The sequence below is a fragment of the Gavia stellata genome, chromosome 11 (genome assembly GCF_030936135.1).
Source record: "Gavia stellata isolate bGavSte3 chromosome 11, bGavSte3.hap2, whole genome shotgun sequence".
In the NCBI taxonomy this organism is placed as follows: Eukaryota; Metazoa; Chordata; class Aves; order Gaviiformes; family Gaviidae; genus Gavia; species Gavia stellata.
Window position 1 is genome coordinate 2903967 of NC_082604.1, and position 142158 is coordinate 3046124.

A 142158-nucleotide genomic window follows, 5' to 3' on the forward strand; every position below is an offset into this window, starting at 1 on the left:
TGCCAACACTACGCGTACATACACACACATATCCGTATGAAACAACTTAAAGGCAGAAAGCTCCTACCTGATGCCAGAGGTGCTGCACCGCCACGGACAGCCTGCCCTGGTTCCTCGGCAGCGAGGCGGGAGGCCACGCTGATGGGCACGGCCAGCCCAGCCGCAGTTCTGACAGCTGCACCCGTCACCTCGCCGCCTGGCATTGCCCCAGCACTGCGGCGGAATTAACGCTGCCGGTTGGTTAGTCTGATTTGGAAATACGTTTGTGCCTTTTTCTGGAAAAACAAAAATTACGTTTCTCTGAGCCAAAAACAAGAGCGAAGAATTGCTGTATCTTGGGCCTTTATTGTAAAGCACAGTCAATACTTCGTTATGGGGTCAGAATTAAAACAGACAACGGCTCTGATGTCACCAGCGCGATGAGTTACAACATCTCCTGACGACCCTGTAACCATCTTTAATCATTTTAAGTCGCGCAATATGCGATATAACAGGGCAGGAGTTTTGCTGGAAGCTCGTGAGCCTCTGCAGCGTGTGAGCATTGCTGGGGTTCGAGAGCCCAAGGCACAGCTTGAGCATCAACAATTTCAACTCCTTTTTGACTTCTCGCTCGCAACACCTGGCCAGAAAAGCTTATAAATCAAAATATAGTGTGTCCAGGGGTCCTCTGACTTAGCACTAAAATGGCTTACCCTAAGAAAACCTTCCCATGTTTTACAGTGGTTCAGAATTTATTCTTAAATGATATATTTTATACATATACATTATATATTTATATTAACTTGACCTTTTAAGAGCTGCCCTGTGCACTTGTTGAGTGTTACATATAAACCAAATATGAAATATTTCAACCAACAGCTTCAAGATGACGTGTGGGTAAAATTCAGGGCTGGGAAAGGCAGAGAAGAGGCAGGCTCAGAAAATCAAGTACTAAAGAGAAATGTGCCTTTAAACCCAGCTCTGCACTGGGTTCACGAGATGCTTCACGCCCAGACCTCAGTCCTCACTCTCCGAGATGCAGACAGGAGCTCAGATGACCTCTTTGAAGTGTGCTGAGATCCCCGAGGACAAAAACTAGAGATGCAATGGTGACTTGAGCTGCCAAAATCCTAAAAAACTAAACACATTTTGGGCTGGTCAGCAAATAGCAGAAATGTTATAGGAATTAGGAAAAAATTCTCCAGTTTCTCATGGGCCTTGTATAAACGACCTTTCCTACGGGTAACTTGATAACTCTAACAACAAAGCAAATCCGAAACAACCTGAGTCTTCAAGTCATAGCTGATAACTAGTGGCAGTGACTTTCCCAATGCAGGGCTTGCGGTATTAACATTTAAAAAAATCACGAGACCCTCAAATATCATGACGCTAAGTCTCATGACCTTTAAGTCAACTAGATTCATGTTGCTGTTTCTTTGACTCTCGCTGCGCTTTTAGGATGGAAACAAAAGACCTTGTTAGGGTTAGGGAACATTGCAGGGAGCCACCATCACCCATTTCTTCCCACATTTACTTTTCTGGTCCCCTAAATTCAGTTATCGTAAACACTGATTTATTTTTAAAAAGTTCTTCTCATTGTTGAGGCATTTTGATAATCCTTAGTTTTAAGCCAATTTGTGAAAGATTTTTAAAGCTCGGTTGAAATTCATTTCCCTTTGAAGCTCAGTCTGACCAGAAACAGCACTAAGCAAGTCCTGAAGTTTGTTCAAGTTGCCTCACGAAGAAAATCTCTTTCCACCGAGCTAGGAGTGGCCTTATGCCTTTCACAAGTTAAAAGGAAATGAGAGGGCTAAAATTCAAAGACAGAATATTAGAAAATTCCCTAATACTGAGGTCCCAATGCACAGTCCCGTGCTGCACCGCCTCCCTGGGTGCACAATACCCGAGCACTCCTCATTCAATCCTTTCGCCACGTTTCTGCCTTTGATAACGCAGTTTCCTGAAAAAGCAAAACCGAGTTCAGAGAAAGCATTGCATCGGACTGCATTAATTTTGTTGGCTGAAATCAAAATGTAGAGTCAGGTGTTTGACGGCTGCTCTATAGCACTGAGCGAAAGCCCTTCCCTGCTTTTCTTCTGCGTTGCCAAGGTGCGTACTTTAGATAAAAGTCCTATTTCTAACCGAGGCACTTGCTGCAGTTCCTGTAAGCGAGAGGACAGGGTCTGCTCCTGCTCTCCCCCATCTTTCTCCGCGTCACAACGTGCCTCGTGGCTCCTGGCCCTCGGCTTTACCTGCTGCCATGAGCAGCAGCCTCTCCCTTCCCTGCGATCCCGAGTCATCCCCCAGGCAGGGACCCCCCGGCATCCCACCTCCGGATTGCAAATGAGCACAGAAAGCCATCAAATCCTGCTGCCCACGTTTGGCAACCCCGACCTTCTGCCTCGCTGGCCGCTGCCCTACAAATCTCTCGGCTGCTCAACATCGCACCAAGGCTGGATGGAGCCGAAGGCGCGGGGACGCTGGAAGCCAGCTCAGCGTGCCCCTGCACAGCTTAGCGATGCCCAACCATCTCAGCCAGCGCTCTCTATTTGTATGTACAGATAAATATACACAAGGCAGAGCTGAAAAGACAGAGTCAGCTCCTCTCTGAAGTCCTTCAGCTCCTGTTACCGCCAGATCCCCAGCGCTCTGCGGCACGCACGCTCTTTATAGCAGCCGTCAGCCTGGCACAGCGCGGAGCAGATGGTCATAACGACTTGGCCCAGGGCCGCTGTCAGCCCCCGGCTCCTTGCCTCACATGATGTTCACCGTGCCACCTGGACCTCCTGCGCGCCTGGGCAGGACACCGTGCAACCGGGGGCGAAGCCAGAGCGGTTGCTGGCGTGGCAGGGGTTAACACTGAATGGTCCCAAAAATCTCCAGCTCATGGTGCCCCGGCATCTCCGCCTGCCACGGATGATACTGCTCCTGCTCGAGCATCAGCAACAGGCTTGGGGTAGCTGTGGGCAGCAGTCAGCAGGGAGAGGAGCCCCGAGCAAAGCTGAATGGCCGAGTGATCACAGGACCTCAGGCAAATCCTCAGAAGTCTGGTTACCACCCAATAATTCCCTCCTCTTGCTGGTTGTTGCTGACGCAGCTTCGTCCTGCTGCCGCGGCTGCCCAGAGGTCCCAGAAAGCATCCGCGGCCGCTGTTTGCCCCTAAGACAAGGGCACAAGGGGCAGAAAATGGCAGAGCGGGGCATGCGGCCAGGGCTGCAGGAGGAGCAGGGATAGAGGTAGCAATAGCAGGGACAGAAAACACGTCCTGCGCCCGGCCGGCCGCCCCCAAAAGGGGTGAGGAGCCAGCGGCACCCTGGGCACAGCCATGACCCATCGTCCCTGCGGGGCTGGGGAGGCTGCAGGGAGCCTTAGGCAGGGGAGAAGCCACGTGCAGAGACTAGCAGTGTGCATCGCTCAGGTGTTTCCCCCCAAAATTAGAGGTTTTGCACCTTCATCAGTAAACTGGGGGAAGGGGAGGGGTTGCTAAGAGCAATAGCTGCTCTGGGCAATTGCACGAGAGCCCCCCCCGGGGCTCTGCGATGCAAGCATTAATATTGCAGCATTAATAGCGCCGTGAGCACGTGAGAGCCTGCACAGCTCTCCTCGGAGGAGCCCCGCTCAGCGAGCGGCCAGCCTGCGCACGTCCATAAAGAGGAGAGGCAGCAGCGCTCCAACTTCCTGGCACTCGGGGAATCTTCCCAGATCACGTTACGTTCATGTGTCCTTGGCTCATCTCTGTACAGTTGAAAAACACTGTAAGGGGAGCCAGTTAATTGAGACAGCTGGTCTCGCGGAGCAAAACCCAGGGAAAGAGTTCCTTCCCGTTATGCTTAATTGGAGACCTGTTGCTTTAACCAAACCAGCCTATTTGCACAGCCCTGCTTTCCAGAGATGCTCTCGGCCGTGCATTAGCCTGCCGGTCAGGGTTAGAGGGGCCGTGCTGCCTGCCGAAGCTGCGCATTGCTCCCACACTGCTCTGCAACACGGCCCCGCGGAGCGGCCAGTTCCCCACCGTTTCGGCCCATCAAATTAACCAGAATCAAGGAAGGCGTTAACAGCGACGGCTGGACGCTCCCTCCAAGCTGACACGGAAGGAGGGGGATGAGGGCGGTGGGGAGGCGACGTTATTGCAATGACACTCAGTATTTACTCCACTGGTGATGTGTGTCACAACCTGTGCTGCGTTAGCGTACAGCACAAAAGGCTCCTGGTCCACGGGGGGGATGTTCCTAAGCACTGCCAAGATACAAATAAATAACGATAATAATACTCGAGGGGGGGTGTCTGTCATCTGACCCAGCACCCATGGAAAGAGCAAAGAGCCGGCTGCCCGCATTCGCCGCCAGCGACTTGAATCCGCTGACATTTGGCCGCCGCGCGGGGAAAGTCTGACAGTTGTTTCGCAGGGGAGCGGCCGCGGGCAGCTCGACAGCGGGCCCGCCGGTGACGGGATGTGCTGCCGCCACAAACCGGAGGTGTGCTGGCACAGGTACCCGCACCCGCACGACTCCAGGCTTTACTGGTGCAAACCATGCACAAGCAGACGAGCTCCAAACGCTGAGCGCACGATGCACAGCCCTCACGTGCAACACCCAAGAGCTCTTATCTTACCTTTTTTATGGCTCTCTATTTAAGGAGAACTTTTAGAGCGATGAAGATGCTTTGTCTCTTCGGTAAAGGGGTTTCCCTCGTTGAACGGAGACCAGTCCTCATTTCCTTGGCCATGCAGGGGTGGTCACAGGGGTTGGGTCTTCTTTTGCTTGAATAACCCTAAAGCAGACAGGGACACAGATGAGGAGAGTCAGACTTGCCTGCAGCCCAAAGGCACCGGCTCCTAACGCAGCCCTGAGCCACGGGGCAGGGAGAAGGCAGAAGGTGATGCCACGTGCACATCACCAAGGGTCTCCCCCGGAGATAAACCATGTGAAAGAAGCAAAACACAGATTTGACGGAGAACTACTCACCTCCAGGTGGGCAGCTCGGTCACTCGAGAGCTGTGAACTGATGGTCGTGTTGTCTCTTGCAGGCTCTGCCGGAGCTGCAGAAGCGAAGATGAAGGCAAAGCCGACGACCCCAGTAAGTCAGTTGTGGGACCAGCACTAGCAGTAGATTAGGTGGCACTGATGTTTAAAAATGCAACCTGAAGTATAGCACGCTGGGAAGGCTTGGTTTGTGGAGGACACTGCCTTACCTCTCCTGCTTTTCCACTTTCTGGGGCTCTTGCGAAAAATAAAATAGCTTTCCCTCATCTTACCAAACAGGAGGGATAAACACCAAGGGAAGTTGTATCAGGGAGTGATACACAAATTACCAATGTCACCTACCTGGTTCCCTAATTTCCCAGGAACTAATAAAAAGCACGAATGATTAAAAAGGGTATTTGATTTGGAAGCGATGCTGTGGTACCGCAAAGTTTTGCCACTTGTGTTCCAATACAATGTTGTAGCGCACTTCTGAATTTGCTCTTCTTTTACCTCTCTGCATGTATGTCAATATCTTACATGAGATGGTAAAATATTTCTGGAAAGAAAAAAAAAAAAAAAAGACTAATCCTGCTTGCAATGAAGTGACTGATACTCCTTCCCACCGAGTTTGGCTGCGCTGAACCTCAGCATGTCTGCTCTTGCCTTTGATGGTGGTCCGTGTGCTTGGCTGGATTAATAGGGAAGGGAGGGCGGTTGGTACTCACCGGCTCATCTTCGGAAGAACCAAATTATGGGCTTTGCTGAGCACAGTGGCTGTTTCAGCACTATGGTAAACCTGGGACTTCTCTGGGCAATCTGAAGGAGCCGGCAGGAGAGAGAAGGCAAAGCAGAGCATCGTTCCTGGGGTAACGGTCCGTGCACACTCCTCCTCCCCCGAAGCTCGGGATAACAGGAGCCGGCAGGAATCGAGCCCATCACATTTCCAGTAGGAAAGCTGAGGGAACAACACTGTCCTTGCAACTGTCTCAATGACACGAATAATGTGCCGCAGAGCTAAGGGGGACAAATGGTAAATCTCCAGCTAAGAACAATGATAATGAAAGTACAGAAGTGAAAATTCATTACTTGAGTCTGCTCGGGAGCTATCCTGAGGGACCCTCTTAGGCTTTCTGGGTTGCTTTAACCCTTTGGGTCTGGCTCCAATACTCAGGCCGGTGTGCTGTGCCGCTGACTGTGCTTTCCCCCCTGTTTCTTTATTAAAACAACTTTCTCCTTCTCTGAACAAAGCACCGTGCATCTCACCAGACCCGCAGCGTTGTGCCATTCGGCACTCAGCTTCCTGAAACTACACAAGCAGAACGAAAAGCATAATGTGATTTTTGGTCAGCTGCTCGAGGAAAGAGTCTAATAACGTTTTCTCTTATTTCCAACAGCTCACGTGGAGGTGGGAGCAGTGACTGGACAAGACAGACAGCCCAGCTCCACAGGTGAGCTCATTCCCTCCCGAGTGGAGAAGTCTTTCCTGACTACTTTTTGGTCTCCTGGAGCAGAGGGGATGTATTTCAGTACTGCTAATGTTTCTTAGGATGCCCGGCATCCTGCCAGGTCTCTGAAAAGTTAGAGATGCCCATCAGACATCTCCATGGCAACCCCGGGATGCTCATTCCAGTGTCCGTGTCGGAGCGGCAGACTGCCAGGTTCATCTTCTAGCGCCTTCTGGAAGGGCAGCGGGAACCAAGAGGGTGGCTGGTTCCTCTCCATGCCCTACCAGGCTGCTGGGGAAGCAGCACGCCTGGGACCTTCGACCTGGGGAACCATCCAGCCCGCTCATCCAAGGTGGTAGCGAAATAGCTGGCAAAGCGTGAAGGTTTGGCCGGTGCAAAACTGCTTTGGTGTTTTGGACTTCTCCCATGGCCAGGGTGAGCGGCAGCGAGCGCAGGCAGCCCGTACTTGGCAGGTGCTGCATGCTACAGCAAACAGCCCGTGTCTCCGGCAAGCACCCATTTTTGGGTGGGAATGGCAGTAATGCAGTCAGCCCGAGGGAAGGTGTGGCCCTCAGGGAGGGCAGGAGATGCGGTAAAAGATAATGCCATCAGTGCCAGCTTGATAGAGCAAACCCATGTGTTGCCTCCTGGCCCATGAACAGTGTCGTTACCCACAGCGTAATGCGAGGAAGGGGCAGCTCCAGGCAGTGCTTACCTTCTGGTCCTTGGCCAAAAAAAAATAATGAGTTTACGTGTGGAAGAAATAGCCCTGCCTCCCTATGGATGCATTCTTCCTGCCAGCCAGCTTCACGTGTTGTGAGGGACAGAGCAGACCTCCTTCATGTCGCTCCTGGCCCTGGGAACACACAGAGTCAGCAGCACTCCTGGTTCAAGGACCCCTATGTAGCAAAACCAGGCCTGACTTGCCCTGAATTAAGTTTATCCATCTCCTATTTGGCATTGTAACAGCTCATTCAGTCCTGACAAGCACCAGATCCTTCATTCAAGGGCATCTGAGATCACATTTTGGTGGATGTAGTTCAGAGAGGTACCCACTGAAACACCAGGGTTACTCCTCCAAACACAGGTCTCACAGCAAATTGGAACTGTACAGCCCTCACTACTGACACTGTGGCTGTGTCCAGCAGCAGATATGCATAGACCATCTCAAAGACAAGAGAGAGTTTCCTCAATTGCTTCTCTAAGTCATCGGCATACTTGCTTCCATTGCTGCCGTTGGGTCATCAGCTCATCCAATAGCTCAGGTGTCCGTGACCACCCTGTAGAGCATCCAGCTCCTTCCACAGCATCCTGGTCTCTTGGGTTAAGAAGAAATAACCCCGGTGAGAACTGTTTCATGACCTTGCTTCCAAATGAGCATTCAGGTTCTTTAGCTCTAGCTCCAGGTAAACACAACCAGGGAGCGTGTCCATCTGCAGACAAAGCTCCCGAGGAACAACAAACCCACTCGTATGGTGTCTCAGGAAGGAAGCTTTGGGGGTTTAGTCCCCCCAGGGCCACTGTCACTCCAGAAGGGTTGATTACTACAATGTCTGCTTTCCCTCAAACACCACTACTCATACTGAGCTGCACGTATTTTTTTCCAAACTTGCTTTCCATTTACGTTTGTCATTGTATTAGAAAACACCAGGTTGACTGGGCAGAGGAGATAACTCATGTGTCTACTGGGTCAACAAAAAGAAGGGCTTTGCTCATCACTGCAGCAGAGAGATGTTGATAAAATGCAAAAGACGATGCTTGATCTAGCAAAGCACCTTCTGCATCTCCCAGGAAGTGACATGCTGCTTATTTAATTAGAAGGGGCAAGGCTCCCTCCTGAATAAACCAGAAATAGCCTTCCAGGGAAAGAAAATAAACCTGCTTGGCTATTCTGGAGGACTGTAGGAAAGAACAGCTATACAATCGCCCCCAGAATTGCACAGTACAAGAGCCAGAGTTTCGGAGAAAGGGTGTGTTGAGAAAGCCAGTCTGCTCAGGGGGGAGAGACCCCCTTCATATTTAATACTGGTGTAAGTAAATATGGCATGGGTTTCCCCCCACCCCCTGCTTCATTTCTTCACCTATGTCCCTTAAAACATTTGTAACCGTACTACCCATCTCAGATGCATTTTGCATCGTACATCAACCTAGCTTGTCTGCGGGTAATTTTATGCTAAGTGGTTAACAATAAAGCACGTCGCCCCAGGGCATAGCTAATGCATAATTCAGGTTACCGGGACACCTTAAAAAAACGATCCCTAAACACTCTGCAGGGTATCCAAAGGCTAACACAGACTGTCCCTGGAAAAGCTGAACGAGCCATTTTGAGAGCTGGTCTGGCAGTGGTTGGGAGAGGACGAAACCTCTCGCAGGGCTCAGCGGCAGCCAGGTGAGCTCGCTGGCCTCCCAGCGAGGTCAGGGGGAGGCGATCCATTGCACTCGCCCTCATTGCCTTCAAAGGATGAGTTATTTGCAGATTATAAAAGGATTAATGCCTTAATGACCGCACGGAGCCCGGCCAGAACCGCTCTCCTCATCTAGAAAGGCCAGCAACAAAATGTAAGCCAAGCAGCACGCTGAAGGTCAACAGATCCGTGCTCTGACAGACAAGACAGCATAGCTCTCCCGCCCTGGCAACCTTTGGTGGCGAATGTCCTGCCAACAGCCCCCTCCCTCCCTCCAGCAGCCCTGCGTGCTGGGGACAGAGGCGGCCCTGCCTTCGGCTGCTGGTGCTGCGGGCAGAGCGGCATCCGGCTGCCACCGCGCCGGGGAGGAAGACCACCCTGCCAAAACGACCCAAAGTAGCCGAGGCCACTCCTGCAGGTCCCTGCCACCAGGCATCAGCGTCGGTATTTTTCATTTTTAAGAAACCTTAGCAAAACGTCTGCTGAATCTTCAGTTGCTGAAAGCTTGTTCTTCAAGGAACAAAGAGCAGCGATCATCACGGCAATGCCGTTTTTCACTGAAAAAAAGGGAAAGTAGCAGAAACCTGCAGAAACATTTGCAGTCCTTTCTGAGCACAGAGACGCGACACTCGTAGTCCCCAAGCCACGGCTCCACTCCTCACCCATCTCCATACTCCTCGTACGGCTGCTTCTAGCATCCCTGTGCAGGCAGCCAGGGCAAGGGTGTCCGCACGCTCCCCAGCAGAACGAGTGCCGGGCCGTATCAGTAGCAAGGGGCCGACCAGGCTTGGCTTTTATGGACCAGCAATCCCATCCGAGATGCATTACCTCCTGCCAGAAGCTCTCCCGCCCGGCGACAGCTATTTCCCCAAGGCAGGTAGACTCCAGCATCAAAGCATCACCCCCGCTGCCGTTCTTCCTGGGGGTCACGGCATTCGATTCAGTTCTGCACCGACCCTCATTGTCTCCTTGCAATCTAAATACGTCCTGACCTCTCCTTGCAGGACTATCCCAGCCATCAATTAGCTTCCCAGTTGTGTGGATACCAGGAAACTGAATACACGGGTTTATAGTTCAGTGGAAAGTTCTGCTGCCGTCTTAAATCATAAAGCACAGCTGCTGACACAGCAGAAGCTGCAAAATGAACAGAGCATCTGAGCAATCCGTGGTTTGGAAGCCACCGGGAGGAGAATAAGCGTAGCGTCTTGCAGCTCTGTTGGAGGGAGGAAGAAAGGACAGGCAGGCCAAAAGAGGAGATTAAAACTCATCAGAGTGCAATTGTAACGCGTTATACAACACGAACGCGTCCAAAGTTAACTTGCAATTTGAGAGAGAAAATGGCAGCTGAGATTCAATGCCTACAAATGCAAAGTAATGCCTGGGAAAAAAAACCCAACCGCACTCCAGAAATATATGCACACAATAACGGGCTCTAAATGAGCTATTCTGAGTCGGGAGATGGATCTTGGGAGTCTCTGTGGATAGTTCTGTGAAAATACCCACTCAGTGGCGGGCGAACAAAGCCAAGCTAACGCTGGGACAAGACTTTAACAGGAAGGGCACGGAGAACAAGACAGAAATCATCAGTGTGCCACACTCTAAACCCAGCTGTGCCTGCACATGGTGCAGCATGCCCGGTCCCGGTCCCCCATCTCCAAAGGGGTACGGCAGAGCTTACAAGGGCACAGAGGAGGATGAGCTGCGATGGGAAACAACTCCTGCACAAAGGCTCTGTAGCTCGGCACAGGACGGGGGAAATAGGGATATTATTTGTCGTAACACGAGAACCAGTAAGCACCGAATGAAAGGCAAAAGTTTTAAAGCAGTGCCTATTAGCCAATTACCAAAGGTGTCATCAAGGGCTCATTAGTTCCAAACTAACTTAAAGGGGCTGGGATTCATCTGTAGATGCCGTCACCGTTGCCCCCACTGAAGTTACGTGCCCAAGCTTCCTCTCCAGACAGTGGAGAAGACCCCGTACCACTGGGGTGTCAGCCATCTCCCCAGAGGGGACAGGTCAAGAGAACGTGCCCCGCATCTCTACATCGAGGAGAAGGGCAGCCCCAGCACTTTCTCCAGGCACAGGCATCTACAAGGGTCTTGGAAAAGCATTCGGGCACCCTCAACCACAGCCCTGGCAGGACCGAGGTCTCCAGCAGCCACCCTTCGACACGGCGGAGGCACAGCATCTTGCCACCACACCTTCTGCTGGAGCCTTTACGGACCGCAGCAAAGGCAAAACACCTGCAGAAGAGTTAAAACCGCTTTCTAGGGGAACGCAGCCTGCAATTTTCCTTTCTACCCAATGGGATTCAAATAACCTAATTCTTGCTCTACATTTGTACGGTCTGTCTCTCCCCTGGATCACCCCTGGAGAAATGACGGCCATGTGGTAAATACATGTAATCACGCCACTCTGATAGCTTCTCTTGTTCTCTGGCCATTAATTCATCTCCCTGGGACTTAGGTGAACATTTTAAATCCTGCAGCAAATTCAAAGAGCTGCCTTTATTTTAAAATCAACGCAGCAATAAAAGGCTTTCTTCTTTCCTTCCTCAAAATGTAGATTTTTTTTTTTTTTTTAGCTTCAAAAATATGCTGGCACACAGACAGATGTTTCTGGTCGTGACCTTATCTCAGGCCAACGACAGGTTTCCTATGCAAGGTAAATGGCATGGCTTTAAAAACCCCCTCAAACAAGGAGAGCTTGCTGCTGCGGGGGGAGGTAGCAGCACCCACCTCAAGCAAAGCCTTTGCCTTCATGCTCATGGCACCGTCATAAAAACACAATCAGGAGCCTTCCCTTTCCCCCCTTGAGGTATCCTTTTGTTGGGAAAAAATAGAAGAAAATAAAATGCAAAAGAGCCTTTCAAAAACAACTACCTTCTCCCTGATGATCGATATTTCTAGGAGAGCAGAAACTTCCTGCAGATGCTTTCATTGCGCTGGAAACACGTTTTGGCTGAACGCAGCCGAGGCTGTCGGGGGAAAGACAGCGGAGCGGTGCTCAGCCTGCAGTACTGCTGCCTGCGGGCAGCTGGGCCAGGGGCAGCCAGATCACCATTAAGAGAAATAAAATAAGAATCCAGTAATTTTTACAGCCCGCCAGGAAGGAAAGCGCCAGCAATAACCGAAGCAGTGACCACCACGTGCTCGGCTGCGGAGGCTCCGGCTCTGAGCTGCCAGGGAAGAAATGCATCGGCTTAACATCAGCTGGTGCCACCACAACATTCTTTTGGTGTTTGCACTGAGTTCAGCTCATGTCCTCAGTGTGACTTGGGTTGCACCAGCAAAACCTTCTTTTATCAATGTCCCCAACCAGATTTTTTTCCTTCTTGTTGTCACTGAGCCATCACCTTTTTGGAGCTGGAGAGGAATAAGGTTTAGAGAAGACCAGGAGGAGGAGTGAGATGCTGCGCTGGAGGACCAAGGCCAGGACGTGCAGGGAAATCACCGTCGACGGGCAGCGGCAGAGTGAAGTGGGTTGGTGGGAAGATGCATTAGCCAGAGCTGAGTTTGGTGTGGGACCTGGGCAACAGGCTGGATATTAGGAAAAATTTCTTTACTGAGAGAGTGGTGAAGCACTGGAAGAGGCTGCCCAGGGAGGCGGTGGAGTCACCATCACTGGAGGTATTCAAGGAACATGTGGACGTGGCACTGTGGGACATGGTTTAGTGGGCATGGTGGGGTTGGGTTGATGGTTGGACTTGATGATCTTACAGGTCTTTTCCAACCTTAGTGATTCTGTGAACACCAGAATTAGGATTCAGCTGTGCCAATGAGTAGTTCAGGGGATCGGATGGTCCCACCCAGGAAGATGAGGGAGGAGGGACCCACAGGAACAAGGGCTGCACCTCGGACAAGCGGCTGGGACAACGGGGAGGAAAGGGTGCTCCTTGCCGGGCGGCACGGGCAGGAGCGGGCAGGAGCGGCAGGGCTCGGTGACAGGTGAGAGCGGGGTGCTAAAGGCCAACAGGCAGATGGCAAAACTGTGATTAGAAAGTCACTCCAGCCATAAATCTCGGGGACCTGAGCCGGAGACGGGCAAGCCCCAGATGGCTTGGAAAGTCTGCCTGGCAGAGCCCAGTGCGTCTCAGCGTCCATCTGTCCCTCCCTCCTCCTCAGGTTTAACCACCTCCAGCTAGCTCCTTACAACCAGAGCTGAACCAGGGACCCCTGAACCTAAAACTGCTCTGATGCAAGAACTAAAGAGCAAAACCCCTACCTGGACCCCAACAACAATATTATCCATCCCCAACACGGGGCTCTCGCTGCGTTACTGGGGGTTACATGCAACGCCCCATCCCTGATGCTCTCCTCTTGGCAGGGATGCTGCGGGCACAGCCCAAGGGGTCACGGACGGTGCAGGACCACACGAAGGTGCACCAGCAAAGCTGGATGGAGGAAGGTTCCCCGCAGCCACGCACGCTATTTCTGGATCAGCCGAGGAGTTGCTTAGGGCTGGATTTGCAAGCAAGCACAGGGGCATATCGGCTGTCCATGCTTTGGAAGGGGCTCAGGAACAGAAAAGGGGCAGGAGATTGGGAGGGAACAGGATTTATATAGAGATCCATGGGGAAAACCCGTGTCTGCGAACATGAGTAACCTAACACCGGGCAGGAGTACCAGCTCCTGTGCATCCAGGACAACACCTTCCCCCAGCCTGCGGCCAGAGGAACCCAGGCCTCTCACACTCCTGCCCGAAAAGCGCTCGCAACACCCGCAAAAAAGGCACCTTGGCCGTGCCAAGCTCCCGAAACCCCCTTCTGCCAGCCGGTGCCTCCCGCAGCCCTTCCTAACACTGCTGGAGAGTCCTTCAGCCCACAGGTGCTATCGCTCCCCCGGGACCACCGTCCAAGTCGGCCGGGGCTGGCAGCGCGGGCGGGACGGGGGCCAGCGGTAAAATTAGAAAGCGTCTCCCTGCCAGCCCCTTCTCCGAGCTGCAGGGGCCAGCTGAGCCCAGTTGCTAACCCGCGCTGTAACCCTTCTTGTCCCCCATTTTGTAGGGCCGGGAGAGTTTCTAGAAAGGCGGGGATGTGCACGGCTTTCCTTTTTGATTAGGGGTCTCCAGCTACCCCAGAGAGGCGGGCTGGTGGGCTGATGGAGGCAGAGGAAGGTTGATGGTTTTGGCTCCTTTGGGACAGTCCAGCTTGCACCATGCAATTCCCCTCGCTGCTGTCACTTTGCACGCCGAGCAGCCCTGCAAAGGCTGAGCCTCCCCACCGCGAATGGCTGCTCGTGCCCCGTTTCTAGCCCCTTTCCCCCCCACCGCAGCTGCTGCCCTCCTCCTGCAGCAGTTATTGCTATTATTTATACTCCTAAGCATCCTTTAAGTTTCCACCGCGGGAGAGGATCAAAAGAGAAAGCCTTTTAAGGATTTCTGCCAGCACCGGGAAGCGAATCCCCCCCAGCGAACAGTGCTGCTGGGGGATTTGAGTGTAGACAAGTGCTTAAAGCCGAAAAGGGCAGAGAGAGAGAGGAGGGGGAGCCGAGGGCACGCTCTGAAACCAGAACCACCCCCCCGGCCAAAACGCGGCTCCTTCCTCTGCTTTGGGAAACGGATCCCTCCTGCGATTTCCTTTCAAAGGTGACTTGTAACCTCTTCATTAGGGTCGGCTTTGGCAGAGCGCTCATGGTGCAGTTGGCAGGGCCAGCCCGCCGGTGCTGCGGCTTGTGGGGAGCGCGCTTGCCTTTCCAAGGGTGGAAAATAAACACGGCAGCTCGCAGCAGCAGCAGCTCGGCGGGAGGACCGGCACCCGGGCCATGCTCTGATGGGTACCATGGACTTTAAGACAGATCCCAGTGCAGTAATGATCAATTTGCTGCTTATTGTCCACCCTGAGGAGACAGCGAGCAAGCAGAAAGGGCAGAGAGAGAGGCAGACAGAAGGCAGCCGCAGCGCAGGTAACGTCCCGCCCGCAGTCGGTGCGAGGGAGGGGAGGGCTGCAGGTGCAGCACCAGCTGCCCAGGAGACAACGAAGCGAAGCAGCAGCTTTGGAGCAGGGTTTGGGCTTTTCCCCCCCCTCTCTCTCTCCTCTTTTCCTTTGCAGACATGCTGCAAAACCCCCAAACTTCAGACTTTTTTTTTTGCAGAAACCCAGCCTGCCTGCGCTGGTCCTCCTGGTGCAGGAGAGCCCTTGCTCGTGCAACGTTGCATGCTGCATGTTGCTTGGCGTCTGGCTCTGGTGCATGCAACCCAGGGTGCAGGAGGAGGTGACATATGCACGGAGACTAATCTGAGGACCACGCTTGCACCTTGCTCTGTCCTGTGGCGGCCCTGAGATGCCTCCACGGGCTCTCTTGGCAGTGCAAGGGGAACAGGGGGAGAGCTCGGCAGCTTCACCCCAGACCAGTGCCTACTACAAAGAGTTCAGGGGCAAAACTGTTTTGTTTGAAGCGTGTCTAGGCTTTGTCTCCAAGGATGACTACCCTGAGCCATTTATAGCTACAGTTTGGGACACTCTCCCTGGCCCAGCTCCTATCCTTCAGGGGATCTTCCAAAAAGCTAAGGCTGTGCTCTGCAACTGTAAGGGGACCCTCCCTGCAGAAGTAAAAGGAGAAGAAGGAGTATTCCTGCTCTAAAACCTTGGGGAAAAGCTAGATTTTCAGATAACCAGTTCCAGGCTAACAAGGATAAGCAGAGCTGACACAGAAGTTGTGTTCATGCTGCATCTAACAGGGCATCCAGCACCTACCCAAATACAAGCAAGCCCTAGGGAAGCAACTTAGATCTGGACTATCGCACTTTCTTCCTGATGGTATTTTGTACTTTAGCAACAGGGGCTGCAACAAGTGCTGCAGATGAGACAGGGAAGGTGGATCCCGATGACACCTGGGTTCAGCTGGAACGATGAGTTACATGAAAGGTTTTGGGGTGCTTGGCCTCCAGGCAGTGCCAGAGCCTCATTCCAGGAGGACAGCTTGCCAAACTCGCTTTTATATTTTATAGGTTTGCAGGACGATGGAAATGGAAACAGCAGATCACAGCCACCTCAGGAGAGAGACCTTAACGGTATGTCATCTTCTCACTCTACTGATAAACTAACCACAGTACACCAAAACCATTTGCAAGCCTTTAGCACCCAGCTGTGCCTCTCAAGCATAAAGGTGCTTGAAACAACCCATCCCTTTCCAGCGCTTTGGGGGGGCTTCAATGGAGGCACACGGAGGCCCTCGGGCCACGTGGGAAGGTCCCCTCCATGCTGTGCTCTGCCCCAGGGCCAGGATGCACATCGGTGGCACTGCAGAGCCTGTGCCCGGCCATCTGCAGGGGACTCTCCTGCAAGCTGCCGTGGAGCTCGGTCATATTTCAGGTGCACGGAGCTCTTACGTTTCACAGCCAGCTGATGGCAGGGGAAATTCAGTGCCCCAAATTGCTCAGGTTGCAGATCGAGCTTCCAGAGACTTCCCCAGCACTCACACAGCTTAAGCAGGGCCTGGGGTGTGCAAGAAACCTTTGGGGTTTCAACCCATCTATTCACCAACCCTTTCTGCATCTCAGAATCACACAGAATCACAGAATCATTAAGGTTGGAAAAGACCTGTAAGATCATCAAGTCCAACCATCACCCCAACCCCACCATGCCCACTAAACCATGTCCCACAGTGACTCGTCCACACGTTCCTTGAACACCTCCAGGGATGGTGACTCTACCACCTCCCTGGGCAGCCTCTTCCAATGCCTGACAACCCTTTCGGTGAAGAAATTTTTCCTAATATCCAATCTAAACCTCCCCTGGCACAACTTGAGGCTGTTTCCTCTTGTTCTGTCACTTGTCACTTGGGAGAAGAGACCAACACCCACCTCTCTGCAACCCCCTTTCAGGTCATTGTAGAGAGCGATGAGGTCTCCCCTCAGCCTCCTCTTCTCCAGACTGAACAACCCCAGCTCCCTCAGCCGCTCCTCATCAGACTTGTGCTCAGAGATTGCCAGGTGCAAGGCAAGCGCGATTGCTATCCAGGAACCATGTGGCTGCTAGTCTTGAATGTTCCCCTGCCAATTCCTCACCCCTCTACCCTGAAACAGTTCAGAAAGAACATCTGAAGAGGTTACCCCCAGCTGCACGCAGCCAGGCTGCAGGACTGCCACGCAACAGGACAGAGCAGCTCTCGGGGAAGGGAATCGGATCATCCGACTTGCTTTCCCGCTAGTCTAAGCCTAACGTGGTGTCTAGCAGAGAAAGGCGGGGGGCAAAGGTAAAGCAAGACAGCAGGTGATTCTCATGATACCAAACAGTGGATTCTAGTTATACCAAACAGGAGCTTCGCTTCCCCAGGCCAAGCAATAGCAGCATATAAAAGCCACAGCTGTGCCCAGTACGGTGCTCGGTAGGAGCTTTGATCCAAGCCCCTCTGAAATCAGTGGTGGCTGGATGGTGCTCACAGACTGTGAGCAAGCAATATTTCACGGCAAGATGCAACTTTGGGGTTTGTTTTTTGGTTTTTTGGGTTTTTTTTCGTTTTTTTACAAATCTGATGGTCTCGGACACCAGATAACAAAAACCTCCACTCCGGGAAGCAGATAAATATTCAACACACTCTCGCTCCTCTGTCATGCTCAAGAAGGTCTGCAATTGGAGCTGCAGAGCACAGGTCAGAGCCTCCATTACGAGTGAGAGCACGGTATTGATCATTTACCACCTCAAACTAACGGCAGGAGTATTTAGTATGCATATGGGAAACCTTCCCTTGCAGCTCTACCTTAGGCACAATTTAAATCCCTGGGAGGATTAGCAAGGAATTCAGACGCCAGAGGAGCAGGCAGAGCCTTCGCTCCTCTAGCAACACAGGGGTTAATAAATTCCCCCTTAATCAGCCGCGTTAGCATCTTGATGAAGCCTCTGACACCACCGAGCAGCTGGTGCTGCCGCAATATTTACAAACTGTATTACATAAGCCTCGCCCCAACCCCACCGAGGCACACAGGCTGCGGCCCCATGCCGCGCCGCAAAATCCCATCATTCACGGGCCTGATCCTTGTCACAGCCACGAGGTACGAATGGTATCTGGCCTTCAGGACGAGCCGTGAAAACCAGGTTCCTTGCGCTGGTCTCTGGTGGCTGGCAGGACGGCGATCCCATGACGCTTTGAAAAAGAGCGAGGGATCGCCCTGGCGTCCTGGCCAACGTCCACCCCGACGCCGGCAAGGCTCGAGCACCCAAAGCCGCGCGGGAGCTAGGGCTCAGCATTTGCTGACCGCCCTGGCTAACCCTCAGTGCAGCCCAGGGGAACGGATTTATGCTGCCTACACTTCTCCAGGCGCACCAGGTACTCCACGCACCTCCCTCTGCCCCAAGGACCCGGGGGTCAGCCGGCACTGCTGAGATGGTCAGGGCCTCCCAGAGCACAGAGGAGAGAGATGGAGATGAGGATGAGATGCTGAGAACCACACCAAAGTTCCCGCTCAGGGACTGCGCCGCCTCCAAGCTCCCCGCTTGTCCTTCCCTCCAACCCACTTCTCCAAACACATACATACCCGCTGGTCCAAGCACCCTAACCCCCCTACCCTGAGCGGCAGCGCCTGCTCCAGCCCTTCGCCAGGCTGGAGCATCCCTCCGGAGCGGGGCCAGGCACCCCTGGACCACAAGCAATCGGGCTTCGAAGCCGGAGAACGAGGTCGGGCTTCTCGTGTCATTACTTACTTCACTGCTGAGCAAAGGCACAGATTTAGTCCACCTCCATGCTGGGCACCTCCCCTCTCTTCAAGGCCCTGAGATGTTTTCCTTTGTACAACCAGGGCGGCGAGTCTCCAGGGAGCCCTGCAAGGAGACGCAAGCCGTTACTTCATACTCTAACGAAGGTAAGTGACGACCCAAGCGATCACGGGTTTTCAGAGCAGGGCTTCAGTGAGCTCCCGCTCAAGCTTTTTCTGTAGTAAAATAACCTCAGAACACCCCAAAAGAGCAAAAAAGCCCCACCCTGACCATTTTGTGAGCTTAAGCATGAAGAATTAAAAATCCCAGGGGAGCCTGGAGAATCCTTGGGTCTTTCAGTGTGGATGCGTGGAGGTGGGTCCTGGAGCACCTGGGTTCCCACCACCCCCCCGACCACCAGGACATAGCACAGATGTAATCAGAAAGCACGATAAGAACATATTCCTGCCTATGTCAGATATTCCAGTGCTGATGGAAGGGTGCAAGGGCTGGAAGAAATAATATTGGCAGAAGTTTAGCTTAAGGCGGCTGGTTGCAGAAGTCCTTTCGTAGGGTAGATCCTTGCAAGGAGCCATCCCTGCACTAGAGCAGGGGCAGTGCTGGGCCGGCTGCGCCCCAACGCACTCACTGGCCAAGGACTGGTCTGGCCACAGAGAACAAGGAGAAGAGCAAGTGTTTCTTTCTAAAGGATATCTTGATTAGGAAGAGTAAAAAACATCATAAAAACATCAGCAGCCATTTCATACCATTAGTTTTTAAAGCAAGGGATGCAGCACTTTGAAAATTTTCTGTGGAATTACGTTTTTTCATTTGTTAAATGCCTTTTAAAGTTACGGGAAGGCGGCATTCCTCGCCGTCAAATTTGTTTCTTGAAAACAAAGAATTTTGATTTAGGAGGGAAAACTGAGAAAGGGGAAGCTGGCAAGAAAACTCACAAAACCCCAATGATAAAAATGATCTTGAGAAATAACAAAAGACCCCAGAAAAGATAAAAATCATAAGGAAATGATACTGTTTGCACTGAGTCACGTCTTTGAGAAACAACTTCATTTTACCTTTGAATTAACTGATCAGATACACTAACCAAGCTCTGATCTTGACACCCTGATATATGCAAGCATCCCAGAATCAGAGTCAAGCTCTAGGATTCAAAAGGCTTTTTTTTTTTTTTACAGTTTTTACAGTTTTTCTTGCCTTCTGCTTTTGGGGCTTTAAAGGACATAAAATTTCTCTGCATAATCACAGGAGATAAACTTTTTTAGAAGTTAAATGCTGTGGAAAAACTTATTCTTTGATGAAAGTGCAGATTCCTACCTAATTAGCTGGTTCCAAGAGCTGCCTTTCAAGGAAAACCCCAAATGTCACGAGACTCTGGATAAAATTGCAGGAGGTAGCACGTGCGGTTGGATGGCAGCCCCGAGGTGCATTAACATCTTGACCTTCGGTCTCCAAAGTAACCTCTGTCTGATCCGAAACGGGGAGCCCACGAGTGCGCTGAGGTCCTCCAGGAAACCCCGGGGGCTGCAAAACCTTCTGAAATACTTGCAAAAAAAAAAGAAAAAATGTAGTCTCTTATAAAAAGTTCAAGTAATTCTTATAAGACACTCCCTAACTTTTTTCCTTGTACTTCTCACTATGAAACTTTAAACGCGAGACCCCCAGGTTTCCACATGAGGTTGTTCTGGAGTGTCATGGCATGCAGAGCACAAGTCCCCCGGCATGCCCGGACCGCAGCCGCCTCTGCCAGGGTGCCACCTCTTATAGGCAACAACCTTTGCCAAAAATGTTAATACCACAAGTCAAACCGTTTTCATAGCTCTGAGCCTTTTTCTGTGTGATTCCAAGAAAAATCAATAGAAGAAATTGATTTGTTGCTTACCGTATCTCCATCAAGAGCTATTTAATATGGTGATAAGCCTTATTTTTAAGCTGCCAACATAATCCTTACTGAGAACCTCTGCTTTATTTATGATCTGCTTTATCACCTGTTAGGCTATAAGGGGCTGTCTTTTATTTTTTGAGAACTGCAAATCATGGCGGAGGTGACCACAGGCTTTCTGACTGTACAGTTTTGCCCGGAAAGCCAAGCGCTTCGGTACCTTCGCAATCGCCAGAGCTGCCGCTTCTTTTGCTAAAGTTGAGGGTTGGCTTCAGCGATGCCTCGGCAGGCAATCCCATCCTCCTCCTCCGTGTGCTGCTTAGTTTTCCCTTTCTTAGGGAGTTTGTCATCATTTCTTGCAGGAACCCAAGTGACAGTGGAGATTCATCCCAAGAATACCACCCCACAACTCTTCAAGAAACTCTCCTTCGGAAAAGGTGCAGCCCGGGCTTTGAACCCTTGCAGAGCGGGTCGAGGGTGGGAGGGCGAAGGGGCCGCATCCTTCCCTTTGTAGAAGTAGGGAGGGCAAGAAGCCCTCCGGGAGCTCAAGGAGATGCTGCACCCCTCGAGCCGGGGTAAGGGGGGATTGCACTAACCGTGCCGGGGTTGTTGCAGGTCCCCGGAGGCTGCCCAGCCTGAGAGGTCAGGACAACAGAGGTGAGGCTCTGCTCTACCACGGCGCGCGTCTCCAAGCCAGCCCTCGCCCAGGAGGTTGCTCCCAGGAGGAGAGAGGCTCCCTTCTCCCCACGGGGGCTCGAGGCTCTTGAGGGGATGCCAACCCCTATGCCCGCTCTCCCTGCCAGGCAGATGCTGCTGGACCCTGGCAGCGCCTTGGGCTTGAGGAGCAAAATCCTTCTACTCCTGGGGCAGGGAGGGGGGGTCCTTCTCCTCCAGCCCTGGGTTGAGGCGGGTGGTGACAGTCTGGGGGCCGCAGCATCCCTCAGAACTCCTCCAGCTGCCGCAGAGTGCTCTGCGGGGTTATCACCTAACAGCTCTGGAGCTCAGCTCTCCCTTCTTCCACGTCTGGGGGGTTTGGCGGGGTGGTGGGCAGGGGTTAGATGTCCCCCGCCCTCGGGCTAGAGCAGGAGACGCCTGACTGCTGGGGAGCGTGGCCTCTGCAGAGCCGCAGGACAGCGGGGAGGGGATGCAGGGCGCAGCGGTGATCCAGGCAGCTTCCTTCATCCCTCTCCCCTCGACAGGGCGTTGACATCCATGTCCAAATGCAAGGGAAAGGGCAAAGAAAACCCTCAATTTCAGCTTTTTCCACCCACTCCTGCTCCCCAGAATCACTTATTTCTGTTTGTCTTTTTTCTCCTGCTAACAACTGCTCACCTCACGCTCCCTTCCCCAATTTTCTAGGTTTCCAGAGGACTGAAGCCCCGCGGCCACCAGGAGGAAAAGACCTGCACGGTAACTATCAGCTGTCCCCCTGCCCCACGCCGGTGGCACGGTGGGACGCAACGTGGGGCAGACCCACATAGGAAGCTCTTTTAGCCCTAGAACCAGGGCTGCTGCAAGCCTAGACTGAAGTGCACGGACAAGGGCTTTAATTTCTATTACCACGAGTAGCGTTCGGCTTCCTAACCCCCTGTTCATCAGGGTGGCAGATGGGGATGGATTTGCGAATGTCACGCCTTCCCAAGACCTTCCCAAGGCTCTACATCCAAGGAAGGCTACTCTGCAAACAGGCATGATGCGCACTTCCTAACTGCGCTGGGCTACGTGAGTTACTGCAGCTCCTGCATCTGCGGGGAGCCTTTGCAGCTATAACCCGACAAAGATAAAAACCGATAACCAATTTTAAAAAAAAACATCCTGTTCCCAGAAGGCAAAAAGTAATTTTCAGAGCTGTAGAGAGTGGGAACCTTTAAACGCGTAAATCTGCTTTATCTCTCTTTAGGTCAGCGTAATAGCCCTTTTCAGGGAAAACCGAGATAAACAAACAAGCCTGTTAAAGAAACAGATGCCGTGTGCCTACACGCCGATTTTGGCAGACGGGGTGCCTGCCCGGCACAGGGTCGCACCTGCATCCCGCCTGGCAGGCTGCACCGTCACTGGGACGCGGGATGCCCCATAACCCCTCCCTGGGGCAGAGGTTTCCAAGAAGAGCAGGGCTGACGTTAACAAAACACCTTTACAAGTGGGCTGGCGCTGGCGGCAAAAGGGCCAGAGCCCCGTTTTGGGGAGATGGAGGGGGAGCAGGTGATGACTATAGATTTCAGAAGCGCTGCCAGCATCTCGGCTAGGTTAGGATGGACGCTGTCGGAGCCTCTGGTGCATCTTGCTCCCACCGGCACTAGCTGAGCAGGCAGTGGAGGGGGGTCCTGCTTGCTTAGCAAGGGTCACAAATAAAGCAGTATGCAACCACCCCAAGCCCCTGTGCCCCCACGCGCAGCCCAAGGCAATTCACTTCTCCTTGTCGCCTCTCTCCAGGCAAGCAGCAGCTCTACGGCACCGTTCATTCACCTCTCCCAGCACTCGGGAGTCACACAAGAGCATTTTCACTTTGTGATCTCTTTTAAATCCTTTTTTCCAGAGAAATAACAATCCTACAGAGCTAGGTAGAAGAATGTCTTTAGTCCTGAATGGCTTTGACAGTATCTGACAGGGGGAAGAGATTGCTGTAGAGCTCAATTCTCTTCTCACCAGCTCGGAAGAAAAGGGAGGGCTGAGCAGACGGCGGTCCAGGGGAGACGTCCATCCGACCCGTCTGTGCACTGAGCTATAGGCGCATCACTCGGGTGGCTCACTGATGAGAGAAAACAGTGTCAGCTCATTCACAGACTTAAAAAATAAGTCTATCTGATTCATTAGGGCAAGTTATTAACCCTTCGGTTCACACCAAGTAGAACCGTGAGCCTAGAGCCTGCAAAGATGCGGGCAGAGGGGTAGGTGCACCAGTTTCAGTCCGACTGCTCCCCACACATTTCTCACACGCTTGAATTCACGCAGAATCATGGCCCTTTACCAAGCAAAACAGTCATCGCTTTCAACAAAACTACTGGAGAAATGCAGCTCTTTGCTGGGTTTTATTTAAAAAAGTCGTCTTTTTGCCAGGGTTTCCACAGCACAGATTTTCCCCAATACTCCTGCATTTATCTTGTGCACCTCCATATAATATCCCGGGATTTTCTATGCCGTTGTACAGTGCCAAAGGTGCAGGGGCACCTCTGGCTCCAGCATTGCCCAAATTATACCAGACTAGACAGGACGGCTCCTGCTTTCCATGCAGCTGGCAGGGACCTCCCGTGAGTGCCCTCGTGTCCTCTGCTCTCTAAGCACCCGCTGACGGATGCCTCCGTGGGTCGGGCAGCACCTCTGCACTGTCCCCTTGTTCAAGCGTACAGCCCGGAAAAATACCCCCTCCCTTCCCGAGACAATGACAACTCGTTTCTTCCCAGCATACCCATGGGACAAATCCTCTTTGAAATCCATGCCAGTAGATCTGCAGCAATTTGAGAAGCTGGATGCCTATGCATTAAAAGTAAGTCTTGCTTTTGCCTCTGTCCTCCTCCCAGCTCCCCTGCGGGGACGTTCCTTGAAACCTAGCTACCAGCACTAACACCAGCTTAGTCTGAGCTATCGGGGCAAGTCCCTCAAAGTCTCCCAAACAAGCAAAAAAACCATTTCCTTGCAAACATCAGCAACAGAGATCCCACTCTAGGAGGGAAACTATGACCAAAAATACTTGCTCGAAACGTGGAACCACAGCTTTGTATTTCTATTTTTAATGAAGCTGGAGTTAGAGCTGTCTCCTGGCAGGTGGGGTCTCGCTAGCTTTAGAAGAACAAGGGAGCGGGGAGGAAGGGAGATCTACCACAGCATTTCTTCACCACAATCTTGCAATGCTTCCTCCTCACAAACAGGTAAACGTCAAGAACAGCGTAGAGGAACTCGTCAAAGCCCTGCTTAAACAAGCCCGGACTGATCTGGAGAAAGTCCGAGCCATATGGATGTGGATATGCCACCACATAGGTAGGTCAAGAGCTTCAGCTGAGAAGATAAGGCTGTTGCTGTCACCCCCATTACGCTGCCATTGCAGTTTACTATATATCTTGTGGGTTAGTTTCACATGGTGGGTGGGAGGAAGGCTTTCTGGATGTATTTATCCAGAAATATATTCAGAAGTTCTCTCACCATCTCTGTTTCCATAGTCCCTCCCGAGCACTGCCGGGCCCTCCAAGGTTTGTGCGTAAACGATGTGTTAACTCCTACCCCCCATACTCAAAGGTGTCAAGTACAAGTACTTGTACAAGGTACAAGTCCCTATCATTGAAGCAGCCGGGGCGTGAATCCAGGCTGCCAAGCCCCGGAGGTTTGGTTGTCACCTTCAGAGCCATCCAACGCCACCAGAAGTTTCATCTCCACCACCCTCCTGAATCCCCGCACCTCCCCACGCAGCCCTTCCCAGCGCTCTCGGCATGCTGGTGCCTTTGCTCCGGGAGGGTCTCGGCGTAGCATAGGTACTACCAGGACCCATCAAGCTGCTTTGCCCAGCTCAGTGTCATCCCAGCTGCTTCTGCAGCTTTTCTGTTGTTGTCTCTTTGGGCAGCAGAGCCACCCTTGCAAGGAGCAGCCTGGACAGCCCATCCTGGGCGAGCTGCCCTCTTGCCTCTGACAGTCTCTTGGCTGCTTAGGTGCCAGCTTTGCCCGTGTTTTTTGGATACATCCCATGCTGGTACCTAACAGCGTTCGTCCTGTTGATATGTCCATCGGCCACGTCAGCGCAGCACATCAGAGAGGCCAGCTTTCATAAAAGGTGCTGGCACCTGCGCAATTGCCGTTCCTGCCCGTACACGCACCCTTTCAACCCTCATGAGAGCTGCAATCACTCCCTTTCCCCGGCCCCTTCCTACCCAACCCGAGCAACGCCGGTGTTTCAGAAATAACCAAGGGGTGCGAAGAGGATGAGGAAGGAGGAGGAGGCAGCATTTGTAGCCTCTCCAGTCTGGCACGTCAGAGGGGGGAAAAGGCTTCTTGCTGCCCCAAGCTCCTTGGTGGGGGGAAACTGGATGTGCAACGTGATTGCATTGTGCATTGCACATGCAAAAATGTTTGTTTCCCATTAACTCTTGGGGGTAGAGGGGGAGAAGCACAGCTATTCTTTCCCTCGCCTCTTACGCATCCCGGCAGGCTCTGGTGCGGTGCCGTTCGCTGGCTGAACAGGCCAGCTGACGGAGAGCAGAAGAGCAATTTGGGAAGCTCTGGCCTAATCTCACGCCCACTGAGATCAGCAGAGCTCTGCCAGCAACTGCACGGTTAGTATAGTTAGGTCAATCCCAAGCAGCTTTAATCTTGCCCTTAAATATGCAGACTGCTGATTTCACTGCATTTCCTGAAACCGAGCGTTTGACTCATCCCAGTGCCGAGCTCCCATCGGCCGCTGATCATTTAATCTTTACGCTATAAACTCATTTCTGCCTGCCGCTGCCTGGGCCAGATCCTGCTTGGGATGGCCAGTCCGGTTTGAGTCGGTCCATTTACCTTATACGCCTTCACGGGACATCTCTGATCCCCGACAGGTACGCTGTCATCTCCTCCCAAGACGTTTTTACAGCGTCTTGGCCCCGGTTCTCCTTCCTTCCTGCAGAGGCTGACCCCTATTTACATGCATGGGGAATCAATGCAGTGCTAGGAATTTAAATTGGCTGACAAAAATGCAACGTACCTATCCTGGAAGAGCGCTGGCGATGCTTGGTCCTTCCTTGTCTGGGCCTCATTTTAAGTGAGATCACTGCTCCCTGGGTTCCTCTTCCTACCCCGTTCAGCTCCCTGCCCGCCTGCGATGGACTGCTACCTCCGCTCAGCAGTAGCACTAAAAGAAATTATTTTAGCTATCATTTCTAGCATAACCACAGAGCCACGTGCAGCCAGCTAGCTCTCCGTGCCCCTCAAAGTGCTCCGCAGCTTTGCGGGTGGCCCCGTGAACAGCCCGGGTCGAGAAGCCAGCCTTTTGCTACAGCCCCAGGAGCCAGCCCTGAGGCAGGCGTCAGCTGAGCCCCTTAGATAAAAACAAGCGGTTGCAGCATTTCAAAGCACAAATACAGCGTGTTGCCAGCTTTTTTCCTCTTCCACAGCATTAAAGGGAGGATGAATCAGCTGATGCAGCGTTCCTTAGAGCTTTGTCAGAAAAATATGTTCGTATTTTAAGAAAGAGGTTATGGACATGACCAAGGTTGGTCGGTATTGAATTAACCTTCCCAGACCAGTTCCTCAAGCTCTGTCTGAAGGAACCCTGCTAATTTGGTTAGAAGCAGCTAGGTTTTTCCTTTGAGCATTGTATGTGAAGGTTAAAAGCATGGCAAGACTTAAACAAGGAGGAGTGTTGTCTCCAACATGCTCCCATGCAAGAGGTAGGCACCGTCCCAGAAGGAGCTTTCCCAAAACCTTCTGGAGATGCCCTCTCCCCTCCACTACACAATGCTGTTCTACATCCATTCAAACAAATTAAGATTTGCTACGCTTCTGGGTATTAATATGACTCACTTGCAACAAATCATTTCAGGTATTTCCCAGCAAGCTACTTTCCAGGTTATTTTTAATACAAATTACTCATAAAGAGTGCAAAAAGCTCCATGGTTTCCTTTGACAGTAACACGAGTCTGACTCCTTCAAATGCAGACCTCTTTGCACTTTAGCAGGACCACTCAAGCCTGCAGTTCCCCCTGCACGACGGCAGACCCCTGGGGAGGCCCACTTTCTCTAAAAAAAGCAGAGTTTCCCTCGCATTTGGATTCAACTGCTGAACCCCAGCCCAGGCTTAGAACAAACGGTGATGAGACATAGTCCTCGTCCCTCTCCCCCCGCCAGCCGTCCACGACATCGTCGTGCAGCGCGCGCGCCACGGCTCGTTTCTCTTCGCTCGCGCTCACGGAGATGAAAAGCAATCCAAGCGTTGCTCCTGCTGCCCGTCGATCCCGTTGCCTCAGGCTTTTGGATGAACTTTCGTCTGTGTTCCTTCCCGCAGAATACGACGTAGTGGGCTACCATAACAAAAGCCAGCTGTCGAGCAAACCCATAGATGTGCTTCAGACGGGGAAGAGCATTTGTGAGGGATACGCTGGGCTCTTTGAACAAATGTGCAGGTAAATTAAGCTCAGAAACATTCAATGCCAGGGAGAGTTAACATTCATTGTCATCTCTGTGCCTATTCTGTCTGCCTTTGCCTTGACTGATGTGACTTTAAGCAGGACGTGGAACTTTAGCTTTCAAACCATGCTGTGGAAAAACAGCAAGTCCTAGAAAGGTCAATTTTGCTTCCTCCTCCTTCCCCCTCCACCCCCCCTCCCCAGCATAATTTACTTTGGGCCATCTGCTGAGCTTCGCATTGCATTAACATAATGGCAGATGAAAACACGGAGCTAATTTGGTTAGAAGCAGCTAGGTTTTTCCTTTGAGCATCTGTATGTGAAGGTTAAAAGCATGGCAAGACTTAAACAAGGAGGAGTGTTGTCTCCAACATGCTCCCATGCAAGAGGTAGGCACCATCCCAGAAGGAGCTTTCCCAAAACCTTCTGGAGATGCCCTCTCCCCTCCACTACAGAGGCACCACAGGGACACTGCCTCACACCTACCGCGCCGTTTTCCACGGTCAGTCTCAAGGTGCATCACCGTTGAGGCCAATACTGCAATTCCCATTTTACAGCTCCGTCGGCATTTAATGACTAAAATCCATTCTCCTGCCTAAAAAGCTGGTTGGCTTCACCAGGGATTAGTTGCATAAACGAGTGGGATTTCCCCCACAAAGCAGGACTTGACAATCACAAAGCCGTTTCGTAGAAGAGGCAGTCCCTTCCTGGGCAGGGAGCACAGGCGCCTTGCACGTGAAGGCAGCGCAAATCCCTTCTCCCTCACTTTTCTCCAATCCAGTAAAGGAAGGAGATGGCCGTTGCGCGAGGCAACCCTCAAGCACCACAGCAAGGAGCAGCAGCTCGCCTCTCGCAGCTGTATGCAATAGTTTGGCTTAGGGGAGTAGTGAAGGCGATGAAGGTGCCTGGCAAGTTTAGGACCAGCCTTATGTAGAAGGGTTGTCCAAGAGGAGAAAACTGGACCTGATGACTCAGGGACACAAGATTGGAAGGGGCTTCCTAACTGCAGGAAGCAATGGTGTACTTTCCTAAGAGCATGGGCTTGCAAGGTGGCTCTCCCAGCGAGCACCTTCTCAGCAGAGCAGCTTCCATTTAGTTTTGGAAAAAATTAAAGACCAGTTATTAATTGGCATGTGTAAGTAACAATTGGCTTTCCACACCATCCAAAAAGATTTGGAAAGGTTTTCACCGCGAAACAGACAAAATCTACAGGGAAAAGGACTGATATTAAAAAAAAAAAATGCTGTGCCAGATGCTGAAGTGGTGAATGCTTCCAACCAATACCACATCCCACAATATCAGATCTCGCTTTCTGAAGAGTAAAATAAAGAAATACAATGATGAAGTATGAATTTTAACTGCATCTTATGGAACAGTTATTAGCAGTTAGAAGTGGGGGAAATTTGCATCTGTTCATTAAAAAGCATATGTTTAGTTCATTAAAAACATTAATCTTTCCAAGGATATCTTTTACTGTTTAAAGGCTCTGTTGATCTACTCTTAATTCCCCAGTTCCAGGTTGATTATTCATTTTATGATTCGGGAAATCTCCCCGTCATCCAGCCTATTACTTTTGTCAAATATTAGCTAAATGTTTCGCTCCTTTCCTGAAAAACTATAACCAGAGACAACATACCCTTTCTTGCAAGGGGATCTCCTCATCCCTTCTTCTTGGGCACTGTTCAAGTCTTATGCTGAGTCTAAGCATAAAGGCAAGAGGCAAAGAGCAGTCGTCTCATACAAAGGTTTTTCAGAGCCAAGTTTTGGGGAAAAAAGGGTCTTTTAACATGCCTTTTTTTCCTAGCTGCTGTTGAGGAAACTTTCACAAACAACCCAATTTGCCAGTCACCAGGAGCCCCTCAAAGGCCCTGCTGAAGTCAGCGGCTGACGCTGATTGAGTCCTACTTGTCCCCATGCCAGCAGGGAGAAAAGTTCCTGTTGCAGACACAAGACTGTCACCTTCGACCACAGCTTTGGCAGCCAGATTTCTTCCCATTAGCTGCGACTCCTGTCACAGAGGAAAGGTGGGCACAGATAGTGGGAAGCTGGCCAAACATCAGGCGTAATAGCAACAAACGTCAACACAGGCTTCTGACCAATATTTTAGCAGCATTTATCAAGAATTAGCTTCTCGGCTGACAACCAACTCAAGGAGGTAGCGTGGCCGAGTGAATCAGGGAGTGTAAATTCATTAATTCAATTTAGGGCAAAACCTAGCAGTCTGGGCTTGGGGAGAAACTCGCTTACCAGAATTAACGATGAAGTCAAAACAAGTATTTGCACTTGAGAGGTTTCAGCAGCACCTTTGGGAGAAAAGCTGACTGGCCTCCCTACAGTGGATCTGACCACTTAGCTGCTCCTTATTCATAATTAGTCCGCAAATAATCCAGGTTTCCCATCCTCTTGCTTTTCCTGTTTTCTACAGTCAGCAGCTTTCCTTCCTTTCAGGCACAGGAGTGTACACCCACCTACCATAAGTATAAACCGTTCTGTCTCCCTCTGGAGAAGCCAGATTTGCTTCTTTTTTAGATGAAATCATCAAAGTCAACCTGAAATCAAAGGGAAGAAGGTGCCACTGAATTCCAGTGGCACCTGTAGCAAGATCCAGATTATTTCCTACTCTTTTTGAAGCAGAAAAGCAACTTAGCTTTTAACCTCCTTGCTGCACCAAGCCGATGTGGCCAGCTGTTTCTTAATTCAGTTCTTCCAGTCCACCTTGGACTTAGGTCATCTTCTACCATCACTTTGCCACTTCAAGCATTTCTGGAGATCTTCTCAATCTTCTCTCTGCCTGGTTAATTTATCTGTATAAAGTAATTTACACAAGAACAGAGACACGATCACTCTTCTCACCAATACAGGATTGCTCTTTTACAGGATGTTTTAGCCTGTTTTTTTGTCTGTCCATTATTAGAGAGACCACTGTGTAAGTGCTCTGACCTTTCTTTTGGGAGCTTTGACCACATCCAAGCACAAACTCTTCTTGCTGCTTTGCTAACGTTCACTGTAAGTGAGAGCACAGAGAGAACGAAGGGCAGAACTTGTCCCTTAATGTTTTCTTTGAATATCCCAGCTAACGAGAATGTCTAGAGAAGCCTAGAAGGATTAGACACCAATCCCCATGAAATTAGTGGGAACTTGGTACTTAGCTCCCAATAGGCCTCTTTGAAACTCCTAGGATCAAATCTTCCTTAAAGCTCCCGGGCCAGCTCCTAGTCTCAGTTACATCATGTAAATCCAAGCTCTCACCAGTCTTGTCAGTGGAGTTGCTCCAGATTTACTGCCCAGCTCCACGTTAGAATTTGGCTCACAGGCGACTGCAGCCTGGCAAAGACTTTACAGACCACCTGCGACACCAGGTTTCTCAATGGCATTCCTTCCAGTCCTGCCGCATTCATTCTGAATACCTCGTGTGACAGGCAGCGCCTCGCTATCGCTGCGTAACGGCCCACGCTGAACGAGAGCTGGCTTGCACGCTCCCTACCACAGACTGCTTCTCCTCTTTGCAGGCCATCTTTAGCAGGGATGGGGTACTGCCGCGTTTCTCCTCTCCGTATAACTTGGTCTTCTCTCCGCAGGCTGCCCAACGTGAGCTCCCCGCTGGCTCTCGATCAGCCCTTTGCAGTTGTGATTCTCTTTTTCACACTCTTTCTTAAAGAATTTAGAAAAGAATGTAAGAATTTAATTTAACACTCTTAAAGAAAGAGCATCAAATACCTAAGTAACACAAAGACGTCCAGGTTTGAGTTCAGTAAGTCCGTATGAGAAGCTGAAGTGACCACCTCCCCTTTAAACCAGCATCATCTCCGTGAAAAAAGCAGTCCTCCCTACGAGCACCGCTGCACTGCCCATTACCAGCCAGTATCTGTTATCAGACCTCGACTTCTTAACAACCATGCTAATTATCTTCCCCATAAATATCACCTTCCTTCTGAGTTAAACCCACATTATGCAGACAATCTCGCTCTTGAAGCATGCACAGTTTATTACGTAAGGTAGCTGTTCCATTTAACGTACTTTTCAATGAAGAGGAAAAATGTCGATACCATCCTACCCAAAAGACAATCCTCTAAGTGAAGCAATTTTAGATTAATGCTGAAATACGATGCCTATGTTAGAATCCACCGGTATCAACAGCAGAGAGCTTATTAACACAGTGCTTATTTAAATCTTATTTACACATCAACATAGGTATTCATTATTTTTTAAAAAGAGACTATTTAATCATTTGTACCCTGGGCAAGCGCAAGCTCACGCTTTAAGGAAACTAAATCAGCATCCACAATCCCGCGAGGTCTAAGATACCTTAGTTGGTGTCAAAAACAAGCATGAACAGACACACTTTTAATTTATAATTACATGGGCTAATTGTGGACAGCATCAAAGGGATTCCACCGAGTAACAAGACAGAGAGTAATTAAGCACACTTCATCTTTGTCATCCTCCTCTAACAACGTTAAATTGATGGTCCATCAGACAAAAAGAGAGGGAAGATGCAAAAACGGGAAGAGAAAAGCCCCCTCCTCCAGCGGGACGCTCTCTCCACGTGCCTATGCAAAGACTACGAGAAAAAACGGCCCCTACCCAACAGCGCGGGCACCGTTCCCTTGGGTTACTCTCGCACGCCCACCCCGTAGGAAGCCGTTCACTAGCACAGCCCAGAAAAACACAGTCTCTACATGACGCTAGTGGTCAAAGGGGGGATGCAGTAGCCTAGACATTTACCACAGTAGCCTGTCACTGGGGTCGGAAGTTGGAGTTTTCAAAGAGGTACACTTGCATGCTTCAACATTTAAAACCCCTAAATCCCGTGGGACCCAACTGCAAGGAGGCACCTGATGGAGCTGGTCCACTTGACTACAGGATTGAAGTTCTGCAGACATGCTGGACTTTGTTCCTCACGTCCTTCCACAGAAGTACGCTGAAAGGTTTAAAACAGAAGTCTCCTGCTGCATCTTACCCTTTCCTTTTAGTATTGCAGGAATCCAGTGCATGAAGCTGTTGGGGTACTCTAAGGGGTACGGGTACAAGATGGGGCAGACCTTCACAGGGGACTCTGACCATGCCTGGAACGCCGTCTACCTTGATGGAAGGTGGCATTTACTCGATAGCACCTGGGGAAGCGGTGCTGTTGACGATTCTTTCACCAAGTTCACCTTCAGGTAAAGAACCATCCTCTATGTTAACAGGGAAACCTACCCCAAAGGCAGGAGAAAGCTGATGGGTGCAATAAGAAACACCAGTGACAAATTTTAGGTCCCACAGCAAGACTCAAAGCCCCGAGCAAGGGATCTGGGCTGCCTATGCAAGGGACGGAGCCCGTACCTGCAGAAAGGCAGCGGCCCTGAGCAGCAAGCCACACAACTGCTGCAAGTGAACTCGTTTTGCTCATCACACCTTCGGTTTATGCAATACTACGCGGCGCTTGATTCATAGCTTTCAGCTGCCTGAGAGGGGGTCCCGGCACCATGCTTTCAACCAACAAGCAGTGCCTCCCTCTTTCTTCAGGAGCCCGTGGTGGCGGGGGGTAGCGGAAATACCCTGGTTTGATCCGAAAGCTCAGCATGTGCCCTGCAAATGGAAGACCAAAGCTCAGGTTCCCTCTCCGCCCGGAGAATTTCAAACCCGCTGACCTCAGTGTCTCAGCAGCCGACTCCGACTTCCTCCTGCTGAAACCACCACCACCACTGTGCGGGGGAAGAATTAACTCTTTATAATTACTCGTTTTCCTTTAATCTCTTCCTTCTTCTTCCAGGTACAATGAGTTTTATTTTCTGACTCACCCGGCTCTGTTCATTAACAATCACTTCCCAGATAACAGTAACTGGCAGCTTCTTAAACCAACCCTGACGCTGAAAGATTTTGAGAACAACATGCTGCACAACAGTAATTTTTACACGTTGGGCCTGCTGACCGCACAGCCGGAGACAGCCGTCATCCAGACAGGTAACACCCTGCCAAGGGGAGGCTGCAGAGCACCCTTCCTTCTGCAGCCCCGCGTCCACCACCCGCTGTCGTGCGGGTAGTGAATGACGGTTCCAGCTTGGTTCTGGCAAGCGGAGCGCACCCAAAGCTCTTGGGGCAGAGAACAGTCTTTTCTCTTTCTTTTTTTTCTTTTTTTTTTTTTTTTTTTGGGGGGGTTTTTTTGGTTTTTTTTGTTTGTTCAAGCTGTGAAAAATTCTTGTAGCCCCTGGGTCTAAAAGAAAGCCTCAATCAGCCCCTGAGGATGAGTTTCTCTATCAGCCAGCATCAGTGGTGCAAAATTAGAAGGGTTTTTTATATTATTTATTAGCAACTCTGGCTTAAAAATGAGATTAAAACCTTTTGCGAAGTTCAAAAGGTTTGAATTACTGAACAATGCATAAACAGGCACTTCTTTATGCGATACTGAGTAAGTCCAGCAGCTCTTTTAACATAAAACTATTCAGGTAACACCACTGAACTACAGGGCCCACAGTTAAGATCACCTTCCTTGGATTTTAAAAGAGCTGCAGGAATTGAACTAGATAGCTGATTTATGAAGGCTAAGAACCCGGAGGTAAAGGCAACAACGTTTTAGGACTTAATGCTGTCTTCAAGCTGTTTGGGAACAGGCTCATAGGGAGGTAGATTATCTCATATCTACGTACTGGAGGGTTCCTGCACTTTTCTCCGAAGCTTCTTGGAATAACCATTCCGGACTAGCAATCAGGTCTAATTACATCTAATTAAGCCCTTCTTGAGTGCGTGGGCTGACGGTACTTTCAGTTATGTTTCACGCAGACTTTCATATTCTATAGGACCACAGCTCTATTTCAGTGTATATCAAAATAGGATAAATGCACATCTCCAAAACAAAGGCCACTCTTGACTTCATTCATTTTAGGGACGTTGGTAGAAGCAGGCAGCTGACAAGCTATGACCTCTCAGTTGCAGCTCTTTCTATTACTATTAGGGACGCTGCAATTCTTTGGGACAGATTAGTCTTCCCAGAACGGGCTGTACATGCAAAAAATGTACTGAAACTCCTACGCAGTTTCTTTTCTTTTGTGTTTCCTAGTAAATGGAAAAGCCTCTGTATCAGTGGATTGCCGTTCTGCCACATTATTTACGTTTAAGCTGAAGGGAACAGATGAACACGGTTTAATGACTTTGAAAAAACACGGAATGAAGCTGGATATCTACCCACAGAAGACAGGGAGCCACAAGCTGCAGATCTTCGCCAAGCCCTCCAAAGCCTCGGAAGACGTCTACAACTGCGTGTTAGAATACGTCGTAGAGTGCAAGTCTGTGGACAAGACCATGCGTTTCCCAAAGGATCTGCATCAGCCTGTTGGACCAAGCTGGTTCACGGAGCGGCAAGGGTTCCTGAGGCCGTCACACCCCGACCCCATCATTCACACCAACGATGGGCGGTGCTCCGTCACCTTCACCCTGGGCAAAGACATAAGCGTCTTAGCCTCGCTGCACTCCGACAACAGCAGCCTGACAGAGGATATGAGAAGGCGGCACATCATGCAAATCCATCGCGGGAACCAAATTGAGTTCAAGATCCATCTCCCCCACGCAGGGAACTTTGTTCTGAAAATCTACGCCAAGAAGAAGTCAGATCCCGGCAATTACGACTACATCTTCAACTACCTCATCACTTGCCTGAACACTGAAGCGAAGTGGCCAGCTTTCCCTCAGAGTTACAGCAAGTGGGCGGAAGACTATGAAATACTGGAGCCGCTCTCCGGCTTGCTGCCGGCGAATCGCAACGTTCAGTTTAAACTCAAAATGCATGGGATAGCAAAGGTGCTAGTTCAAGCCGAGAACACTTACCCTCTCACCCAGAGCAGAGGCTACTGGGAGGGAACCTGCAACACTTCGGGATGCAGAGAGGTGTTTGTGATGGTGCATGAGAATGCTAACCACAGCTTTTACTCACACGTCCTGAAATACGAAGTTGAAACCCAGTAACGCCCCCTCCTTGTTCTTTCACTCACCTGCACGAACCAACCTTTCCAACCTGCCCAAAACCAATACAGCTTTAGGAGATCGCTCATTCTCTCCATCAAATCTGTTCTTTCGACGAATGCAGGACAACACTTGCAGGCTTTTGTAAGACCACGGGCTCAAAGAAGTTCAAAGAAGCAGAAAATCCTGTTAAGAAGGGAGCAGCAGTGAAGAAATTAAATAAAACCCTCACCTATGTTTCGGTAATACTGCCCAGACAAACATTTTGAAGAAAACAACTGACTGTCTGGCCATAGGTCATTCTGTGCCAGCAAGGATTGCTGGTTTCCAAGTTATGGACCATAAGAAAAGTCTTACAACGGCTACTCCAAGAAGAATCCACCTAGTTATGGGGCAGGATGAAGAAAATACACCCTGGTTTTGAGCAGCAATATTGGACATGAGGAACTTCAGGATATTTAAAGTGAGTTTCCATATAACTTAAGTCAAGTTGCAAAGTACATCCCAAGATGATGTCTTCACCCTTAGGAAGAAGACACAACGCGAAGTTTTCTGGTGCACTTCATTGTCTTACAGATTTAAGTGATACTGCGAAATTACTTTTTACACTGACTCTTAAATACAATAAACAAAATCATTTTTACCTTTTTATATTAGAGTATTTGAATTGTAAACACTTTTTCTGCAATATTAACACTATAATCGTATCTCAAGCGTATAGGTGTTTCCATAACTAAAACTACAGTAAAACGGAGAATAAAGTTCTCAAAAACCACTCCTTACTCCAACTTGTCTACGCACTACTGCAACTAAAAAACTTAAGGGGTTATGTGGAATAGCAGGCTGAGTGACATAATTATCATGTAAAAAACTATTTGGTGCTGTACTCTTGGAAAACCCCTACATGAACAAGGCAAAGGTGGTCTTCTAGTGAATCTCACCACAAATACACACGTCCTAAGATCAAGCAACATTTTCATAAAGGATTCAGATGTCCGTAAGTGTTAGCATGACCTGAGAGATGCTATGTTTGAGCTTGAATTTAAAATAAACCTGTTACCTTTTTGCATTCTGTTTCATTGACCAAACGATACGAATTCCTCTTCACAAAGCCTCTGTATTTTCCACACGAAATACGTGCGTTATTCCTACACTCCCCTCCTCCTCAGCGACCGGGTGGCAGAAATCCCGCAGGCTAGCGAAGGGCTGCCCGTCCGCAGCAGGCTGACGGCCTCCGATCCCTCCTACCTCCCTCCCTCTACCCCAACCTCCAGGTTTGAGCCCCCATTTTAAGCCAGTTGAGTGAGCGTGCAGGGTACCCGGAGCCGTATTCACGTAGCAGAGCTCTCAGCGAGGACGCAGGCTGCCGCCGACACGAGTTGCAGGCATGAACACAACGCGTAGGCTAACAAAGCTTACTCTAGGGTGCCAGGAGTAGAGCAATGCTTTGGGGTCTTTTTGTGCCTGGAGACAAGGAGGCTCCATACGTGACATAAAAGTAGGTTTTAAGGCTTCCCCCAAACAGCCAAGCATCTTTGCCCTCAAAAAGCAGCAGCTCCTCCCCGCAGGAACACTAACAAGCCTTGTAGCCCAGCAGGCATCCACTCCCCGGACAGCAACACGTACTGAACAGCGCAGATGCAGATGCAAGAAAGACTCGGGGATTTTTTTATTGCCTAGGACCTTGAAGGCTGAAGCAAGCCTTGTCTGTAAGCACTGACAGCCCTGGTTTATTTTGGTGCCTAGCAGAAGAATTCTTTCTTCTTAGATCCCATTTTTCCAATCAAGAAGGACACATTTCAGTAGCTTTCTTTTTACAGGTCAAGCCGATCCAGTCAAACACGTCACTTCTTACAATGGGAGGATAAGGAGGCATCCCAGAGAGCTTAGGAACCAAAGAAAACTTACTTTTTCCAAATAACGGGGTCAAGGATACCAAACTACACACACCCTTCATGCAACCAAATACTTGATGTTCACTTACACGTATACAAACAGGCAGAACCAGCGGGCAGCCACGGTAAAGCCTCTCCGCAGAGCAGCGCCGGTATGAATGCGGTCCCTGCTCCTCACCTCAAAGACTCCCTTTCACCAAGTCTCTAAGCCCACATGCTCTATTTCTGTCTCAAGTTGGCAGGTGGGGGGGGAAAAATATCCCAAGGGATTAAAGAGGATGGTTTATACACTATTGCCCCCTACCCAGCACAATCTCGGGGAGTATTCCCTCTTCCCCCTACACAGCACTGCAAAACCCAGGCACCTGCGATTACACACATGTACACAGGCACAGACTCATTTAACCCCTCAAAGAGTGACCCAAAGCACTGTCATACCCATGGAAGAACATCTGTAGCACACGACAGACAGACAAGAGCCTGCAACAGCTTCCCATCGCTTCGAGATGCTAGGCTGGTGCAAAGAGAAGTACTGCAAATACATTTCCACATTTGTGTTTCAAACTGAGAACATCTGGCTCAGTCCTGCAAATGTGCGAGAAATTGTTTAGTGCTATCGAAGGCATGAGTTCAAAGACACACAGAAACCCTCTCCAGCTTCATTAATTATAAAGCTTCCAGGGCCAGGTGATTATTCCAAGGGATGTTTGACACGGCGAAGGCAGGGAATGCCCGAGAAGCCCTGCAGGCCCAGATAAAAGCACCTCAGAAGTCTGTACCTGCTGTGACGTCTCCCTCCAGGATAAACAAGTCTTTTTCTCCTCCCCCTCATAAAAAATGCACATTCTTCAGCGCAGCCAAGGCTCTAACACCAGGAGAACATCGCTGGAACAGACTTCTCTGTTACCTTGGGACTGTCAGCTCTCCCATTTCAGTCAGAGTTCTCCCTTGGCAGGCGTTAGGACCGAGCAGTTTTTGTAATCCCTACCCCACCGCGAGGTGCAGTTACTCAGCACTGCGAATTCAGATCGCTCGGTTTTGCAAACGTCTTGTTTCTCAGTGAAGGTAAATTAAGTATGCGTAGAACAAGTTGTTACCTCTGGCAAGTGTACCGCTGCACTTCCATCTACTCACGAGCTAGCTTCCTCACCCACGGAACGGATACGGGCAGTATACAATCAGATGCACTGCTATTGTCATGCTGGCCATGAGAAAGGCACACACTTATAAAACGACCAGCGCAGGGAGAACAGGCAACTGTTCAACTCATCACATTGCCTCGCTCAACCTCTGTCCTCTCCCGTTGTCCGTGCACAGCAACTCCAGAAACAGCAGGCACGAGAGTTTGTGGCACTGCCTATCTGCAAAGAGAGAAGCTGGGAAAGACAGAGCGCATACGCCAGCACAGAGAAGTAATTCGGCAGTTCCCCTGTCGCAAATTTTGCTCTTTAGATCACTTTAGATCAAATTTTTACAGCCTACTCCCTGAATGAAGCTGCTTATTACACATATTAGAAATTGATAAATACTGTAGGGTCATAGCTGCTAATTAAAGAAATGGATCATCTTCAGTTTCGCTCTTCGCTTCTGCCAACGGGAACTGCCAAATACCTCTAAAGGACAGGGATACGGAAGCAAATAGCACTAACGAGCCAAAACGTCCTCTAAACTTCTGAAAACACTTAGTGCGTGATGCTGCTTACTTAACAAATCTGCAGGAAATAGAAAATGGTTTATAAGGTATCATTTAAAAAATGGTACTGCTGTCACCACTGAAGACCATGAGGAATCCCTAAGAGTTCTGGCACACCACACGCTCAGTGAATCTACAGGTTCACGCAGGAAGGGGGAAACAACAGTTTGTTCTATTTAGTTTTCATCAAAATGCCCCACAATCAGCAAGTCCTTACCCGAGAGCTGGATAGTTAAGGTGGATGTTTCAGAAATGCTTACCTACGGCCAGCGCTGAACAGGAACCGAGGCCAATGCTGAGTATGTGCAAAATGCACCAGTTTATCCCCAGCTGCGGGCAGTTAAAACGCCTCATTACAAAGACTGCACAATGAGAATCCAGAATGGATTTGAGGGTTTTAACCTTGTTCAAAGAACTCCAGAAGAAAGCCAAAATAAAAGGACTTATTGATTCCAATGTTTTTCAACTCTGGAATGCAAAATTGCTTGACCGAGTGGAGTCCAATTTTATGGCATGACAAAGAGGCTGCAGTCCACAGACAGGCATCACCTTTGCTGAACTCACCTGCCTAATCTGACGATTGGTTTTTGCGTGCTTATGTTGCTTTTGGATTCCTGTTTCTTGGCAGCCTTAAGCTGCTCTAGGACAAGGTGAAGGTGACTGAAAGGAAGAGGAAACTTGCGGAGATGGACAAAGGATGTCTCTGTCCCTAGGTTTGCCTGTACCAAGGTTGTAACGGCTCTGTCACAGAAGAACTGCAGAGTGCCCCTGGAAGAAAGGCAAGTCTGTAGGAAACAGGTTCTGTTCACCCATTAACAACTCACTTTCCTTGAGGAAGGACTGAATATATTCCTCAAAACAGGTCACAGATGTATTTTAATGCAGCAGTTCAACTTGACAGGACAGTGTCCAAGGCTGCCTACGTTCAAAACAAGCTGATACCAGCTTACACAGCAGCTGCAATTATGTCTGCCGTACAGATGAATCTCACTTCTTTGTGGGTTCTCCTCCCATACAATTTCATTTCCAGTTCCAACTACTCTCCTTTCTTTTACAAGAGCTGTGACCACAGTCAGAATTCAGCCATTCATTCCTCAGCTATTTTGCAGTACTTCAAGCAATGTGCAAGGCAAGATAAAGACACCAGACACTATACAAACAGTAAAGGGCAGAAGTTGCAAAAACCAGGAAATATTAAGAAATTCCACTAAAGGAGAATTAACTAGAGAAAATACAAGTAGCCTAAAGGGAAGAGGAATTACATTCCTTGTTCCTTGAAGAACATAGCTGCGCTGGGAGGGAAAGGATGGCAAAGGTGTTGATCAAAGTTCCTGATGGGAAGGCAAGATAAGCCACAAGAGATTTACTCTCTCTATTTTTACAAACAACAAAAGAGGTGTTTTTCCATTTTGTTTATTTCAATGCTTTACATGTATAAAATATACTTAAAATACTTTACATTAAAATTAGCAAAGGGTTTACATCTAAAAAACACCATAATCTCTTTGTGAGTGAGTGCACAAACACATACCTCTGATGCAGCTTTCTGACCTACAGCAAGCTGACTAAAGTGTTTGTGGTGTAATACCCTCCTCTCTAAAATGTTTGATCTGATGGAGTTTCCTTTCCTCAATATCCATCCTGCTGATTCAGCTCAAAGCGGGAGATACGGCCTCTCGCTCAAGCTCCAATGGCAACTGGTTCATAGGTACCTCCCCAACTGCAGTTCGGAACCACGTAAGTAAACCAGCATTCCAGTTCAGTCAGAAACATTACTCCTGGTGTCCAAATTGTCTCACTATCTTTTCACTTTCTTTTTTCAGTTCCTCAATGTGGGCATTTAGGCACTCCAGGACGCGATGGGATCTCAGTTCTTCCTCTTCCAGGTATCTTGCAGCTATCGATCCAACTGAAGCTGTAGGCAGGGCGCACTAAAGGGAAACAAAGGGATTATCAGGTATTCTTTCATCCCAAGTTTCAGTCAGAAACACTACTGATCCGCAAACCACACAACTAAATACGCTTCTAAAGGGCTTTTGTGTCATTTTTGTCTTTTTGGACAGACTAAGCACTCAGCTCTCATGCTTGTATCATAGGTAAATGTCCCTCCCAACAGCCTCCAACCAACAGTGAAAGCTTCCCAAGCCTTTGCCAAAACTGCAGAGAGTAAAATCAGTACCTCAGCACACGTAACTTTTCCATTCCAGTAGTTCCCCTCCCTAAAGCACTTGGGGGCTAGAGCTGAACAGAAACAAGCTCTCCATCTGCCTACATAACCGTTGCACTTCACAGGTGGAACCCTGACCCCAGAGGTATCGATAGGAATTGACTGTTTACTTAAGGGAACTGGAGTTTCACTTCAATTACCAGCCTCTCCACTACAAATAACGAGAGGGAATGACACGGCATGTGCAATCATAGCATAACTCTAGAGAAGGTCACTACAAAATACCATGGGTTTTGTCCTGGGTGTGTTAGTTCTGCCTCACAATTAAGGTCTACGTCTCGCTCTTCGTCTTCATAAAAATCTCGATGAGCAGTATCACCTCAATACAGGTTCAAGGGAAGGGAAAGAACTGCCAGACTGGACCAGCACTGGGGATATCTCTGCTTTCTTTTATATACCTCCTCTGCTCCCCAGAAATAATGGGTTCCTGCTACAACCTCACAGGGGAAGTACAGACTGAACTCCCACCACGGCTCACTGAACGCACTTCAGTTCAGCTAGCAATGGTCAATAAACTACCCCAGATTTTTCCCTTTACAGTCAAGAACTATTCCTGCTACTCCCATCACTTACCCACAAGTTCTTAACTTAGAAAAATAACATTGTGAACTAGGCTTAATGTATGAGTTGATAAAGAGAAGCTTCCTGCACAGGGGCTGGCAGGTGAATTACAAAGTTACTAAGGGGCTGCTTTCTATTACAGAAAACTTGCCTCAGTGTCTTGGCAAGAGAACGTAACCAGTTATTTCCAAATCCTGGAGTCTCATGGTTTTCTGTTTTTTTATCAACAGCCAGGAACAAAGGGAAGCAGAAAAAAAGGCTGCAGATAACAAGCAAATCTCTCCCATCCCACTATTGCCTACTGATGAGAATTCTCCTCTCTTAAAGGAACTGATTTAAAGACACTGGAGCCTGACCGTGAGCAGGGAGTCCCAGTCAAGACTAGGAGAAATATCTGCATTTCCTTAGAAACCTTATTTCTACCTTTCAGAACAAAAAGCAGCACATTCCCTAGAGCTTCTCAGACCCTGAAGCGGAACTCTTCGCACTTCAGTTCCAATCCTACAGTCTGAAGAGTTTCCATTTAGAATATTACAGTTCCCTGAACTCCCAACATTTGTTTTCTGGACATGCCCACAAGCTACTTTAGGCTTGAAACAATCAAGTAGTAAATCTTGGTAGTAAACCTCGTCAAGATCTACAAACCTGGCAAGCCTCCGCTTATCTGTGCATCAGCCTTAGAGACTCTTCTCCGGGCTCCCCACAAAATAAAAATAGCTGTCGTCACTGCTAACAGCACACAACCAGAGGAGAAAATACTCCGAAGACTGCTAGGGGCAACAGGTCTGGAGGAAGGATCAGCACCCAGGATTCTCCCCTCCATGAACTACTACAGCCCTGTCTGACCCAGGGTATGACAACTGCTCTCAGTGTCCCTCTTCCATTCCCCTCCCTGCTCGAGCCAGTCTACAGCCTGGTCATTACAGTGCGTTCTGGGATATATGGTCTTAAACACCACAGGAAGAAGTGATCGAGTCCAAGTTCCCTGTATCTTGGGCAATTGCTCCAGCAACTGAGCTGAAGTAAAGGGACAGAGAAGGTGCCAACACTGCTCCCTACTAAAAAAGTATGATCAGCGACTGGTAAAAATAATAGCCTCCCCTTGTGAAGCACGGATTTCAGGCTTTCCTATCAGCTGGCACAAGCGACTTCAAGTTCAGTGTGATGACTACTGCAGTCCCATTCAGAGGGGGGAAACCCACCCTGTGCATTACAGTGAATGTAGATGTGCAGCACCAGCCTTCAGATTCACCCAGAAACTGTATGTCAAAATACTCAGCACTCTACATCCACTCTGAGCCTCTACTACAGACCCAAGCCAAAAGCTGAAGCAGAATTCTGACGTGACAGAAGCAGTTCATGGTACACACTGATGTACAGCACCAGTGTGGAAAGAACCATGAGCTTCTAGAATTAGCTCATCAGTTAAACCAAACACAAAGCCCTGCCCCAGAGAGTTCTGAAGAATAACCGCATGGCTCCCGTTCTCCAAGTATTAACCATCCAGCAGTGTTTTTTTTCTCCCTGTTTAACATTTGATGTAAAGAATCATACACACCATGCAGTCAGACCATACATTAAAAAATCTGTCTCCTTTTGCCAGATGAGAACCCAGCTATACCCTCAGCTGTTGAATAGCAACCAGCTTCTATGCAACTGCTTACCAAAGGCACAGATTCTCTCTGATCATTTGAGATGGACTGCTTAGATGATGCTTCTGCAAAATCTTTGTTTCCATCCAGCACATGGAGCAAAGAATCCGTTCCCAGCAAGGCGCCCAAAGCAAGTGACTCCGCGCAGTTCTTCCTGCTAGTCTGGGTGGGTAGCTCACCCGTCTCGGGGGTCGCCGTTCCTATTTCAGCAGCCCCCTGTCTCTGGGGGTCCCCTTGACGATGCTGAATAGTCCCATCAGGCTTGTGTTGTATTCTCTCTGCTTGTTCATCATGTTTGTGCTGTGCTTCCTGAGTTGATCTGGAAGGCAGGTTTGAACATGTAACTGTTTGACAGTTTGCCTCTTAGCAGCCAAACTTCAGCAAAAACTTGCACAGTGATAACAATTAACATACAGGTTACTAATAGCCCTGACAATCGAAGCTGGCTCTTGTTTCTGTAGGACTTCCACATACACATCGAGTCTCTAGGGAATTCTCTCTTACTCTCCTGCTATTGCAGATACCAAAAACTACAGACTGCACATCCTAGTACTGCAAAAGGAAGGAGCACAGCCACCTGGGCCAAATTTAATCCCTTCACTGAAAAGAGCACATACTGCTTCTCAATCAAAGAAAAAGGCAAAGGCAGTCAAATATAAGCTGGCTTTGCAGAACGCAAACCAGCTGGGACTAAAAGCTATTACACTACTTAAAGCATAAAGGCAGATTCCAAAACAGTCCTTTGTGTTCTCCCATATGTACTTTGTGCTGGAGATAGATACTATACATAAAGCACGTCATTAAAAACCCACACATCCCCAGGCCTTCTGTTCTCCGTCATAATAAGGAAGCAGCATCCTTGGGGTCATGCAGCACTCACCTGTACTGCACATCCCTGGCCTCAGGCTCTTCGTCCTGCATCTGCTGAGCAGTGTCCTTGGGTTCATCCTGGCTGACCTGTCGAGTGAGCTCCAGTTTTGCTTGGGCCTCTGCTAGATCCTTCCGCAATTGCTGGTTCTCAGATTTTAATTTATTTAGTTCAACAGCGTAGTCTTCACTGAGTGCTCTTAGGGTGACATCTTTTCCCTAGTAGACAGAGAAGGGCTGAAGTCAAAACTCCGACTTTGCAAGACACCATAGTCAAATCCAGAGCAAAGGCCAGCAAGCAATTCCTTAAGGCACACCCTCTAATCCCAGTTTTGACTGGCAAAATTTTCAAGGCTTTCATAAGAGCAAATCAATTATATATGCCTTATTGTGTCTGCATCCAGACAAGCTGTGCTGATCTGCCTAGGAAAGGAAGTCTCTCTCACCACTGGATGCTTTTGAAAACAAGAAAAAACAGACGAAGAATAGTTCAGATGTCTCTGCCTCTGGCCTTGGGATAATGAGAAGGACTACACGACCTCAAGTTCTCCTCCAGCTGTATATTCTAGGATTCTCTCACTCAGCTAAGATGCTATCTCTCAGCCAAAGCTGGGAACACTCAGGTGGTACCCCAGCAAACTGTCTCAGTCCGAGCAACTCTCCAGGCATCAAGCTCTGCCAGGTACGTCCTACAGGTGTGAAGAAACACGTAGCCCAGTGGCTTAGCTCTTGATGAGAAGTAACCACGCTTGGTGAGAAACTACCTTCTATGTGATCTATCAGCAAAGCTGTTTGCAAGAACACTTCTAGATCCCCTCACTCAAATTAGCAAAGGCCTGTGGTGATAATTACAAAAGGCTGTGCATACACCTCCCCACCTGGAATGACCCATAACCCTTTAGAAACTTTCACTGGTAGGAGCAAATTCTTTTTTTCTTTTTGAAACTCTGAATAACTTGCTTCTCCCCATCTTCTCCTTACTAGGCCAGGTGGCTATCATTTCCATTGTTTCCACTCCTCCGACAATCCCACTTTCTTTTTGCCAATTCTATTAAATTTAGATGCTTAAATCATTCTTATCACTGCTGTATCTAAGGACTTTCCAAATGTGCATTAGAAGAACAAGATCAGTAGCTCCTCTCCCATGAGGCTGTGGGGCAATTTAAAAAAAAAAAAAAAAAAACCACAACAGGTTTCTTGCTTTGTACTTTGTTATCAAGCTTTTGGTAAGTCAGGCAGGCAAAAGCCCACCAGGCACTTCAAGCAGAAAGTAATGGGTCTTAGGTCATTTTGGTCTCAAATCAGCCCTCCAGAAAGCTTTGTTTTTTCTCCATCTCACCAGCCACAAGCTTCTGTTCGAACACTTTCCCAAGAACTTGGCACATTTGACAATCACCCCGAACTAGTATTAAGAGCTGAGTATTTCCTTCCCACAGATCTGACAGGATAAAAGCTCTGATGATATACTCCTGTTAGCTTTTCAGCTGTCTGAATCCAGTCCTTTGCCCCCCTGTGAGGCATCTATTCTGGTTTACGTGAGATAGGACTTGCAAACTAGCCATTTCTTCCTTCACGTAGGCACTAAAATGAACCACCTTCAAGGTATTACTCTTGCCAAGACTGCAGCTCTTCCACGCAGGCTCCCCTTCTCCCCTCCGGAGGAGGGCCTCACCTAGCTTCAAGAGTGCCACAACAGCAGGAGCCCACCACAGAGCCCCTTCCCGGCGCGTTGCCCGAAGGCCTCCAGCCCTTATTCCCAGGCTGGGATCTGCCAGTGGAATGCAAGGGACAGCCCTGCTGAACGGCTCCTCACCAGGGGGGGAAACATGCTCTCACCCCAGAAATTGCAAGGACCAGAGCAGTTACAGCTCTGAGACAGGTCAAAAGGACATCAGAAATTTAGAATCAGACGTTTGAGGTAAACTGGCATAAAATGGAAATGCAACAAAATGTACTAAAAAACATGGGCCAGACCCCCACGGAGAAGAAACTGAGATGAGGGCTCTGTTTCTGCAGTTCTCCTCACTACTCTCTGACAGAACAAGATGCTCAGTATTTCTGCGTCTTATTTCCTCACAAATTGCCCCTTCTGCTTGGGTTTTAAGTTCACTGAACTCTACCAAGTATTTTGAGAGGCCTGGGCAAAAACTATTGCTGTTCCCAGGTAGGGGACAGACAACACTAGCCCCTTCCCGTCTCCGGTCCCTAATGCATACCTCTAGCATCCCACACTCCGTTTTTTCCAGCATCTCTGAGAGATGACGGTTTTCCAGCCTCAAGGTTTCCAGCTGGACCAGAATTACCTGAGGAGACAGAGGCAAACAAGCAGCTCAGAAAAAAGAACACAACACATGCCCACAACACCCCACAGGCATTTTCCACCCTCACTTCAAGCATGAGTACAAAGCAAGGTTTGGGCTGTTAGTTCTGCAGGGACCCTACAGAGAAGGCCATACAGATAACCATGCACAATCATTTACTTTAGTTTTCAAAGATGTCATCATCCAGGCCCAGTTAGCATGAGTGATGTCGAAGAATTCTGCGGGACTGTCAGTTACAGGTTTGAAAAGAAGAGGCAAGACAGATTCAGTGAACACTATAAATCAGAAGATTTCATCAGAAGGGTCTTTGTTCAAAGGCTGAAGAGAGAAGGAAACTATTAACATAGCTAAAAACTAGGATGGTATTCCGAGCCTTCAGACCCCTTAAAGAGACAGCATAAGAGTCTTCTGCCTTTTTTACCCTGTGCTCCACCGCTTTCCTCTCTGCTCTTTCAATCTCTGTTCTCAGCCGTTGTTCTAGGTCTGATGTGGAGCCACTGGCAGATGCAATTGCGATGTCCCGCTGGTGTAACTCCTGTGTCAACCTGGAGATTTCCCTTTTCATCCCTTCTAGCTCACTGCTGTGAGTTTGTTCAGCTTGAGAGAGCTGCTCTTTCAGCTGGAGGAAGATATGCACACACCACCCACGAGCTTTGAAAAGATGTTTCAGCAAAAAAAGCAAGAGTATTGCACATGGTAATGTGAGTTCTAAGTCCTGGAAAACCAAATGCTCTACGTAACAAGCCCTCTGTGCATGCTTGTCCTTCTTGACTGAAAACCACCTCATCCCAATGTTTTTCCACACCATAAACTGTCAGCTGGGACAAGACATAAGTTATGCTGTGGAGTATTCGAGAAGACCCATAGTTGACCAAATCACAGTGTCTTTAACTCACCATTCTACCTCCGTGGCCAACAGCAGATACCCAAGGGTTTGCCATCACTGGGCAAGCACAGTAACACTTTCATAATATAACCTTGCAATTTGCCACTCTGCCTTCCTGAGGTGGAGATGGTATCTTTAAATAGCTCTAGCCAGACTTTTCTTCCATGAATCTGTCCGAGTCTTTTGAACTGGTATTAGCTTGTAGCAACTAAAGCTACCCATGGCAAACTTCCACAAGCTAGCTATGCAGAGGGTAAAAATATACCTCTTTGTTTTCCTAACGCCAGTTGATGACCACTAGTCCCTGCATTATGAGAGAATAATCATTCCCTATTTACTTTCCACATGGCAGGCATGATTTTATTTTTAGTAGCTTCGATCTCATTTATCTCTTTTTCCAGTTTGGTAAGTCCTACTCCATTCAGCTGTTCCTTGTATAAAAAACACCCCATCCTTTTGGTCATCTTTTTCCACACCTTGTCTTGTTTTATTCAATCCTTTTTGAGATGGCAGACCTGAATTGCATACAATACTCTGGTAGGCACACTGTATATTTATTCAGTGACCTAACAGAACAACAACACAGGATAATTTCTTCCCTAGTATTCCGTTCCATTAGCCAGAAATATTAGCCACCCAAACCTCCAGGATTTTTCTGAGAGTTACAAACATTTTAGAAAATTGAACCAGATGATCTCTGCCTAGCCATGTAAATACTATACATACGGTGATTTATCTCCATGTCACCTCAATGCCTCCCAAGTATATAAAACAGAAACAACCATAATAAATCTCTCTTTCCTCCCCAGCAGCCTGCAGGAGATTCATTTACTGTGTGGCTGTTTAAATGTGTAACCAAGCACGCATCTCTGGCAAGATCTGCACCTCTGTACATTCAGAATAAAGGATGAAAGATTTTCACAAAAGTGAGGTTTTTCACTCAAGTCCAATAAGGTTTCTACTCTAACCAGGCTCCAGCGAAAGCTCTCACACTAACTGATCTAGACCATAATTAGAAGTCAAGCCTTCTGGAGGGCTTGCCTCCCTTGGGTGCGCAGAGCACTAGGGTGAGGTTCTCATGGCAGATGAGCTGCCCCATTTCTTCCAGACCCTGGTTCATGTCTAAGTATCAAGCCTGAAACAAACTCCCTTATTCACATATGGACTAGAACACATTTGAACCCCTGTCTCAAGTCTGGTAGGACATATTACAGCAAAACCCACTCCCTCCCTGCTCTTCATCCTTTTGGGAGCCTGTATTAGGCTTAAAGTCAGGATTCCATGCCTTAGTTTCTTTGCATATTTGCCCCTCCAGCACTAATTCAAGTACCTCCACACCGTAGAGAAGTACTGCGTGATGTAGGCGTAGGCCTAAGAGATGCTCACAAAGTAAGCCACGCAGCCATGTATAGAAACCTGCAAACCCATCCTCCGAACCCCTCCTTTGTCAGATCTGCTCCTTACCCTTCAGCACATCACTGCCTCCACAACCCTCCTGGCCTTTGATCCCATTGGCAGCTTTGCTAACGGTGCTCTGCAGTCTCTGCTGAGGCACGTGACATGCACGGGAACGGCTGACTTCACAAGTGCCTTTCCCACTCTCCAGGAACAAAGCGACGTTACCTTTTTAATCTCTGCCTTTGACTCAGTATGGCGTTCTTCCATTGACTGCAGCTCTTTGATATTCTCATCCAGCTCTTCACTCAGCTGTACACACCTTGCATTTGAAGACACCAGGCTGTGTGCCAAATGTAAAACTACAGATTAGAATACCCCAAGGAGGAGGACACGGTCAGAGAAACTTTGATATTCCAAGCAGCCTATGTCTGTCATAACAGAAACTGGACGCTTAACCTAAAAGTTCCTTACCAATCCTTTGGTTTTGTTTACCAAAATAATTTCAAAAGAGATCAGGAAGCTGATCTGACAGATAATAGCTGTTTCTTGTTTGTTTCTTTACCATTCTAAGATTACAAACTTGCCATGCAAACATTAGTCTGAAAACCACAAACTCAGAAAGGAAGACTTGTTTATAATCCTTATTTCACAGTAAGGTCTAGATCTGGTTCTTACCAGCTGACTAACAAAGACTCCTTAACCTATTACCAATGAAGGTGCTAAGCCTAAGCAAGCTAAAACACTGAAAACACCCACAGTGTGCGGTGAAAAGCAGCCAATCAATTAGCAAAATGGTCTCACTATTAAACTGCAAAATGAATAGCATTTGATTTCTTCAGCCCTTTGATATTTAAAATAAGCCTACAAAAATCAGTGGGACTGGTTAACTTGATGAATACCATCTATTAGGTATTATATTATTATCCAAGTTTCATTGCACATGCAGGGAAAGCAAGCAGTTGGCTACCTGTTCTCAAGATGAGTCACTTCTGACTGTAAGTGCTGTTCCTTCTTCTGGGCAACGTCCAGCTGCAGTAGTATATGCTCCAGCTCCAGCCCCGGAGAAGACAACTGTTTCTCTTGCAAGCGCTCCTCCAGAGCCCTAAGCAGAAACATGAACTTTAATCTCAGCACAGAAACGTCATGTCTGAGTTCACTAATATGGGGAACATAACTGCCATTTTCTTGGGATTCTCTGAAAAACTCACAAAACCCAACACTGGGCGACACCTGCGTGCACTGTGGATATGCAAACATACCAGCTGTATGACAGCCCCCTGTCTGAGTTCAGGCTGATTAAAAAAGTCTACATCCTATTTTGATGTTGGCCTCCCTGACCCAGACAGTCTCCCTGCCATTAGCAGACATCCAGCTTGCAAGAAACTGTGCGGCTGTTAGGTAACATGCGCCAAAACCTTTTGATGTGGCCACAAGGACCCTGTAGCTTTTGCACGTTGCTAGCGCAGAAGGGGAAGGCCAAGATGATTTTGTCACATATGTAGTTACTTTACCAAGACCCTAATCTGATGTCATTAAATCGATGAGAACTTTCACCTATGTTAACAAGCACAGTATCAAATCCTGAAAGGCCTCCAGCACTTGACTGAAAATGCCTGGGGGAAAAAAAGCTGAAAAGCTCAAAAGCCCTGTGCTGCCTCCAGAAATCTAGCTGAGCAGAAAGCCGATTCCTTCCACACTCTTCACTGACTATCAGTTGATTTCAAAAGCAATGCAATTTGGCAAATGCTGCAAGGAAGCACAGCACTTGTGAGAAACTAGAGTGTGCCATTCTATGTATCAACCAATACAGATCCAGCCGTATGAAAATGCTTCTACCATCCTCAGTGGGAGAACCTGGAATATAGATCTGGATTCAAGAGCGTAAGTACCAGTGAGGTACAGATGCTACCTGATGAGGAGTTCTTTTGTGTGAAGAGTTTCAGTCACCCTGGCCAGCTCTTTCTGTAACTGTTCCTGGTGCAGCTTGGAGCTGTCAATGAAATCCTCCTGAGACTGCAAGGTGGCTCTAAGTTCCATCTTCTCATCCTGTAGCACCTGCACAGGAGGGAGAAGGAATGACTGTTGCAAGATGGACCAAATCAGTTTGTTCTAATGCGATGAGAGGTTGATCAGACTTTTAAGGAACCTTTGGAAATACTGCAGAGCACCACATGGGTACAAAACCAGCTTTGAGGCCAATCGGGAACTTCACAAAGGCTCCAGAAAGAGACGGGAGCTCTGGGATGAAGAGCCTTCCTGCTACTTCTCACAAGCACTGCTTTATATTCAGTTTCCTTAGAGCTCCTCTACTGACCTCTAACATTTTCTTGGATTGCCTTAATTCTTCTTGAACTCTTTGCTGATCTTCCAGAATCATCCGATTGTTTTCAGTCAGGTCATCCACTCTCATGCTAAGCCTCTCCACCTCCAACTCGTTGGCACAGATAGCATCATTGGCCCTTTCCAGCTTGCTGGTTAAGTGCTGGATTTCCGATCGGCTAGCCAGCTCCACCGACTCCAGAATCTGCTTCCGATTGGCAAGCTGAGTCTACTAAGAGCAATTGGTTTGCATTAAAGCAAAATTATAGAAAATACAGTGTATCAAAACTACATTCAAAACAACTACTGATTTCTTTGTGTAACAAGTCACATTCTCAAAGTAAGCAACACTACCTTTCAGGGAATTAGGGAAAGTATTGTTCCAGGATTACTCGATGGGTAAAACTTCTGAAGGCAAAAAGAATAAAAAAAAAAAAAAAAAAGAAAGAGAGAGGGCCCTCTGATTCCAAAAGGGGTTCAAAGAGAATCTGGGAAGAGAGGATCTCAAATCACTCAAGTTGTCCGAGCATGAACTGTCAAAGAACAAAGCTGCCTACTATGTTTTGCTCGTTAACCTAAGGCTAGACCAGGAGAAATGGCAGCATGTAAGAAGGTTTGTAAATACCATAGACAAGCTAGAGATTACCCAATCGTTAATTCCACACCAGGACAGAAAGCAGCTCTTGGTGCACAATGAAAAAAAACACAACCACCAAACAGATCAAAAACCAAACTGGGTGTAACAGTCAATTATGTTTTGCTTTATGCAGTAAATACCTGGTTCTAACAGCTTGTGAGAATGCTCACTTTGAATGTTTCATTGTCCTAATGGCAGACAAAAAAGTTATAAGGAGCATATGACTAGCGAACAATATATGCTCTATTATTTATAGGCACAATACTTTGTTTCATAGCATTTCTTTCCACGTAGCTAGCTGGTGAAATTTAACAAGCCAGCTCTCATATAAGCTTCTAAGAATAGTCACTTCATATATTCCCTTTTTGCATAGTACCTTATAATTTTTAAAGGCTGAAACAAAATATTTGAGTAGTCCTTTACTCCCAATTTCTAAGAGTGGCAATTCCTGCCAGCTTCAGAATCACCACATGCCTTGATTTATTGCCTGACACATAATGCCTCATAACTGAGAAAACTATAGGAACTGTGCATTTGGAAAACTATGGTATAATTTTGATTACAGCCTTTTCATTATTTGAATAGTCATGACAGAAAAATGTAATCAGGAGAGGCAAGAGTTTAAAGTACAGCCTTTCTCCCCACCCAAGAAACTGGAGCACCAGACTACCTGAATATTTATTGCTGCATTAGGAAAACATTTAAGCTATCTCTTATTTCCAGCCACAGAACATGCAGGACAGCACAGAATTCCAAGTTTCACCTGTTGACTTTAAAGGCTGCAGGTGTTACAGGGAGGTGCTCATCACTGGGTAAGAATGCCAGGCTTCCCTAAGCTGCACTGAAAGATATGAGGGGAAGCCAGCTGAAAGAAGAGAAAGGGGAAGCACTGTGCATGGTCCCAGATCTCAGCTTGACCTTGTGCCAGAGAAACAAGCAAGCATACAAAATGCATAGAAACATCCAAGGCAAAAATTTAGCACTTTCATGCTGGGCTCTTCAAAGCAATTGGGGATTCAGGCAGTCTGCTCACAGTACCTATGCACCTAAGTCATCTACACCACTTAGGAAAAATCTCCCCAAATTCCTGTTTTTCTGCTGCACAGAAAGAAGAGTTCCTCTGCGCCCCAGCATACCAGCCTGCACTCCAAGGACACATCTGTTCTCAGACAATTGAGCTATCAATGATACAAAGACAGCAGAGCAGCAAGACCTTCTGCTCAACGACTCCCTCTGCATTTGTAGATCTACAAGTGTCAGCCGCTCACAAAGCCCCTGTCAGAGCCAGCTTCAATCCTGTCATCACAAGCTTCCTCCTTGCAGGAGCTTCCACTCAAGAGCAACTCAGGAGCCCATTAAGTGTAAAGCCCCCAGCAAGAGCTTCTTATCAGTGTCTGCTGTGATTGTGTCAGTGTGACTTCACAGCTGTGCTCTAGGTCAATTCATCTTGCTCTGCTGCAGCACCACTAACTCACTGAACGATTAGCTTTTCAGGAACAGCAGCCCCACTACTTGTTGCCTTGAAGAGACCTTAAAAAAAAAAAAACAGGGGGGAGGGAGGCTGAAAACTGCTGTCGCTTCAGTACTTTGCAGAAGTATCTGTCCTAGGGGAAGACTATTTTCCAACATCATCCTCTGAGCTGGACCTACGAGATACGTATTTAGCTACTGGCAGGTACGCAGCTTTGAACCAGATGACATGACGTAACAGCTATTTTAAAGCATCATGTGCTGTGGCCTCTGTCTCCCAGGGAAAGCTTCATCCTACTATCTTCTCTGCTAATTGGAGGGGTGGCAGGGAGAGCTTGCACAAGGTTTATCTAACCTCTGTTGACAGACTCCAGATCTTTTTTCCATACAGCACTTATACAAGTAAACCTTATTCCACCGGGATGTTAAAAGTCATTTCAATGGCAACCTAAACTGGATTCAAGCCTGAGAGATTTCATTAGTCTCTCCCTCTTCCCCCCTCCCTCCCCTCCCTCCTGCTGCCAGAAACAAAACAAAAACTTTCAGCACATATTAATTGTACCTGAATGAGCTCAGACTGCTCAGCCAAAGCCTTCCTCTGTGCTTCCAGCGATGCCACCTGCTGCTGATAAAGCAAGCGCTGCTTCTCCCAGTCAAGTGATTTTTGACGAAACTCCTGCAAGAACAGCAGGGGTGGCTCGGAGCAGTACGTCCATGCAGTTGACAAGCAGGCCCCCCTTCTAGTTCATACCCATGTTTGCTTTCTCTCTCCACCATATCCTCATGCACCTCTCCCCACAGCAGGGAAACCATTAGCCAGTCATTTGATGCACCAACTCAGCAGTATAAAACCCCTCACATACTGTGCTTGCTGTATTTCTTTCCCTCCTGAGTTAAAACATCAGTGTCAATTATTGCTGTTTACAAATGTTAAGTGCTAACAGATTCATGGCTAGTTGCATGGATTTGCTGTCAGAGGTTTCAAAATTCAGACTGTCTTTAGCTTCCAAAACATGCTGCTATTGAAATCACTAAGATGGCAAGGATGAACTACAGAATTTAAATGCTAATCCCTGCTCCAGAAATTGGACACTACGTCAGTCAGATGTGTTTGTTAGCCACATCTTCAGGGTACAGTAGAAGAAAATTGAGTGTGGTTGAGCTCAGCATAGCAGAAAGATTAAAAGATGAGACAGGGTTGAGAAGTTTAACATGTAGCTCCCTCCTCCTCAAAGAAGTGAGATGACAACCTCACTACACTGGAATTCATTCCATTCATATAATTAGTTACCCTTCCAGCACCTTCTTCCTTTTATTTAGTCTAAGAATAAGAACAGCAGCATAGTTTATCCTGTGTACTCAGAGGCCCCAACGCAGGAAATTGCCTTTTTTACACAAGCAGTTGAGAAGAGCTACACTTGGGAGAGTAGACAGAGCGTACTTTTTAAGCATCATTCATAGTCTACTTCCTAGTTGACTATTCTTTCATCAGTGGAGCCCAGAAACTCAGTTAATACATACAAACTCTGACTAGCATTTGCTTTTTCGCTACATACCTCCAGCTTCCTGGTCAGTCGGCTCATTTCAAACTGGTCCTCCCCCTGCCTCTTGTTAGCTTCTTCTCTAGTTTCTCTTAGTTGTTTCTTCTGCAGCTTCTCATAGCTCCTCCTCAGCCTGGACAACTGCAAGGAATTCAGTGAGAGAGACAACTTTGTCCAAGGCCCCACGGCAAGAATTAAACAGCGCTTTGAAAGAAAGCACACAAAATGGCTTCACACAAACAATTGCCCTAATCAAAGCCACACAGCTTGCAAGTGAAGACTTCTATTTGTGTAACGAGCCTATTATACCAACAGGATTGCAAAATATGCCGAGTTGTATAAGAGTAGCAAGACGCCACTGAAGTCGTGACATCAGCAGCTCTAATTAGACCTCTGTCTTACCACTATTAAAACACGACTGAAATATTGATAAGATGGAGGTTTACATGTAGCTGTTAATGCAGGAAGAGCACGGTACCCACCCCTCTCTCTACAGGTGGCTCCCAGCCACAGCAATAGCAGGCAGTACCTGTGGTTGATCTCCTCATACAGAGGGGCACATCACACCGCACACAGGGTGGGAGGTAGTTCTACACAGAGGTACAGTTTCTTATGTGATTCTAAAATACACGTGTGAAGCTCAGGTGGGAACTGGAACTCTTCCGCTTAGTGGTAGAAGGAAGATTTGAGAATTGCCGTTATACATACTCTCCACACTACTTCATCTGTCATTTTCTGCTTAGATACACCATGTATTTCACAATGAGTGGAGAATGCCAACAGAAAATATCACTCCTACGCCCACTGCTAGAATGCTAAAGCCATATCAGAAGCAGGAATGAGGAAAAAAAAACTCTTGACATTTAAATGACCCTCTGTGCAAATAATCACTTGCAACTTGCACGGAATTTTCCATCTGATGAGCTCCCCCCAACTCAACTATTAAATAAAAAGTTTCCAAATAGCCACATGAATTTGAGAAGTCATCATTCCCATTTTACTGATGGAGAAAGCTCAGCCCATGGATGGACAGAAGGACCGTGAGAAGAAAAACCATCTGAATCAAGACCTCACGCACTGGTCACAAAAGGTTCTCCAGGGCCCTGAGTCAGCAAAGTACTTCGGCATGTTCAATGGGAATGGACAGACGTACAGGCTTAGAGTTAATATACGAACATCTTTTGCCAAACACATCAGGAAATTACAGGTTTAGACACTGCACCTGTAATTTTACTGGGAATGGTGGTAAACCGAGACAGAAAGAATTTCCCCAAACAGTACTAAGAACAGAAGACTAAGGAATATTGGAGCTTAATGCCACCTACATTAGCACTGTGCTGGTAAAATACCAACACATTGCAATGTTGGCCACAACACACACGCTGTATTTTAGCCTTAGCAATTTAGGCAGATCTGCCAATGCACCTCAGCTTTGCTTTGCAGTTCCAGTGTGAACATCTAGGGAATGAAGGCTGTTAGTCATACTGAATAGCAAGGTGTTTTAAATGAGGACAGATGCCTCCTGTCGTCAAAGCAGAGACTACCAAATTAATTTAACTTATGGCTTACAGTGAGCATGAACTAGGCCCAACCCTCCAGAGAAAACAGGTCAATGCTCTACTAGCTGTTCATGCCATTTAACTCACTGCTACTGACAAGCAAGTGGAGACAGGCAAAGCGTTAAGACATAAACATGGAATGCTGTTATACCACCTGCAGGACATTCCACGTGTACCATCTTGCGGTGAATAAGAAGCTTTTTGAGATGAAAGCTCTGAAATTATTTTCAAAAAATATTTTCTGAGTATACTTAGTTTTCATTAAGTGTACTAAGACTAATATGCCTTGAGAGAACAAAAGCCTTACTAACAAAATCAGAGTCAATGGAGGCAAAAAGAAGATGACACTACATACTGTTCTCATCTCTTGACCTCATACAATCCAGGCTAGTTACACCACCACCCTGCTTTAATGTCACGAAATGCTGAAGAAGCAAACTGCTGCTGCCTGTACCCATGGCAACTTCAGAACAAGCACTACGGTGACTAGGATGGGCGAACACAGGACATTTCTGCAGTAAACTTCTGCAGATGAAACCTGCAGCAATACATCTAATACACTTTTCTACTCCCAACAGTTTTCTGTTCATCACCAAGTTCCTCCAAAGTGCAAAAACCAGGCCTAATGGACGATAAAAATACTACTTTGTCCACGCTCAATGCTCTTTTTTGTAAGAACATAAACATTAAAAGAACGGGAAGTTTTAAAACCATGGCGTTTAAACAAAAGCAATGACGCAAAGTATTTCACCTATCAGATCATCTATCAACCGGGAACTAAAAACTCATTTTCTTATTGCAACTCACCTCCTCTTGAAATTTCTTCAGCTGTTGTTCATATTCTCTAACCATGTCCTGCCTGGCTTTTTCCATGTCTTCTACCTGGTGACGCAACATGCCAACCTGAATGAAGAGTTAAAAAGCAAATAAATAAAACAACAGAAGTGGACTTTATTGTCAGTAGGTACTGAGATTAGTTTTCATTTCATAAATATACATTATAGTAGGAGTGGTAAATGACTATTAAAAGATCCTAATTCTGTTAACAACTGCACGCTTCAAGGGGGTCACTCACTAAGAATCAGATTAAGTCTATGACTAAATCTTTGGTAGGCTGGGGCCAGAACTGTTTCTGTTCTGGCCTCTTGTTTTGAGCCAGTTTCTGGCTTTCATTTTTGGGGATGAAGCTGACGGTTTGGGCTTGTGTCAAAAGGCTATTTCTATCTGGTATTTTCATCAAATTCTTCATAAACAAGCATTATGATTTCAAGCTATCTACCAACAGAAAAGATGGCCATGTCATTACCTTACTACGCTCACGTGAAGCAGAGATTCCAAGTAATACATGGAGATGAGGGGGACAAAAAAAGAAACAGGGCTTTGAAACTCATGGGAAAGACTTCCCTTACATTGATTCAAATACTCCTGTGACTCATTTTTATCATATCCCCCCCCCATCTTTTTCCCATCCACAACCCAAAGTGGCCACCTTTCTAACTGCAGGTCCAAAGGACAGCAAGCCAACACATTAAAATTAAAAGAAATCATAACAGAAAATTCGTATGAGTAAACCAAAAGCATGAATATACTCAAGTACTGACTTTAACCATAGTTTACAGTTCAGTTTTGAAATCAATGTTTGCTTTTGATGGTAAGAAATATTTCAAAAAGTGTCTTGAGAAGACACAATTGATAATAACAATGCTAACCTACAGGATAAAAATAATAGTTCTTGCAAATGAAAATCCTGTGGCATGACTCCAGATTTAATAACTCTGTAACAAAGACATTAATTCCAAAACTTGCCATGCGGACCAGTAGAAGCCATGCGGACCAGTGATCAAATGCTTCTTTGGGTTTGCATGTAACTGATTAGAAATTACAATGTAAATCAGCCATTAACTGACTAAAGAAATGCTATGAATTTGACCAGAGCTGCACTTATCTGTTTCTCTTTCTGCTACCTTTTGCTGTTTGTTACTTTGTGTTGACTTTGACTGTCCCTGGCATATTTTTCCAGTCTAAAGTAAAACAAGAGTCCCGCTTAATATTGTGTATGTTTAAGATAACAGACTGTTCTTCATTTAGAAAGATAAAATTCTTTATCATAAGTCCTTTTAAAAAGAGAGTAAAATTAATCTTGTCAGAGGTATATTCGATATTTTTAAGCTTAAGCACCCATCAGTAGAAATTAATCTGACCAGTCTCTCCGTAATACTTTTGATGTCATACATGACCTTTTGGGGTCTCCATTAAGAGTAGCTGTTGTGGTTTTCTAACAGTGGCTACCATATTATTATAATAATATGACCATATTAACCAGAAACCACAGAGTTCTTAACCCACCGTTGCTACAGCCTGTCACATTTCTCTTTATTTTACTAGATTCCATACCGAATTACTAAAAGCTACAGCAGTACTTGGGTAATTTTGAGGATGTCAGACTAGTTGTAGTATAGTTGTACAGGATCCCAAAAAACCCAACTGCTTGTGCAGTCACCGGCTGGCTTTCGACCCAAGAAGTCAAAGCGACTTCCTCAGAGAGCTGCCAAAACACAATTTGTAGCGAAGAGTCTGCAGAAAGATAGGACACAGCTGCTATAAATATAAGGACAAATTTTAAGCACTTTCAGAAGAAGTCCATGTGGCTAGATCTTAAGATACAGCCACCCAGACTCCTGCTGGTTTCCTCCGATCCAAGAAAAGATACACCAATTCATTTGCACAAGAGAAAGTTTATGGTCCACATCCTATGCAAAAACTTCACTTACTGATATTTCTCCCCTGATACAGAAATTTGGTGCACTCCCTCCAGGTCTTTAGTTAAAGGCTACAAAACCTGAGCTGCGTGAAATAGCCCTTGGAGAATCTCCTAGCAATATCTTGGTGTAGTTTACACCACTAAATGTTCTTTCTACCAATGACTGCACATTGCTGGGCTCTCGATTACCGTTGTATCCAGATTTAGCACTTCGGGGTTCTCTCTAGAAACACTGACAATTCAGTCTGTGGACTTCCACCAACCCTTAGGGAGTTGACCACTTGACTTTGATTGAATTACGAATCAGACACCTTGTTCCAACAGGCTCCTTTGGAAATTCTATTCCTGATTTCCCATCATGAGACAGGCTCCTGTTTGGCTTAACACAGCTATTTGCTAAAGTTAACCCCTTGTTTTGGCTTAGCATTTAAACATTAAAAAAAAAAAACAAACCTGATGAAACAATACCCAAAACACATCTCCATGCAAAGTCAAACTCTGAAATTCAGGTTCAGTCTTTATATTGTATTGTAACATGTAAAACACACAGGTCGACACAGGAAACTATGAACCTGAGGCAGTACCTCCTTAGATTTTTCCTGCAGAGCAGCCCTGGCAGAGGAAAGCTCCTGCTCTCGAACGCTCAGGCAAGCTTCCAACGCCTGTGTCTGTCCTTCCCATTCAGATTTCTTGTGAGCCACCATAATGTCGATCTGCTTCATCAGCTCCTGCAGCTCAGCCTCACAGGAAGTCAGGAACCCACCACTGGAAGGGTAAGAGCGTGAAGTTACAAAGCAGGCACCACCCAAGAGAGGTCCAGTGTCCCATACCAACAGCATCAGCAGAACAAACTGACTTGCACCAAGGGACCAACTCTGCACGTGCAGTGCTTTGAACCCTACGAAATTAGCTCTCAGAGAAATATACTCAATATTTACGTTCATCCCATTCTCTAATGCAATATCTCACAAGTGGTATGCTCGTTATCATGGGGCAGAGACCTGAATTTGGCAATGACCAATGAAGAATGCTTGTGAAAACCCAGTGAGAACAAAGGACCTACACACTTTAAATGTAGGGGGTTTGTCTTCTATTCAGAGAACAATTACAAGCACCTATAAACACTTATCCCTTTGTCTCGGTACTATGCATTATCTACGTAAACCAGAGCATGTTTTATCCATATTTTGTATTCGCCTTAATCGGTCTCCAGGCAGAGGTATTTTATACCAAGTTTCAGTCACCAGAGAAATCATACAGCCAAGCCATCAGCTCCTGAAAACAGAAGTTTATCACAAATGCAGACAAACCCCTAAGTACAGGGGGTTGGATGACAACATGATAATGAAGAATAAAACATTCACAATCCATTGGGGAGAGCGTGCTCCCTAGCGACGCTGCAATTTCTAATTTGGTGCAGTAATTATTGAAGCCAATTCAACTAACTCCCCTAAAACTTCATAAGCTGCTAAGCCGGGGACAATATTAAGGCTTGCAAGATACAGCCCTAGAGGGTAGTGAACTCCATGATGATCTTTACCCCTTTAATTTGCCTGTCAAACAGGAAGCACTGAAAAGAAATGGAAATCAATAGGTTAAGGGATTGAAATTTCTCTGTTCCCCCAGAGCATATGCACACTTCACAACTTGGCAGTTTTTCTATAGGGAAAGAAATACTTCTTAAAGGAGCCAAAATCAGTTAAATTTGAAGTTCACCCTGTCCTGCGAGTTAACCAAAAATTAGCAGCTATTACGCAGAGCAAGAACATTTCCTTCATAGCATCTGCTCATATAAAGCTAAGTCTAAACTTGATTTCTGCAACCAGCTCACTGTAGATGATACGGTATCAGTAAACTTGAGTCACATTCTCAAAGATGACTATGAAAACGGCATCAGTGACTTTTGCTTCACGCTTGTTTAACACATAAAACATTTTTTTCCGTTATTGGCACTACAGTCTCTCTCTGGGATCCAAAAGTCTAGATACGGTCACCTAAGACAGAGCATTAAGGACTCCTCGGAGATGAATGGGAGTCTGCAGTTTCAGCATGAGCAGAAAATAATCAGATGTTTTCAATAAAAACAGGTAACAAAGTCACATCTCATTAACCTTGCAAGGCTGTTACAAAAAAAAAAAAAATATTTATTCACACCTTTAATTACTACTGCTCCTGATGTGGGACGGTAAGAAGGGTTGCAACAACAAAAAAAAAAAAGAGGTAAGGTTTTCAGGAAGATGTAAAATTAAAATTCTAACAATTAAGACTATAATATCTGACAAGGGATTATTGCAAAGCCAGCTTACCCAGTGACTTTGCTTCTGCACCAGCTGAAGGCCACTGCACACTGTATTTGTCCACAAGCGTGCGCTAGTGGACAAACTCCAAAGCCCTTATTTTAAGCAACGGAAGCCTTGTCTGATACCAGAGGATTTGATTCTGAGGAAGAGGGAAGGTCAGTACTTAAACTATTTCGAATGACTGGTGTACACTGTTTGCATACGTACCTCCCCTGCCCATTTCTTTGCATTCCTTCCAGCAAAGCCTCCATCACCAAATCCTGGTGGCTTTAGCAACTAGGGAAGTACACAAAAGCAGAGGTCACCCATGGCAGTGTATGAACAAGGCTACTTCTCCATCCAACTGCAGAACAAGCAGAAGTCCACAGGGGAAAGAAGTTAAAAAAATTACGTAATATACAATTAGCACACAAGTACAAGTGAGAGGAACAGCGGTCGCTTTCATAAACTTACAAGCCAAATATACCAAATAAGGGAAAACAGATTTTTCTACAAAAAAAAAAAAGACCCAATGCAACCATTCAGCACTATCAAACTGCAGTGATATAATCATGGGATCTAATGAAAAGAATAACTCAAACAGCAGCACTGAAAGGGAATCTGCACTTCAGCAAACGGGCAAACTCAGCACACTGGGACCGGCAGATCTCCCGTCTCCGGGTGCACCGAACTGTGGAGGATCAGCGACACTCGGGGACTTCCAAACAGGCCAGCCCAAGATCCACCTGCGACAGGGGCATTTCTCACTTCAGAGAAAAACCATAAGCACCTTGTAGCAAATAGCAGTAAGAATCTATCTATAAACTAGGTCTCTCCCAGGTCTCTGTTGCAGACTAGGTTCAACAGACTACACAGTTTACCATCGCATTCAGGACACATTGCTAGTTCATCTAGTTGTGATCATTTTCTTTTAAGATAGCATTAACTCTTTAAAAATCCCTCTGGTGCCTCAAGCCAGGGAAATAAGATTCACAGGTTTACAGCAGCAGTACATTGTCTTCGTTAAAAATTACATCCTTTAAGTCATGAACACACGTTGTGTATGCATACACAGAGGTGTTTCACATATTTGTGAAGCAAGAAAGGTTTACATTAAAGGCCAAAATGGGGAATTTAAAAAAAAAAAAAAAAATTAAGTTACCATGCAACCACACCCAGAAAGCTAGAATTTATTTCAGCGGCTCCTCCATGGAACTGTGGCTCTCTAACAGAAAACTGGTTAAACTCATCCTGAGGATACAAGACTACAGTTCAATTTCACTCTGTGGAGGTATCCACACAATCTCCTGTTTCCAAAACATCTACGCACTCTCTCAAGAACGTAGAGAAGGATCCTCACAACATCTTTCCTCAAAGATTAATATGGCATTATTAAGCAATCCACAAAAGGGGGAGCAGGTCACAGAAAGTGAGACTTTCAGAAACGCAGTCTCAGCTTTGCTCTCTTTCACTTCCATCAGAGCTTCTATCCTGCTCCTACAGCATTTTAAAACACCATCCAGAGATTAAAGGCTGTCCTTGGGAGCTCAGCTGTATTTTAAACCATGCACATACAGAAAATACGTATTTCACTGAGGGGAAAAAAAAAAATTCCTATCCCTATTCTGATAGTGCTTTGTCTCTCTTTGGTCCTGTCTGTGCCTAACAAAATTCAATCAGTATGCAGAACATCTTTGTTGTGCTGCTGACGAGCAGATGAGCAGAGCCCCAGGGCTGCTGACAGCACTCCAAGAGAGTTCTCCAGGTGGCAACAGCGGACATTAGCCAGTAGCAGCTCTTCTGTTTCATTCTAATCACACCTACACTGAATTGATTTTCAGTAGGTAGCAGAGAGATTTCATTGTCCACCACAGAGAACGTCTACTAAAATTCAAAAAGAAAATCCAGAGAGCAATCCAAGCTCTTTATCAGCAGCTCCTTCCGTGAGAGGCTGGCATCAGTTCGACACTGAAAGCTCCAGTGCCATGAGGAGCCTGACAGCATCCACTCCTGCTCCTGTTAGGCTTTAAGCAGTGCCCCCAAGGTAAGATCCCTGAATCTGCCAGCTTTGCATACTTGCCAACTTACCCGGGTTTGGGAGAAGAGCCTTAAAATCAGACCCCTCTAGCCAGTGCTGATGCTGCATCAGGTTTGTTGACTTAGTATCATACTTGTGACCTACCAAGCTTGCAACTGGTGATGTGCAAGTTACAGGCAACCAACGAGTAAAGACCCATAGGGACACCACAAGAGGAAACAATCTCTGCCATTAGCTACAGCTGAAGCAAGGAGAGCTGGCCTGTCACTTCTGAAATTGAAGAAAAAGGAAGTATTTGCAAAAAAAACAACCAACAGAGATAAGAGATTTAAAAATCAACAAGGTTTAGCGCTCCAGCTCAAGAAAGAATCGTAGCAGTAAAGTCAAGCGGAGAAAATTTGACAATATGCAGGAAGACTGAAGAATACTGCCCATGAGAAAAGACTGGGATTATTCTGCATTTAAAAAACCCCGTAGGACGCAATTTTCAGGTGCTGCTGGAAGGAGGCTTACAAGGAACAGAAAAACACGACCCAGGGTGCAGCCAGAACTTCCCAGAAGTCCCCCAAACACGTGCTCAACCTGCCAGCCGCTGGAAATGCCATCCCCGGCTGCCCTGAGGCCGGGCAGGAGCCCGGGGGAACCGCCCCGGCCCAGCGGGTGCTTCGCCGGGGCAAGACGCGCCCCGGGAGCGCGTCCCCTCAGCCGTGCCGGCCGCCCGCTCCACAACAGCCCTCCGGCAGACGCGCCCTCGTCCCCCCCGTGCTTTAATTCCTCCCCAACGGCCGCCTCGACATGAGCGACCACTGACGCTGTTCACACACAGCCCGCCCCGAAGGGGAGCGTTTCGGCCCGCAGGCCGAGGCGCTCCCCGGGGAGAAGCCCCCGGTCCCCGCCCGGGGCCGGCCTGCGCGCCGGGCTCCCCGCACCGCCCCGGCCCGCTCGCTGACTGCGGGTCGGACCCCGCGGCGGGGGGCGAGGGTCGGCGACCCGGGCCGGGCTTGCTCCCCTCGCCACGAGCACCCCGCCACCGGTCGGTCCGTCCGCCCGTCCTCCCACCCCCCCGCCGCTGCCAACCTAACGGCGGAGCAAAACCGGGGCCTCGGCGGCGGGAGAGCGCGGCGCCTGCGCGGGGGCCGCGCCTGCGCACTGTCGGCGCCGAGGCCGCCGCCCGGAGATGGGCAGGGTAGGGCGCGGGTAAGGGGGCAGCGGGAGCGGCGCGGGGCCGCCGGAGGCGGGGGGCGCACCGGGAGGGCCACGGGGCCGCATCGGCTGGGAGGGTTACCGGGAGGGTCACCGGGAGGGCCAGGGCGCCGCATCGCCCCGGTTACCGGGGCTGGGATGCGCTTAGGCCTGTCCCCAGCGCCCAGCCCGGCCGGCCCCGCCCCGCCGCGGGGCCGCCCCCCGAGCTCTGGGTGCAAAGGCAGGGCCTGGTCAACGTGCAGCTCCGGAGCCAGGCAGGGGCAGGTGGCTCCCGCCCCCTCCCAGAGGCCCAGGCCTGGCTGGGTTTTGAATAAATGTCGGTAGGCTCCAACCCTGGCAGGATCGAGGCGGCTGCTGCTGCAGGAGTCAGTGGGGCGAGGTCCGAGGTGACGCTCCAGGGAGGGCAGAGCACTCATCAAACCCCCCCGGGAAACGCCGGGCATGGATAGAGTAGCCGAGGGTGGAAGGCAGGGCTTATTTTCCTCCTCTTTTACCAGTTTCCTGGGCTTCAGGTTTTGGCAGCATCTCGTGTGCCATGAAATGCTTTGTTCTGACTCTTTCCCAGACGCGGGAAGGCGCGGGTGAGGTACTGCGCCGATCAGGGACTGAAAGCGAGTGGGCAGCAAACAAGCAGCAATGGTTCTGTGCAGAGTTAGAGGGGACGGGGGAGCTCTAGGTCCTCTAGCTCACTCAAAAGAGACTTCTAAAGGTCAGTAGCTATAAACACATGTTAAATCTCTATAATTAATAATAACAGGCTAGTTTTAGATACTCATCTCTGATGCACATCAATCTGCAATCACTTGACAGTCGTCTTTTCAGATGAAGTAGTTCTCCTGTGGTTATAATCCCTTTCTGAGTGGATTAGGAAAATCAAGGTTTTCCATAAAAATTTAAGCTTAACAGAAGTTGGATGGAAACTGGAGCAAGCCCGTAGCCCAGACTCCAGCTACGTGGCTGGGGACGTGGATGTTAGAAAGAGTATCTGCTTTGTGTCACAGATTTAGCTGTACTCGCCTGCTACAACGATGGACAGCGAAGTGCAAAGGGATGGCAGAATCCTGGATCTGATCGATGATGCGTGGAGGGAAGATAAATTGCCGTACGAGGATGTGGCTATCCCTCTGGTAGGTGAATTGCTGCTTATCAATCTGAGTTAAGACTGGCGTGTTTATCACTGCCCCTTCCAAGAAACGGCACTGAGAGTATTGCTTCTGGTGCAGCTAATTTGTACAAAAGGTTCCCGGGATGGAGCTGACTCACTCTTTTCTTCTGCTGTCTGCCAGTCGTTCCTGTGCGCATATGAGGACGTGGATGTTTCTCTCCCCCTTCCCCTGACGAGTTGCTGAATCTCCTCGGAACTGGAGTGCCCTTCCCATTGCACAATTCTGGATTTGGCATCAGGGAGAAGTAGAATAGTCCTTTCTTCTGTGCTTCCCCTTCATGTTACTAGTGTTTGAAGTGGTTTCCCCGTTGGTTTGTAGAACAGAGAGGATCAGTCTCATGCTGACAGTTACAGTCTTGGTTACGCTTTATTTCCACTTTCTGAAATTCCATTAAAAGAAGCAGAAGATTTTTCAAATGTCTTCCTAATCAGTCTTTTCCAACTACACTGTTGCTGTTGCCAGTTCAAGGGTAGTAGTGAACGAACTGGCACCTGCAGTGGAACTCTTGCTTGTAGCGCCGCATCCAATGCAGGGCAGCTATCTTCTCATGCAGCATACAGCTGCTTGTACAGCTACGAGGCCAGAGAGGTGCAGCTGGGGGAAAGCTACCTCTGATCCCACAAATCCCCAAGTTGAAGCTTCAGGTGTGCCCCAGTGATGTGTTCCTTAGCCATTTGGGAACTACCAGGGAAGTGCGAGGTATCTGAGGATTTTCCCTTTCCTTGTTCTCTCTGGTACACAAGCTTTACCCTGGCTAGTACTGACAAAGCAGTCATGCTAAGATCGCAGGGGTTGATAGGCCGCTAGTTTCTTTTAGCACCGAGACATTTCCAAATTACCAGTGACATGGCTCAAGCTTTAGCCCTTACACCACTGTCTTTTCAGAGAGGGCAAGGAGCAGCTATACACCTCCAAAACCCATATATACAGCACACAAGTTTTCCTGCCAAGGTTTGGGCTTGAGAGAATGATCATAGAATCATGGAATCGTTTAGGTTGGAAAAGACCTTTAAGATCATTGAGTCTAACTGTTAACCTAACACTGCCAAGTCCACCACTAAACCATGTCCCCAAGCGCCTCATCCACACGTCTTTCAAAAACCTCCAGGGATGGTGACTCCACCACCTCCCGGGGCAGCCTGTTCCAATGTCTGACAACCCTTTCAGTGAAGAAGTTTTTCCTAATATCCAATCTAAACCTCCCCTGGCGCAACTTGCAGCCATTTCCTCTTGTGATTCTCAAATATGAGAGCCCACGCCCCACCTTTGCTTGGCATAACCTTTATTAGGCAGGCTGAATATTATCAACTAGTTCCTTGCTGACATTTGCCTTTACCCTATGTCCAAACATTACTGCTTCTTTCCTTACAGCCATTTCTTGAGCTACTTAAAGTCACATACAGATGGCAGCCTCAGAGCAGGAAGCCTCATGAACTAACAACAGAAAGAAAGGCCTGGCTGTGGATATAAAGATCCCCAGGGATGGGATTGGCTCTGATCACACAGAAAAACCAGCACAAATTCACAGGAGGCTTACTCAGCGGCATTGTAAAGGAGCACACAGAATGGCTGTAAACCGGTATTTGAGCCTGTCCTGAGCATCTGATCCAGTGCTCACTCGAGACATTCCTATGAATAAAAATGGACTCAAATCATGTGCTTTTTTCAAAACTGAAAAATTTTATTTTGCTCATGCTGGGATTTCCAGAGATCTAGAATGCAGAATTCTTGCCCAAATGGTATCCAGCAGAATAACACGCACTCTGTGTTACTGCACCACTACAGCAACACAGAGAACAAATAATATAAGGAAGGAAAATTAAGTTTCAGTTAAACTATACTTCCTCCTTACCGTGTCGTGAGCAGCGCTGTGTTGCACCTGGTAGGTTTTCTGACTTCTGCTGTTGATACAGCACAGCCACACCTGAGTTCAGCATGTAGAAGGAGGAAGGATTTCTCACCTGCCATAGGAAAGTAACAGGTTACAGTTGTCTTAATAACAGCTATAATAAATGCAGTATCTGTATTCTTGGCAACAACAAAAGAAACACATTGCAAACAAGCAAGGGAATAATTGCATCGTACTATTATTTACTTACTTTGCATTTGCTATATATTATCCTTCTTCACTGTGTGTGCAGTCTGAGTGTATAGCAAGGCCCCAGGGTCCTAAAAAAACAATTTACCTTTCAGATTAAGCACCGTATTCATGTGAAAAGAATATTTTTCATAACTGGGCTTAGTGATATTTTTAAGTGGATCAGTATGTATGATAGGTATTGTTCAGATGCACCCTCTGGTCTCGTTTATGGATTTTTGTATTTATCCATATGAAGTCTTAGTAACCCGCTCCTTTCAGGAACCGTATTATGTGTGGAATGCATTGTACCTCTGTTTTGTTCTCAGAATGAGCTTCCTGAACCAGAGCAAGACAATGGTGGCACAACCGAGTCTGTGAAAGAGCAAGAAATGAAGTGGACAGATCTGGCTCTCCAGTATCTCCATGAAAATGTTCCACCCACGGGAAACTAGTCAATCAGTGAGATCTCATGCAGTGGATGCATGAATGCAATATAAAAAATATTTTTCCACCGACCATCGCTGTCATAAGCTCCTCTAAGGACAAAACAAAGTTTCTGAAAAAGGCTCGGGTTCAAACAATGGGTCTACTCACAGTGACCAAACACAGTTTAGAATGCTTCTATAATGAGTGTGAAATAACAACGGCTATCTGATACCTCAGAGCTAATATCAGAATGTTTCTCTTATGTAAAATTATTTCATACCTTCCGTTAAACTGTTCTTAAGTTGGCACCAATTATGATCTTAAATGTTTTCTACATGTGATTAAAGATGTAGTTTTTACTGTCTCAAGTCGCTATTGATTTCAAAGCTCACAATGGGATCATTTCCGCCTCTGAAGGCTTATGTCTCAAGAAGTATGCCTGTGTATTCTGTGGTTAGAGGTCAGTGTACAAAAACCAAACAACCCTACGTCAGTTGTTACATTTTTTAACTAGTGTGTGGCTGAGGAAGGTTGTGTGGGGCAGGCACAGAAGACTGGTCAATAGGATTCAAGCCATCTGTAAACACAGGTGGTTATTTGAACTCCTCATCTCAGGATTTGATGGTGGTGGTGGACAGCATTTCCAGTGCTGACATCCTGGGTGTGTTTGCCAATATGCATACTGTAAACAGTCAGTCTCATTTATGCTAAAATGGTGGTTACTCAAAATCATTGCCTTTTGAGGGATGCCTGAGAGTTACAAGGAAGAACCTGCCAATCCCAGTGTACCACCTATTGAACTGATAGCCACTTGGATGAGCTGTCTCAGATGAGAAACAGAGATCTGAGGAAAGCGATGGGGAAAAGAAACAAGTGGGGCTTAGCTTCAGGCAATAAATTGTTACCTCTTTTTGTGCTGAGAAGAAAGGCAAGGCCCTCTCGATCTCTTTATCTCATTTCATCTCTGATTCTCAAATGTCTTTTGCAATAGGTAAAAGCCTTCTGTTCATCTTGCATGTTTCACTGTTGGACCGATTCCTTCACACCATTGGCAGAACTTGCTAAGGAGGAAATATTTTGACAGGGTTTAGGATTACTGGTAGAGGTGAGAAAGGAACTGGAAGGAAAACAATGTTTCAAATTATTTTCTTTTGCCAGTGCATCAGAAAAAGCACTTTCCTGGAGCTTGCAGCTTCCAGACTCCACAGAAGTTTTTTGGTTTCTTTTCTCAATGTTTATCCTCGAAATAACAAAAAACAACTTTTGCCTGTGTGATTACCAAATGGAATCACAGCACAGCACATGTCCTGTGAGACTGTGATTGCTGAGTTGCGTGAGGATGGAGAGCTCAAGGTGCTCGTGAAAAAAAAAAAAAAATCACTCATGTTGCTGGGTGCGCTCCTCTGTCTGAAGCGTAAGCCGTGCCCGCACCAGAGAAGCGGCACGCACTTGTCTGAACAAGAAGGAGCTGCAGACAGCCAGCAGGCAGAGTTAAGGATTAACCCAAGAATTAGCAAAGTCAAAAAGCTTAATATGTACAGCATGGACCAAAGAAAAAGCTATACAGCTGGGAACTGTAATAGTTCAGCTCCTCGTTGGATCATCACCAGTGGGAAAAAACAAGAGCCTGTGCTTAATGAGGTGTTTCTGATCCTCCCCACGTTCCCTTTCCCTGACCTACGTTAGAAGAATTTGCAAAGAAAACATTAGGCAAAGCTACCACACAGCTTCTATCCAGCAGCCATCCCTGCTCTCTCTTCCCCTCCCCCCTTTCACCCCTTTACAAACTCCCCACCACCCTCATCTTTCCCATTTTGCCACCAGATCTTCCAGCTCCAATTTCAGACTTCCTTTCCTGCCCCTGGCAGTTGGCTTCGCATCTGCCATCTTCTTCCTCCCATCCAGCAGAGGGGAAAAAAAAAAAAAGCCTTTCTTACTTGAATTAGAGCTAGATTCATGAGGTTCCAGCAGGTCTGCAGGAAAATGTGTTGGGGATGCCAGATGTACGAGCGTCATCCAAGACAGCAGTTGCTTGGCAGCCCAATGGATACCCAGATTGGCTCAAACTGGTACCTTCCCCTTGTCACGACATCGTGCTGTGCATCTGCCTCCTGCGTGAGTGACAGGGTCTCGTAGGTTAGAAGGGATGCTGGGCCACTGTGCTGAGGAAAGCCAGGGAGAGTAGGGATCGTCATGAACGCTACCAGCGTAGGGCCCTGTGAAACCAAGTGCTGGCCCTGCCCAGATGCTTATCAGACTTGCAGTGACACCTACGTTCTTTGCTGTCTTTTGGCATTCTTGGCAAACGACAAATAGACATGCAATAATTTCCTTAGTTTCAACACGTGTAGGCAAATTGCTGCTTACAGCATGATACCAAACCATTTGTGTCTTTGATTAGTCATTCCCCAGGGCAAACTATATTTAAAATAAGGAAACCTGGTGGAATAGAAGGTGCCCCACCTTTTTAAGAAGCAGCTTTAATTGTATAACTGAAGACTGGTCTTCATTTCTTGGCTGGTAACTTCCTCCTTTCACCACACCTACTGTTACTGGCAGAAAAGGAGAGCAAACTACTGTCAGAGGGAGCAGACACATGCCAAAGAAATTGTGGGATCCTTAAAATCTTTTACCTGTAGAAGTTCCATGCAGAAGTCCATATGCTGAGGCTGTGTGTCGTCTTCATCTACCTTTTGTATGGGGTGAAAACAGGTAAGAAGTCAAACATGCGTTCTGAATGTTTTTTGTCAAATATAACACGCTTTCTATGCTTTGCAGAAACATGAATATATCTACCCTCTGCAATATAGTTACTGCGTAGGGTTTTCACTAGCATTATTTATCTTGGCAAAGCAAATTATACTGGTTACATGAATGTAGTCAGCTCTAAGAGTTCCAAATGTAAAACCAGAAGTTATTTTTTATTATCTTTTCCTCACTTCGCAAACATTTCTCTTGTATAAGTATTATCCATTGACACTGAAAATGTCATTTGAAATCGTCAGCGAAGAATGATTTCTTTTCAGTAGTGTCTTATGTGACAGACGCGAAGGATGAATTACCATTTATGAACAATGAACTTCATTTGATATCCTCACAACCCTATCGAGAATTAACCTGTGTGACAATAAACAAATGTACTGCCTTGTGTTAGCATACACATGGGAGCAAGTCAAGTTATAGCTCTCTGCTTTGTAGGGAAAACAAACAGGATTAAAAAAACCCCAAAAACGTATTCTTATAAATACTAACTTGTATTTCATCAGGTTTGCTTAGTTTGTTAAATATGCTGTAGGAAAATTTAGTAGTAATAAGTGGAAAAAGAAAATTGTGTGAAAAGGCACCAAGGAAACCCAGTGAAATACTGAAGACCATTTTCAGAGGTAGAGGGCACACTCTCTCTGTGGAAAAGTGATAGAATACTTCGATAATGCTACCGAGATTTGCCCTGTGGAAGGGAAGTGTGCTTAAAGCCGAAGACTTCGTTATTGATGCGTAAGACCGGCCTGTTGAAACACACTGTAAAAAGCCCAAGCAAGGTGATGGTGTTTTGAGTGTCAGTGAAACTGCAAACAGACGCAGAAACAGCAACACATTTATCTGAGGTCCACGCAAGGCGTTGACGGGGTGAGCAGCCCCCTTCGCAGGCTCTGTGTGGCAATACAGTCTCCTGAGGACCACAGCTAGGACACCTACAAATCTGACCAAGTGACCACTGACCCACTGAAGTGAAAATCTGTTGGAACTTCACTTTGGAAGAGGACAGACTGGTGGAGTTAAAAAACTCAGCTGCTATGCTCTTCATGCAGACAGCCTCAAGATCACAGCCCCAAAATGCGACTATTGCAAACGCCGCCTGTCTATAGGATGAACATCCAGGACAGAAGGAAGAAAAAGCTTCCAAACACCATCTCCAAGAAAGGAATGAGAGAGACCAGGGGAATGAAGGCCTTAAGTAGCACTGACTGCAGTAAATACCACAGAGTCTGCCTGCGATGGTTCTCATGACCACAATACTCCCACCTGGGAGTATATAACTTCAGAATATATATCTATATACATACGTAACTTGAGAACCAAGTTATTCTGAAGGTGCCCCTCCTGCTGCAGTAGTGCCTCAGGGGCTGATCTCAAGCTCGAGACAAAAGATGTCCAGCTCCCACGTAGGAACATCGGTTTAACAGATTGGTATGCCCCCTGCTACAGGTGCTGAGATGTCAGAGCACCTTGCCCAGGAAACTGCTGTTTGCCGTCCTGTCCTGTTTTACATATCAGAAAACTGAGCAGAAGGAGAAAAGTGAATTGCCTGAGGCTGTTCAGCAAGCTAATGCCAAGACAGGGCTGGGAGCAGGTTAATGGGACAGCGGGTTAATTGCCACATCTATTCACCTTTCCTGGAGGGAAGTGGTCTGTTGGGCACGGGTTAAGTACAGTGCCAGGCTGTGAGTTTCCACCTCACTTACTTGCTTGCAGAGTTAATCTCAATAAGCCTCTTGCCCCATCAGAGAAATCTTGTTGGAGTTTCAAAGACAATTCCAGCCATTTGGGTAGGATTCACTGTGCTTATCAGAATGAAGAGCAAAGCCAGGATAACTGGCTGTCCTCGTGTCAGCTTCTGTAACACATGGTGGATGAGTCTGGGGATACGCACCAGCCTGCCAGAAGAGAAGCTGGCAGGTTTTTCCCCACTATTAGCACTGATCTGATTTTGTTATTCAAAACAGAACAAATCTAACAGCCTTGGTGCATGTATAACAAGGCATTTTAAACAATTCCTGTGTTAGGTATTAGCAAATGCCCACCAGCTCCTTAAAAGCTCTTCTTTACCAGAAGGTTTGGGCTGTTCTGGTGACAAACACAGTGCTCCTCTGGGCAAGTCTCAGCACAATGCAGGAGAAATAGAAACAAATTAAGCAATCAGTGCAATCTTGCACCATATAGAAGTAATTCTTGCCTGGCATTTCTGTCTGTATTACTACAGCTTCAGTGGCGGTAAAGACGATTAACAATACTATGTAACAATACTATACGATAACTAAACCAATTTCTAGTTATTAGTAAAAATTAAACATAATTGTATTTTTTTATGTTGCAGTAGCACCTAGAGGACAGTCCTTGAGTATCACTGTCTATGCTGGTGTATATCAGCAAAAAATGGTAACTTTTCCCTGCTAGTCACTTTGAGATCTCCACACGAGCAGTGTCATAGGAGAACTCTTGCTGCTGTTTCTCTGGAGCACCCTGGCACTGTAAGAACGAGGTGAGAGCAAGCTGGTCAGGAGGCAGCCACCCAGGTCACCCTTACTCTTGCAAGCGGGGCCCAGAGTCACGCTGCCCCTGGGAGCCCCGACTGAGGCATTACAGAGGCAGAACACCCTCAATTCAAAGGCCACCGATTTCGACCGATGTTCACTGGGCCTGGCTGAGGGCTCATTTTCCACCGCTCCTGTCCCGCTCTTCGTATTTTACCATAGGCTTTATACAGGAAGGACTCCATGGATTTCAAATGTTAAAATTTATTTCTGAATTTATGGTAGCAATTTAAAATATCCAGTTGGACTTAATTGCAACATCCTTTTAGCCTATTAACTTTTATTTCTGGAGCTCCTGGGGCTTCTACAAAGTAATTAGCAGAACTATGGCAACTGAGCAGATTATTTTATGTGCTGGGCACACAGCATTTCCATCACGCTCATGCTCCTGATTTCCATAGGAGGAGAAAAGGGAAAGTTGCTCATAGAAACTGTGAGAGTTTCATCATTTAGAAATTAAAATGCACGGAGTATTGGAGATTTGCTAAAGCATAATTAGCTTACAGCTGCAGGTTTTCTAAACCCTTCTACCTACTGCACAGCCCTTTAAGCAACAAAGATCAGGAAGATTTCTCTAGCAACTGCAGCCTGAACAATTATTGCAGCCCAGGGTGTATATGTGAAAGAGACACTCTCCCACAAGGTTCTTTGATAAGATTAGGGGGATTTGGGAAAAAGGATTGTGAGCCAGCAAGAGGCTACAAAACCTGGGAGGGCCTTCATAAGCAGCGTCTGTCTGGAGAGAGTTATTCCATTCCCTGCCAGTGCCCTGTTGGAGATTGTATTGGACTCTGAAGGCTCAGCTGGTGTTCTTCTGGAAAAGCAAGGAACAAAGACAGGCTTTCAAATGGCAGAGACCATCCCATAAAGCAGCACTTACATAAAATTCAGTTACTGTACAGCTGTGTATAAAGCAATATCAGTAACATATCTCATGCAGTCAAAGGGTGTCCCATTTTGCAGTCTGAAATAGCAGGCTGCATCTGCAAATACAAATGAAGCATTGAGCTGTCCCTCACAACAGCAAGATCCTCTGCAGCTTGTCAGCTCCAGACTGAAGTTACAAACCAACCATGAGGATATCTCTTTACCCTAGAACCTGTCCAGAGCAGCTGGGTGTGCTCTCAAACCAATACAGCACCCATCCTAGTTATCAGTCTCCAATACCTTCCTCACAGGAGAGGGATTTTTGGAAAGAGTCCATGCCATCTCCCAGCTGCTAGTGGAAGCAGGGCTGTGCTGTTTCAGGGAATGCTGCTCCGACAAGGCACGCTTACTGTCTTTGTTCCAACATGGCAAGAAAACCTAAGTTTCAAGGTAACTCCAGTCAGGAGCATGATGGAGAGAAAAGGAGTAGCCCCGGCTCAGACAGCTCATAACATCTGTACCTGTGTCTGTGCAGGGCTGGCAGGTAGAAAAGGTCAAAGCAAACGCATTGGTGCTAACCTCAGGATTGCCACACTGCACTCTTTTCAGATCCCGGGGAGACATGCCCTGCATTCACAGCTCTCAGCATTGGCAACGCTTTGATAGGGACAGACCTGAAAGTGAAGCTGCTGCTCTACACCAGACAGAACCCAAACTGTGCTGAGGAGCTTGATTCAACAGCCTCCAGGTATCTAGATGTGACCAAGAAAACCACCTTCATCATCCACGGATACCGACTTACAGGCTCCACCCCGGTCTGGATCCCTGACTTGGTACATCTCCTGCTTTCTGTAGAAGACATGAACGTCATCCTTGTGGACTGGAACCAGGGGGCAACAACTCTCATCTACAGTAATGCTTCCAGAAACTGCAAGAAAGTTGCTGAGATTCTGAAGAAACTTATTGATGAAATGTTGGTAAGTTGAATGTTCACAATATGATATAGTCATTAACGCACAGTATGTAAAGGGCACAAAGGAACTGTTTAAACACAGCAGGATGTCTGGGAAAAGAAACTCCTAGAAAGGCATACATTCATTTTTGGAAGTGCAGCTATACTGCAGTGCCAAATTCTACCCTTGGACTTGGTACCATGGTATTTTGTTGCAATATTCAGTTTACACTCTAAGTCTCTACATTTCTGGATACAGAACTCTACAGATGTGTTCTCCCATACATAAAAACTCTATTTCCACTTTCTGGATGCCCAAAAGTCAGCTTATGGGGATCAGCTACAGCTCGCAGCTCCTCTAAGCTGTTGCACAGGCACAGTCAGTGATGACACTGGATCATTAGGATCGTTGTGTTGGCTAATGCCTTGCAGGAACCCATGTGAGCAACTGGAGTTGTACTCATGGGGCCCATGAAAATAAAACCATTGCCTGAACTGTTCTCATCGCAGCTCTCTCAGATATGGGCCTTCAACACAAGTGCTAGTTGTACTGTGGGACTATCAAAGGGGGAATATTTACACAGAGTGGAACACACCAAGGGAAAATGTGGGAAAAGTAGGGAGATGCATTTACATTACTCCTCCTGATATTTTTTTATCCCTAAAATCTGTGACCACGAGTACTTCTAAATCTCAGGTTGATGGAGCATCACTTGACTCCTTGCACATGATAGGAGTGAGCCTGGGAGCACACATCTCTGGCTTTGTGGGACAGATGTTTGACGGTACACTTGGAAGAATCACAGGTAAGCCCTTCTTCCCGTCAGTCCTTTGGCTTTGAGGATAGCTGCTCACCGTGAGCGGAGTGAGCTGCACGGTACTGAAGTGAAGCTGTGCGCGCGGTTTTGTGTTGCAGGCCTTGACCCAGCAGGCCCCTTGTACAGAGGAAAGCCGCCTAGTGAGAGGCTGGATCCTACAGACGCACAGTTTGTTGATGTCATTCATTCGGACACCGACGGTATGTGACATTTCTCCTCTTTACCTTTAAGGGGAAACCTAGAGACTGATGAGAAGCACAGGGAAGTGGGGGCTCTGGTAGGCAGCAGTGCTGGGGGATCCTTGCTCCTTTGGCCCAGGAGGACAGCAGTCTCCTTTGCTGGTGCTATGAAGGGCTCTGTGGTCCTGTGTTGCCCACGCTGTGCTCAGCCCTCCCTCGGGAACTGCTGGTTTATTTGCATTTCAAAACATGCTGCTGTTTTATAGCAATTACAGCCTCCTGGCCCATGAAGTACAAGGGCTTCGGCACTGGTGTAGGAGTGCCCTGTTGCTACCGCAGCACACAGTCCTGCCAGAGCAGCTCCACGCCAACGCTGCACTGCGGGGTCAGGCTGCCGCCAAGCACACAGCATCTCAAAAGCTAGTCACACAGCTCAATGCCTTACACACAGGTTGGCTATCCCCAACCCTGTGGCTCCCTGCATGATGCTTCCAGTCTTCATCCCACCTCCTATGGGCTAAACCTCCCTCTAGGGCGAAGCGGGAACCTCCCTCAGCCCTCTCCTTTCCCAGCCGGTGCACAGCACGTTTTCACACGCCCCAGCCAGGCCAGCAGCGTGATGCAAGCCCTCCGCTCTGCTCCCACTGACATCCTACCTCCAGCCTTTGGCTTTCCCACCTCATTGCTACCTCTCATCTTCTCCCAGTCCCTCCAAGAACCTGAACTGCCACAGCACAGCAATACCCAGTGTTTCGCGTCCCTTTTCCTCTCCCGCGCGCAGTGATGCAAAAAGCCAAATTTTTTTACTGTCACACGCACAGACTTATTTTAGGTATTTGATACCATTGCTAAAATGACACAGCTGGGTCACAACTGTTTGGCCTGCTGCCTAAATAGATGAATGGCATTAATATGCCTGCACAGGCAGGCATCTTAGAGATAAATAACTATTATTTTTTCCAGTTAGTTTCTTATGTTTCCTTCTTCTGCATTTTACGATTTAATATGCCCTCCCCACACCCCTGATATTTTCTTTTGTCAGGACTAGGTTACACAGAAGCACTAGGCCACATAGACTTCTACCCCAATGGTGGGACCGACCAGCCTGGCTGTCCACTGACAATATTTTCTGGTAATTAACTCTGCTTCGAATTGCACAAACACTGACAAAATGTTTCCAATCAGAAAAGACGAGAAGGCCAGAGAAACATCATCACTGCTTAGAAAATACATGAAAACCATATTCTGGGAAAGCCATAACAGCAATCTCTTCCCAGCACAGATGTGGCACACTGACGTAACAGGATTTTAGCCGATGTGCACCAGGCAGACATATGAGTCAGGGGTGATCCCTTGGGGGCGAGCAAATGGGATTAATTTTCCGTGCAAAAAGTCATCAGGTAGATTTGCGCCTTCGTTTTGTGATTACGTTTAGAAAACCTGTGGGGTATTTTTTTTTTTTAATTACTTAGAACACACACAAAACCCCAAGGACTAGCAATGGCAAGAACCTGCTCAGAAAACAGGTTCAAGATGAATGTGGGGTAGGCAGTTATACTGCATCCAATGCACCTTTCTTGGCAGTGACAGACAGTGCAGTCTGGCAGGTAGAGCTCTAGTCTTGAATGCAAGAAAGCTTTTTTCCTTTCCAGCCTAGCAGCAGAACTGGTTTTATGAAAGCTGGGCGAAGAAGATACCTCACAGAAGAAAAGGCAGTAATGTGAACTCAACCCTTATCAGACCCAAGAGAATCTACATAGGAAACCAGCCTGAAACAAAAATCCATAGGAAATGAGGCTTCACTCGTTTTGGTGCTCACGCAACCACTCATTTTATTACTTATGTCTTTCTAAAGAGTTCTTTATACCAAAATGGGAGGCCACGTGCAAAAAAAAAAAAAAAGCAATATCCAGCTGTCAGGCCTGAGCTCAGAGACAAGAGAACACCTGAGATGGAGTAGGATCCGTAACCGCAGTAACAATACAAACAAATATGTTTTTAAAACCAAAAAAGACAAAAAGAAAAGTAAAGTAGACCTAGGCAGAGCTGAGTGCACTCAAAGGGAGAGGCTAGTGCCCGCTTAGGGTTCTGCCACAGCCCAGTGCTCCCCAGCGCAATCTGTTGTGTTCAGACTGGTCAGTGACTGTCCACTGGTGTGTCCTTTTTTGCTAGGGCATTAATACTTTTTTCCTGAAGCATGAGGATCGCTAACAAAATATTTCTTCCCTATGCATGATGAAGGATTGCAGTATTTCAAATGTGACCACCAGAGGTCTGTTTTCCTGTTCATGTCATCCCTGAAACAGAGCTGCAATATTACTGCATACCCGTGCGACTCGTACAGGAATTACAGGAATGGCAAATGTACCAGCTGCAAAACTTTTTGGCCTATGCCATGCCCCATCCTAGGTAAGGATCCAGGGAATGCAAATACATCCTGAATACACGTGTCTGACAGAGCTGCTGTAACTTGGCGTGTGACAAATGTTTTGCTAAAGGACTAACACGACACGGTGCTTTGCAAAAGTATGTAAGTTATTTCTCTGAGGTTTTTCAGATGGTCTCTCCTTGACTTCTGCAGGGGTACAAGCCTCTGCTGCAGGCAAAAGAGGCCGGAGAAATTTCCTTCCTCTTTGTACACTCACATCACGTTATGATCTACAACAGAAATCCACATGATAAAGGATCCAGAACTAGAAAAGCCAAAACAAGACTTGGGGTCTTTACACTAAAGTCACAGAAACAATTAATTAAAGTCCGTTAGTTGCAGAGTTTGAGGGATAGGGGCATGTTCTTGCTAAACCAGAATCAGTCTAGGAAATTTTCAGCACCACAAACCCCTCTTGACTCTAAAAGGAATAGCAGAGGGGTGAACAAAGGGTATTCTGGGTTTTTTGTAACTGACCCACAGAGGTGTCCCAGCCTGGATGTGACAGCCCAGCTTCAGGCTGCCATTTCTGAAATGCTGACGCTAAAAAACCTGACACTTCCAGAAATGAACTTGCAAAGCTAAAAGGATGATTTTCATTCTGCACTGCAAGATGAAATCCTTCTTGACCACATATATCAGATGTGGAAAAAGATCAGTCTTCAAATAAGTGCTGAACAGTAACCAGGCATATTTAGACAGGCAGTTGGCTTTAGTTACCCAAGTTAAGTTAAGTCCTGGTATAAGTCTACAGACTACGGGGGCATGTGTCACAGTACTACCTTGCAGCTGGCAAGCAATAGACTCTTTCTTAAATACTTGCTTTGTTATTTTCAGCAATTTAGTTGCTTATATACCTGTGCAGTAACTCTCTGTTTCATTTTCAAACTGTCATCTATAGGTTATTATGCCCACAAGTGGAAAAGCTATTTAACACAACAGAGCCATCCAGTGACAAGTATGTTTTTTGATACAGCGGACAAAGAGCCATTTTGTAGTAAGTGATTTCTGAGATGATTTTCCTTTGTGTATTGCCTCCTTCAGCAATAGCCAAGCAGAGATGGTTAGTTGCTATATTGGCATCATAGCTAGCATTTTAGAAACAAAGCCAGTGGCTGCTGGGTAGAATTGTGTCCATCTGCAGTCTTGCCATTACATTCCTTATCTGCAAACCTGCCTGGTGCTGTGAAAGTCAACTGCTCACTAGGGATGTGCAAGAACAGACTCATCTTGCTTACAGTGCTAGGACATTTGTTGAGAACATGCAAATGTAACAGAAAAGGGTAGTTCCTAAACCATGTTTCAAAACAACACACCACTCTTGTGTGCAAGTAAGAGGTGTGTGGGAACAAGGAGAGTCAAAGATGTGCTCCAAGCTGAACAAGTAAAAAAGCTACCCTGGACAAAAGTGAAAGGCACAGGGAAAGGGCCCAGGCAAAGGGGAATCAGTGAAAAAAGGTTTCACCCTCGTGATCCCCAACATACCAAGTCATCGGCAGGGATTATGGCCTGAGCTCCAGTGCTGGTCAGCGAGTTAATTCAGTGAGTTACAGATCAGAGTAAAGAGCAGACGATTCTGCGCTGAGACAAAGAAGACAAATGAAAGATACTGAGAACAGAAATGAAGGGCTTCAGAGGCGGGCAGGAGAAAGAAAAGGCTATCTGAAAATGAACAGGGAAGGCAGGGAGCGAAAGGCAGCGTGCCGAAAGCCATACAGAGAGGCCGTCTTGCATGCCACTTGTGAGCCCTCCCTGTAGTGCTTTCCCAGACATCTCTTAGTATTTCTGGTAGAAATCTCTGCAAAAGAAGGAGAAAGATTTTAGAGATGAAGTGAACGGGTTGTGTCAGATGAGCAAATGGAAGAAAGATGTACTCTACCTGCAGCTCAGCTCCCAGACCGCCGGGCTGGAAAGCAGAGTGTGCAGAGTCTAACCACCCTCTCTCTCTCACCTCAGTTTATCACTACTTTGTGGATATTATGACATGGAACAAAGACACCAGAAGAGGCACCTTCAGCATTGTACTAGCTGATGAAACTGGGAAAAAGGCAGAATCTAAAGTTAATCCGTAAGTTTTACCAATCTGATGATCTGTAAATGTTAGCAAATCACTTGGTACAACTGCACCTGGGAGGAGGCAAGATATCCTCCTCTAATTTCTCTGCAGATACTTGATAGTGTACGTGCCTTAGGGCTTGCCTGGCCCTATGCGATTTTCCCACACTCCCCCAGCATGCACCAGCTGACAGCCCAGCCCTTTGGTTTTGGACCCTTCTCTGTCACCTTAAGGACTGAAGTGGGCAATCCCGGCCAGCGGCACAACTGGCCTAGGCTTCCACTAAAGCAGGAGGAAGAACACCTCTCCCCCTCTTTCCTTCCCCTTCCAGGGAGTGTTCTGTTCCAGCTCCGGGTGCCCAAGACAGTTGAGTTGAACCTGGGCCTGAATATCTAACATCCAAATCAATTAATTCCACTTGGAGAGGCAAATTAATGACTGGTGTTTATGTGAACATGCAAATTCCTGATTGATCTAAACACACTTCAGCCAAACAAGTCCTGCTCAACTGGTTTTCCCAAGTGCCTCTAACAGGGTATTCTCTCACCTGTATCTGCCTGCACTGGAGCAATCCACATAGCTCCCTGGGGCTGCACAGCAGGAGCAGCCCGCTCTGCCGAGCCTGTGACAGCCCACCAGGCAGCAGCCTTACACACACACACGTTGTAAACACCTTTGACAGGTTAAATCTTGTCCTATTCGTCAAGCCTCCTAAAACTTCTAAACAAGGCCAGTCATTTTGAGTGTTGCAACCAGGATAGGCTTCCAGTCACAGCTGCACCCTTTGCCTTCATAAGGGAAACCTGAAGCTATGACCGTACAACCAGCTACATAAAGAATGTGTTGTGTGGCCACAGCGTTCTTGCGAGCAGCTCTGCTGCTTTCGCCCCAAGAGCGGTGCCGTTTTCATGCATATCTCCAAGTGGAACTGGCTGTTCTGTCAAAAAGGACCAAGGTCAAACCCCAGCCCTGCGAGGCTTCACGTCTTTAAGCCTGTGCTATTTTCCTATCCTGAGAAGCTGGATTACTCTCCATTAATTCCAGTCAACACTGCATTGTTTCACAGATGCTTCTGTGCATTTGGCAGAAGAGAACTATCAGAAATTAATTAGGAGCACTAACACCCCCAAGGTATAGTCTTCCATTTGCAGAGCTACCTCAGCCACAGAGCATTGTTACAACCTATTCTGTAAAGTCCTGGATGACTCGGTCCTCAGGTCTGCACAGCCAGCCATGTATGAACATCATTTGGGTCTAGTCCTCTCAGGTTCAAAGTAGAATCACAGTGAGGATTCTGCTTTGGGACCAGAGCAAACAGCATCAGACCTCCGTGTCCCCATTCCCACCCTAAATAACTGAGTGCAAAAGTGGCTGAGCAGGTTCACACCTGGAGACCTGAATCCATACCCCTTTGCTGTGAATCAGAAACTCATCAGAAGTTCAGTCCTCCTCCCCCAGCACTGTTTCTAATATTATACTGAATATATTAAAAGCGGTGCTATTCCCTTGGTGACTCTCGGACACCTTGTCTGCTTTATCTTTAGAGAAGCTGCAGCCTTTCAGCGCTACAACCAAATCACTTTGCTAATTGGATTCGACCAGGACTTGGAAAATGTAGAAAGAATTTCCTTGACATTTTCCACAGGATCTGTCATTGGCCCAAAATTCAAACTCAGGATTCTCCAAATGAGGTTCCGGTCACTCACAAATCCAGAAAGGTAAGCAGAGGTTTACAAACCATTTCTGTTACTGTAAACTGGACAGAAGTAAATGAATCTCCCAGATGCCTGGCCTGGCTGAGTTCGTCCAGAAGAATTATATTTATCACACAATCACTAAGGTTGGAAAAAACCTGTAAGATCATCAAGTCCAACCATCAACCCAACCCCACCATGCCCACTAAACCATGTCCCACAATGCCTCGTCCACACGTTCCTTGAACACCTCCAGTGAGGGTGACTCCACCACCTCCCTGGGCAGCCTGTTCCAGTGCTTCACCACTCTCTCAGTAAAGAAATTTTTCCTAATATCCAGCCTGAACCTCCCCTGGTGCAACTTGAGGCCGTTTCCTCTTGTCCTGTCACTCATCAGTTGGGAGAAACTTTATTTCACATTTAATAATTCTTGCACATGTATCTTGGGAATCAATTCTGCCTTTAGCGCATGCACACAAATCCCATAGCTGAACTTGAACACAGAGGTTGTCTTATTGTACTGAAAACAAGTCATTAGTCTGACTCTGATGTGATCTGACATTTTAACCTTTGCCAGAGAAAATGACCTTTGAGTAGCTACAGAGAAGCTGCCCAGGCCTGAACTCTGGGCTGAAAGTAAATGCAACTCTCAGGGAAATACAGAAGTCCAGCCCCAAATATTCATTTTACATCCCAGTCGATTTCTATGCTCAGTCAAACAGGGAGATTAATTTACTCCTGGAATTCCAGTAACTGGGAGCTGCTGGCCACTATACCTCAAAGCACTGACTACTGCCCATAACATCACGAGATACCTACCAAGTCATTTGCTGATGAGATTTCTACAGCTGCTTCCACCTACAGCAGCTTGTCACCTTGTTAACCTCTGTCTGCTCTACAGTCCTACCCTTAAACTTCCCTGATTTTTAGGGCACCTTTGGAGGAGGGGATCTCTGCCTGAGCTCAGCAAGTACAGGAACTCTTAGGTTGACCTTGTGTGCGAGGACAGTATGTGGACATCAAGCCACGCATGCTTTAAATTCGGGTTAAAACAAGCATTGCACATCAGAGTGAGAAGGGTGCAGCAAAAGAAGGACAGAGTTGCAGAACGCATTTCTTTGCAGTTCATAAAGGTCTGCTACCCTGACATTAGTCTTGGAACGAGGAAAATATTGTACACGTCTAATAAGCAAAGTCCTTCTGCAGCTCCCCCTCACTGATGCTCCCCTTCTCCTGTCCTACATCTCCACAGTCACTTCCAGCCCCGGATCCACATTTAATCTTTTAAAAATTAGATGCAAATGCCAAAACATTTCATCAGAGGCTGTCCACTCATCCCTAGGAGGGGCTGCCACAGGCTATGAGTACAGTTTCATGACTTTTTTAACACCATTAAGTAATCAGTCACTGTCCCAGGGAGGGCTGTGCTGCCCTCTCTCCTTCCCTGTGCCAGGGCTAACGCTCGCGTGGCCCCAGGTGAAAGCCTACGTATGTCCTCTGTTTTTCGGCTGGGCTAGTTCCAAGCCAGATCAATGCCTGGTCCCAGCTCAGGGCGGCAGCACGCTCCCCGATGCCGACACCGGGGCATCGGCGGGAACACGCAGGTGGGCAAGGGGAGGTGGAAGAAGCACCCGTTTGGTGGCCATGCAAGTGTCGATCGGCTTAAAGGGAACCGTGAACTCTGGGGCCAGGACCTCAGCTTGCTTGCTGTTCTGTTTCGTCATGAGGCAAAGCAAAAGAGAGCGTAGAACAGAATGGGAATGCGCTCACGGTGTCCCTGACGGCGGTAAGCCCACCTGAAGCGAGGTGGGCCTCACGCCGGTCGCCTGGAGAACGTGAGGTATTTTAGCCGAGCCCCCGGCACGCCGGGAGACTTGCCTGGGGGATGACCCAAGAAAGGCCCATTTTTCACTTTTGGCTGACGTTGACTGTTTTTACGCAGACCACAGCTGTGCAGATATGACCTTGTCCTGACGGAGAACACCAAGAAAACCTTCAAGCCCATCCCATGTCGGAGCAGGAGCTAAAACCCGACTGTGCTGTTCCTGAACGTGACCTCTGAAGGTGGCAGACGTTTTCACAGCCACACGGGGACTCACCTGAGCTCCTCGGCGCCTTCTGTGGAGACCAACAGGGTAGCGGAGCCCTCTTGTCACCGCAGGGATTTATAAACGGGGCTGTAAAAGCGACAAAAAACCGATGGCGTTGTGTGTGTGTGGAACGCGCTTCCCCGACGGAGCCGCCTTTGTGCCGGCGGGAGAGGAGGATCCCGCCCGGCCCTCAGGGGCCGCTCCCCGCCCTCACGGCCGCGCCCCGCCCACCGCCCCGCCCCGCGCCTGCGCGTCCCGCTGCGCTGCGCTCCGCGGCGGGGCCGGGGCCGGGGCGGGCCGGCGGGCGCGGCGGGTCCCATCGGGGGATGTGGCGGCGGCTGAGCGGGCTGCTGCTCGTCTTCGCGGCCGCCACGGCCGCCCTCTGGCTGCTGTCGGCCCGGCTGAGCGCGGGGCAGGCGCGCAGGTGGGTGCGGGCGAAGGGGAAGGTGGGAGGGGGGGGCGAGGCGGGCCGGTGTTCCGGGTCTCCCCGTGTTCTTCCCCCGCCTCAGGCCGCTGCGGTTCCCGTCGGACCTGGAGGAGCTACGGGAGTTGGCCGAGGCGCTGCGGGACTACGAGCGGCAGCACCGGGGCGCGGCGCTGGCCCTCTTCTGTGCCGCCTACCTCTACAAGCAGAGCTTCGCCATCCCCGGCTCCAGCCTCCTGGTACGGCCGCCCGGCGGGAGCGCGGCGGCGGGGCCGGGCCGGGCGGGATGCGGGGCGGGAGCTGGTACGAACCCCTCAGAGGGGCCCTTTGCCCCCGGTCCCGGCCCAGGCGTTGCCCGCTGGGGCAAGGTGCGAGGTCGGTGCCTTGCTGGGTGAGCCACGGCTCTGCCGGGAGGAGACGGGTGTGTGCGATGCCCCTGAGAAGGCAGAGCGACCGAGGCCGAAGGCAGCCAGGCTGAGGGGACGCACACGCGTGTGTGTGTATGTGTGTCCGTCCCCGTGTCCGTCCTCCCACTCGGTGTTGTGCCCTGGCAGAACGTTCTGGCTGGAGCGCTCTTTGGGCCGTGGACTGGGCTGGTGCTGTGCTCGGCCCTAACGTCTGTGGGAGCGACTTTCTGCTACCTGCTCTCCGGCGCGTTCGGGAAGCGGTTCGTCGTCTACTACTTTCCCGATAAAGTGGCTCTGCTGCAAAGAAAGGTAAGAACAGGCTTGGTTCTGCAGACACCCAGAATGCCCCCGGGGGGAGGCTGCCTTTTGGGTTGACTTAGTAAAAAAAATGCATACATGCAGGGGATGCATCTGGTCAGTTAAGGGCCTCCTCTGACACAATCTAGGAGCAGACCGCTCTCTTGGGAGCAAGCCTGTTTGCAGAGGAAAATCCCAGATCCCAAGGAAAATCAGAAGTAAGGTAATGGATTGATTGGGCAGCCCCTGTGCTCCAGAACTGCCTCCACCCATCCCGTGCTGCGTTGTACAGCTGGAGGTGGTTCTGCTGTTGACTTCCCGATTCAGGTTAGATCCCATTTTCACCGCTTGCGTGGAAGGGGCTGGCTCACCATTATCATACATACATAAAGTTGCCACTTTTCATCAGTTCTGGACTGATGTTATGTTGTGGCACATTAGAAGAAAACTTAAATTCACTTCAGTATCATGGACATTCAGATGTTACTGCTCTCTGAAGAGCAGAAATAATTTGGAATGTTTCTTTTGGCAGGTAGAAGAGAACAGGAGCTGCTTATTCTTCTTCTTGTTGTTCCTGAGGCTGTTCCCCATGACACCAAACTGGTTTCTGAATCTCTCAGCTCCCATTTTAAACATCCCTGTGTCCCAGTTCTTCTTCTCCGTTCTCATCGGTAAGGCCTCGGGAGACTGTCTGAGGGGGCAGCATGACGTTGCCTCCCTCCTCATCACTGAGCCCTGGGTAATATGCTGACCTGGGGAAGGCAAGAGTCATCGCTGTGACTCAGCCCCAGTTAACTGTTTGCCTTCCTGCTGCCCTAATACTTAGAGGTCTGAGAGCATTTTGCAAATATGTGTGCATCAGTAACGCAGCAAAGTTTTGAATCACACCCCGTTCTTTCTGTTACAAACACAGACCCCCATGTCTGGCCTTGGGCAAGGGCGTATTTGAGCTAATTTTACACGGGGGGGATGCTAACAGGCTTTTTTCTGCTCTGATTCTTTCAGGTCTTACACCATATAATTTCATCTGTGTGCAGACAGGAGCCATTCTGTCACAAATCACATCTTTGGATGCCATTTTCTCCTGGGACACGCTGCTGAAACTGCTTGCGATGGCTGTGGTAGCATTGATACCAGGGACCCTCATCAAGAAATACAGCAAGAAGCACTTGAAGCTGGATGAAGACAAGCATGCTCAGTTACTCAATGGCAAAAAGAGCTTGTGATGGCTCAGGTGCCCCAGATGCTGGGGGACTGCCTCTCAAAAGCTGCAGGTCTCTGTTCCTGTGGGTTACATTCTGCATGCTCTGTGCCACCATGGACAATTGCAGTTTTTAATCGTTCTTCTCATCTAAGAGGAAGTGTAAGGTTATTATTTTTAATGAATGTTTAACTGTGCGTGTATCTACACGGAGAGCGCTATACAGGGGCTTTGTGAACACTTCAGTTAATTTGCCTGTTTCCTTTAAATCAGCCTGTGTCTCCAGTGTGCCGGAGGGTGTTGCCAGCCCACTGCCCATGTATTAGCAATGGGAAAAAAAAAATCAGGAGCATTAGCGGCCCATGAGGAAGGCACAGCAGAACCCCTTAGTCCCTCCCAGCTCTTGAACAGAGGGGCCAAGCACCGCACTCCCCGCGCTCTCCCTACCAGCCCAAGTCACAGGCTTCCCTCGGGCTCCCGCACCTCCCACCCAGTCTGGGATTATGAGCCCAGCTAGTCTCGGTGGGGTGACTGAGGCGGCAGCAGACAGCTGCTGCCTGCTGGGCGAGCCAGGCAGGCTGGGTTTCTGCCCAGCCTCATCCCTTGGCACCGAGGAGTCCACAGCACACGAGGCCATGTTGAGCTGCAACAGCAAAAGCCTTGGCTGTTTTTCACCACTGCTCTAGTAGCAGCGTTGCCCAGCTTTAGGCAGGCCCTACACCCTCCTCCCTCTCCAAACCCATGCCTATTTAGCATTTTTGGCCTAAAATGACGAACCACGCACTTCTGTGCTGTTAGATGCAGTAGTACAAGTACCAAGTTGAGAAAAAAGTAATGATTTTTGGGGTCCCTGCACCTTCTGTAGGAGAGCTTGCACAGTTGTAAAAGACTCTTCCTCTGTCACTCAGATGTTAAGTAAGCGCACCCTGCAGCAACGTCGTTCAGGTTTTGGGGGCAGCTAAGAGCTGCCTGTATGCATCATTCATCTGTCAGCACATATGAAAATGCTTCTGAGGTCTATCAGTGGCTGCTACTCCCCACAAAGGCTAAAGGGGAACAAAAGAGGGAGGGATGTGCCTGGCTGGCCGTGATTGTCCTTGAGAAGCACCTTTCAACCTACACATTTGCTCATGTATAACTAGAAGGTTTCATCCATTTTAGCACCTTCCCCATCAGCAGGGTTGGACCTGAGAGGGACAGCAAGGTTCCCAGCATGAGAAGTCATGGTTGCAGATTCAATCCCCCAGCTCACGTGGCAAAAATCACTCATTTGACAAGAGCAAAAGCCAATGCTTAGGGACATGGGGGTGCTTGGTAGGGTACGTGTGTCCGACCAAGCCTCTGCCCCGCTACCTGGAGCTCCCAGTAGTTCCAGTTCAGCTGTGTTCAGAGAGAGGTTAACAACAAGCTGCTCGCTAACATCGTGTTAGTTATTAAAAGGCTTCATGACATCCCAAAGTACATGAGAAACCATTCCCAGATCACCAGACCAGCCTGAGAAGCATTGAAGTACACTGGCTTTTTATTCCATGCATTGTTTGCTTTGATAGTCATTCTTGTTTCCATCACTGTACACTGTTCAATACAAAAAAAATCAAGTTTGTATCAGGAATCCGCAGAGCAGGGAGGAGAGAGATGAACACTACTGGACAGGGCCAAGATGAAATGGTTACTTAACACGACAGTGGGGAAGGCAACATTCAGCTCTGGGAGAAAATCTAGGCTAGTGTTCAGGAGCTGTCAGCAGCCATGAGAACCGGATCAGGGTAGTCGGGATGCTGAAAAGGGAACCCACGGTTTACTTCTGTCCTGCAAATGCGGTGTTACTGCCAGGAGGAAGCAGGCTGATTTATGCCTCTCAGCCCCATACCGTGCTAAGAGAGAAAGTGCGAGGAACCGCAGCGGAGGCGCCCGTACAGCAACGTGGAGGTCACGTCTGTGTGCGGTTCTGGGTGGGTTTCACTAAGGAAAATGCCTACATAACCCCCTGCAGAACTGACGGCAACCATCCCAGGAAGGCGGGGGGCTGCTGAGCCACCCCTGCCCGCACGCAGCCGAGGGCACGAGATGTGTGTGCAAGGGGAGGCTGGGATTACATCTCCACGGGTACGGGGTTAACATGTTTAGGCAAGGGGAGCAGCCCTAGTGGCAGTCCCAGGGGGACACTGCATAGTAGGCAGCAGTTAGGAGGAGCGACGCTGGACTGTAAGAGTGCAATGACCTGGGTGTGTAAAGAGACTAGAGCTAAGTGTGGCAGGAGATAACCTGAAGGGTTCAGCTCTGCTTTTCCAGGCTGCAGAATGGGCCAGCGTGTCCCTGGGCAAGGACGGGGAGGAATCAGCACACATCCAGGACAGATGGCCCAGAAGGGTCCCAAAATCCCACACATCAAAGCTTCTATGCTTCTCTGCAAGCCCAGAGGAGCTTCATCACATGGTGGAGGAGCTCTAAGCAGAGACCGCAGCTACCAAAACCCCTGAACCATCGCCGAGTGAAGTCCCTGCACGGAGACTCTGACGGGCCTGAGCCTGTTGCTGGAGGCCTGCCCTAGGACACGAGTGCTGCCCACGGGCAGCGGGCACCGCAGGGCTGTGGACTGCGTTGACACGGTGCTGCCCGCAGGCAGTGACCAGCCCTACCTGGTGGAGCTCAGGAAGCCTGCCAGATCTGAGCGGCAGACTCTTCAGGGGCGTAAGGCCTGGCATCCTCTGCTGTGGGGGACATTTGATGGTAGTTCTCAACCTCTCTTTATGCAATAGTTTGGTCTTCCTCTTTGTGTGCATGTGTTACAAGCACACAGCTCTCCACTGCTAAATTCCTGCACCCCGGCCTCCAGCCTCCTGAGTAACCATCTGCACCGCTTCTTCCACGCCAAAACCCCTCTCATACCACGACAGCAAAGCCATCTCTGCCCCTGCCACCTCCTCCTGCTGCTGGCCGAGAGACAGAGAACATTTGGGAGGAGAAATGAGGGATGGGAAGAGAGAGGAAACAAGAAGCAAGCCAGGAAAGAGCTTCACTCCCCACGGCATTCTGCCTCCACCCAGAGCTGAGTATTGCTGCTGCAGGCAAGGGTGAGCTGATCGCTCCCTCTCCAGCAGCCTCTTTGGTCCTGCACGGGTGATCCACCATGCGGATCCACTGCTGGCCACCCCTGATCTCGTACCCGCTGCCCGGAGCAATTGCCCTCCTCTCCGCTTGTCCTTTTGGATGCTCTTGTCAGGGGATCTCGTGACGGTTATTCACTCTGTGATCAATTCAAAAGCCACTCGCTCCCTGATCACCATTCCCCACCAGCTAAGGGGCTGCCAACGCGACCGGCAACACGAGCAAATTGCAGCATCGATCATGAGGAATATCACAGGGCCCACGGGGCTGACTGCATCAATCCCTCTCAGACCAGCCTTGACAGGTTCTCTGCCCCGGTATAACAGCATCCTTGGAAATCACAAGAGGCAGCAACTACTGACAGCCGCTGAGACCAGCTCTGCTCCCATCTCCCCCAGCGACCAGGGAGAAGGTAACATCACACAAACAGATTACAATTTGTGCTAGCGGTGAAGCCAACCTTCTGATCTACAGAAATAATAATAAATAATAAAATAACATCATAACTTAAGATCTGTGTGTAGTCCAGCTACAAAAATTTAAAAATATGGGATAATTTAACTCATACAATACTGCTCTCTGTATAAGTAAGACATTTTCCTTCATTTCGCCATGAGGCTATAAATTACCACAGTTAAATTCAAACCAATATTTTAACATAAAATGTAAACAAACAAAGCAACAGAAGTACCTGTCCATGGTCCATTCCTGCCGTTCATCTCAGGCTGGTGTGCCAGTCTGCAGAGCAGCACCCAGCAGTGCCACCGTGTGCCGCGCACACGTGGCACAGCCGCGCCAGCCGGCACGTTAGGAAGGGCAGAGTGAAAGCTCTTGCAGGGGGACATCAACTAAGGGGTGGGGCGGGTGGGGGGCACGTGCTCTATCGTTTTGTTCTCTTTAAATATCGATTTAGAAGAGTAGTGTTTGAAGGGAAGGCACTATGAGTTCTATCAGAAAACAAATTTTTCTCATCTGCCAATGTCTCGGCCTGTCACGTACCAGTACTATCCTCACTTTCACCTGCAGAGTTTCAGCTTGAAGGAGAAACAGAGGCCTCAGGGTACACCCGAGACACAGCTGTGCCACAGCCACCATCAAGATTCCCTGTGCAACCTGTTTTGCACAAAGCCTGACATGAAGGGCAGGCAGCTGTTAATGCCTTCAAGAATGTACAGTGAATAAGGAGACAGAGCAGGGCTGATGCTCTTATCTAAGCCAGTGATTCCCAGTCTTCCCCCTCAACACACAGCTCTCTGCTGGTTATCGATGCTGTTGTAGGTGAGAGACTGCTTCTCCAAGTCCAGTACAGGCATCTCCAGTTTCCTCTCCAGAAGAGTGCTCAGGCTCTGCAGAATGTGCTTTCCACGGTTTGCAAGTTCTTGCTTTTCCAACACTGATTTGATTGATTTCTTTGACTGACTGAAACAGACAGGAGGTAAGAGGAGGAAGTAAACTGGGAAATGGCACACTGCATCTGAAAGAGGTTTCCCTGCTCAACTGGAGATCGACACTGCCAGAGTGAAGCAAGGACGATGTTAAGAAGTGCTCTTATACCAATTCTCGAGAGGACGAGGTTAGAATACATTTGCAGGATCTCACAACAAAATGCTGATTAAAAAAAGAAACTAAAAATCCTTAAAATAAAACCCACTATTACATTCCTGGGGATGTATCGACTCAGAAGACCCTGGATGTTAGCACCTCAGTACCAATTTTCTCCAGGAACATGTCCACCTTCTGATTAAAAATGACCCAGCTGGTTATACTGAATACGCTTTGTTCACAGGTTACCCTACAGTAAGGTCTTTTTATGCTTCCTCATTTGATAAGACTGAGTGGTTTCGTTTTCTTGATCTGTTCTCCAATCTTCAGGGCCACGAGGCCTGGTCCCCTGTGAAAGCAGCAAGAGAATCCCCCCACGTTTGTACACAAAGCTGTCCAGGCAGGACTCCCAGGATGTTTCTCTGTAATGTGCTTGCTTTCTGAACTTTTTTTTTTTGCAACAAGTCTGTGTGTCTATAAATACAATCCACTCTTTACAGTAAAAAGTGTTAAAATGTCAAAAAAATAAATATCCATGTTACAGTAACTAGATTATTCAATAAAATACATCCCTGCCATTCTTGATTGAAATGCTCAAAGAGAATTAATTTCATTTGGACATTTTCCAGAGATTCGGGTTATTGCAAATCACTCCTGGGGTGGGAAGGAGAAGCATCTTCTCTTCCTGTAAAGTGTGATGAAGGGGAATGAAGTGGAATCTCAGGGAAATCAAAATACCAGTATCAGGAAGCTTTGGGGGAGATCTGTGTTACCAAGTAGCAGAGCTGCAGGGCTTATTGGTCCTGACCGTGGCATCAGAACACTCCCCTTCAGAAGAGTCACAGTCTGATTCTCCAAACTGTGCTGGGTTCTGCAAAGCAAAAAGAAAGGGGAAGACTTGAACAACATTCCTACGCTGCAGAGCAACCACACCATCCCAATCTGACCCAGCAGACAGGCAAAGGTCACCACCAGTAGAGAAGGAGAGATTGGCAGCACACAGGAGATAGCAACAACTGACAAGCACCCTACCAAAGGTCACGTCTCCCCTCAACGAGGGGACAGCAGAAAAATATCTGCTCAGAGCACCACCAAACACAGACGGAGTTATGAGAAGATGGTGCAGCAGGCTCTGCCCTACCCCTCCCAAACACTTGAAAGACAGCAGAAGGAAGAAAATCATTCTAGCTTCATCAGCAAGGCTGCCGATGGTTAAGTTTGAGGCAGACCATTTATATTGCTTCCGTTTCATTACCTACTTTATGTGCTATTTTCTGTCCCGCTTAATGCAACTGCAAATCCGATGGCCTCGCAATATCACACTCATCTTGACCGGCAAATTATGTTCAGCTTTGTTTGTGCTACTTTCCCCCATCTACTCATCCGGCCAAGTATGAGAAAGACCAGGTATTTAAGCAGTTGCTTTGCTGTAGTACATCTACCACAGCATTTCTTAGGCAGTCATCCAACTTTCTGGCCCTTGGATTCCTTTCCATAACATTTTTTTTTTTCTTTACTCAATTAAAGAGGGGATTGCTGAACTTACAACTCACCTCACAGCTGTGTTCATCTGCACAAAGTTTGCCCAGAGACATCTGAGTCTTGACTCTCCTCACAGCACACTCTTTGTCTGAAAGCCCATCAGACTGGGTGGAGATTTCAATGGGGATCTCTGGAGTCTGGGACAACATGTCCTCCAACTTCTCAGCCAACTCATCTTCCAGCTTGGTGGCCAGCTCATCCGGGCTGTTCGAATGATCGCTTGTGTTCCCCTCCTCTCCATCGGACACAGAGAAGTTCTCCGAGCTGAAGGTTGAGTAGGACTGGCAGCTACTAATGCAGCGGTGAGGTCTGCAAACCAGGAGAGTAGTTCAGCTTGTATCGCAGTGCCTCTGATTGCAAAGGAAAAGCAATTTCCTGGGTGCTGTGTTCGGCTACCCTGCTACAACTGGCCTCAACAGCCCCCACTCCTGGTGCCCACTCAGCCCTGGGTGAGCCTGTCCCCAGGAGCCCACTGCCAGCTAGAAAAGTTACAGCTTCTCAGTGGACAGGTTTCTGCGCACGCTCCCACTGCGCCGAGAAAGAACGAGCTGGCAAGCCAGCACAGCGTTACAGTTCGAACGTAAGGAACTCTTGATTCTGATGTGTAGCAAGGGTACCAAGCAGCTTGCTTTCAAGACATATATCACAATCAAAAACCTCACAACATTAGTAGTGCAGTGAATGCAGAGTGGCTGCTACATCCTTACACAGGTTCCCCTGGCAAACCTCTCATCTTCCCTGCTGAAGCATGCAACGCAGAGCAGATTTTTTCACCTGTACTTTTAACTGGCATCTTCAGTACGACAAGAATAGGGCTCGCTCACTGCCACAGGCAGCCTGGGCCGTTCAATCCTCTTCTCCCTAGCAGATACCGCTCAGGCGCAGTGCACGCAATACTGCCTGGTTGCTTCTCCACACTGGGCTAAGGGCTTGATCCTTCCAAAAACCTCTTTGAGCAAAACAGGTCCTATCCCTAGAAAAGGCTTTACATCAGCTCTCCAAGAGCTTCTTCCCACCCTAAGAACACATCTCCAGCTGAGTCATAACTGATCTGCAAGGCTGACAGCAAGAGCTCTGCAAAGTGTTAGGCTGCCTTTCACATCTTGGAGCTATGGAAATCTACCACCTTTTAAATGATTTAGTTCAAGATCCGCATCTCTAAATTCATCTGTTCTTATTTGATCTTGTCTGCTACATGTTCGTATTAGCTGATCTGCCCTGGAGCATATTTTTCTTTAACAGTCCTTTTTCCTAAAGAAAGGCTGTACTGTAGGGTTCAAGCTAATTCAGCTGGGAATATCTGCATCACCTGGCAGGGATCCCAACAGCCAGTCTAGAATTTAGGTATGTGCACTCAAAAAATAAGCTCACAGTTACTTGAATGTGGAAATCACCTCCTGCCAGGATTCAACAGTAACGGTACAAAATATCAGTTGACTGAACACGCCAGGAGACCATAACAGGTCATCACATTGAATTCAGGAAAGGCAATTTGTCTTGCAAGTTAGTAAATCACAGAAGAAGCAACAATCACACAAGAACCATATGATTCAAAAAACTCACCTCACCCAGCGTTCTATCTCCAACCCTAGGCAGGAATAATTTCCCAATAATCTGGGAAAAGTATGAGAACAGGGTGTGCAGACAGAGCCTGCTTTCTCCTGGCATACCTTCCTGGTTTGTACCGTTCAGCAAATCAGACTTTTGAGCTGAAGATCAAACCTGGATGACAGTGCTTAACAGCCACTGATGGATCTATACGCCATAAATTTAACATTATGACTTGTTTATATTTTGATTTCCACAGCATACCTTGACAATGAGCTCCACATCTGAAAATGTTTTGGATGGAAAAAGCAATTTCTTTTGGTCATTTTAAGCCCCCTGTTTGCTTCACTAGGTGTCTCTAACATGAATGTAAGGAATCATTCCTTGCCTATTTTCTCCACATAAATTACCATTCCATGCACCTCCAGTATTGCCTCTCCTCCTGCTAGACAAACATTCTTCATGGATTTAATCTCTTCTTCTATGGAAACCGTCTCTAACCATTCTTGTCACACTTCTCAGTACCTTTTCAAATTTTACCATGGTCTCTGAGCTGCAGCAATGAAGGTGGCATTCAGGATTCAAGCTGCAGCTGTGCCGTGGGTGTACACAACAGCAGACAAACTTTTATTTTCTTTGCTCCTTTCCTAACAACCCTTAACCTGTTTGCCCACTGGATCACTTCTGCACTTCAAGCAGCTGTTTTCATAAAGCTGATGCACCAATGCCGTGATCTCTTTCCTGAGCACAGGACTGTAAAGCCCGCTATTACATCTGCTTAGGTAGGAACGCCCCCTCAAGTCTCTTATTTTACAGGCACCAGCACCAAATTTGATCTGCTGTTTTGTCACCCAGCTCCTCAAGCCTACTCGAATCAATTAGGAAGATGCTGGAGTCAGTCCCCCTGCAGCACCAGTTAATAAACAACATTTGAAAGAGTTCACAAAGGGTCCCAGCATTCAGTAAGTCTGATTCTGGTGAAACAGATGCAGCAGCTTATTTTTATAGGCTGAATAACGTTATCAAGTGTGATCAAGTTGTGCTACAAACAGCCTGCAAGCAGAAAAGCTGTGCTGGAGAAAACATCTCAGAACAGGCTGAAAACAGTGAGTGAACACGGAGGATCACTGAGAGCAGATGGGAGGCACTGAATGTGACTCTGTTCCACAGTTTCAATGCTGGTGTGCAGCTGCTATAACAGTTCTCCTCCTGAGTTTTGTCCCGCCAAAGAGAGATTAGAGTGAATTCACCTTTTACCTTTGTCTACGAGGAAACTCCACTTCACTGTCTACTTCGCCCTCTTCCTCTTCTGAAGAGTCATCACCGCTCTGGGAGAAAACAAGGACAAGAACGATATCACATTTGTGAAAGAACAAACATGCAACTCCATGGTTGCCCCTTGGTCCTCCAGGACAAAGTCACTGTGTCAACGGGCTGCAACAATCTAGATAAGAAAAGAACTTGTGTATCAGTGAAAACTGACTCAGACATCTTCTTACCAGGAGATTATTTCAGGCAGTCTTAGTGCTGCCATTTCTGAATGTGGAGTGATTGACTTTGAAATACACTGGAGTACTTCAGCAGGCACTGAGTACATAACGTTCTGGATTTTTACAGAAGCAAATCAAGTAATTAGTATCACACTGAAATCCACATAAATTATTGAACTGATCTGGCACTCCCGGCTTTACAATTTTGACCCTTTTCTACATGACGCCATCACAAAGCAGGATGGTGGATAACACAGCCTTTGCTGGTGGGTTTCACCAACTAGAGAACATGAGTTTTCTTCCGTTATCTACTTCAGTGAGCACAGAACCTTTTATTCTCCTTTTCTCATCCAAATCTACCCCTTGCACTCTTGTTCTTTTTACAGCTTCCTTCTCCTGTCCTATCTGAACTGACAACATCAGGTTCAGACTCTGCCTCTATCTCATCCCATCCCCTTGTAATATGAGCTCCTCCTCCTCCCTTCATTCAGGGCCCAAACCACACTCTTGGTCTGGTATTCATCCTCTTTTCCTTCACTTTTCCACCCAGGCCCAGTTTTCCTGCTTTTTGAACTCCACTCAGACTGGTTCCTACTTCTCTCACCACCTGGATGGAAGCAGGAGGAACAAAGAACAACTCCATTTCTGTACAACTGTGCTGTAACATCGTTTTGACTCTCACAAAATCTTCACAAAATACATGAGAACTACGACTTTTGGTCAAGGGAGACAGTTGCTGGCAGGTACAGCAAAAGACCATAGCAAATGGTAAATGTCTGTTCCAAGGCACAGAAGTGCTACAGATTCTTAGTGAAACTGGTACATGATATTTAATATCACCAAAAGAACGCATTTACCCCTTCCTTTGTTTTGAGAAAGGCTTGAAAACATTGAGACTGTTTCAACAACAAAAATTCAGGAGACCAAGTTTCAGCTGAAACAAAAACTGGCTAAATTGCAAGTAACAGAGAACTAGGCCCTATCAAAACCACATTTGACAACCCTCATTATTAGCAGCACACTCTGATATGCCTACAGTACTTCTCAACGAAATTGACTTTAAAAGTATGTGCAGATCACCGAGCCAAGTTCAGATAGGCATGATTTCTTTAAGATAAAGTTGTGCATGTAACACTACTACTATGCATGTGGGAAACACGGCTTTGCTACTATCCTATATCCAGCCACCAGCCTATGCTACACACCTTCTTTTGGCAGAGAGGGAAAAGAGGAGCAAGCTTTGTTTTTTTTCAAATCGCTATGCTTTGTCCTTACCTTTTGAAGGGGTCTTGCTTTGCAAGGTAGCACTGAGGAAGCCATGTGCTGGGGAGTGCCTAGGGCGGACGCCGAATTACAGTTGCTGAAGCTCTCTTCCTCCATCTTCTCAATGAACTGCGCATTTTCGTATAGGGAAACAGACGTTGGTGACTGAGAATGGCTCATCCCCGTTTCAACAGATGACATCTGTACCTGACCACTGTCCTCTTCCCTGCACTGAAGACAGGAATTATATGGATCTGTTTTGCAACACTCCCAATGATCAGCTTTGCTTTCTTTGCTCTCCAGATTCCTTCGGCAATCTGCTTCCATGGCAGCGGAGATGAGATCGGGGCTGGAACCAGACATCCGCCTTTGCGCGTGGTTACTGAGAGGGCTCCGCAGCGCTGCTGCAGGGCCAAAGTACCTTAAGTTGTTTGCGCAGTTCGCAATATCTTGTCCGTGGGCATGAAGCCGTGAGTGATGGCCATGGGGATGGCTGTGGCCAGGTTGCTGCGGTAGGCCGGGATGATGAGAATGATTATGAGGTGGAGGTGGGGGTGCATCATCTTGCACTGGCTGGTTTTTCAAGATCCCTGCAAAATCATTGTAGCTGCCTTTGCTGTTCCCTCGGCGGTGACGTGGTTTACTGCGGTAGCGGCTTTTGCCACTCAGTGTTGACATTTTGGGACTTCCTGAGACTGGTGAACCATTGGATGCTGCTTCTGTGCTGGGTATGCCCTCTGACTTCAGTAGATCTGGCCTGAGAGACAGTCAGCAGAAGTTACACATTAAACCGCAAACTAAGAAATGACATCGGCTCAGAGCCAGGATGAAGAGGCAGCTGTAGCCATAAGCACACTCAGCTTTCTAAAATTGACAGGCTTTCCTCCCCTTCAGCTGTTTGACTTCTGCATTTAGTTTCCTTTGATCCTCTCCACTCAATGTCCTTTCTGTTCAGCCCATCATGCTCTACACTCCTTTCTTGCTGCTTTCTTCCAATATCTGCCACATACTCTCCTTTTCCCGCTCTTATTTTGATGCTCTGCTCCCAAAATAGCTCCCTCCTAAGACCTTGGTGTAGGGCATGTCCCTTGCTATGTGCATATACAATGCTCCACACAATAGCGTCACAATCTGCCAATGGTTATCAGCCTGCTAATTTCAGAAGCACATGTGAATATTATTTCAGAAGTGATTATTCACTGTTAATCAGGACTCTCTAACTCCTGAAATCCCAGAAAAGGAAAGAATAAAACAGAAAGCTCCTCTGGAAAAAAAAAATTTAAAAAATCTCACTTTCTGAAAGTCATGCAGAAGACAAATAGCTGAAAGGACAGCATGAATTCCCAAATCTCAAATCCCAATTTAATTCCTCAACAATGAATCCATCCTCTCTGATGACTGGCTGATTTCCACAATCCCTCACCCTACTTACTACCATTCAAGTCAAGGATGATCTAACTGCTCTTTGCTTGGACAGTTAGGAATTCAAGATACACATTAGATACCTCCTGTCAAAGCACCATCATCTGTGAAAAAATCATCTGGACCAAACGGTTCCAGAGAGCTGCCCAGGTAGCAGGATGGCAGGACTCATCCCTTCTACCTTAAGATAATGAAACAATTGTGGTTCTGAGGACCAGACCAGGCCCAAGAGTGAACACCCCTTTGGCTTGTCCCGTGTTGTCATCAGACTCAAAGGGAAGTAAGCTGCCTGCTCATCTCAGTGGGGATCTACCGCTGGTGCCTGGCACAGAACTAGGTTGTCGCTTCTTACCGTTTAGTCTGGCTGCCTGGTTTATGGGAGACCCCTTTTCTCTTCATCAGCTTCTCCACTGTATTGGGGTGGATTATTGGTCTGACTGGGTGGCGTTTGTAAGTCCCAGGGTATTTCTTTTCCACTGCTTGTTCCCTCCTGAAACATTGTGGAAGACAAAAAAAAAAAAAAACAGATCAGTTCTCTCTTTATCCAGCTGCAGCTCCTGCTGGACAGAAACCCAGCTCCACTGCGAGCACACTGCGTGCCTGTTTCTCAGCTATGGCTGGGTGCAACACAACATACTGTTCTGGGAAAGGACAAAGTCATTTTCTAAATTCTCTCTGCAGAGATCAGGCAATTGGAACAGGGCCCTGGCGCGCAGTTCAGAAAGAGCACTGCTTTTCTCTTTACAAAGGGGCCAAAGATGCCAACACCAAATGGGAAAGGTGCCTTTCTCCCAGGCAGTAACACTGGGTAAAGATACGTGCACTAAGAGGTCTGCAGTAATCTACTTTTAAGGGGCCTCCCTCTGCTTGCCAGCTCTTTCTTTACCCTGTAAGTTTGTCAGGGGACACTAAGTCTACAAGTACTACTATGCAGTTTAAAAATGAAGCATTGTTTTTTTTCTCCTGTACGGATATTGCCACATGCATGGCATGCCATTATGCCCAGAGATACATACTTTATGAGCTCCTTCTCACGGACCTCCAGCTGCAGCATAATAGCGCTGAGCTCCATGTATAAGTTATTGGCTCGCTCCAGCTTCCTCTCATAGTGTTCGCGGATATCCAATGCATGTCTGAAAAACAGAAAAGTCATTATTCAACAGTCTGATGTCCACGGACCAAGAGAGAAGAATAAGGAAAAGTACAGGTGCTTTAGGAAAACGCCTTCTACAAGCCAAATTTGCCAGCTGCATTGCACTGAACCCCAGACAGAGCTAACAGTGAATGACAATTAAGAGCTTGATACAGCAATGAATCATTATATGATTTAGAAGGCGTTTAACAGTCTTGAAAGAGCGGCAATGCTTCCACTAGAGAAGCTGCAAATGCCTCACATGCATCCACAAGCCCTTTGGCCGAGCCCTGACCATCCTGTTTGCATAGAGAAGGGGCTAAGTCAGCTTCTAAAGACACAGGGAAAGAAGTCATCTGTTTGTATTTCATAAAAAGCAATATGCCCCTACAGCTCTAGTATAGTTGCAGAAGACATCTTGAACCACAGCGGAAAGATGTGACCATCAAAAGCTCCCTAGGGCTAGGGAACACTGATCGGCAACTACATCAAACTGGCTGAACAAGGTTTCCTTTGGTTTCTCAGGTTTGACATAGAACTGCTTCTTGGTGTTTTATGTTTCTCTGTCATAACTATATTTACAAATTTGTATCACAGAAGATAACACTTCCCTTTCTTAAATAAACATTCTGCTTTCATTTTTAAGTTGGTCTAATGTTCCAAATGAATTTCAGTGGGCTGATAAATCGGAGTGTGTTCACTTCTCTGGAAATAACTAATCCAAAGAAAGTATCAGGGCAGAGAAAGCTCACAGCAAACTGCAAGATGCATTTTCGACTGAGATGGATGTACCTGCTTAGTGCTGTTATCACAAACACCAAAACTCAGGCAGAAATATTCCCTGGTAAACACACAAGCCTTTGCCTGTCTGGCCTGGAGGAAACTGTTCAGACTGCCTAAGAGAGTTTCCACTGTTTCTCTCTCTCTCTAGGTTTCCATCAGCCAAGCAGTGCTCAAGGCCTAGGGCATGCCCGTGCAAACTTCAGTTTCCGGACTCACAAGGAATTTAGGCTGCCCGAATTTATGCCACCAGGAATACTGAGTCCTGTTTTGGGGTCCTCAGCACAAAAGGAGCGTGAAAACAGGCAGGGGCTGGAGCACATGCCCTGTGAAGAGAAGCTGAGGGAGCTGGGCTCATTCAGCTGGAGAAGAGAAGGCTGGATGGGAAAAGTGAGCAGTAAACATAAAAGACCGTCAACAGACCTCAGCTCTTCTCTTCGACGGCGAATCAATTCTTCATCTAGCCGGTGGATACAAGTTCCTTCACTTTTAATTTTCTCAAAATGTTTCTTCACTTCTTCTCTCCATTCAGCCTAGGAAAGCAATCTACTTTTAGGTATTTACAAAGAATTGGGATCGCTAGTTGCACCAAAGAAAAACTCTTGGGCAACGTTCTTTGTGTCTGCAGAAAATTACAGGTTTGGGTTGAAAACGTGTTTCTGTCAGCTGAATTATTTTGGGTAACAACATTGCTGCATGTTTCGTTTCAGCATTTTCAAATGGTATTTCCAATTTTGTGCTCCAATTAGATCATTTAAAACATATCTGCATTTTCTAAAAAGTACTTTTAACAATTCCTAAAGCTCTTTTCATCCTAAGACAACATTTTCTTCCCTTCTGCCATTTAAAGTAAACAGAAAGGCTTATGATTTGGAAAGCTATATTCATGACAACGATGACTGTCACTAGGGTGATACTAACTCTATTTGCCCTTTGACGCCCTGCTTCTTGCAGCTTTAATAAATGCACCCACCTCCTCACATACACCCCAACAATGTACAGATCCTCTGTACTGGAGGCAAGGTTTCATTTTCATTCCCTCCTTGGGAGCCGACAATAGCTCGCTGGGTAGGACTCAGAGGAATCTCTAAGAACATCCTTCTAGATCTTCCCTGAAAGTCCCAGAGTCCCTTCAGTGCCCTGTAACAGCATTTTGTCCCACTGGCTGCCCCGCTCATCTTCACTGTAAATGCAATGGTTCTGCCCTCAGCAGCCTCACGGTCTCCTGTACAACAGTACTGGGAGGACAGCTGGGAGCAGAACATCTGAAGTCAGCAGTCTCAGGGAGGAGCAAATGAGACAACGCTGAGTTTCTGACTAAAGTCGGCAGATGTCTCAGTTTGTGAAAGCCTGGGTAAAAGCTTTTCAAATACCCATCAGTTTGCTTCTCCCCAGGAATCAAATTGCAGTCATGGATCCAGACTTTTGCTGTACTCGATGCAGCCTCCGAAATCAGATCCTTGGAGCTAGCTCTAGTACTCATGGGCTACAGCCATTCTCCAGTTACCTGTGATTTGAAATAGGTTTCCTGAGGAGTAGCCAGCACGTCAGCAGATGCGATATCCAGGTGCATCAGTGTCTGCCGGAAGGAGGGACGATTCCGGGGCTTGCTCTGCCTGGAGCAAAACAGACAAGTACCCAAGCATGAGATGAGGTTAACATTGCTAGCTTCTCCTACCCTTCTGAAAGGGTTTCTCACTAGAACATACTCTCTGAATTATGTAGCTGACAGATTAGACCAAAGGAGCTTTTCTGGTTTTCTCTTTTGCTGAATATGAGTTTATTGTGCTAGAGTTGTTTTGAATTCAGTTTTTGGTTTGTGATGATCTATTCTGAAGAAACAAGAGAGATGAAAACCGTTTAAAATAGGAAAATGCGAATACAAAGTCCAAGATAGGATATGAACTGAAACTGTTCCTAACTGCTTTGTCAAGAAGAAACAGATCTCAGTTATCCCATTAATTTCCAAATTTTATAATGGAAATACTCAATCTAGTAGAAATGATAATTTACATTCAAGGAAACAGGGCATTTATAAACACCAAATGTATCTATGTTGCCACGTAGTACATGCCTGAGCCTACACAGTGTTGTAACGCACTGAACATCTCTGTAAGATCCCATTCAAGTACAAAACCATTTGTATCTTTGAGAAAAGAGACCAGTACTCCAGCTTCTGGACTGAACCCACCAGACTTGCTGCATGGATGGAGCACTCAGGACAAGAAACAGCTTCTTCAGCCACCTCTCCCCTACAAACCACCTACTTCCACTAGATGGGGATACCAGTGTACGTACTGGGTGTTCAGAGCTGCACAAGCTGCCTCCTGCCCTTTGCAGCCTTGCGCAGAAGCACGGCCAAGCAGAGCACGTCTCAGCACTGATACTGCAACAGCATGACCTGCTGCAGCTTAGGGTCAGGGGGGTAAACACCCGCTTGAAAAGATCCATAAATGCTCTGGCCTGTTTCTCCCTCTGTGCCATCGGAAAGATGGTGGGTAAAACTCATGGCGTGGCAAAATGCTGGAAGAACACTCACACTCTGTGTCAAGATGCAATTACAAAGACAAAGCATTAATGCATAACCCAAGACCAAGAATTTCAACTCTAATCTGGCACGTGGAGGAAACTGAAAGCATTTGCCATATCTATACCTGTAAAATCCTGGTTTCATACAGAAAGCTCGAATTTCTCTATGTCCAGTTCAAAAGCCAGCCACTTACAAGGGGGCTTCAGAGTGGAAAATCATTTCCTTTCACTCTGGAGCCAGCCTCAAGAAATTTTACTCCTACTTTCCTTCCAGCTCCTTTTCTTTTCCCACAGAGCTACCTTTTATCACCTACTTTGCTACAACAAAGCAACCACCTCTGTGAAGGCTACTGAAGATGACCTTCATGCTGCCTGCTCCTGATTCACACTGGACAGGCAACTCAGGGGTAACCACCACCCTGCTGGGGCCCCCCCATCAAGCTCTACACCCCCACTTCTCTCCTGTTCAACTCCTTCCCCCTCACTAGCCTGTCTCAACAGCGCCTGCCCACTCCCTCCCCTGCCCCGTCCACCCAGCAAACCAGATGGGTCTCTTCTTACTTCCTCTAAGCTCCAAACGTCCTTCTGGGACCCGAGCCTGCTGCCACAAGGAAGCAGAATCCAAAATGTTAAAACTGATTGCTTTCATGACAAATGTGAGAGTATTTAGGGCCCTCTGCTCCGGGGTCAACACTCCCACCCTGACTCTGGTTTCATCGGTTTTACTGGGCATCTGGCAAGAGCTGGGAGCCAGCCCTAGGTCTGTGCGGGGTTCAGGCTCTTACCAGGTCTGCTTCATGAGGATTTTGAAGCCATCTGGGCAGGTGGAAGGGACGGGAAGGTGCAAGCTGTTACTGCCCACTCCCCAAATGATGGCCGAAGAGTCCACGTCCTTGTAGGGAATCTCTCCCGTAAGCAGCTCCCACAAAACTACCCCAAAGGACCTGATGAAGAAATAAGCCAGGAGAAAAACTTCTGTGTGAATTCAATTTAACAGAAACATCTGAAGCTTGGAAAAAAATCCCTTTTTTTGTCAGGTATGTCTGATCTGAAATTGCAAGTAGGTGCAACGGTTTTTATATACTGGTTTTTAACCAAGAGTAGCTATTTCACACACCAGGTAACTCTCCCTCCTCTGCCCCAGCACTGGGCTGAACACCAAGCCACACTGGTTGTCACCCACCCTTTCCTATTTCTTTGTAAGATTTTAAAAGTCCTGAAAGCACGTTTTCTGTATAGATTAAGTCTTATTCCTCTTAAATGAAAAGGAAAGTTAGGTTTTCTGAGATAGACTTTTGACTGTTTTTACTGGTAGTAACAGATCATCTACTACTGGACAGACAGAACTGATAAGTGTCTTAACAGAGACAACACAACAAACGTTTTGTGGGTTTTTTACATTTCATATAACTTTTTCTTCCCCTAGCCAAAAGCTCCCTCTGCTGTCACGTGTACTCCTAGGTAAGAGTTTCATAGGTTTGAGACTCATCACTATGACGACTGCAACATAGAAATTAAGAAACAAATGCAACATGCGTAAGTGTCGGTATCAGAAGCACATGGAGTCTCATCTGATACTTCTTTTTTGTGCTGAAGCGAGGAAGGCTAAAGAAAGAAAAAATTAATTAAGAGAACTTTGCCTGGGAAAGAACCTCCTATTACAAGAACTGAAAGATACAGGTAAGAGAACTCACGTTGCTTCTCTTCCTTAGTGAAACGATCAGTGAGGACCAAAACCTTAATTTATAACCGCAGTTATTTGTCTTATTTACAATCTTCACTCAATAAAACAGTAAAGAAGTAACAAACCAGTCAATTCAGAGGTAAGCAAAATGCTGCCGAGAACCAACCCCACTCCTACTGCACGTTAACACCCAGGCTGCGATACGAGGTGACGTACGACCCTCTCCATTCCAAACCCAGACGTATCACCTTACTTGCATGCCCCATCCTTCTGTGGGACACCAACCCTGCCAAGCTTGGTGGCAAGTCAAACCAGGAGAAAAGCGAGAAGTGTGTTTCTGGCTTGTATGAACATCAAGTTGCTTTTATTAAGTACAGAAGAATATCTAAGGGACAAACTGCCTGGGTCTGAGCAACCATCAGTCAGGACACAGAACTTCATGTGAAAAACGTTGCACTTTCAAAGCCCATTGGCTTCAAATCATGTGGGGAAAAAAAACCCCAAAACAAGCAGCATTTGAACATTTTTTCTCTTGAAATCTTTTTTCCCGCAGGCTGCAGGAAAGCAGGGATCCAAGTGGTTGGACAGCCTACCAGGAACCCCCATCTGGTTTCAGCTTTGTTATGATTAAGAACTGACAAAGGATTTTCAAGACTCCTGATAAGATTATAGATTTATTTTTTTAGCATGCTGTTAAAGATGAGAGAGAGCAGACGTCTAAGCAGCTTAGGAACTGTTCTCATTTGTTGTCAGCATTCATGAACATTGCTTTTACTTATCTTGGGGGAGGAATGGATGTCAAGGAGGAGTCTGAGCATTCCCCACTGCAGCGGACTGAAGAGGAACTTGCACCAAAGGCACCTCTAGGTTTGCACCAAAGAACAAAATCTCTAAGTCACTGAGGAAAGGAGTAGAGGAGTGCCCACAGCCCTCAGAGCAGGGCAAGAGCTGGTTTTGATGCTCCACACAATATTCCTGAACCTAAGCCACTCTGAAGGACAGAAAGCTGAGGGTGGAAATCCAGCACCATTCCTCCTCATGACCTTGTGATTCAAAGGGAGGAGCTCAGAAGACAAACGGTGAGTGTATTTTCCTTCCAAAACAACCCGAGAGTTTCTCCTACAAGAGCTGGCTATGCTATGGCCTGCTACATCCGCACAAAATGAACACGCAAAACACTGCGGGCAGAAGAGCTGAATACCGCAGATTACAAGACCTTCCCTTTCCCTACAGGAAATCTTGACTTAAAGTCATGACCCAGCTCCGAGCTAAAACACCAGCAGCAGGCTGCTGTCTGGCTCCACTCACGCTCTAAACCACCCACAGCTTCGACCTGCAGCTTCATGCTGCGTAAGGGAGGGGACAGCATTTGAAGTTGAAAAACCACAAGAAGGAAAATTCATCCTGGCTGTAGAGCAGGGAGAAGGCCATTTGTCTTGGCTACTGACATTTAATATGCAGAAATAACAAGATGAGGTTCCCTTGAGGACCCTGAAACCTGTGGAGAGGCATCCCAAAGGAGCTCCAAGGCTGAGTCCTCTCTCAAGCGTTTTTAATAGCACGGAGATCTGAACCTTTCCTTGTATTCCTTTGGACACGGAGTACATTTCACATGGGATGGAAGCAGGTGTTCAAAACTCTTCCAATGTGTCCTGGTTTCCTCCCTCTTGGATCCGGGGTTAGATTCACTGGACTATAATCCTGTGGCTGTACATATAACAGCCAAGCCCAGTATGCAGAAAGCAAAAGGTGGGCGGACCCTCCAAGCGAGCAGAGCAGAGGCCTCCCTACACCTCAAGCGTGGTCCTGAAGTGGGTAGAAAGCAAGTGAAAAATACCCTGGCTGCAGAAGTTGCTGAGGGGGCCCTGAGCACCAGGAGTGGAAGAAGGTTCTGGCCTGAATAATGACACAGGGAAGAACCGTTGCATTTGCTTACTGCAAGACACAGATAGTCTGCACGGAGTCTCATTAGGCACCTTCAGATCTCACCACACAGCTTTTACACACGTATGTCATTTCTCCTTCCGTTATAGCCCATCGTTCAGTAACGAAGTTCAGGGCACTAGGCAGATGGAGAAAGGAATAGTCCACCACAGAGCAAACTATTCTCATGCCCAGGATGAGAAAAGAGTGCTGAATATGTAAATTGCTGGAAAACCAAGTAGCTAAACAGAAGGTGAAGATACTTAAACATTAATACTACTCACCAGATATCCACCTTTTCAGAGACGGGCTCATTGCGTATCACCTCTGGGGCCATCCAAGCCACAGTTCCCGCAAAAGACATTTTGGTACTTTTATCACTGAGTTCTTTAGATGTACCAAAATCTGAAATTTTTACTGCATCTGTGTGTGTAACTAAAACACTGGAGAGAAAAGAAAAAAAATAAAAAAGAAATCAGCATTTTGCAGTTTTGCTTGTAAGTCAACAGCCCCTGGGAGTAAATCTCTTCTTAATCAACACGAACGGTTGATGAGGCCATGCTGTTCACAATTCCAGTACAAGAAAAAAGATTATGCATTTTCACCAATGAAAGCACTCACTTTCTTTGGGGTGGTTGTGTTTTGTGCCTCAAATGCATTTCTAAATGCTACAAGTCAAAATCAATCTTGAGAAAATTGCAAATTAACAAGTTACTGAAGATTCACTGTATCTGGGGACGTTTCAAAAGTTTAGTAAAGCTGTACCTTTAACTGCGCTGTAAACCATCTAAAAGTATTATCTTAACACACTGTCACAATCATGTCACAGGCTAAAGGGCTGATAAACATCTAGGGAATAAGAATATAAACAGCCAGATAGTTTTAGTCAGAAAGCAACAGAGAAATGAGAAAGATGCATTCCAAAAAAACCAGGGAAATAACAAAAGAACAAATAAGAAGGAAAAATATAAAAGCAGAATGCAACAGAATACCCCACTTTCAAAAAGGACCAGACACCGTCAAATCATTAGAAATATTTCCTGACTGCTACTTATCATGTGAGATACTGGTAAGATTTCCAGTCTTGTTAAATTGCAGCACAGGAGGGGAGCGCCAACAAGTTTCATTAGTTTCACTCTCATTAGTTTTGAGTCAACACGGAAAAAAAATAACGGGGCTTTTGACCTAACTTTAAACTATTCCTCAAGAAAAAAAAAAAAGACAATGACAACTGGGGCACAATTAAGTAGCTAGAGACTCACTTTGGTGACTTGAGGTCTCGATGGATGATTTTGTGAAGGTGCAGATAATTCATCCCACTTGCAATCCCCGTGGACCAATCCACAAGCAGCCGAGGGGTGACTTTCCGCCCTGCTCGCAGGACTTCGTAGAGCTGTCCATGTGCACAGTACTCCATGATAATACAGTAGCATGGGGCTTGAGTGCAAACTCCCCTGTCAAAGAAAACACACAACTAGTGAGTATCACAGAGTAGAAATCCCAGAGCAACTCTCAAAGGTGGCAATGAAGGGGCGGGAGAGTAACCTGTTTACTCTGCCTGGGCAAGCCTCTGCTAATACCTCCTGACTGACCAGGAAGGGGAATGTGTCCTGCATGCCTTGCACAGGAGGACAACAGAGGTGGGTTTCCTTCAACTTCCACACCTGCGGATTTGTAGGGTTCACAGCAGGCGTTTTGTGAGCCCGCGTGCAAAGTGCAGCATTGGGTGGGAACGGTGTCCGTAGCTTTGTTTTCACAGCAATGTGCAACAATTTGAGAGGTAGTATAACTGCCCATTTTGTCCCACAGACAGCTTAGTCCCTGGATTTTAGAAACTTGGCCAGGGTACATAAGCAATATCCCTGCATAAAGGTACATTTCTAACAAATTTCACAACCTACTTGAACGCAATGATGTTAGGATGTTTGAGTTTCCGCAAGTGCTTGATATCCGTTTCGTTCTGATCTCTCACTTTCTTGATGGCCACCTCCTCCGCCCGGAATTTTCCCAGGAAGACGGCTCCCTGCGCACCGCTGCCCAGCCACTGCAGTTCCGAGATCTCCTCGAACGGGACCTCCCAGGTATCTAGGCACAGGCAAGCAAAGGAAACAACGTAAAAGGTCAAGACCACAAAAATGTTCTGCTGCAAGGTCACACCAGGACAGCACCTGCCACCTCCCTTGCTAAATCTCAAGGTGGACTTTTCTGGGGGTGGTAGATGGCATCTCCTCCCAGCACAGGCGCGGCTGAGGCACACACCGTACATGCTCAGCCCCAGCTTCCCTTTCATCCAGCTCCTCTCCCCTATCACAGTCGCCTCCAGTCTGTTCCTTCCATCCTCCCAGCTGCTTTTTCAACCGCTGACCACTCAGGTGAGCCACTCCGACTTGGCAGGCGGCAACTGAGCATACCAGGGACACTGGATTGGCGATTTAGGGAGCAGGTCCTCTACTCCAAAATTTAATCGATGATGGTATCTTTTATAAAGTACATGACTCCATCGAAAAGCATAGATGAGAAGAAACATTTAACACTGACAACTGACGAAAAAAACCCCTTGAGGTTTTTTTCCCCCCGAAACAGGGCAAAAATAGGAAATAAAAGGGAAAGTCAGAGGTGGCAGGTTATAAAATGCAGAGCACCAAGTTACCCAACACAAAGCACATTAACTACCACCACCAGTCACAGAAACAGGTCTTTCCCACACCAACATTGTGTATATCAGTGTCAAACAAACAAAAAAAATCTTAGGAGATTCCTCCTCTTAGTTACCCTCATGCATCTTGTAGGGATACTGCCAGAGTGGTCCAGTAGCACAGTATAAACTGTTTCAAGACGGTTGTACCCACCAAAACAGAAAGCCTTGTCTGCGAGTCACCTTGAAATTCCCTTAACATCCCAGGAACAGCAAGATAAAAGGCAGGCAATAATTTATTTACCGTAACTCAATAAATGTGTAAGTTCAGAAAATAAACTACTTAGCAGCAAAAACAACAAGTAACGCACTGATTTCGGAAAGAAAAGCAAGCTGCACCTCTACAGATCCCTATTTCGGATCACTACAAAGACACACCTTCTTGTTTCATCCAGTCTCTGAGCCATTGGGGTGTTCCCAGGGCTGCAACCGGGATTATGCAAAAGTCTCCATTTTAGATACTGTCACCACTGAAGGCAAACTTACTTATATACCCAAAGTGCCTCTGGACTAATCCCAATTCAAACCTTTCCCCCAAACCATTCCTGCAACAGTCGGACACTAGCTGGATGTCGACTGCTCTCTAGGCATGGCCAAGGAAAGCCAGCTCCCACCCCGAGCCAGAACCCAGCGCTCATTCTGCTCACTGAACTAGAAAAAAAAAAAAAAAAAAACATCGTTAATCTACAGCCAAAATTTCCTTCAACTTGGCAGGGCAAAGTTCAATCCTCAGCACATGTTTCTTCACAGGCACAAGTCTATTTTTCATACCGATACATCCGCTTGCAACCTTACGTTGTACAAAGATATTAAGAGAGCACATGCAGCTCTCAACTGAAACGCATTATAACTAAGCAATCCCAGTAACTGTGGATTTGCCGCAGATGATCCCTATCCTCGATTTTCAAGAATGCCATGACACTGTGAAGGTGATATTGCCTGCCAGCAAATGTGTCCGTTGGTATTGAAGCAAGAAATGCCTGTCCGTGTAAGAACCTAAGAGAAACGGATGCATGAAACATGCTGTGACCGCTATCTTGACCACAGGACATTCAAGTATTTTAAAATAATAAGCGAACAACTTAAGTATTGTGACAAAAAATTGCTCATAATTGGTATTTAATTCTTTAGACATTTAGACATGTAAAGACAGTTCTTTAGATACGGAAAATAAAAGAAAATAAGGAAATTCATAAATAAATTGAGAAGATCTGTATTTCTGTTTGATTCACAAATGCATTGCTTCTGAAAGAAGGTGGCAAATACAGTTGATTTTTGTGTTTGTGGAGGAACAGTATTTTTACGTGGGCAACACTGAAACTATTCCACTGTACTGAAATAGCTGTGTCTTTACATTTGAGAAGACTGCCTTTCCTGTACAAGGCGCGCAACGTCGTCATTTATGTCCCTGAAGTACCCAAAGTTTGTGAGCAGTAATGGGTAACTACATTGCTAGCATCTAGGAGCCCTAATTATCTCTTAATATTATCTATTAACCTCTGCAATGGCAAAGGCAGAGAGAGAATATAAACAAAGTAAGCAAAAGTTCACGCGCCTCCTCCTGCAAAGCCATCTCGTGTTTATTTGATAATATTTATCCCTTCCCATATCCCACTTGCACCCTGATCATCAAGGGCACGATACAGGGAAGAGGTTTCAGTGTAGCAACAATCAGTGAAACATCCTACATCTTTGGGAATTTCAAGAACAACGAAGAGCCAAACCATATGTAACGTGTAATGCAAGAGTGGGAAAAAAATCCAGAAAAACTCTTTCACTGTACAGGAGCATGTTACTACATTTCAAGACAGCCAGCATCAGCAATTCGTTTGGCTCCCATAACATATCAAGCACCGAAAAGCTTCCCAAAGAAAGTGATGCTGGGGGAGAAAAGCACTGGACTACATTCGGTTGAAAACCAGGGTTTGTTAGCGTTAGTGGTGCAAACCTGCATTTTCTATTACAACCCAAACCCACCGATTAAAAAATACATCTAGATTACCCTGTGTATGTGCTCCCTACGGCTCCCAGGGACCACCCGCAAGGACAACAGGCTGACAAGGGTCAGTATTACAAAGTTAGTCTTACCAGTTCTGCAGAGGCACAACGGGCAAGGTTGGAGAAGAGAGGACTCGACACACCGCCAGCTGAATACAGCTGAAAGTTGAGACCATGCACACCGCCCGGACAGCAGGTTATAAAGCTCTCCCCGCTGCCTGTACGGACCCGTCTGGAACAGCCCACAATACCCTGAAGCAAAGACCGGTGAATTACGGCTGTCCCAGCTACGGCACATCTACACACCGGGTACAATGAGAAACAGCACACGAGAGGTGATGCCAAGATCTCCGTCATCTTATCCAACAGCTTGAAACAGAAAAGGACTTGCATAAACCAGCAGCAAGAACTTGGGTGCGTGGCTATGATGACTAACCACAGTTAAGTCAAAGTGCCTATCCGGAAGAGTAACACCTCAGATGATCAGCAGGGTGCAAGGAGACACGTCTGGACACACTAATCAAGACTCGACTGTACTGCCAGCCTTGTTCAAGAAGTCCGTTAACACTGCTCAGCGAAACATCCTTTGAGTTTGCCCAGACTTCAGGGCTTGCTACAGCTCTCCTAGCACCCCCCGCCTCCTCCAGCAGAAGAGAGACGAGGATATCTCCTACCAGGATGGAGCAGTTGTTATTCCAGACTCTTCTGGGCTTAAAGAAACTTGTGGGATGGTTCACCTAAATAAATTAAAGTGTAACAGCAGCAGGAATTACGCAAGAGCATGTGTTTCTAAGGTGATTAAGAACCATTTGAGTAGAATGATGGGAATCTATTTCCCATGGGGAAGAAACGCAGGAGCAGCCTGAGCCATTGAGCCAATCTATTTGAAGCAAATTTTTGCCTTTTGCCAGCGCTGGCTGCTCGCCAGCATTGGCATTACGACAAGGAGCATCTCTGGTTTACAAAAAACCCACTAACACAAGCACATTTCGTAAAGCACCTTGCTCTCCAGGTTCACACAAAAATGAACACGATGATGGTAAACACATAACCTGTGAAAGGGAAGGTGAAAGCAGCTCCTGAAGACAGACTCTTAATCCAAAGGCAATGGCTCGGAAGTCTAATGAGTCCGTAGAAAACACAAACAAGTCCTAGTATAAAGTGCTAGAGTCCCAACGATCCAAATGAAATAACTGGTAGACGCAAATTAAAGAACTAAGTATATCTCCCTGAAACCACTCACCAACAGCCTTTAGAAACCAGTGCAAACAACTGGAAAAACACAGTCAGGAGTGATTTTATGGGTCAAACCCAACATATTTGAACCTCAGATAATCAACTGGCAGCCACTGAGCAATACAAAAGCAAACACTCCCTGCAGAAATGACTACTCACCAAGCAGGTAGAGCATTGGGTGGGAATGGTGTCTGTAGCTAACAGCAAACTGCAAAGCAGCCATGAATCTATGGCTCTGAACATGCTCATGACACTGAGAACAGCAAGATACTTCTGTGCGTACAAAGAGGAGCTCTGCGTGCACCCCCCAAACACAACCACGCTCTCAGCTGCTCATTTTCATTAGTTAGCGCTTCAATCTTTTTTAATAGTGACTTTCACACAAAAGAAAGTGTCCCCTGTGGGCCATCAAAGCACACATTAAACTGTGGTCTCCAATGCATCTGCTGTCCCAATTATATGCAAAATACGATCTCTTCTTCGCCTCGCAGGTAGCGTTCCTGAAGCTACCCATCCGAGTTTACAGGCACACGCAGGCAGGTGACGGCTCAGCAGCAGCCAGCGATAAGAAGTCTGACCTGGTGAGATAGCACTTGTATGGGATAGTCGCAGAATTGCCGGAAGCAGCCGATGTAACTCTGCATCTGTGTCCTTTCCTTGGAAAGTTTTAGCTTCACTTAAAATCACCAAGCATCCAAAACAAAGAAGAGTAACACAGACATACTGACACCATGCCTCCTTTGAATGTTATCCGACTGTTCTGACACTCGTTTTCCTTCCCAAGGAAGGCTCCCCAGCCAGACGCAGCCTCATCCAAAACTCACCATCCGACTCCACATATTGTGCAATCACCCCAATAGTCTTAATTCCCCAGGGAATTTTCAGTCACCTTTTTTATTTATAGGCTCAACCATGTGTGACATGCTGAGCTTACAACATGCAGACAAAAACTGAGAACCAACTTTGCCAAAGGATTTCAAACCCAAGTAAACTCTTGCTGAGCCCATAGGTCTGACAGACAAAGAGGCTGCTGCTTAGGAAGGCACCTGCCATTCTATAAGGCAGAGGTGCATTTCCCTGCTCGGAGTTATGAAGTGGAAACGACTGACCCTAGGAAGGAGAAGTAAGTTTATTTTAAGGCAGATTAATCCAACGTGTTATTCAACAGCTCTGCTCCCTCATATTAGGAACTGTTCCCCAACCCACCTCTGGGGTTCAGATATGAACCACTCAGATGGGTTTTCTGACCACCTATCTCCTAATTTGTCTATGCCAGAAAACATTTGATTAACACTGAGTCATGATCACAGCAATACAGGAGACTTCTACCCCCCGGTATAGTATGGTGGCCAGGCTGTTCCCATTTTCGATAAGCCTCAACCATTTCAGCTCCTTAATTCTAATGACAGCTTGTTCTTTTCCCATCTGCCACTTCCCTCCTGCTGTGCTAGGGGAGAAATTAGACACCAAAGGCAGAGCATACTCTGCTCTTTAGCTTTCAGTAACCCCTAAAGATACATATATGCGATTGGCTGGGACATTACTTATTCCCAAACTATGTATTTTTTTATATATATATATATATATATACACTCACCCACACCCCCATACATTTATACATTTACATTTATACATCTGAATGAAAAAGGTGTAAATAGTAAAGGACATATTTCTGGAAATATAAATACTGAATGATATTTTAAAGAGTAAAATTACTCCTGAATAAAAAAGCCCATAAAAGCTCATGTATTATGCCCATAGAAAAGCAATACTTCTGCTATTTGGTGGTCAACTGGAGACAGCCTTCACATGCACGTGCAGGAGTAGAAATGCCTATGTCAATGTTTTTCATCTGGCATGATGAAAATACTATGCCTATGTTTTTCATCTGGCATGAAAAAACTGCAGAACTGAAGTAGCTGGTACACTCCCTGTGTTCAACACAATTCTTTCTGATCCTCACTTAGACAAATACTTGGTTCAGATTCAGACCTTGTCACAATGGTCCAAGGCATGCGTCAGCACAGGCAATTGTGTTTGACTCCGTCACGAGCTGCCTTTGCTACAAATGATGGCTGTTGGCTGCACAGTGCAGGATTTCTCTTTGCAAACCCATAATAGGGCTGCACGAGACAAAAATGGTCACATGGGAAGCCGGGAAAAAGCCCTGGGTTGCTTTCCTCATCTTCACACATTGCCCCAGAACCAGTAAAGGTTTACTTCCCTACTCACCTTGCTGTTGCAGTTTATAGTCTGTGGAGTATGCCTTGCCTATGATGTTCCACACGGGCCTCAGACAACCGAAAAGTCCCTCAAGAAACCCACCGCTCCCACTGCCTGATCTGTTGAACTGGACTTTAACATCGTCCGCTCCACTGTTGCTCTCTCCATCCATAGTGTTCCTGTTGCCCTGAGGAATGGCTGTTTCAGACTCATCCTGCTCTCGCAGCTGCAGCACGCTGTTCTCAAATTGGTCCCTAGAGTCCTCGCTGATGCTGGTCAGCACTGCTGCAGTGACCGGGCTGCTCATGTTTTCGATGAGGTCTGCCTGCAGCAAGCCCTTCTCACGCACATCCTCTATGAGCTCGGGGGACGGGTGGTTTCCAGCGGGTGCATGTTCATCATGTAACCTACTAAAGTCTTTATCTTCACAGAAAGCTTTGCCGATCGAGGTTGGAGAGGAAGACAAGCTCAGGCGCTCCTGAGTACTGGCCATGATGCCGTGAGTGTGCATCAAGGAGATGGTCTGAGTTGGTACTTAGAGAATTAGTACAACACAATTCAGATGTGACACTTGGACCCAGTACCTGAAACGAGAGGAAAAAGAACAACTTTCAAATTTTTATTTAAGTATTTTCACTATGTGCACTTCCACAGAGGCGAGCTGATAATTAACTAGACATTCCAGACAACTACTGATACTTAGTAAATAATTACTGCCCTAAAACAAGCAAATAAATTATTCCAACAGAAACTCCACTCACACAGTACTCTCAGTAACCTACTGCAGGAATTGCCAGGTAAACAAACACCACAAGTTTTAAACAAAAGCCTAAAGGTCAAAACCCTGAAAGACTCTGCAGCAAAGAGCTGTTTCTTCAGGGTTACTATAGCATTTATCAGACTGAAGCTGACCCCCAGGTGTTTCCAGCTCAGGTAAGGTTCGAGTCCAGTCACCGCTTCTGGGTCTGGCACAGCCCACAAGCTCAGAATTCCTCTGCAAACCCTTGAGATGAGGTCTTAGAGAAACAAAGCACAGTGATACAGGTACCCTGAGTCCACCCAGGGACGGGTCGTAGCTGCTCTCTCAGAGCCCCACCAGGTTATGACCCTCCTGGTCCTTTAGTTTAATCCTTTCAAATTTTATGTAGCAAGTTATGTTACATTCTCTAACCACGTATGTGTCACCCTCGTAACGAACTAAGATTTGGAGAACTTCACGGGAACAGTATACCCTTGTCTCTGATCTCCCTCCTTCCACAAGCCTGAGGAACATCTCCTCCCACTGCTCTCTGCTTTCTCCCTCCATGAAGTTCCCTGGTAGGCTGCATATAAACTCAGAGCTGGCATCCCTTTTAATAAGTGCCCCCATCTTTTGCTACGTGCTCCACCGAAAAGACCCTTTTTCCACAATCCAGCGTAGTGTCACCTTTCTACAGAGCGGGGCTGCGCTGCGATAGCTGCCCGCTGCCACGGCACTTTGCTGGGGGACAGCCGCTTCCGAAGCAAAAGTCTCTAACTTTGCGCCAGAAGTAATTACGCACATTCAGCCTGTAACACGGAACAAAGTCCGATTTGAAATTCCATCTGAAGTTGGGGGGGGGGGGGGGGGGGGGGGGGAATGGCATTAACAGAATTGATTTTGTTAAAAAGGAAGATCGGTTATGCTGGGTGCAAAGTCCCGGGCTCTGCAAACAGCCACTGCAAGGAAGAAAGAGGTGGCCAGGTAGCACGCAGCCAATGGAAAGGGAACAGCTCAGTCCCGTAACTTCTCAAGACGAGGTCATTACAGAGATGAAAGATAAGAGCTTCAGCCCGGTGTATGAAAAGCTCATGCCCTGGGCTTCAGTCCCTCTCCAACAGCAGAAGCCACAAACGGGAACAGCCAGGAGCCTGGTTCGCATTCCTGTATTTCTGCCTGATCATATGGGGTATGCGTAAAAGCTTTATTAGAAGAACGTCATTTCGGTTGCGAACTTCGTTCTTTAAAAGAAAGCAAAATAGCAAGTGAGGCAAAAATGGCAGCACAGTCCCGACTAGTAAAGGAGCCGAGTTAGACTTGTACAGGCAGCTCAAGAGTTGGTTATTCCTCACCTACCTGTGGCCAGCGTTACAACGAGCGATCCCCCAGCCGTAGGGTGACTGCAGCAGTATGGTTACTACTAGTAGCAGTGGTTATATGACCACAGATTTTGTTGGTCATATAAAGAAGAAAAGGGAATCGTTTCAGACCTGAACAGAATTCCAGAAAAATACCAAAACTACTCCAATTCAGCCCTCCTGGGCACTGCCTCTGCTCATTTCCAGAAGTCTGAGAGAGACAAGTGATGCTTTAAACAGAAGCAAAATGTGACCAGTGTTCCGGCAGAGGAATCTGCTTTTCATAACACAGCATATTAAGCAATGTAAATAAAATGTCAGTCAGTTTCCCCTGCAAGAAACCCTCGAGTAAGAGCCAAAACAAGAATTTGAGGTAACGGTATCCCAAAGTATCTCAAATTTAAACAATGGGAAGTGCATTAAGGATTAAATCAGACTTGGAGGATAAAATTGTTTTGCTGTTACGTGACTCTTGGAGTACATTAATATCATCTAGGATTTTGCTTTTACCTTTCTATGTAGTTTTCTGACTTCAGAATGCATGATTATGTAGATTTAACAGAGAAAGAACAGCTTTTCCTGTACATATTTAATATTTTCCTAGTTTCTAAATGGACTATCGGCATTGTATGTGACTCCTCCTCCCCCATGCATTTCTCAGTATTGCCTGGAAAGTTGAGTCTCTCTTTTCCATCCTGCTGCTGAAGCACCACAACATATATCTATTATGCTGCTAATAGCTACGAGACCGCTCTGACCCTCAATTCACTTCTACTCCGATATTATTTGCCCTACAGACACCTGCAGCCTCCCACTACGATCAAGGCTCAATACAGCAGGCAGTGCAAGTGTATGCAGAGAATCCTTTTTTCTGATCTCAAGAAAAAGATGAAGTTTAGGCAAATCACGTGCATTTTCTGGGCTGTATAGTAGGCTGATCACAGAATCGCAGGCATATTGGCTGGAAAGGACCTCTGGAAGTTATCAGGTTCAGCCTCCCTCCTACCTGCAGCAGCGCTGTCACAACAGAGCTCAGCCACAGCTACCATAACCCAGCCAAGAACAAACACCCAGATTCGGGGATATCAGGTCGGTCTTAGCAGATCAAATTGCCTTCTCCAAGACTTAGCTGTTTCAAATTTTAAAAGAGCCTTTAAGCACAGTGCCCTGACATCTTACATGCCACTGTATCTGCTTCATATATATATATATGCTCGAATGCTGTGTTCAGTTTTGGGCCCCTCACTCCAAGAAGGCCATTGAGGTGCTGGAGTGTGTCCAGAGAAGGGCGACGGAGCTGGTGAGGGGTCTGGAGCACAAGTCTGATGAGGAGTGGCTGAGGGAGCTGGGGTTGTTCAGTCTGGAGAAGAGGAGGCTGAGGGGAGACCTCATCGCTCTCTACAATGACCTGAAAGGGGGTTGCAGAGAGGTGGGTGTTGGTCTCTTCTCCCAAGTGACAGGACAAGAGGGAATGGCCTCAAGTTGCACCAGGGGAGGTTCAGGCTGGACATTAGGAAAAATTTCTTTACGGAGAGAGCAGTGAAGCATTGGAACAGGCTGCCCAGGGAGACGGTGGGGTCACCATCACTGGAGGTGTTCAAGGAACGTGTGGACGAGGCACTGCGGGACATGGTTTAATGGGCATGGTGGGGTTGGGGTGATGGTTGGACTTGATGATCTTACAGGTCTTTTCCAACCTTAATGATTCTGTGATTCATGGGGAGAAGAGGCATGCAAAGTTACAAAATTATTTTCAAACTGGCATGATACAGCCTTATTTAGGTACTTACATAAGCAGCCTGATTTTTCAGAGGTTTAGTGAACTCATTGTTTTGAGAGCATGAGACAGCGGCATTTATTTTAAAACCACTCCCTATCAAGCCAGGTTGAAGTAAAGTGGTCCAGATACATTGGTGGGGGGTAGAAGGCAGTTTCTGGCACAAGGCATCAAAGCTGACTTGTTGGGGAAACGAATTTTTTTAATTATCTTGCATTACAGTAAATTCTGCAATGTGCAACCTCTTTCCTTAGCAAAATTTGATTTAACACACATAAATTAGGTTGTCTTCGACCTTGCCATCTCTTCAAACGAGGGATGAAGTGCATTTTTCAAGCTGTATCATCATGCCTCCCCTATTCTTTTGGTCAGAGTACTAAAAATAGGGCTGAGAGAGTTCCTGTTGAACTCTTCCCAATAAAAGAAATCTTAGTTTCATTCAATGCAAAGAAAAACATTTTCTTGAAAGTTTGAAGTTTCATTACATATAGACCGTTTGTCATTTGGGATGTCAATGATCTGTATGCGCCTCCTTAACTTTTACAGTGAAGAGCACAGTCGAGCGGCGTTCTGTTTTTGTCTTAGCGATGCTTCTGCTGTAGCAGTCTTCAAGTCAAAAGCTGAAAGCTCTCTGTGTGTAGGAGGACTGTGCGCGTATTTAAGACACTCAGATTTCACAAAGTGCTTCTGCAAAAGCAGACTTCAAGGCAGACCCTCTCATTTGAACTATTTGGATGAGTTCATGCACTCTGCAGCTAACAAATTTATTTTAAGTCTATAAGGAAATTTGAGGCTCAGTGTAATTTTGTATGATCACAACTTGTAAATGATTCCATTTCCAGGCAAAGCATTTTTCCAGGAAAAATCCCACCATGCCCAGACAAAAGGAGCACAAAGTGCACCTCTTCTGGGAAAAGTGATACTGCACCTCAACACGTCCGACAGCCTGAACTGCAGTTTAAAAGTATTAGAAAAGTGAAAGTTTACCCAAAGCAGCACCAGAGTGGGGGAATCAGTTATCACAAGGCATGCTCTCACGCTGCCTGATACTCTGTCCGCTCCTGGAAACATCCGTCTAGTAAGTGCTCACACACACACAGAGCAACCAAAGCACGCAGCCGCCTACACAAGCCCAATCTTTATGAGTGTGTCAAAGCAATGGTCAGGTTTGAAGACATGGCAGAGTTAAACAAATGCCTTGCAGGAACCATAATGGAAGTTTCTCCTTTAAAGAGCTGTGCTAAAAATAAGAGTAGCAAATCACAATTCCAGCTACAGCACACAAATAAAATGTTAGTATACTGTAAAGGTTGCATAAGTACAAAGCGGTCGCCGCTCAGTTTCCTAACAGCACAAATGTCTAGTAATATCAAGTTAGTTTCCTTGAAGCACTATTTCCTATATTACCCAGTCAAGCATATTCTATGCTTGCACTTCCAATATACAAAGGAAATAAAAGCAACTGTCTGATCCATGTTTAAGGGTGGAAAATAGAGCAGCTGGCAGAAACTAGCCAGCTGATAAATGGCAAAGACCAAGGACAGAAGAGATTCCTCTCCATATCCCTACTTACACTCAAACCCTGGCGTTCCCTTGCTTTTTCCCGGTACTCAGTGTGATTTCCTTCTGGCTACATTAGGTACAGCAAGGTAACTACACCTTTCTGCACTGACAACACGACTGCAATTTATGTGTATCATCTCAAGACTAATGCAATACTCCTGGCTTGGGACAATACTTTAAAATGTTCTAGGATCTAACAAATACGCAAAAAGAATGCTTATAAGTATAGTTATCTCACTACACATATCTTGCAGCTGAGTTCTCCTGCCCCTTGTGATCAGCTCTCGATCTCTACAGGGAATTTTTACAACAGGTTGATACACAGCCCTCTCCCATCTCTTGACCTTCCACACTGTACAACTTTAGCACAGGAAAGAACTGAGAGCTCCTGAGCTGGCAAGTACCAGAGCTTTGGCTGTCACTACTGACCGTTGGGTATTGAAATCACACGATTTTATTTCACAGCATTCCACAAACTTTTTCTTTTCCTGGTCTCTTGGTGAGGAAAGTGCTGTATGAGTGGATCAGGTACTCCTCTTATGCTGCACTTTTATGGTTTTACATTACTTGGAATATACGCTCGTGTTGTGCATGGTTGTTTTGAACACAAACTGTAATAGCAGATTTCTTAAGAGAGAATGCGTTACACATCATCAAAATGCAACCTCTTTGTTTGCAGGGTTTTTGGTTTTGTTTTAGGGGTGGGTTTTTTTGAAGTCACATTATTCAGAGGAAGGAATTGCAAACAAACACATCCTGAAGCTTCACCCAGAATTGCTTTGCCTTCCTCTCCCTATTTTGTTAGGTTTTCAAAAAAGAAACGAGACTATTAAGCTAGCCCATATTAACTTGGTGCAGTCTAGCCCACGTTACGGGCAAATCTTTAAGCTAACTATAGAGAAGCCCAAGGCAAAAGCTTGGGGTTTTTTTAGGCAATCAATCTCTTTTGAGACACACTTCTCCTTCAAGGAAGGATGCTTCTTCCACATCACAACATACGTCCCATCTGACACCCGCATGAATGCTCAGCCACAATCCAGCCTTATTTTTAAATATTACAATTATGACATTGCCAAAACATAACTAATTTCTGATAAAACAGTTGAAAATTCTTCATCTGACCCACTTGAGATTTTCTGACTGTCACTGCAACAGCTCTGAACACATTTATGGATGTACCCTCACTTACTCTACATGAAAACAGCAACTTTATGCGGGAAAACTGCAGTGTTGTAACACTATCTTTTTTTGTGCTTTACCATGTTCTTTCTGGTTGTCAGATAAACATTCCACTACTTCTGTACCTACTGCAGAGTACTGACTGGAATATATACTTTTAATTCCTTTCTCCAGTAAATACTTGATGCCGCCTCAACATAAGACAACTGACTTCTACAGACACCATAATCACTTCTCGAGCTATGCAGCAGCAATTGCTCAGGGTTTACAACTACTGTGATCATTCTAAGACATTAAAATATTTTAAGACAGTCACAGGCATTAAGCACGTGAGACCACAGATGTGTAGCTATGTCCATATTATCACAACAGAAGCTTGAGTTCATGGGTCTGCTGACTTAAGTTAGCCTTTATTCAATATATTCAGGCTATCCTAAAACAGGGACGCATCATTTTTGGCAAAAGTGATTTTACAGTTGTAATATACTTTTGTCTGTTGCTGTGGCAGTGAGAAAGAGAACTCTGCCTAGCTCTCTGGTCTGAACCCTTTCTGACAATGACAAAAATAGTACGGTATACCAGCCAAGAAACATTCATAACGGCTGAATTCAAGCTCTGTGCATAGAGCCAGCTGGAGGTTTGCTATGCACCTTATACATTCCAACTAAGCCTGTCAGACTAGAAATAAGTGGCACCTAGACTACAGCGTAAGAAGAAACCCCACCGCACCAGAATGACAGGTTCATCTATCCCCGTTTCCTGCCTCCAAAACCCAAGAACAGGATCTGCAGACAGCAAAACCCCCCCAGGGCAGTCCCATCCCAGTTCCCCGTGATCTGCACCTCACCGACTTTCTCCAGCAGCAGCACACAGTGGTGTTTTTCTATTCTATAGCCTACAACTATGTTTTTCCTGTGCAAACGTGTCAAAGATTTTTTTAAACCAGAACAGTTTGACAACCACTATGCTGTGGCAAGGAGTTTTGTAGCTTAACTGTGCGCTGCATAAGGTAACACCAACAATTCTTCGCTTTGCATCTCTCATCTAATTCCGTTCTTCGCACAACCAGTTGTTCACTGTTTCAATGACACCTGAACCCTATTTATCTTCTTAGTGCCAGCTGTGATTTTATGAACTCTCTCATCCTCCCCTCTGGCATCTTTTCTGAAGTCTAAAAATTCCCACACTACCTACTCATTCACCCTGTGAAAGCTGCTCTGTATCTTTGATCACCTCTCCACATCTTTTCCATTTCTCCTGTTTCACCTTAGAAATGGTGGAGTAAGATCACAGACAGAATCCCTGATGTGGGCACACCACAGAAATGTACAAAGGCGTAATGATCATTTTTGTTCTTCATTTCTTTCCTAACTATTCCTCTAATGCTACCTGATCTCTAAGCATGCTTCAGGACGCTGAGCTAACTTCCATAGGTTTCTTACAACCTTAAGGTCTCATTCTTGAGCAGTAAAAGCTAGTTCAGAGCCTAATTCTTACGTAAAGGATGTTAAGATTAAATTGTATTTAATCAATACTCAATTTGACTGACATTTTATCACCCAAGTTCATGAAAGCCTTCCAGTACTCTCTGCAATTGGCTTACGTGTTTATTACCCTGAACACCTTATTTCCGGAGCCTCACAGCCTAAATGCTCTTGCTTCAGCATATTCTTAAACGATCTGGGTAAGGGAAGAAGAGGTGGCAAGAGTACACGTAGTGCAATCTCCAAGGCAGAGCCATATGACAACTCCTTTTAGAGAAAAACTTTTAGAAACATCACTGTCGATTTATCCCTACTCTTATTTCATAACATTTAACCAATCATTTGGCTGTGAGAGGGGTGTCCCTGTTATTTTATAGCTGTTTAGTTTCTTTAAGAGTCTCTGGTAAGTATTCTTGCCAAAATCCCAACAGATCGTATCAACCAGATCCCCTTTTCTCACATGCTCTTGACTCCTCCAAAGAAACTTAATAGATTCCCACAGCGTTACTTCACCTTAAAAGAACTGTGTTGACTCTTGACATTTGTGCATCTGTACTGGCTCTCAGCATAGGAGTGAATTTCTACCTCCACAAACACTAGACAAACATTTAACTAGGAAATTCCTTCAACATAAGGTCACAAATTCGTGGGGAGTGGAGAAGAAGTGCTCGATTTGGAAAAAGAAGTCAGGCATCCACTTCTTTTTTTGGCACGAGGAACAAGCAAAGCAAAAAAAGAAATCATCTTTGCAAGCAAGGCAGACAAAAAGCCAATCCACCCTCCCTTGTATTCAGGAAGACCTCTTCAGCTGATTCCAATGAAAGCGAGATTGATTCCTGTTTCACCTGCTAGCCAGCTTTGCAAAGCGCAGTTTGTGAAATAAGCAGCTTACATAACTGCGTATTTTCAGCACTACATACATAAATGCTTCCTCTATCCTGTATAAGGTATTTTTGGATCTGCTAAATGCTACTGTGTTCTTCCAGGGCTTTGCATTCTTCTGCTCAGAAATTGCATAATCCGATGCCATAGGAAATAAGCGATGTTGCATAATGATTCTTATATTCACTGCAGGATTTTGGTACTACATGTTTCTGTTGCAAAGCAGCCCTTCCTTGTGTTTCTGAATTGAGGTCTTCGGTTTTTAAAGAAAGGATAATCTATCAGCCAGCTGCCTTTGGGGGGCAGGGGTAACAAACCAAGGACCATCTTGTACCGTGCCATTACAAGAATTTCATTTCACAAAAATCGGTTTAACTTTGCTACTTCTGTTTTCCCTCACTCTGGTTGTTCGCATGTCTTGAGCTACATGCGTGCATTGAACACCAGAAGTTTCATATACAATGTTCTGATGTCTAATTGATCATTGATACCTGCCATCACAGGCTCATCAATACTACTGTAAAACATTTGGCTGGTATAAAAGACTAAACACTGATTAGCCTTTTATACTACTAAATTACTATTGGAATCTGTCTTAGATCAAAATTTAGAAATGACCTTAAGTTACACACTCTTCTCTTTCATCTTTCCAGCTGCCTTCATAGTATGATTAAAACCCAGCCACAGATTTCAGGCTCCTTTTCTCTCTTCATTCTTCAGAATTCTGCACTTCTTTCTTACCTCATTAAAGATCCATGTTATATTACTAAATGGCAATAACAGATTAAAGGATTTCAATTCAAATATTTTACAACTACAAAACCCAGGAAAAAACTCGAAGTTAAGTTCCCAGACGCCTTACAGCTTCTTTGACGTGCCACATGAAGCCATTAAAATGTTCCAACGCACAGTATCCTGTAATTTCCCCCACTTACAGAACCGAAACATCGTATTTTCCTCCAAGGAGTTCTGTTAAGATTAATTAATGTCTGAAAGATCTTTGAGGATGAAGATCAATACCAGAGCGCTATTTTCAGGAATCCAGTGAATGAATCAAACTCTCACTTTAATTCATGTGAGGCATCAAACTGGTCTCAGGTAAATTCACTCACAGTTTGATGGTATTTTTGTAGTAGATACAAATTATTCCATATTTGCAAGGCACACTTAATACGTAAAGCTATACACACAAACTTCTCAGCACTAACAGCTTATATGCTTCATACCCCGTATTAAAGTAACTAAACAACTATCCATGAAAGTACAAAAATTACTGGGGTACGTGAAATGCTTTGGCCTCTGTCAACGTTACACTAGGTACCAGAGCGTGCGCACACGATGGGAAGGGGACACTTGAAATCCAGCTGGCAGATCTCACAGATGAGAAATGACAGTAGTACTAAGTTATATTTAGTAAGCACCATAACACTTCTACGAGCAAAGAGGATTACTCCTTGACAGAGAGGCAAGCACAATGACTTGCTCAGGAGCCTCTATTAAGCCTGTATTACCAACACAGTGTAAGGGGTTAGAGCAACATCCGAGAGGTGTGATCCTATTCTTGGGCCACCAGAGCTTTACGAGATGGTAACGTGACCAAGACAGCACACACAACACACAGTCACGGACTGAAGAACCGTAGAGGACCCTCCGGAGGCCTGAGGTGAGATGTGCCATCTAACAACCTGCAGAGACCTTCCAAAGCAGCGCTCAGCCCCTTGGCTCATCCCTACTAGATCACTTTTTGGCTATGGTTGATAAACCAACGTTTGAGAATCTCCTCGGGCACAAAAGGATGGTGAGGTTAGATTTTCTGTGTTTCAGCAGAAAAGCCACAGCTGTACAGCTGCATTACTGATTTTGGTGTCTTCCAGAAGACCCGAAGGTAACAGAGTAACGGGTTGGGGACAGGAAAGGACAAACTTCCTAGGAACGAAGAAAATGTCCACACTGAGAGACCTCCATTCCTCAAGCCCACTACGCTGGAAGAAGTCCAGCCTCCCACCCACACCCCACCAGGACTTTCTCCTTCCTCCCCTTACACCACCTCTCACGCTGAGCTAGCGACTGCTCCAGAAGAAACAGCACAAACAATTACAGGTTCACTGGAGGATTATAAAACCCACGTACTTTACACAGAAAAATCTATTCTTCACCCTGGCCTACACCCAACTGTTGCTAATGCCTTTGAACCCACTCCAACGACCGACTTTTCGGTTGAAGTTGTAAACAGGGAAAGAGGACAGAGGTCAAAATACATGTCGAGTATTTATAGGGGTGGGAGTAAGTACACACAGTGTTTCTGCCGCAGCTGCCAACTTGCTATTCAATCCAAAGTAGTACGTGTTTTAAGGTGAAATATTTACTCCCTCTTCCCCAAGAAGCAAAAGTGATTTGCTGTAATGTCACAAAAACAGCAGCCTACAAACGACTAAAGCCCATGCACCGGACATATTTGCCAAGGAGGAATTAAAAAAAAAGTCCCATAAAAGCTGGCCAGGGTTTGCGAAAGTGCCAAAGCCGTGAGAGCTTCAGCCTCTTCTGCAGATGCAGAGGTACCATTTGCCTCAGTTGACTCATTTTGATTCAGTTATGGCTGAGAAACTCACTGGAAGCTGCAAGAGCAGTAAGTCTGCTGCTGTCCTCCTCCAGACACGGGATCTCGGGTGAGAGCTTGGCTAAAACGCCCCATGCACGGCATGGTTCGGGCGCCTTCCCCTGCCTACCTTGGCCCCAGGGACCAGAGCTGAAGAGAACCTGCACTGATCTTAAATCTGTTCATACGACCAATGTCAGAGTTCTTTTGGTTTTATGTATGAAAGCTTTATTTAAAGACTCTGCCATTTTGAGAAGTCCTACTATTTGAAATCCACTCCACACATCTCAACTGCAGAAAGCCTGGAACAGGTACCAAATACGAACAACTCCAGGCTAATCAGTCACCATCTCATATTTGCTGTAAAAAAGTCATAAGAAAACAGGAAATACTATAAAACCTTTCTTATCCTGCCTCTGCTTAGGGCAGAACCATATTTTAATAACTACTAATTGTGAAACTGCTTACCTATGAAGAGATTTTCAAATAAATCATTATTCAATTTCCTGATCCACTGGAGATAAGCCACTTACCAACTCTTCACAATAGGGGACAAAGGAGGAAGGTTAGTAACGCAACCAGAAAAAAAAAAACCACCCACCCACACATTTTTAAACACGAGTTCACGTATAGCTGAGAAGCGGTAAGAGTCCCTACCATATATTCTGCGCTCGAAGTTATTTGCTAATTCCAGGCACAGGGGTCAAAATGAAGGCCAGCTATAAATTTAACTATCAGGCAGCAGGGGACAAAGACAAATCTGAATGACAGGACCATTCTAGATCAAAGAATCAGACTGGAGGCCCGGAATACAGGAAACAAAACTGGTGTTAAAGGAAAACAAACAAACAAAAAAACCCCACCACATCAAAATCATGATTTATTTGTTTTTCACAGCCAAAGTCTTTTACAGGAACAGAGGTTCAAAGAGTTGTCTTTCTCTAGAAACAAAAGCCTGCATACATTTGGGGACGCAACAAAAGGAATAGTAACAAAAACTTTTAAACCAATGACAACTTGAACCTCCGCAGTCTAGGATATCCCGAGATGTCTGTGGCTACACACACAGCAGTTACTGCGAAAAGTGCCCACGTTGGCGAGTCAGACCGGCTGAATCTCTCCCTCTATTTCGCTCACCCATTTGGGTTTTATTTCAAATATTTTCATATTTTCTCCCTCAAAGTTATCGATCAAAATACATTCCTTCAGTTTATTCTATTGAACAGACAGCCTATTGATAGAATCATTCTATCCAAACACATGGGCCCGATGCAGTCTTTCTCCAGATCAACTTAAAATACCCAATTTTTCATTTACTTCAGGGAGACATGTGGCTTGATATGATTAAGCTATTGCAGTACCTAAACCACCCCCCCAAAACAAAAATAAAGAGCAGCTCCGCTCATTTCATTGGGAGAAAACATGACATCATGCCCCATTCAGGTAAGCAAGAATATGACAAATCTTGCCCCAGTGAACAGTATCATTAACGGCAATGGTACTCCCAGCTGCCTCATCTATTAGGAAAATGAGGGGTAAAAATCATGTGTTCAGCACAACAGAGACAGCTCAAACTGCTATTTTCAATAATAAAGGATCCAATTCCTACCCGGCTGATAGAAAGAAAGACACATCTCTTCTTTATCTCAAAAATAAAATTAAATTATTTATTACTGTAACACAACAGAAGAATTATTTGGTTAGCCCACAAGGAAAAAAAAATTGCAATTGCCTAGAAGGCAGAAAATACAATTCTGCTTCTTTATACTATCTCTAGTAATTCTTATGTCATTCCCTGTATATGCCATATATATCCATTCTCCATTGCCATTCCCTTCCCCTTTAAAAGGGGGGCACAAGAAGATAACGTGCAAAATTGCAACTGAAAAATGTCTAGCACACCGACAAGCAAAAGGACAGGCCAGCTATCAGATTTATATACAGTGATGGATAAATTAAGGTTTCACGTTTCCTCTTCCCTTCTCTCAGCATCATTTTTTCAGCCGTTTCACATCACAAATGCAACATCCATCTGTCCTTCTGAAATAAATGGCGAGAGGGTAACACTGACCATTAAACACACACGCACACACAAACACACGCTTCAAAAAAGGCATTTTCATCTAAATACTTACAAGCATTAAGATTTCCTATGTGATGCTCCATTTTCTTGTTTTAAAAAGATGGAAGGCAAAAAAAAAAAAAGGAAGTGTTGCAAAATAAAAGGAAATTCCACCCACACAATCCTGCAGCCTGCTGCAAAGAAGCAGAGAAGCGTGCTGACGTCACGGATTCATGAATGGATGTAAATCGGGCTGTTTCGAGATTCGGCGGCGCTGGCTGGGGCTGCGCACCGCGAGAGGGAGAGGGGAGCAGGGGGGCAGCCAATCCACGCAGGCACCGCCGGCCGCCTTCTGCCAGCGAAAATCTGGGCACCAAAGAGCCCGAGGCCACCGCCGAGCCGCCCCCCGAAACACGGGGCTCTCCCGGCAGCTGGGAGGGCTGCACGCCTCTGTACTACGCGTGCAAGGAGGGGGAGAGGACACTGCAAACAATTTGTTCGTAACTGAAGTGAAGCTGTTGGGTAAAATGGCATCGCTGCTGCCATTCCGCGGAGAGGACCGGGTGAGGACATCCTCTAACGCCTTCAAGTCATTGCTCCGGCGAGTTTCTGCCCCTCCGTACAGCTTGGATAACAACAGCGTATCAAATAACAGCCATCTGTTACAGGAATCAAATGTATTTACTAATCGGAAAAGGAGTTTATCATCTCTCTGGCTTCTTTCTGGATTACAAACCCTGGGTATTATTATTATTATTATTAAAATAACCAAATATAAGCATGTGCTGGAAGGAAGCTGCAGGGAGAACAATAGGAGGCTTGTATTTGATTAGTGATGCAAAAGCACCAGCAAAATAAAAATAGGAGCACTAACAAAATCACGCATTCAGCTCTCATCAAACATTCCCAACAGTGGGCAGACAAGCTCACAACGTCAAAAACATTCAGAAGCAAAAATCGGAGCACGCACAGTTTCGCACTTGCGGCTATGTAATGAACGGTGGGCACAACATGCGTGTATCACAGCCCACCAGCCATTTTCATTTCATTTTCAATTCCATGCCAATGAATATACTTAATTCTGCATACCAGATGCAAGGGCGCAGGGCGTCATTTTGGACGCCCAAATAGATGGCAATGTCCTGGTGAACGCACACAAGAGCGGCTATGATTAACTTGGATTTGGCCAGGGGAAAAGCACAAGTTTTGCCTTATTTTTGCATCTTTGAAATATGAGGGAAGGAGCGGAGGGATAAGCGTAACCAGGAATTAAGGTCAAGGTTTCAAGGAAAACCTAGGCTGTAAGCTGTGCAATTACACCATCTCAGGGTTTACCAGAATTCATCAGTCTGATCTCTAAAACTCCTTCTAAACAATTTGTAGGCTCCAAATCATTACGAGCCAGAATTTCCATATTTTCATCACCCATTTTCCTAGCAAGTAGAAGCAATTATGCCAAAAGAGAATGTCCCAAAACTTACTCTGGTGGAGCGCATCTTAAGAGAATGCCTGAGAGAATCCCACCTTTCCTTATGAAAACTAGGTAACATCCCAAAATAAACCCGGACTGGATATAACAACAATGCGGATCTGGGGTTAGAACACAAGGATTTTGTGCTACGTCGTATCATGTGAGCCAGCACCACCGATATGAGCTTGTGTGGAGGAAGGAGAAGAGCAGGATGCAAAAGCCTTCCTGGAGGTTAACACAGCCACACCTACAGAGACAATACTTACCTAAAGACGTACTTATGTGAGGGGATAGGTAGGTGCCTGCATGTATTAAGACAGTAGGTTTTTTTTTTAATGCATCTTTGACACGGAGCAAGGAACGGACAGCCAGGGCAGCACAGCTAGTTCCTCTCTTCTCCAGTTCTGTTAGGCCAAAAGACACCGTTGGGGAGTCATTGGCATCCTACCTCTGCTCCTCGCATCTTCGTCTCTTAGTTGGACCACAGCGTATTGTTAGATACTATCGCTCCACCGAAGAGTTGCAATGATAGGAATGCATTAGTATGCTCTGAATTCAACAGCGGCCACAATAAATTGAGCTTTGATTTTAGACTTTGGTTTTTGAATTGAGCTTTATAAAGCTGGCCAGAGAAAATTAAAATGAATGCAAATTTCTTGTTACCTACTTCCAAGATCAAAGAAAGTGCAGGCTAACTTTTGCTGAAGAAATACCTATTCTTTAAGAGCTAAAAGTCACAAAACCCAAATCATGAGATTTCTACCTAGACAATGCAACCGCTACAGACTGAGCGCTACTACACGCAAGGAGAAGCAGGAGTGGAGGTATGGTGAGAGACATCTCTTCAAAGGGATCGCTTCGTGTCACGATTTCAAACCCCAGTTGCACCAGGTTACTTAGTTCAGAGGAGCTGCTCTGACTCCCTCCCTTCCCTTCCCCTTCAGAGCCCAACACTCTGCCTTACAGCCAACCTCACCATCACGGTACGAAAACAACAGCTTCCAGATTTCCCTGGCATTTTCAAAACTAAAACGATAATTTACTCTCTTACCCTAACGCAATAAGGGATAAATTCAGGAACTAGAAGGGGGAGCACAGTACCACACGCAAGAAGTGGAAGAAAAGGAGACATATTGCTATAGAATGAGAAAAGTCAGAATAAAAATAGAAAGGAAAGTAATTTTCAGAGGTTTCCAAGAGTTAATTGCAGTGACATTTAAAAAAACACCCAGCAGGGTAAATAAGTGGGAACAAAACCCCAGGAAGACTCCAGCAGAGGAAAAGAGCTTGTAGATAAAACTTAAGATTTTCTTCTCCATGGTGACTTGGTTCAGCATACCAACACTCAATTTCATCTACGTCTCAACAGCCTAGGTTAAAATTTTCAAACACAAAGGTCCTGAATTTAAAATGCAAGATTACTCCCTTAAACTCATTATGAAAAAGAAGAACCAATCATTGGCCTAAAATTGATGGCTGTTGCAAGATGATGGCGGTAGCCAAACAACAGCATTAGAAAACAGGGTGGTTGCAACCCGTTACATACTTTAATAATAGACATTACATTTTGATGCATCAGTGGTAAGTTGATCAATATTAGAAAGAGAAATTCTTCTCCTTCTCATTCAAATACACTGGTAAAAGCAGGGAACTCTGTGAAGTATCAGATGCCCAAACACGATTCTACAGATAAGTTTAGTTCAGTATTAATGTGAAACAGGAAAAAAAAAGGAACGAAGTACAACAAGGGTGTAAGATATTAAAAAACCATAAAGTTCATAAGAGAGCATACAAGTGCTAGTGAAAAATTCACAGGTAGCAGGATTGCTGAAAGGATAGGTGAGTAACTAAGTAACTAGACCGTTAGAGGCATAGCAGGCAAAACTAGTAGTAATGGGTGTAAAAAGGAAAGCTAGAAGTATTTAAAAATTAAGGTTTTTTATAATTAAAAAAAAAATTAAAAATACCTTCGCCATATTTGAAAAAGACAAGATAATTAAGTACTTTCAAGCCAATTAGTAACTAATAGGAATGTTACACAGCATCTGCTAGGCATAACATTTCAAGCTGGCACATCATATTAATTTGAGCCCAGTCCTAAAATAATCATTTAACAAGTTCTCCAATCCTGTGACCTGCAATTCTAATAAATTGGAAAACTACTAAAATTGCGCAAGTTTGAGAATAACAATATTATGCCAATATTCAAAAATAGCATACGTTTGCTATTTATAAGCCTTGGTAACTGGATGCTGATCTTGGGCTAAAATCCTAATACAACCTTTGATTGGAAAGGATGGTTCTACTGCATGGGACCAAAGGCTCATTCATCTGTGTGCCTCATCTCTGACGGTGGCCAGTAACAGACACACAGGGAAGCTGAAAATCAAAGCAAATGCCTCACACTTCTTGTGGCGTATTCCACTAAGAAAAGCAGAAAATTAGAAAAGAGATGGAAGTGACTCAAAGGCTAATTTCATAATTATACATCAATAAGTGTGTTTATAAATCTACTCAGTACACATTTGGAGGTACAAGAGGGACTCCACTGTGAAAACTTTCTACCTGGATGAATAAGTAGGTGAAGTAAAACAGCAAATGATTCCCTTAACAGGAGAAAGCCTAGGTAAATATTTGCATAAGATAAGATGGCTAAATTGTCAAATTCTAAAATCCGTGAAATCTTTGATCCACTCTTCCAACCCTGTAGGCATACATTCCTCTTCTGAATGTCCTCATCTTCAGCAGTGGGGTGGGTGACAGGAGGGATGGAAATAATCATACTTAAACCATCAGATCTTCAGGCTTTTAACCAGAATCTCCCCAGATCTGAGATGCTGAGAAGTCCTTCCTGCAAAGGCCGGTGAACGGGACTGCAATTTGACAGGACCAGTGCCAAGAGCTAGGAGCCGAGAGGTGTGACCAAAGGAAAAAAAGTCACTCCAAGAGAAAAAGCCCACAAGTGGGACATGTGCAATGCCATGAGAACAGGGTCCCTGACTCAAACTGGAGCTCACCTAATTACAAGCCCTGTTTCGTAAGGGGGTCTGTTTACAGTGGGACAGCCACAGTGATTTCAGACCCCGTTCCTGCCTCGCTGCTCTTGTGGCAGCTGCTCAGCCACCACAGCCCGGAGCCTGTAGCTGGAAGATGAGCCCCCACCGATGAAGGTGTTGCCTTTGGGGTAGGATGAAGCTAGGGTGTACATTTTGGTGACCAAGCTGCTGCTACCCAGGCAATAGGGTTATCACTGGAACAAGGCTCGGACCCTCTCAGATCAGAAACATCAGAGCTGCCTCTGCTCATAAAACAGCCATCATTAGTGAGCCACGGTGAGAGGTGTAGGTCTGCTTAAAAATGAAAGCAGAGAGATGGAGATGGCTACAAACTCATAGGTATGCAATACCCTGAGAGAAAGCTACCCATATCATCAAGTGTCTGCCCAAAAGCTATTCAAACAAACTCACAGACACTTGTACCACCACCATACAGTCCTCAAATGATAGTGCTACCACCTTCTGTTAGCAAAGTGAGGCTTCTTACCGCAAAACCATCTTCCACACAGTTGCCAGTTGTTTTTTTGACTGTGTGCTCTGCAACAGATGATGGGTAGGAGTACATAAGACTATATGATGACTTCCTTTAACCTTGTATTGCCTTTAGCAACACTCCAGGAACTAATAAAAAGACACTAAAGGCACTAAAAGACAACAAGACAAAACGCATTATGTCCTCCCTTGTTTAAGCCTGAGGACAGTATGGGTTCTTTTTTAAGGAGTTTCTGGGTGGTTTTCCCAGCAAGCCTACTCTTTCCAGATGAGCCCTGCCTTTCAGGCTCCTCACCACGATAGAAGTCTGCATAGTTTTAGGAGAAGGCATGCCACTACATAGTTAAGAACATGCACTGATGAGGCTGGGGAAGTTGAAAAGACTACCCTCGCAGATTTTTATCTTCCTGAAGGAAGACAGCCCAGTTCCTCAGACGTAAGGAGAAGCTCTGGAACTCCATCAGGAAAGAAAACACTGCTACATAAGAGACATTAGAGCCCCATCTCCTTGCTGCTAAAAAGGCAGTTAATGCAACAAGTGAACAACGGTCTCTTGATTTACAGTCGTCGTGGCCAGCTGGCATGAAGCACAGAGGACATGTGAAGCAGAACATGCACACAGACACCACCCTTGTGTCTGGGGAAGCTGCTAAGTAAGGTCTTCCGCCTTGGGGGAACTCTCTGCCACCTGAAACTACATGGACTCAGGCCACAGCCTCTCCCTTGGTCAGGGGTCTGTGAGGGCACTTATGTTTATCTCTTTCCAAGCTGCCCATCTGTTTGTACAAAACCTGCAGGAATTCCATTATCTTAAAACCTCCATCTCTAACATGTGGTTGAAATCAAACAATGGGTTTTAAAATTGTCAAGGAGAGGATGAACAAACAGGAAGTCTGCCTAAATACAGATAGTCAGGAGTAGGGTAATACAACTAGAGAGATGAAAGTCTGTTTATTTGCTGATTTTTTCCTCTAGAAACCATTTGAAGAAACCCTTAGCAGATGCCCTGTGAGAAAAGCAGATCTATTTGTTCAGGGAAACAGTCACAAAATAATGTTCCTCCTAGAGAACATGTCAAAATGAAGTCTTCCAGTATAATAAACAACTGTAATAGAATTTCAAGCAGTGAGAAATACTGCAAAAGAAGTAAAAATAAGTATGTATAATTAGCAGTTACAAGGGAAACTTTTAAAGCCAACTGAGCTACAGTCATGTTTCCTCTCCCAGGTTAGGAGCCTGCAAAAGAAACGAGAGACCTGACAATGAAGCCGTATGGAAAGAAAAGTCCCATAATTTATGTTATTCCCACAAAAAGGCATGCATAAATGGGAAGCCATTGGGGGGAGGAATTAATGAAACCGGAGAAGTGATTAAAAAATGCCGTAAAATTCCCCACGGTCAAGTTTTGTTCATAGGAAAAAAATCACCTGCACAAATACAGAAACAACTGCTGAGCAGCTGTTTTGTAGATAAGGATTCAGAATAGAGAGGATCACAGACTGAGCACAAATTATAAGTATCGAGTTGTCACAAACAAGGCAACTTCTATCCATTGACAGGAACACAAATTCCCGATCTACTCAGTTTTGAAGAAACTTTGTCAAGAAAGAGAGAAACCATGAGAGAACTATAAGAAAAGACAAACAGTTAATAAGGTGAGCTACGAGGGACAAGTGAGCTAACTCACTGAGGTTGCTCAATCTGAACAGAGTAAAAAGAGAAAGTAAGACTGAGATACAATATATTTCTATTAAATATAGAAACAGTTTCTGCAAAGAAAGAGGAACCCTATCCTTCACATCTGTGGTGAACAGAAAAAGTAACGGACTCAAACTGCAACAAGAAAAATTTACTTAGGCCATTAGAAGAACTTTTCTAAATGGTAAAAATATAGTGAAGCACCAGCCTAAGGAAGACATGTTGTCTCCTATATTAGGAGGTAAAGGAAAAAAAAAAAAAAGCATCTCACAAGAATTGTCCAGCAATAGTGATGATGATTTGATGCAAAGGGCCAAATGATCTTTTGGAACCTTTCAGGCCTCTTCTCCTATGAAGATATCGAAGTACTGAAAGCTTTGCAGCAAGACCAGCAGCTAAAAGAGTAATCTGATCTTTTGAAGTACGAGGTCTTGCGGAATTAAATCTTTCCATCCTTGCTACTGTTATACAACCTCTCTGAGAAATATTATTCAGATTTCTACCAAAAAACCTACAAAAACTGCTGAAAGGCCATTAAGCCAGCAGAATTCAAGCATTTAGAAGTTAGAGACTGCCAGAATAAGGCACTATATTTAGTACTAAGTTTTCTCTGTAGTACTGTGATAAAGTTCCTTCAAGAACAGTGGATCTGCCCTATGTAAATATTCTCAAGACAAATAAAACCTGCTCAGCATCTTCCTCCCAGACTAGCGTCAGTCATGAAGCTATCAGTAGCTTTTGCTTCAGACGTTACAGCTTTTTTTTTTTCCTCTCTCCCAAGAGACGACTTCTGTTCCCCCACTGCTAAATGCAGACCCTAGAAGAGTCCTCTTGATTTGTTTGAGGTATCACGACACAGAATTACTCACTTCGTGAAGAGTTATGACAACACTTTAAATAGTTACAATCATGCTTAATAGATTTTTGGTCCAGAATATTCAGATTGAGAGCATTAAACTTGTCAGCAGTGGTGATTTTGATCCTTGTTTTCAAGCACAATGTTGGACAACACACTACGATGTAGAAGGCACCCCAAAGCAAGACACACTCAGGACTTGCTGTATGGCATACCAAGTACTTGCTTTCTGAATTAAGTCATAGAGCTGACCTTAAGGGACAACCACAAATTAAATAGCCTTCACCAAAAGGGCACATAAAAGTTAGGCAATGTCCTAATACTCCAACTCAATCAAACCATCAGCTTTGTATTGCACAGGATTTGCCCATTCAGGGAAAATAAGCACCATGTTAGTAAATTCAAGTCATGGCTAAGAGAGAAAAGAATGAGAGTCGTGTTCAAAAACATGTCAGCTGAAGCATTAACCCTGGGACCTCCCAGGACAACTCCTTCACAGGAGTGTTTTATAACCTGTAGTCCTCCATAAGCAGAGTAAAAAAGGTGACTGCACTTCCCTTCAAGCAGAGAGATGTGAGCCTGCTTAAGCTCCAATTTCCCCCTTATTAGTAAGGAAAGGTTTACGGAAAGTGCTTGTATACTTTTCACAAAAGATATAATATACCGGAGGAAAAAACATGACAGACTACACGATGAGAAGCTTGCCTATTTCACTTGCTCTCCCATTACATATTACTATGCGTATAGCACTCCAGTATAGACTGCCTTGTCTCTTAACTGGAAAAAATAAGATAAATAAGAAGCAGCAATGTTGATGAAGCAACTGATGAATTGTTGTTGATGAAGCAAGGACAGGGTAGTTCATGCAACTAATTGCTTTCATTGAGATGAAACCAGGTTCAAATCAAGGAAGAATTTAATTCTTCAGTAAAATACTTCACCTTAATTATCACTCATAACGAGAGACAGCTAGAGTCTAAATATATGGATGCTCTGCCCCTATGGCATCCACCACTCCTCATAGAATGGGTAATTATATTAAGAAATGAATCCCAAAATGTAGTTCCATCTCACATCTTCCTGCAATCCCACTCAGAGGTGGCTCAGGCACCTCCTAAAACTTACATATCCATAGCTTTCTCTGCATGAAGTATCTCCTTATGACAATGATGATACAAACTTAAAGAAAATATATAGAACAAAAGCTTTTTCAGTCTCCTTGAGTGAAGCAACTGAATGTTTTCTTGCATTATGCATATATCCGTTCACTAACTGAAGAAAACTTTAGATAATTTTACAGTTAAAGAGACAATAATAAGTGATTTTTCAGCTAGCATCTATAAAGAAAGCAAGAAACAATTTTTTTTAAAAACATTCCTCTAAACTTAATTCCCAAAAGATTACAGAATTTTTATACAATTTGCTCCTTTTCAGTTCTTCACATAGATATATGCACATTTGGTAACATATAAGTTTTACCATTTAATTTTTAATAAATAAAATAGGTACAGTTAAACTAAAAAACTGCATATATGACACAGATTCAACAGATGATAGATACATTCTTAGGAATAGCAATATCCAAACCACATTAAGTATCATGCTAATATCGAAGGTGATATACATTACAAAAAAAATATCACAAGCTCACACAGATGCATTAGAAGATTAGAGAACATGAGGCAGAAAGAAAGAAACCTCCTGCCGTTTACGTCACACTTCATAAGTGACAACAGACCATAAAGACTCACTTTGAGGACAGAGGGGAAGAAGAGCACGCTTGAAGACCAAAAGCCACCTTAAAGCTCCTAAGCCTGTGTCCTAAGTGGTCTCTCTATCGTGTCCAAAGGTGCTCTTACACGGCTGGCCACTCCTCAGAAAATGAAATTGTAATTAGACAGCAGGACCAACCTGTCTGAGACTGGACTTCTTGCCAGTCAGAGCTCTCTGCCAAATAGGCAGAGACCTTTGCCTCACAGGGAGCTCCCTGAAGAAAAAAGCCAAGTTTTCTAAGAATATGAACTAGAACGCTTTCAGCAAGGGAAACTCGGAGAGACCAGGTCAGTCAGACTAGAAGTAGAAGGGTTTACATCCAACTCTCCCTGCCTGCTGTGCCTTGTTTCCAGGCTTCCGTTTAGCCCTCAATGTCCACGTTGCAGCAAACTCTGCCCAGTGCTGTCTGGTCCCTAGGGAAGTTGCCATCGCCTCTGAGGACTGTCTGCTTCTCAGCGTTACCTTAGTCTCCCTACACGAGCTGCAGGCTCTTGGCTGCCTACTGCATCTCTCACGCCTTCCTCCCTTGCCCTGCTCAGCCTCCCAAAGCTTCTCTCCCTGAGCTGAACCCGGCTGTTCCCAGACAGCAGTCACCTCCTCCGTGATGCAGGCTCCGTCTTCTCAAAGACAGGCAGCACAACTGCGAACAGAAGTATAAAACAAACAAATGCTGTCTACCACAGAAGTGCCAAGTTACTTTTTAATGAGCCCCCCTTCGCTATAACAAAATGGGCTGCGAGCTTGCTAAAGCAAGTCCCTGATCACGGCTGATGCTTGCCAAAGGGACATCGGAGGCAGGACACCAGAGATGCACAAGCTCTGCACTACCTATGGCAACAGACATCAGACACAGAATTAGCAACAAGTGAGCCAGCTAATCCACGTACCTATGCAGAGCAGTTACCTGCAATAGTAAAGTCTGACACTACTTTAGACATTTGACATTATTTTAGAATGATGAACAGCTGCTTGAAAACAAACAAGTAGCTAAAAACATATAGTTCTTACATTACTGAACCTATAACCTGCTGAGATTTCAAAATGAACCACGAGACTCTATATTTTCTGGAATTTTGTTGGTGTCTCTACTCCAGCTACAACAGCCTGGATTCCTATGAGGACATCTGCATTCTCCAGTCAATCACCAGAGTTAAGTACAATGGAAAAATACTTATAACAAAAGAAAAATAATACATCAAAGTTATCCCCTCACAAAATCAATAAATCTGAATTAATAGATTCAAATGCTTTCAGAGTTAAAGTAATATGTGAAAAATCTAAACGCTGTAGGATTAACTTCAACTCAGTCTATGCAAACACTCCTTTGGCACTTGTCCCTTCCTGTTCACTGACATCCGAACTGGATCCCGTTAGGTGTCTGCAGCTGACCTACTGCAAGCGAGCAAGTTCAGCAGTGAAATGGCTATGGACACAGTATAAACCAAGAAGGTAAACTTAACCTCATGCCTACCACTGAAAGGAAAGCATACCTAAAATTTAAGGACAACTGCAGGAGTGAGTGCATTACTGTTTCACATCATCTCAAGTTTCTGACTAGTTACTACCATTTAAACGTCAACAACTGCTGATACCTGATCATTTTTCCAGATGCACTGAAAGCCCATGTCCTCTTGGCTTACTGCACATGTGCCTCCTCTTCAAGTCAGATAAACCAAGCTGTTCTCTGAAGTTGCACCGTGGGTAATGTTTAGGACAGTCCAGCACTGAATTCTTCTCTCTAGAAAGAAGAACAAGAAAACTCAGAATCCTATTGAACAAAAATGTATTTAAATAAATGCTCCTGAGATCATCCCATTAGCACATCCACGTGGCACATTCAAATGCAGCAGAAAACATCCAAAATTCAGTGTGCACTTTCAAAAAGAAGGTGGGAGTAGAAAGAGACCTCAACACATTTAGCACATCCTTTCTTAGCACAGGCATACGCTCTATAATCCTTTTACAGTACAATTTTAATCTAAATTAAGCAAGCAGCTCCAGTAAAAGAGCTCACAGCTTTCCATATTACAAAATTACATCATTCAGGATTGGACAGATTTTAAAATAACGTACTTCAGGATAATCTGTTAATGACTTTTTACACTTAATTTTATACCTAAACTCCAAGTTATTTGTTTTCCTAATTTTAAGCAAATTTTAGGAGAAGCGTAAGTTATTACAGTCCTCCTACATATATACAACTCATAATACCATTACTCCTCCAGAAACACGCAAGCAAAGAGACAACAAATACTGGGACTTCCAATCCTGAGCCTACTGTATCTTCTTCCTACCCCACAAAAATGTAAAAGGCTGCAAGACTTAGCCCAGTTCTTCATAAAATTAAAAACAATCAATCCCTTGAAATTACAGAACTGACTGATACTAGCCTTTAATGCAAAGACTAAGCTAACTGGTCTTACAAAGAGATTAGCTCTATCTGCAAACATTGTTTTCCTTATATCCTTAATCACTACAGGCACAACAAGGCTACTGTGACATTGAAGAAGGGATTCAGCAATACCAGCACAACTCTCTTGCCAGAATTAAGAGACTTTAGACAACAAAAGCTAGCCAGCCTTGCAAAAACATAGGCACCATCTGCTTCATGTTATGTACCACATGCTATTCAGCTGGTCTTAAGACCACTCCCAAAGTTTGGGAAGTTCAGCATATTCCTAATTTTTTGCAGAAGTAGGAGTAAGCATCACATATTCCCCTCCCACGTCCAAGTCGCATACTTCGATTTAACCCAAGATTAACTTCCAGAATTAAAAAAAAAATATGTAGGAAACACAATAATGAGATCTATAACAACAATCTTTAGTGAGAAAGAAGATGCCACCAGCACTCTTGTGTAGGAGATAGCGATGACTATCAGCAGGAGCTGTTTGTTTTCTAAGGGTCCCTCCCCACAGCAATTCACCCCACACTGTCCACAACCCTTTCTGCTAGCCAGACATTAATACTGTCACACATTTAGTTACTGGCAGTCACATATTCTGAAACAGTCACTTTTGGTGGTAACATCAGAAAAACAATCTCCAAAGGACAGTTGTGAACTGGTAGAATGAGAGGAAATGGCCTCAAGTTGCGCCAGGGGAGGTTCAGGCTGGATATTAGGAAAAATTTCTTTACTGAGAGAGTGGTGAAGCATTGGAAGAGGCTGCCCAGGGAGGGGGTGGAGTCACTATCCCTGGAGGTGTTCAAGGAACATGTGGATGTGGCACTGTGGGACATGGTCTAGTGGGCATGGTGGTGTGGCGTTGATGGTTGGACTTGATGATCTTACAGGTCTTTTCCAACCGTAGTGATTCTGTGGTCATTACAATTATACATACAATTTAAGAGAATAACAGTTACACTGTGTTACAGGAAACAAACATTAAAATCTTGTATTTGAGAAAAACAGTTCACAAGTATAGAAGCTGAATAATTTCTACTGAATATGCCTTAAAAACTACTGACGCAGGAGTAGCAAAAACAAGTCCTGCAAAACAAACTCCCAGCGCTGATAACTCAACTCGGCACACGTTTGCTGGTCTTTCACCAACAACACTGTAAGTCTTGTCGCTGCTGTCATTTCATTTTAGCACTGTATTAGTTCTCTCCTTATCTTCTGTAATATGCCACAAAAACAGGAAAGGTAATTCCACATTCCCAATAAGAAGCAGCTTGTAAAGTCAAGGTTAGGTTACATTCAGAGGCTATATCTGAGCAAAAGAAAGGAAGAGGATGAAATAGCAATATTCCTGCACAAGAAATTACCAATTTGCAACCACGTGTTGCCCTGTACCAGCCCTGTATTAACCATTTACTTACAGAATAATTTCCAGGTCAATCATCTTCCTGGAGGCAGTATGTCGATATTGGCAACAACAGACATGCAATGGTAGTAAATCTGTTCATCCATTTACACCCCTCCACCACCAGCAGCAGAAGGTAATTCTACAAGCGCACCGAAGCCTCTTGCTGTGCTTTCACAGTGAGTTATTTAAGCGA

The 142158-nt window shown here is 46.3% G+C and overlaps 6 protein-coding genes across 7 annotated transcripts; 4 read left to right on the top strand and 2 right to left on the bottom strand.

The window, feature by feature from the left end:
• Positions 1-14499: 14499 nt before the first annotated feature.
• Positions 14500-35354, top strand: KY (kyphoscoliosis peptidase). Its single transcript, XM_059822875.1, has 12 exons — positions 14500-14697; positions 15743-15805; positions 18530-18592; positions 20688-20762; positions 20941-20982; positions 21685-21735; positions 23727-23809; positions 24192-24300; positions 27293-27410; positions 32387-32575; positions 33169-33359; positions 34453-35354. The coding sequence occupies exons 1-12, from the start codon at positions 14565-14567 to the stop codon at positions 35352-35354; spliced, it is 2019 nt and encodes a 672-aa protein (XP_059678858.1). The 5' UTR covers positions 14500-14564.
• Positions 35355-40429: 5075 nt separating this feature from the next.
• Positions 40430-64563, bottom strand: CEP63 (centrosomal protein 63). Its single transcript, XM_059822577.1, has 15 exons — positions 64533-64563; positions 61646-61781; positions 59723-59903; positions 57185-57280; positions 54834-54959; positions 53840-53953; positions 51166-51399; positions 50761-50906; positions 49819-49953; positions 49077-49191; positions 46989-47186; positions 46463-46549; positions 44260-44465; positions 43392-43698; positions 40430-40870 (listed from the first exon to the last, which is right to left on the bottom strand). Exons 2-15 carry the CDS (start codon positions 61687-61689, stop codon positions 40712-40714), a joined length of 2148 nt encoding a protein of 715 aa, XP_059678560.1. The 5' UTR covers positions 61690-61781; positions 64533-64563; the 3' UTR covers positions 40430-40711.
• A 43-nt stretch (positions 64564-64606) lies between these two features.
• Positions 64607-68694, top strand: ANAPC13 (anaphase promoting complex subunit 13). 2 transcript variants are annotated; one of them, XM_059822792.1, is made up of 3 exons: positions 64607-64641; positions 65660-65785; positions 68231-68694. In XM_059822792.1, exons 2-3 carry the CDS (start codon positions 65687-65689, stop codon positions 68354-68356), a joined length of 225 nt encoding a protein of 74 aa, XP_059678775.1. In that variant the 5' UTR covers positions 64607-64641; positions 65660-65686; the 3' UTR covers positions 68357-68694. The 2 variants fall into 2 exon arrangements, with proteins under 2 accessions (XP_059678775.1, XP_059678774.1); XM_059822791.1 differs by having other exon boundaries at positions 64628-64652.
• A 2296-nt stretch (positions 68695-70990) lies between these two features.
• Positions 70991-84663, top strand: LIPH (lipase H). The gene is made up of 10 exons (XM_059822790.1): positions 70991-71042; positions 75119-75486; positions 76159-76267; positions 76378-76479; positions 77501-77590; positions 78700-78867; positions 79788-79883; positions 80843-80954; positions 82487-82660; positions 84579-84663. The coding sequence occupies exons 1-10, from the start codon at positions 70991-70993 to the stop codon at positions 84661-84663; spliced, it is 1356 nt and encodes a 451-aa protein (XP_059678773.1).
• Positions 84664-85052: 389 nt separating this feature from the next.
• Positions 85053-87295, top strand: TMEM41A (transmembrane protein 41A). Its single transcript, XM_059822828.1, has 5 exons — positions 85053-85150; positions 85236-85389; positions 85705-85866; positions 86387-86525; positions 86860-87295. The coding sequence occupies exons 1-5, from the start codon at positions 85053-85055 to the stop codon at positions 87078-87080; spliced, it is 774 nt and encodes a 257-aa protein (XP_059678811.1). The 3' UTR covers positions 87081-87295.
• Positions 87296-92474: 5179 nt separating this feature from the next.
• Positions 92475-115681, bottom strand: MAP3K13 (mitogen-activated protein kinase kinase kinase 13). The gene is made up of 13 exons (XM_009808275.2): positions 115180-115681; positions 108920-109103; positions 108281-108472; positions 107303-107461; positions 104197-104355; positions 102390-102498; positions 101306-101415; positions 99987-100103; positions 99323-99460; positions 97561-98305; positions 96053-96123; positions 93259-93556; positions 92475-92576 (listed from the first exon to the last, which is right to left on the bottom strand). The coding sequence occupies exons 1-13, from the start codon at positions 115679-115681 to the stop codon at positions 92475-92477; spliced, it is 2886 nt and encodes a 961-aa protein (XP_009806577.1).
• Between the last annotated feature and the right edge of the window lie 26477 nt (positions 115682-142158).

Coding starts and splice junctions, on each gene's coding strand:
- ANAPC13 (XM_059822792.1), top strand. CDS start 65,687: ATGGACAGCGAAGTGCAAAGGGATGGCAGAATCCTGGATCTGATCGAT. Junction 65,786..68,230: donor AGGATGTGGCTATCCCTCTG/GTAGGTGAATTG, acceptor TTTTGTTCTCAG/AATGAGCTTCCTGAACCAGA.
- KY (XM_059822875.1), top strand. CDS start 14,565: ATGGGTACCATGGACTTTAAGACAGATCCCAGTGCAGTAATGATCAAT. Junction 15,806..18,529: donor TCAGGAGAGAGACCTTAACG/GTATGTCATCTT, acceptor TTGTACAACCAG/GGCGGCGAGTCTCCAGGGAG. Junction 20,763..20,940: donor GAAACTCTCCTTCGGAAAAG/GTGCAGCCCGGG, acceptor GGGTTGTTGCAG/GTCCCCGGAGGCTGCCCAGC.
- MAP3K13 (XM_009808275.2), bottom strand. CDS start 115,681: ATGCACACTCACGGCATCATGGCCAGTACTCAGGAGCGCCTGAGCTTG. Junction 107,462..108,280: donor CGAGACCTCAAGTCACCAAA/GTGAGTCTCTAG, acceptor TTTTCTCTCCAG/TGTTTTAGTTACACACACAG. Junction 99,461..99,986: donor CGTGAGAAGGAGCTCATAAA/GTATGTATCTCT, acceptor ACAATGTTTCAG/GAGGGAACAAGCAGTGGAAA.
- CEP63 (XM_059822577.1), bottom strand. CDS start 61,689: ATGGAGGCTTTGCTGGAAGGAATGCAAAGAAATGGGCAGGGGAG. Junction 46,550..46,988: donor GGAAAGCGGTGGAGCACAGG/GTAAAAAAGGCA, acceptor CTGTCTCCTCAG/GTAATTCTGGTCCAGCTGGA. Junction 43,699..44,259: donor GCCAGGGATGTGCAGTACAG/GTGAGTGCTGCA, acceptor CCTGCCTTCCAG/ATCAACTCAGGAAGCACAGC.
- TMEM41A (XM_059822828.1), top strand. CDS start 85,053: ATGTGGCGGCGGCTGAGCGGGCTGCTGCTCGTCTTCGCGGCCGCCACG. Junction 85,390..85,704: donor TCCCCGGCTCCAGCCTCCTG/GTACGGCCGCCC, acceptor GTGCCCTGGCAG/AACGTTCTGGCTGGAGCGCT. Junction 86,526..86,859: donor CTTCTTCTCCGTTCTCATCG/GTAAGGCCTCGG, acceptor TGATTCTTTCAG/GTCTTACACCATATAATTTC.
- LIPH (XM_059822790.1), top strand. CDS start 70,991: ATGCTGAGGCTGTGTGTCGTCTTCATCTACCTTTTGTATGGGGTGAAA. Junction 71,043..75,118: donor TTTGTATGGGGTGAAAACAG/GTAAGAAGTCAA, acceptor CACTCTTTTCAG/ATCCCGGGGAGACATGCCCT. Junction 77,591..78,699: donor TCCACTGACAATATTTTCTG/GTAATTAACTCT, acceptor TGCATGATGAAG/GATTGCAGTATTTCAAATGT.